Source organism: Saccopteryx bilineata, chromosome 5 (assembly GCF_036850765.1).
Source record: "Saccopteryx bilineata isolate mSacBil1 chromosome 5, mSacBil1_pri_phased_curated, whole genome shotgun sequence".
In the NCBI taxonomy this organism is placed as follows: domain Eukaryota; kingdom Metazoa; phylum Chordata; class Mammalia; order Chiroptera; family Emballonuridae; genus Saccopteryx; species Saccopteryx bilineata.
In genome coordinates this window covers 147,199,551-147,305,281 of record NC_089494.1, presented here as the reverse complement: position 1 = coordinate 147,305,281, position 105,731 = coordinate 147,199,551, and the positions used below count along the sequence as shown (strand labels likewise).

General features: G+C 39.8%; 1 protein-coding gene and 1 non-coding gene across 4 annotated transcripts; one reads left to right on the top strand and one right to left on the bottom strand.

Annotated features, from left to right (window-relative positions):
* The first annotated feature begins 36,155 nt into the window (after window positions 1–36,155).
* Window positions 36,156–93,531, top strand: LOC136338369 (pre-mRNA-splicing factor 18). Of its 3 annotated transcripts, XM_066280723.1 has the most exons (10): window positions 36,156–36,339; window positions 57,971–58,048; window positions 61,218–61,322; window positions 64,310–64,423; window positions 71,892–72,038; window positions 74,064–74,132; window positions 75,877–76,017; window positions 76,145–76,216; window positions 78,698–78,853; window positions 92,228–93,531. In XM_066280723.1, the coding sequence occupies exons 1-10, from the start codon at window positions 36,274–36,276 to the stop codon at window positions 92,306–92,308; spliced, it is 1,029 nt and encodes a 342-aa protein (XP_066136820.1). In that variant the 5' UTR covers window positions 36,156–36,273; the 3' UTR covers window positions 92,309–93,531. The 3 variants fall into 3 exon arrangements, with proteins under 3 accessions (XP_066136820.1, XP_066136821.1, XP_066136822.1); XM_066280724.1 differs by lacking the exon at window positions 57,971–58,048; XM_066280725.1 differs by lacking the exon at window positions 75,877–76,017.
* LOC136307147 (U6 spliceosomal RNA) lies at window positions 82,302–82,407 on the bottom strand. Its single transcript, XR_010725829.1, has one exon. It is a non-coding gene; the product is annotated as a U6 spliceosomal RNA (small nuclear RNA).
* Window positions 93,532–105,731: the final 12,200 nt, after the last annotated feature.

Sequence of the window (105,731 nt, the reverse complement as noted above, 5' to 3'; positions counted from 1 at the left end):
GGAAGGAAAATGGTCCTGGCTGCAAAGATCTTCTTTGGAACCAACTGTGTTCTAATAGGAGAGGAGGGGAGAATCACTCGAGCCCCCTTCGTTCTCATTCAATTCAAAAGCATTCATCTTCATGCACAGTGCTGAACATAACCCCCAAAGGCAAGATGAGTGGGAAACTGCTGCCAAAGGAATGGCAAAAAGCGCTGAATTAAGTGTACGACTAAGCAAACACTAGATGCGGAGCTTAAGGTTGCATAAGTGTTATAACCATAAAGCCTCACAATTTAAAAACGATATAACAAAAGTTGGGAGGAAAAGAGAAAATGGGATTTTTTGTAAATATGATTTTCATATCTATAATTGGGGGTAAAATATTTCAAGTTGATAAATAGAGATTTAACTATACATCTTAGGACAAAGGCACATGCTGAGAAAGAATATAGTCAACTAAAATCGAGTGGTCAAGAAAAGGAGAGAAAAGAGAAAAGAAATAGAGTAAGGATTCAATAGACAATCTAAAGAAATAGATGATTAAGGACACCAGGTAACATTATAATTATTATGGTAACCCTGAACAAAAATACAAACCTTTCAAATGAGCAAAACACATACACACACCTACAGCAAATTAAACAAAATCACACAGTGAAATACTTTTTTAAAAATTACAAAACAGCATAAAAAAACAATATGACAGAACTAAGATCAGACACCTTACATGAGTAAACATAAATGTGCTAAATCAGCTGATTTTAAACATACAGTTTTACATTGGAGCACAAAACATAACACAACTCTGTGTTGTATACAAGAAAATATGTAAAATAAGGCGATTTGGAAAGTTTGAAAATACAAGAATAGAAAAGCTATATAAAGAATATGCAAACAGCCTAACCAGGCGGTGGCACAGTGGATGGAGTGTCTGACTGGGATGTGGAGGACCCAGGTTCGAGACCCTGAGGTCTCCAGCTTGAGCATGAGCTCATCTGGTTTGAGCAAGGCTCACCAGCTTGAGCCCAAGGTCACTGGCTCGAGCCACTCAGGGGCCACTCAGTCTGCTGTAGCCCCCCCCGCCCCCATCAAGGTATATATGAGAAATTAAGCAATGAACAACTAAGGAGCCGCAACGAATTGATGTTTCTCATCTCTCTCCCTTCCTGTTTGTCTGTCCCTATCTGTCCCTCTCTCTGACTCTCTGTGTCTCACCCACAAGAAAGAAAAAGAAAAAAAAGAATATGCAAACATAAAGACATCAGTGATCACAAACTTACTGCCACACAGGGTTGAATTTATGGCAGAAAGCATTGAGATTAAGAAAGACATTTTAGCCTGACCAGGTGGTGGTACAGTGGATAGAGTGTCGGACTAGGACGTAGAGGACCCAGGTTTGAAACCCTGAAGTCGTGGGCTTGAGTGCTGGGTTGCTTGCTTGAGCCCAAAAATCGCTGGCTTGAGCAAGGGGTCACTTGCTCTGCTGCAGCCCCCCACACCTGTCAAGGAACATATGAGAAAGCAATCAATAAACCACTATGAAGACTAAGGAGCTGCAACAAAGAATTGATGCTTCTCATCTCTCTCCCTTCCTGTCTGTCCTTCTCTCTGTCTCTGTCTCACACACACACACACACACACACACACACACACACACACACACAAAGAAGGAAGACATTTTTAGCCTGACCTGTGGTGGAGCAGTGGATAGAGCTTCAACTGTCAATGCTGAGGTCACAGGTTCAAAACCCCAGGTTTGCCCCATCAAGGCACATATGACAAGCAAATCAATGAATAAATAAAGAGAAGCAGCTAGGAGTTGATACTTATTGTTCCCCCACCCTTTTCTCTCCTCTTTCTGAAAAATCAATATATATAATCTTTTTTTTAAAGTGGGAAATTTTATAATCGTAAGGATTATAATTCACAATGAAGAAGACATAGGATTATCTATGCACTGAATAACAAAATTTTATTATTCAAAGAAATTATAAGCAAAGATTATAGAAGATATAAAGAGAATAAATAGAAATAATTGGTATAGTCTTTTCCAGATGAATGGCACAAGAGGAAAATAAGGTTAGAGTAGACCTAAAAATACAACAAATATGATAGATCTAATTAATATATCAAACTCTGTACCCTGACACAGTGATATCATTTCAAGTGTCCTTGGAACATTCAGAATTATTGGCCATATTTTAGGCCACAGAGAAAATTTTAATATATTCCAATAAGTAGAACCACATAGATAATATTTAATCACAATTTAAAAAATTTTCCAGAAATTAGTGACAAAGCAAAATAAATTAGTCTTGGAAAATTAAAAATTCTTAGATAACATTTGGATCAAACAGGAAAACAAAAAACAAAATAGATAATACCTAGACAAGTATAAAAATGAAAATGACATATCAGAACCCATGGAGTTTCACTAAAATAAGAGCAAAGTGTATGGTTTTAAATGACCGCAATTATTAAAAAGCTATGATAAATTAAATTAATTAAGCACTCATGTAAGAAATTAGAAATAGAACAAAATAAGCCTTTTGAAAACCAGAAGTATATAAGTAATAAAGATATAATTATAAAAGGATGATGTATAAAATAGAAAAATATAAAATTAAAACAATAAATCCAAGACTGATTCTTTGAAAATAAATAGATGAGCTGTTCACTGATCAGGAAAAAGAGAGAAAGGCACAAATATACCAAATATGGACTATGGAGAATCGGCTCCAGGTGCAGAGGGAAGTACTCTTATCTTGAGACTAGAAAGCCCAGCGGTCATACGAAATGACCGCTGTTCTAGATATTATAAATTGTAATTAAAATGATTTGTGCAAAGGTGTCTGCTAATTCAAACTGAATTACCCAGGGCAGGCGGCGAGGATGCCCCTTTGCTTAGTGCCCCACGGGGATTCCCCCTTCTACTTGCTTAATTGCTTAAAGTAGAGTGCAATGAAGGAAACCACTAATGGATCGAATGCTATCCATGTACTGTTTGCTATTTGGATGCTGATTAGTCAATAATTTATTCAAGAGTGGTGGATAATTCTCAATTACTGGAACTACAATGTTTCCGTACTTGCAACATTGAGAAAATCCTTTCTTGCCACAGTCAAATCGATTAGTTTCTAACTTGAAATTTAAGGACTGACAGTGTTCACATTTAATATTCATGTCACCAGAGGAATGTTCAAAAATTAAAGTTTCTCCGTTTGAAACTGCTTTAATCCATTTTGCGTTTTGGTCAGCATTACTCTGTCATTTTTTTTGCATTTCTCTCCTGCCTTTGTTCAAGGGACTCATTTTGTTGAGACAGGCTTTTTTTTTTTTTTTTTTTTTTTTTATTTTTTGTATTTTTCTGAAGCTGGAAACGGGGAGAGACAGTCAGACAGACTCCTGCATGAGCCCGATCGGGATCCACCTGGCACGCCCACCAGGGGCGGAGCTCTGCCCACCAGGGGGGGATGCTCTGCCCCTCCAGGGCATCGCTCTCCCGAAACCAGAGCCACTCTAGTGCCTGGGGCAGAGGCCAAGGAGCCATCCCCAGCGCCCGGGCCACCCCTGCTCCAATGGAACCCTGGCTGCGGGAGGGGAAGAGAGAGACAGAGAGGAAGGAGGGGGGGTGGAGAAGCAAATGGGTGCTTCTCCTATGTGCCCTGGCCGGGAATCGAACCCGGGTCCCCTGCACGCCAGGCCGAGGCTCTACCGCTGAGCCAACCGGCCAGGGCCGAGACAGGCTTTTTTGTCTTGCATCTGAGGCAAGCCTTGTTTCTCTATGCTCATCAGTCTCATTTTGCCGAGAAAGACGCATTTGCTCTGCGACTAAAGCAAGCCTTGTCTTTCTCTGCTCAGTGGTTTCTTTCTGTCGAGAAAGCCGTTTTTGTGCAGCTTTAGCTCCTTTTCTCTCCTCTTCAGTGCTGTATTTTCTAGGAGGCATTCTTAAAAGAAATTACGTTAAGATGTAGTTTTTATGTAAAACAGATGATTGCCAATGCAAACAAATGTTCACCTTCCCCCTGACACGCTCAATTTGCGTTCAGCCTTAAATTGTTTCAAAAGCAGGCCCTGGCCGGTTGGCTCAGTGGTAGAGCGTCGGCCTAGCGTGCGGAGGACCCGGGTTCGATTCCAGGCCAGGGCACACAGGAGAAGCGCCCATTTGCTTCTCCACCCCTCCGCCGCGCTTTCCTCTCTGTCTCTCTCTTCCCCTCCCGCAGCTAAGGCTCCATTGGAGCAAAGATGGCCCGGGCGCTGGGGATGGCTCTGTGGCCTCTGCCTCAGGCGCTAGAGTGGCTCTGGTCGCAACATGGCGACGCCCCGGAGGGGCAGAGCATCGCCCCCTGGTGGGCAGAGCGTTGCCCCATGGTGGGCGTGCTGGGTGGATCCCGGCAGGGCGCATGCGGGAGTCTGTATGACTGTCTCTCCCCGTTTCCAGCTTCAGAAAAAATGGAAAAAAAAAAAAAAAAAAAATAAATTGTTTCAAAAGCAGATGATTGCCAATGCAAACAAATGTTCACCTTCCCCCTGAGCTCCTCAATTTGCGTTAAGCCGTGGCAACTTCACCCCGTTGGCTAGTACAGTTACACAAGCAACCAATAAGCTATCGGCGACAAACAGACACTTAAGCCGCATATAATAAAGATGACTGTTCAGTTTTGTCAAATAAATTAGAATATCCGAATGAAATAAATAATGTTCAGGAAAATATAATTTCTTGAAAAGACTTTCAATGAGTTATACAATATAAACAGACCAACTGACACAGGAGAAAAAGGGAGGAAGAGCAAATTGCTACTCTCTAAAATAGCACCAGGTCCAGATGTTTCCAAAGGGGAATTTGAGCAGCCTTGAGGGCCAATGAATTCTGATGGATTGTTTCCGAGCCTAGAAAAAGAAGGAAAGCTTCAAATGTCTGTATGGAACTAGCACAGTAGTGATACCCAACAAATACAGCCTGAAGAAAACTGTAGGCCATTCTCACTTAAGATTCTCAATCCCAAAACTCTAAGTAAAATATTAGTGCAGCATTAGGATAAAAAGGCTCAGTCCTAGAATAAGATTATTTCCAGAGCTCCAGATATCACCCTCCCCTTCTCATCCCCCATGGGAAGGGGAACATTCTGATAGTAAGATAACATGCTTTGGACTGGAGTACTACTCAGGTTAAGCTTCTGGTAGGACTTAAAATGTGATTAATGAAAAAGGAAAGGGAAATTTGTTTGAAATAGGATATGTTCACTGAACATTTCAGAAAAACTCAATTTATCAAATGCCTCCAATAGTTTCTGGCTCTGGGCTTAGAGAGCAAAGACAGAAAATGTCAGGACTGGATCTCTTCCCCCGATCAAATAACAGGTAGAGTGGGCAGAGCCCTGACATTGAGGCCCGGAGCCCTGAGGCTCCGAGTGCAGTTTGCTGTCTACCAAGCCACTGTCATATGCTGGAGGTCTCCAGTTTGCAGGCTGTTAACTATCACTGCCTGCCTTCTGGCTTTTTTGTGCATTTTTCTGTGCATTGAGTTTTATGCATTCCCAAATAATTAAGTCACATGTTCACAGACCACTCTTTGATTTACAGACCATAGATGCAGTCATCTCCATTGTTGGGGAATTTTCTAGTTTAATTCTCAGAAGGAATTTTTTTTCCCTCTCATCTCTGAGTGTAATAGAAACATCATTCTTTCTTCCACTTTCTGACCAAGGTAACTAATATTACTTTTATTTTATAAACTGAGAATCTCAGGCTTAATAAGATGGTGGACTGTAAGCCAGGCCATGCAGTTAGCATGAGGGACAAGACGAGGTCCAGGCTGGAGAGCAACTATACCTGGTGACTCCCAGCAACAGAAGTTGTATAATCCCCTCCCCCAAGTGTTTAGCAGCCTGGAGGGAGGAGGGCAGAAAGTAGATGGTAGAATTAGTCAAAAAAAAAAAAGAAATTAGCATGGCAAATGTTCTAGGAAAAAAGGAGACAAGAGAAGTGCTTAGACTGGCAGGAAGTGGGTAGAATGAAACGCCATATTACACAGGACAGACAGAGGCTGGGGGAGGATCAGGAAGAGTGAAAAATGAGTGGGTGCCCTGAAAGGAAAACATGTTAGTTAAGATGACAGTTTAATTAAAATTATAATTTAGACACATATGATTGATTATTTCCAGGGACTTTTTGTGTGGTGATTCTTTTGACAGACCCTGAAGGATGATTTTTGTTTACTTTTATATAACTCTAAGCAGCTTTGTCCATTTTTCAGAAATGGCTTCTAAAGCAACTGTATCAGTTTGCATTCTCATTAACAATAAATGAGAGTTCACGTTGCTTCACATCCTAGTCAGCATTTGGTGTTGTCAGTATTTTGGATTTTGGCCATTCTAATAGATGTGTCAAAGGTATCTCGTTGTTGTTGTTTTGACGGATTCATTTTCTTTCTTTTTTTTTTAAATAAATTTTTATTAATGGTAATGGGATGACATTAATAAATCAGGGTACATATATTCAAAGAAAACATGTCTAGGTTATTTTGTCATTAAATTATGTTGCATACCCCTCGCCCAAAGTCAGATTGTCCTCCGCCACCCTCTATCTAGTTCTCTGTGCCCCTCCCCCTCCCCCTAACTCTCTCCCGCCCTCCCTCCCATGTCCTCCCTCCCCCCACCCCTGGTAACCACCACACTCTTGTCCATTTCTCTTAGTCTCATTTTTATGTTCCACCAATGTATGGAATCATGTAGTTCTTGTTTTTTTCTGATTTACTTATTTCACTCCTTATAATGTTATCAAGATCCCACCATTTTGCTGTAAATGATCTGATGTCATCATTTCTTATGGCTGAGTAGTATTCCATAGTGTATATGTGCCACATCTTCTTTATCCAGTCTTCTATTGAAGGGCTTTTTGGTTGTTTCCATGTCTTGGCCACTGTGAACAGTGCTGCAATGAACATAGGGCTACATGTGTCTTCACGTATCAATGTTTCTGAGGTTTTGGGGTATATATCCAGTAGAGGGATTGCTGGGTCATAAGGTAGTTCTATTTGCAGTTTTTTGAGGAACCACCATACTTTCCTCCATAATGGTTGTACTACTTTACAGTTCCACCAACAGTGAATGAGGGTTCCTTTTTATCCACAGCCTCTCCAACATTTGCTATTACCCGTCTTGTTGATAATAGCTATTCTAACAGGGGTGAGGTGGTATCTCATTGTAGTTTTGATTTGCATTTCTCTAATAACTAATGAAGCTGAGCATCTTTTCATATATCTGTTGGCCATTTGTATCTCTTCCTCGGAGAAGTGTCTGTTCATGTCCTCTTCCCATTTTTTTTATGGGATTGTTTGTTTGTTTGTTGTTGAGTTTTATGAGTTCTTTGTAAATTTTGGATATTAGGCCCTTATCTGAGCTGTTGTTTGTAAATATCATTTCCCATTTAGTTGGCTGTCTGTTTATTTTGTTGTCAGTTTCTCTTGCTGAGCAAAAACTTTTTATTCTGATGTAGTCCCATTCATTTATCTTTGCCTTCACTTCTCTTGCCATTGGAGTCAAGTTCATAAAATGTTCTTTAAAACCCAGGTCCATGATTTTAGTACCTATGTCTTCTTCTATGTACTTTATTGTTTCAGGTCTTATATTTAGGTCTTTGATCCATTTTGAATTAATTTTAGTACACGGGGACAGGCTATAGTCGAGTTTCATTCTTTTGCATGTGGCTTTCCAGTTTTCCCAGCACCATTTGTTGAAGAGGCTTTCTTTTCTCCATTGTGTGTTGTTGGCCCCTTTATCAAAGATTATTTGACCATATATATGTGGTTTTATTTCTGGGCTTTCTATTCTGTTCCATTGGTCTGAGTGTCTATTTTTCTGCCAATACCATGCAGTTTTGATTATCGTGGCCCTATAATATAGTTTAAAGTCAGGTATTGTAATGCCCCCAGCTTCATTCTTTTTCCTTAGGATTGTTTTGGCTATTCGGGGTTTTTTATAGTTCCATATAAATCTGATGATTTTTTGTTCCATTTCCTTAAAAAATCTCATAGGGATTTTGATGGGAATTGCATTAAATTTGTATATTGCTTTGGGTAATATGGCCATTTTGATTATATTTATTCTTCCTATCCAAGAACAAGGAATATTTTTCCATCTCATTGTATCTTTTTCGATTTCCCTTAACAATGCTTTGTAATTTTCATTATATAAGTCCTTTACATTCTTTGTTATGTTTATTCCTAGGTATTTTATTTTTTTTTGTTGCAATCGTGAAGGGGATTATTTTTTTGAGTTCGTTTTCTAATATTTCATTGTTGGCATATAGAAAGGCTATGGACTTTTGTATGTTAATTTTGTATCCTGCGACCTTACTGTATTGGTTTATTGTTTCTAATAATCTTTTTGTGGAGTCCTTCGGGTTTTCGATGTATAGGATCATATCATCAGCAAAAAGTGATAGCTTTACTTCTTCTTTTCCGATATGGATGCCTTTTATTTCTTTGTCTTTTCTGATTGCTGTGGCCAGAACTTCTAGCACCACGTTAAATAAGAGTGGAGAGAGTGGACAACCCTGTCTTGTTCCTGATTTAAGGTAGAAAGTCCTCAGTTTTATGCCGTTTAATATGATGTTGGCTGATGGTTTATCATATATGGCCTTTATCATTTTGAGATATTTTCCTTCTATACCCATTTTGTTGAGAGTCTTAAACATAAAATTGTGTTGTATTTTATCAAAAGCCTTTTCTTCATCTATTGATAAGATCATGTGGTTTTTGTTCTTTGTTTTGTTGATATGGTGTATTACATTAACCGTTTTGCGTATGTTGAACCATCCTTGAGATTCTGGGATGAATCCCACTGGATCATGATGTATTATTTTTTTAATATGTTGTTGTATTCGGTTTGCCAGTATTTTGTTTAGTATTTTAGCATCTGCATTCATTAGAGATATTGGTCTGTAGTTTTCTTTCTTTGTGCCATCCTTGCCAGGTTTTGGTATGAGGGTTATGTTGGCCTCATAAAATGTGTTTGGAAGTATTGCTTCTTCTTCAATTTTTTGGAAGACTTTGAGTAGAATAGGAACCAAGTCTTCTTTGAATGTTTGATAGAATTCATTAGTATAACCGTCTGGGCCTGGACTTTTATTTTTGGGGAGATTTTTAATAGTTTTTTTTATTTCCTCCCTACTGATTGGTCTGTTTAGGCTTTCTGCTTCTTCATGACTCAGTCTAGGAAGGTTGTATTGTTCTAGGAATTTATCCATTTCTTCTAGATTGTTGTATTTGGTGGCATATAATTTTTCATAGTATTCTACAATAATTCTTTGTATATCTATGATGTCTGTGGTGATCTCTCCTCTTTCATTTTGGATTTTATTTATTTGAGTCCTGTGCCTTTTTTCCTTGGTGAGTCTTGCCAAGGGTTTGTCAATTTTGTTGATCTTTTCAAAGAACCAGCTCCTTGTTTTATTGATTTTTTCTATAGTGTTTCTGTTCTCTATTTCATTTATTTCTGCTCTGATTTTTATTACCTCCTTTCTTCGGCTGGTTTTGGGTTGTCTTTGTTCTTCTTTTTCTAGTTCCTTAAGGTGTGAAGTTAAGTGGTTTACTTCGACTCTCTCTTGTTTGTTCATATAGGCCTGAAGTGATATGAACTTTCCTCTTATTACTGCTTTTGCTGCATCCCAGAGATTCTGATATGTCGTATTTTCATTTTCATTTGTCTGTATATATCTTTTGATTTCTGCGCTTATTTCTTCTTTGACCCATTCATTTTTTAGAAGTATGTTGTTTAGTTTCCACATTTTTGTGGGATTTTCCCCCTCGTTTTTGCTGTTGAATTCTAGTTTCAAGGCTTTATGATCAGAAAATATGCTTGGTACAATTTCAATTTTTCTAAATTTGCTGATATTGTCTTTGTGGCCCAACATATGGTCAATTCTTGAGAATGTTCCATGTACACTAGAGAAAAATGTATACTCTGTCGCTTTGGGATGAAGTGTCCTGTCGATGTCTATCATATCCAGGTGTTCTAGTATTTCGTTTAAGGCCACTATATCTTTATTGATTCTCTGTTTGGATGACCGATCTAGAGCCGTCAGCGGTGTATTGAGGTCTCGAAGTATGATTGTATTTTTGTTAGTTTTTGTTTTAAGGTCAATAAGTAGCTGTCTTATATATTTTGGTGCTCCTTGGTTTGGTGCATATATATTAAAGATTGTTATGTCTTCTTGATTCAACTTCCCCTTAATCATTATGAAATGACCATTTTTGTCTCTGAGTACTTTTTCTGTCTTGTAGTCAGCATTATTAGATATGAGTATTGGTACGCCTGCTTTTTTTGGGGTGTTGTTTGCTTGGAGTATTGTTTTCCAGCCTTTCACTTTGAATTTGTTTTTATCCTTGTTGCTTAGATGTGTTTCTTGTAGGCAGCATATAGTTGGATTTTCTTTTTTAATCCATTCTGCTACTCTGTGTCTTTTTATTGGTAAGTTTAATCCATTTACATTTAGTGTAATTATTGACACTTGTGGGTTCCCTACTGCCATTTTATAAATTGCTTTCTGTTAGTTTTGTATCTAGTTTGATTCTTCTCTTTTGTTTTTCTATCTTTTGTTTTTGTTTGTTTGTGTTCCATACTTCTTTCCTCTGTTGCTACCTTTTTTAAGTCAAGTGTTTTTGTGGTGGTTTTTTCAAGGGTGGTTACCATTAAGTAATGAAAAGGGTACCTACCATATTCATTGTAGTACCCTATCTTATAAGTATTTCTGCACTTCATCGTCCTTTGCTACTGTTAATCTCCATCCTCTCCCTCCTTTTTTTTCCTTTGTTGTCACAGTTTAAGTTTGGTTTTATTGTGTTCTTGGTGGAGCTGTTACTTGTGGTGTTGTTTTCTTTTGTTCTTTGAATCTGGTTGGAAAACCCCCTTTAGTATTTCCTGGAGAGCCTGACTAGGCGGTGGCGCAGTGGATAGAGCATCAGACTGGGATGCGGAGGACCCAGGTTCGAGACCCCGAGGTTGCCAGTTTGAGCGCGGGCTCATCTGGCTTGAGCAAAAAGCTCGCCAGCTTGGACCCAAGGTCGCTGGCTCGAGCAAGGGGTTATTCGGTCTGCTGAAGGCCCATGGTCAAGGCACATATGAGAAAGCAATCAATGAACAACTAAGGTGTCGCAATGCGCAACGAAAAACTAATGATTGATGCTTCTCATCTCTCCGTTCCTGTCTGTCTGTCTCTGTCATTCCCCCACTCTGACTCTCTCTCTCTCTCTCTCTCTCTCTCTTTGTAAAAAATAAAATAAAATAAAATAAAAAGTATTTCCTGGAGTGGGGGCTTTCTGTTGATAAATTCTCTCATCTTTTCTGTATTTGTGAATGTTTTTATATCCCCTTCGTACTTGAAGGATAGCTTTGATGGGTATAGTATTCTTGGCTGAAAGTTCCTCTCTTTCAGGGCTTTAAATATTGGGGTCCACTCTCTTCTAGCTTGTGGAGTTTCTGCTGAGAAATCTGATGATAATCTAATAGGCCTTCCTTTATATGTTGTACTCTTCTTTTCCCTGGCTGCCTTGAGAACTTTTTTTTTGTCATTGGTTTGTGTCATCTTTATTATGATGTGCCTTGGAGTGGGTTTGTTGGGGTTAAGAAAACTCGGTGTTCTGTTTGCTTCTTGAATTTGAGGCTTTAGTTCTTTCCAGAGGCTTGGGAAGTTCTCATCTATTATTTGTTTGAGTATATTCTCCATTCCATTTTCTTTCTCTTCTCCCTCTGATATACCTATTATTCTTATGTTATTCTTTCTGATGGATTCAGACAATTCCTGTAGGGCTTTCTCGTTTTTTATTATTTTTGAGTCTTTCTTCTTCTCTCTGTTGTGCCTCAAGTTGTTTGTCTTCTATTTCACTAATCCTATCCTCAATCTGGGCTGTTCTGTTAGCTAAGCTTGTTACCTCGTTTTTCAGCTCGTGAATTGAATTTTTAATTTCTGTTTGATTTGTTTTAATAGTTTCAATTTCCTTGGTAATATATTCTTTGTGTTCATTGAGTTGTTTTCTGATCTCCCTATATTGCCTTTCTGTGTTTTCTTGTATATCTCTGAGTATTTTTAAGATTTCTATTTTAAATTCTCTGTCATTTAGCTCCAAGGCTTCCAATATGTTAAGTCTTTTCTCCATAGATTTTTCCACATCTATTTGTGTTACCTCTCTTTCTTTTGTATCCATAATATTCGATTTCCTCTTTCTTATTGGCATCTGAGGGTGGTCTTGTTGATAGCACTAATTAGAATTAATAAAGAGTAAAAAGTAAAAAAAAAAAAAAAAAGGTAAAACACCCCACAAAAAAACAGTAATAATTTATTATTTTCCCCTTTTTTTCTTTCTTCTCTTTCCCTCCTCTCCCCTCCTCAGGGAAATATCATGCCTATAATGGAGGGCCTGATTTGGGGTGAAGAGTTCAAGGGGCAAAAAAAGGGAGTAGGGACCTACTAAATGCAAAAAAAAAAAAAAAAAAAGGAAGAAAATTTTAGACAAGCATAAGATGATTTGCTTGTAAGTGATGGTCATCTAAGAGATATAATGAGAGGGATAAGAGGGAACCAGAAAAAAGGACCAAAAGAAGAATAATAAAGAAGAAAAAAATAAAAATAATAAGTAAAAATCTGTTGTATTAAGTGGAGCGAAGACTAAATACAATGGAGACCTTCGGTTGGGAGGACCCAAAATGCCACAAAAATAAACAAACAAGAAACAAACAAAAACAAAAGCAAAAAAGAAAAATAAAGCCAAAAATAGCCTTGAGTTCCAAATTAACTAATTTGTTCGTGATTAAGGATTAAATGGGAGGAAAGTAAAACGAGAAAAGAAAAAACGAATAGAAAGGAAAAAATAAGAAAAAGAGAAAAACGGAGGAAGAAATAAAAAAGGAAGAGAAAAAAACAAAATAAAGCAAATAAAAAAAAAACCAAAAGATGAGAGAGTGAGAGTTAAGTGTTTTGGAGTATAACCTTAAAGAAGGGTGAGGATGAAGAAGAGAAATAAAATGTAACAGTTATGGGTAGTGTAATTCAAGAAAAGGAAAGCATAAGATGGGCAGAGAATAGAAGGACCGAGGTGGAGGAAATAAAGGCAATAAGATAGAAGAAACAAACAACAACAACAAAAAAATTAGTGGAACAAGTTGTAAAGTCTGTGGATTTTTCTTGATTTTGAGAGGTTAACTTCTTCCTTTTTCTTTTCTCTCCCTCTTCCTGGTCGGTGACTCTGTACCCCAGGCTCTGCCCCTGTGTCACACTTAGGTAGGGATTTGCAGTTGATGGGATTCTATGGCAATGTCATATAATTTGCTTTAGTCTTGCTGGTAGTCAAGGCTTGTTGGCGTTTGCAGGGTCCAACGATGAGAGAGTTTGCTTTCCTGGATTCTCTCTCCTAGTCCCCCCTTCCTGAATTAGCAGCCTGGTGATCCAGCTATAAGGCTGCAACTGCTTCTGCCTGGGGAGTAAGAGGCTCAAAGAGCTGGGAAATCCCCACTCTATCCCCACTCAGTGCAAGGCTTTGGGAAAGGCTCTGGCAGTCAGGGCCTCCAGTGTAATCAGGCGGGGGTGGGAGTCAATTGTTGTCAAGGTGACTGTTCAGCGCCTAGCATTCAGTTGGACCCCTCAACCCAGGCTTTCCACACTTTGTAGCCTGTTTTGGCTGGGAAGAAGAGGCACTAGTCTCTGCTTGCGACTAGTGTAGTATAGATCTTATTATCTGCCAAGTCCCTCTTGTTAGCGTTTATCCCTGAATATGGAGGCTCTATCAATCAGAAGTTGCCCCTGCCCCTTTAGTGAGAGGCACTAAAAAATATCACGCCTCTTGTCTTGGGTCGCTGAACTGAGAGAGATCTTATCAATTAGAACCGAGGGTGCGCAGATTTCATGGGTTAAGCTAATTTCAGTGATTGGGTCGCAGCTGTGCTCCCGAAGGTATTTTAGGCTGCCTGCGCATGCCCCTCCCCCAATGCTTGATTGTTAGCTTGAATGGCTGGGTGAGGTGCCCCGCCCACGGAGAGAATCTCCCAAGTAGAAGACCACCCTGGTGCCTCTCCCGCTCACCCTGCCGCTGGTGGCTGAATCGCACCAGGCGCAGGATAATGGGGCACCCTGGGTGTGCGGGCCAGTAAAGCGCTCTGGGCGTGTGGAATGCCCAGGGCACGCGCGCAAATGGGGTGCTCCGGGCACCGGTGGCTGGCGACTCTCACTCGCAGTGCACGGGCTGCTGGGAACGTTAGTGGTGCTCGCTCTGCAACCGGATCGGGCGTGCGCCGGCCGCTGCTCGCTGCTCCCGAGTGTGGGTGGTGCTCGCTCTGCAACTGGACCGGGTACGCCGGTGGCTGCTCACGCTCCGGAGTGTGGGTGGTGCTCGCTCTGCAACCGTACCGGGCGTGCGCCCGCGGCTGCTTGCGGCTCCCGAGTGTGGGCTGACCCACCACAGGCGCACTCCCTCGCGGCTTGAATGAACGTCGCTGCGGTAGCTTCCTCCACACCCTCGTCTCTCAGATTCAAGTGATAACAGTCCTTTCGCTTTCAGTTTGTGTGGAACTCCAGAATGCTCCGAGGATAAATTTTTCTGTTTCTAGTTGATAAATTTGTTGTGATTTAGGGGAGATCTGTCGGACGCGCTGCTCACGGCGCCATTTCCGTGACGTCACTCCTCACGGATTCATTTTCAATGGTTGCCAAGTTGTTATTAAAACCTCATCTTCCAGGAACACAAAGGCCTTTGAAACTTCCTCTTAGTTTTCATGTGTATTTCGTTGTTGAAATCTGTATCCCTGAATTTCATCATCAAAGATGTGTCCTCGGTAATCTGGTGGTGTTTTTTTGTTTGTTTTTTTGACAGAGAGAGAGAGGGAGAGAGAGAGATAAGGACAGACAGACATGAGAAGCATCAGTTCTTTGTTGTGGCTCCTTATGAGTTGTTCATTCATTGATTTCTCATATGTGCCTTGACCAGGGACTACAGCAGAGCGAGTGACCCCTTGCTCAATACAGCAACCTTTGGCTTCAATTCAGTGACCCCATTGCTCAAGCTGGTGAGTCCCACTCAAGCCGGTGAACTCAGGGTTTTGAACCTGGGTCCTCTGCGTCTCAGTCTGACACTCTATTTACTGCATTACCGCCTGGTCAGACAATCCGGTGGTGTTTAATTTTGAAATAATTACTGCACAGATCCAATAAGTCTTTTTTTTTTTTTGTATTTTTCTGAAGTTGGAAACGGGAGGCAGTCAGACAAACTCCCACATGCGTCCAACCGGGATCCACCTGGCACACCCACCAGGGGGTGATGCTCTGCCCATCAGGGGTGTCGCTCTGTTGTAACCAGAGCCATTCTAGCACCTGAGGCAGAGGCCACAGAGCCATCCTCAGTGCCCGGGCCAACTTTGCTCCAATGGAGCCTTGGCTGCGGGAGGGGAAGAGAGATACAGAGAGGAAGGAGAGGGGGAGGGTGGAGAAGCAGATGGATGCTTCTCCTGTATGCCCTGGCCAGGAATCGAACCCAGAACTCCTGCATGCCAGGCCGATGCTCTACCACTGAGCCAACTGGCCAGGGTCCAATAAGTCTTTATTCAAGTGAATGAAGATTATACTGAATTGATTTACAAATGAGTTTTATATTGAATAGAAATTCACTATTTAGTCCTGATTTTAATCTATAAACTGTTGGAATCTGTGGGAGTTCAAAAAGACCAGAGTAACAGGCTTTACTGAAAGGAAGAATGGAACCCTGCTGGGCACTTCTCCAAGGAGAAGGGCACCAGTTACAGACTAGGGGCAAATTTTATAGGGTTTGGGAGAGCCTGAGGGGGTACTGAGTCAAAATTTCTGTTATGTTCCCATTTATAGTTTTAGGATTTCAGCTTTCTGGAATGCTCCTTCTTGGGGCGGGTTGACCAGCTTCCTGGAAGTCTTCTGCCTCAGGGGCGAGTGTCCAGTAAGTAAGGGTGAGGTCAGGCAGCCAGGTGGGACAACGAAAGGGCAGTGGGAAGTTCTGGTATATTCATGTATCTATCATTTCTCAACTCTGTGGTATGATAAAAAGGAAAAGAGGTGGAGGAAGGAAAGGGCATGGGGTTCAGGAAGGAGGTTTGTCTCAGACCAGCCATCTTCTGAAACTACTTCCTCCTGTTATCCCAATTGGGGGCCTTCTTCGTGAACCCCTCCTGGGGCAGTTGGAGTAGGGGTTGTAAAAGTATTTGATTGTAGGTAATCCTGGTGATTTTCCTCATTCGAGCCTGCAGGTACTTGATAAAGAAAGAAGCAAGCGTTAAAATTAGGTCAAAATTAGGATTGGTCTTATAATTGGTGCTAGCATCGAGAACAAGGGGTTTTCCACCATTGTTCAGAGTAGCAGTGTTTTTATAGGGTTCCATATTTTTCTGTTTCACGAGGGCAGCTTTTAGGGTTGGTGTGTAGGGTTAGGTAGATTTTTCCAATTTTCTGATTGACAAAGGTCCGCATGTGGTTCTGTAAAAAACTAGGGAACAAATGTAAGAGGCAGGGTTCAAAAGTTAGAAAAATAAATAGGAGAGTGTGTGGACCAATGAAAGGCAATAGTCAAGACACCCAGTTTGTGCGAAACCAAACCAGTTTGTTGATTCCATGACTTGGTTTGTTTTTTACAAATTCTCTCTCTCTCTCTTTCTCGAGTAGGAATCAGACAGGGCAGTGGCCAGTCCCCTGCCTCTAGACCTATTTTTATAGAAATTCCTAAAGCAACAAGAAGAGGGATTACCTGTTCAGCTCATTTGGTCCTTAGATTAACGGGTAGTGTACTAGAAATGGAAAGAGGCTCATGGGATGGGATTAGGTTAATATTTGGGGTGAGATAGATTAGGGTACAGGTTTCTGTCCAATTAGTAGCGAGACACATATAGATGTTGGTCCCACACAAGTAGAAAGCCCTTGGTTGGGTAATATAGGATGAGAGATGAATAGAGAATAGAAGGACAAGGGGTTGGCTTCATTTCTCTGATTCTGAGCTCCAGATGGTCAGGGTAGAGGAAAGAGTCTCCCTTAGCAGCAGTGGGAGTTGTCAGGATCATGGTGTGTGGACCTGTCCATGTGAAAGTCAGTCCTTGGGTAATGTACTGCTGGAAGACCTCTTGGACAGTCTTTGAACAGTTTGCTGAGTAACCTGTAAATCCTGCAAGTACTTAGGGAAAGGGTGGTTACATTTCTACACTTTGCGGCTAGAGTTTAAGTCCTAGTGACCACTGCTTCTAGCTGGAATTAGCAGCAGGTCCCAGCCTAAAATAGGCATGGGGCATTGAGACAGAGAAATAAAGGAGACACTATATATTAAATAAAGCAATCAAAATTAGACTGTCAATCCCCACAGTAGAGATCTTTGATGGATAAATAAAACTCAAATATACAGGCAAGGCATAGTAGATGGCCCTTGTGCTTAAAAGAAATGAGATCAGTTTATCTCTACTTGGAAGAAATACCTTAGGCTCATGAACAATGTCCTTGGGCCTTCTGTGGCAATTCCTAGCATGCTGGGCAAGGTCAGGTCACAGGTAGCTGGAGCAGGGCTAGAAGAGACTGAACCTTCCTTCCATGGAGCAAGGGGACAGCTTACCTTCTCGTGTCCCTCTTTCCACAGCAAAGACATATCAACTGGTGGGCCGGGAAGCCTCACAGGCTTCAGTTCAATGACCATTCTTTCCACTCTTGAAGCAGGGCCCTGATGGAATCCAATGAAGCCCTTTAGGGCTCTGGAGCCTTTAAAAGTGTATGCCAAAAGCTGGTGTTTTCTGAACTCTTTTGGGCCCTATTTGCCTTTTCTGTTACTTCCTTGGCCATTATAGACCTTAAAAGCCATGCTCAGAAGATCTCACTGAGGGGCTTGACTCAGAGAGCAAAATTAGAAATCTAGTGTCTAAAGAAGCCTATTAGACCAAGGAAAGAAGGATTTGATATGTGGTAATAGGTGGTTGGAGATTGTGGAGGGTCTGAATTTGATCTAGGGTGGGGATATTGCAGGGAGAATCCATGGGGATGGGTAAGCCTTAATTTAAGAGGTGGGTAATTATTAGTTTAAGGCCTTAGAAACAGACACAGTTACACATTAAACAAAGACTTCACATAAAAATTATGAATTAAGGAATTTAAATGAGTGCACTTTACTTGTTTCAATTAAATTGTACTAGAGATATTTTCTAACAAACAAAGAGACAAAACAGATTACTCACTCACACAGCTCAATAGACAACTCTGCTTTTTAAGCTTTTCAAGATGGCAGGGAGTTGTCAGCATAGAGGGGAGGAAGAGAGGAAGCAGATGGATGAACAGTGTAAGCAGCTGGATAAAAAAGAAGGAAGGTCAGAATCTGCAGGTAGAGGAGGAGGAGGTTAAAGTGCTGACGGTGGCGCCACATGGTCAGAGGAGTCAAAAAGATTTGGAGCTCTGAAGAGATGAGAGAGGACAAGGGGGAGAAAGGCATAGCTGTAGCCAAAGCTGGTGGGGTGGGAGGATTGGTAAGATAGAGCCGAAGCCAATGGGGAGGGTGGAATGGGTCAAAGAAGAAAAAGAGACAGAGCCTGCCAGTCTGTAAGGAGGGAGGAGGGGTTTAAGAACACAGTGGAGAAAGGAGGGGCCCCTGGCCAGCAGGGGAGGAGAAACAGAGAATGGTATTTGCAGATGAATGAAAAAAGAGGATCCTGCGAAGGGAGGGGGATTTCTGGGGGGAAGAGACTCAAGTGAAAGAGATTTGCAGAGGGACCAGAGAGGGGTCTCAAGAGAGGGGTGCCCCCGGGGGTCAGGCAGGAGGGGAGAGAGTTGGGAGTCCACAGAGAAGGAAAGATTAGGAGTGGAGGTTTTGGATGAGGTTTCTTTGGCCAAAAATGGCCTGCGTGTAGAACAGAAGGCACAAAAATTAAGGACAGGAGCAAAAGTAAAAGGAAGCCTGCACGTAAGGAATTTCAGAAGCCTTTCTTGTCCGGTGGCAAAAATTATCTAGATCTCTCAGTATGTTGAATCAAAGGTCCCATTTTCAGGCCAGTGGGAGTTGTTGTCTAGTTTATATTGTGGCCAAGCAGTATTGCAAAAGAAAATGAGTAGAAAAGACAGCCCAACAGGGTTTGGTCAGACGGCTTTGACTCCAAAGAGCCCATTGTGGGGATTAGTGATTTAGAGAGGGCGTCCCCACCTCCAATCACAATCTCAAAGGAGAAAGCTCTCCTGGGAATGTGGAGTCATCCTACTTAGGGGTCGTCACCGCCCAAGAAGGGGCTCAAAGAGAACGTGGAGGGATTTGACTAAGCGCTTAGACTTTTGGAATGTGCTGGCTCCTGAGACAGAAAAATGGCACACTCCTCAAAATGTGAGGCTGATCAGAGAAAGCTATCTGACAATGGATTGGGGACTTATGGATCAAATTAAAGCCAACCAGTAGAGGGAAGGGAGAAACTCCTTACCTTTCTGGTCTGGCAGAGCTTCAGGACAGGGACAGATCACCAGCCAATCAACCTACAACTACACATCCAAACAGAATCAGGGAGTAAGCCTGGGATGAGCTGCCACTGTCCATTGCTTCCCTGGTTGTAAGTTTGGGCAGCAAAGAGGGATCGTCCAGGCAGTTATTACCCTGTTTCAGGTTTTGGCACCAAATGTTGGAATCCATGGGAGTCTGAAAGGACCAGAGTAACAGGCTTTATTGAAAGGAAGAAAGGAACCCTGCTGGGCACTTCTCTGGGGAGAAAGACACTGGTAACAGACTAGGAGAGAATTTTATAGGGTTTGGGAGAGCCTGAGTCAAAAATTATGGTATGTTCCCTTTTACAGTTTTAGGATTTCAGCTTTCTGGAATGTTCCTTCTTGGGGCAGGTTGACCAGCTTCCTGGAACTCTTCTGCCTCAGGGTGAGGTCAGGCAGCCAGGTGGGACAACCAAAGGGCAGTTGGAAGTTCTGGTAAATTCATATATCTATCATAAACTATTAGTAGAACTGCATATGTGGGCCCTGGCCAATTAGCTCAGTTGCTCAGAACATCATCCCAATATGCCAAGGTTGTAGGCTGGATCCCTAGTCAGAGCACATACAAGAATCAACCAGTGGATGCATAAATAAGTGGAACAACAAATCAATGTCTCTTTCTTTCTTTCTTTCTTTCTTTCTTTCTTTCTTTCTTTCTTTCTTTCTTTCTCTGTCTCTCCCCCTTTCTGCTCTCTCTTTAAAATCAACAACAACAATAACAACAATAATAATAATAACTGCAGGCTTGAGCAGGAAGGGGAGATGGTCTTTTTGATGGGATTCCACATGCTGTAGCACCTGAATAAATCTCTTTCCTTTTGCATCAGCACTGTCTCAGTCTTGAGTGGGAACTATGTGGGTTTAGGAAATAAACACAGAGAAAAAAAGAACGGGATCCAGAGGTCACCTCGCAGGCTGATGGCAAGTCAGAGCAAAGGGAAACTCCTGATTTGCTTTACTATATAGTGCAGAGCCATATGCAAAGTAAGGAAGTCTCCATACAAAGTCACATATCTGAGGCATAAACAGGAATTCTCCAAATGTATAAACAGGAATTCTCATAAGGCACAAACAGGAACCTCCCATCAAGCATAACATTTCAACAAACAGCAGAACAAACAAAGGGTGAGAGGAAGGGCATGTAAATTGCCTCTAGTAACTTAATCAAGCAAATGAGGTAGGGGGATGGGAGGAGTAGAAACAATCAGTATCACAGCTAACATGGAATTGTGGGGAAGAGTTTAGCCTTTGGCTTAACCCTTAAACTGCAAGGATCTTTGTCAACTTGCAGTCTCCCACTTCTCAGGATTCTGACTTTTGTTAGGACAGGTAGCCAGATTTTTGGTTATATTGTTACTAAAAATAAATCACCACCAGAACTACTGCCATGGAACCACCATTCTAAATTGGAAAAGAAAGTTAGGTCTTCTTTTTTCCTAGAAAATGAGGACAGGTTAAGTGAAAATCACAAATTATTTAAAATTATGTTGAATATCCAATAGTTATTTCAGATTGGGTAGGTGTTGGGCAGATAAAATATATTATGCTCACTTTGTTAAAGATGGTGCTGCCCACATGGAAGCCCATTGCCCCAGTGACATTAGTTGCCCTTCTTGCTTGGGATGGGTGTGATTATATTAATGTATGTTGGAGGTGGGCTGTGGGCAAGCAGGATTTTTGTAGCCTGGGGCTTGGTTTTGAGACTAAGCCTTTCCCATGCTTTTTGATGTAGGGTGGTGCACTCTCATGAGGAATCCCATTTTGCCTCAGCTAAGTGACTTTGTATCAGAGATTTCCTTGTTTGTATATTGAATTAAAGGTTTTGGTTTCTATGCTATAAAGTTGGGAGACCAGGAGCTTGCTTTCTCTTGGTTCCTGAGATTAGCATTAGGGGAGAAAGCAGAAAGGAGAGCAGAGAAAGACCACGTGGAGGAGGCCAGGAGAAGCAGCCAAGATGACAGAGTGCTGAAGGAGAAGCCAGTTTGTGCAGAGAGAAGGAGATGGGTAACAGAGGTGAATAAGGCTGGTAAGGTAGATACCTTTGATCCTAGGAAAACTCAGATAATTCAGTGGCCTTGGGAGCCCTGAATGGAAAGAGAAGTGTTTTCTCACTGTGTGTATTTCTTGCTCACTGGGTGCAAGCTAGGATTAAATGTAATGGCTCACCAGTTCTTAGCTCTGTTGTTTCATTACCGTCTGTCCGAATCTGATGTGAACCTGCATGTGAATGGCCACGATGGCGGCTTCTGGCCTTACAGTAGGGAAGCAATGAAATATATACTGATGAATGAGTTTCATGGCAGCTCCTAAATTTAGCACATGTTAAAGTGTTTAGTGCTGCTAAGTGCTTGGAATTTCTCTTTTTTAGTGTAAAAATATTTTTCACATGGAACAAACATCAGAATTTGGGGCACTGAGAAGATTCTCTTTCATTGTCTGATCCAGTGTTTCCAGTAGCTTCAGTGAAGTGCACAGTTAGCTGGTGAGGAAGAAACAGTATATCCTTTCCCCTAACTTTACCAACAGATATATTTATAATCAACAAGAGATGTATCTATTTTCATAAACTATTTCATACTAGGTTCTTCTCCCCATCCTCAAAAAGGAACAAACCTCAAAAGCAGAAAACTTGGGAGATGACATCAGAGTAATGGCGCGGTAGGAAATGATACTGATAAATCTCCCCCAAAACTCAACAAGATCTACAACCAGAAACAGGAAAACCTATCCTTGGAGCCTCCAGATGTTTCACAATACACTGGGAGGTATGGTCGAGTGAAAAATTGGCTAAATATATAATCAAACCCCGAAGGAAATAGGGAGTAAGAAATGCTCTGCCTTCCTCACTAGCCTAAACAGGGTGGCTTTCTCTGGGATCCATGAATATAGAAACTGAGGCGGGCAAAGGGGGTGAATAGATCCAGGCCGCGGCACAAACGGCCGAACCAGGCTGTGGCACGGAGATCCAAGCCAAGGAAAAACTGTGCCTGTGACAACCCAGTCAATACAAGCTAACACTCGCGCCAAACCCAGACAAAAAAAGACAAGTGGGGCAGCCATTTTCCCTGATCTCCTGGTTGGCGCCCGCAGATAGTGAGTGAGAGATTCCTTTGAAAGCCCTGGGAGTGGGTGCTCGTGTTATCCCACAGAGAGGCAGAGTCAGAGGCCTTTGTGTGGGCTGAAAGCGGAATCTCCAGGCCGCCCCAGTGCCCTGAAAAAGCCGCGCATGGGGAGGGAGTGAGAGCCAATTCCAATGCTGGAACTTTTCCGTGCAGGCAGGGGTTTCACTCGAAGGGTGAGACTGCCGGCCTGATATCCCGGTTGGTGCGCATGAAGAGTGGGCAAGAGATTCCTCTGAGTGCCTCAGCAGTGCATGCCCATGTTATCCCACAGAGGGGCAGAGTCAGGGGCCTTTGTGTGGGCCAAAAGCAGAATCTCCGGGCTGCCCCAGCGTCCTGAAAAAGCCATGCACGGGGAGGGAGCGAGAGCCAATTCCAATGCTGGAACTTTCCCATGCAGGCAGGGGTTTCACTCAGAGTGTGAGACTGCCGGCCTGATATCCTGGTCTGCGCATGCAGATAGTGAGGGAGAGTTTCCTCCAAGCGCCCCGGGAGTGGACGCCTGCCTGTGTTACCGGAAAGAGTGGCAAAGCCAGAGGTCTTTGAGTGGGCAGAAGCCCCGCCTGATTATGCTAACAGCTCTGACTGACTGAGCCTTACCCAGAGCCCTGTGCTGAGTGGGAATAGAGTGGGGAGTTGCCAGCTCTTTGAGCCTCTTACTATTCAGGCAGAGGCAGCAGCAACCCTATAGCTGGATTATCAGGCTACTAATTGAGGAAGGAAAGACTAGGAGAGAGGCTCCAGGAACACAGACTCTCACTGTCAGAGCCTATAAATGCTAATGAGCCTCGACTGCCAACGAGACTGAAGCCCAATACATGACATCGCCATAGAGACTTATCAACTGCAAACCTCTACCTGAGCGTGCCAAAGGGGCAGAACCCAAGGTACAGAGTCACCGACCAGGAAGAGGGAGAGAAAAGAAAAAGCAAAAAGATAACCTCTCAAAATCAAGGATAATCTGCAGACTTTATAACCTATCCCATTTTATTATATTTGTTCGTTTGTTTCTTTTATCTTCATTCTTGATTTTTTTTTCCTCCTCCAATGTGGTCATTTAACTCTCTGCCAGTCTTACTCTCTCCTCTCCTTGAACTACACTACCCATAAGTGTTACATCTCCCATTATCTTTTCTTTCCTCTTCCTTTCTCTCTATGAGGGTTGCACTCCAAAACCCTTAACTCTTTCTCTCTCCTATTTTTTCTTTTTTTTTCTTTTAGTGGTTCCCTCTTTTTTTTCTCTCTATCTTTCTTTTCTTCCTCTATATTAGTTTCTTCCTTTCTCCTTTATGTCTCCTCTCATTCAAACCTCAATAATGAACAAATTATCTTATCTAGGACTCAAACTTATATTTGTGGCATTTTGGGGGGTTTTTACTTCACCTTTTTAACTCACTAGCAGTGAAACCATCCCTGGTTCTCCATTTTATCTAGTTCTTGTTCCACTAAATACAATAGTAATTTTTTTAATTTTTCCCCCCATTTTCCTGTTTTCCTCTTATTCCTCTAATCATAACTCTTAGTCAGCCAACACCTAAAAGCAAATCATTGCATTCTTGACCCAAATTTTTTCCTTATTTGCTTTTTGTGGGTCCATACCCCTTTTTTTCCTTTTTTTTTTTGCCCCTTTATTACTTCTCCCCAATTCAGGCCCTACATTATAGGCATTGTTTGTTCCATTTAGTACAATATAATTCACAGTTCACCACAAGATTCTCTCAAGAAAGAGGGGAGAGGAGAAGAGAGGAAAAAAAGAGGGGGGTATAATTTCCTTTTTTAAAAATTTTTTATTTTATTTTATTTTATTTTATTTTATTATTAATTTAAAAAACCCAACTCTTTCGATTTTTTCTTATTTTAACTTTTTATTCTTTATTAAATCTCATTAATACTATCAACAAAACCACCCTCAGATGCCATTAAGGAAGAGAAAATCGAATATCATGGATACAAAAGAAAGAGAGGTAACACAGATAGATGAGGAAAAATCTATAGAAAAAAAATTAATGTATTGGAAACCTGGGAGTTAAACGACAGAGAATTCAAAATACAAATCCTAAAAATACTCAGAGATATACAAGAAAACACAGAAAGGCAATTTATGGAGCTCAGAAAACAACGCAATGAACACAAATAATATATTTCCAAGGAAATTGAAACTATAAAAACAAATCAAACATACATGAAAAACTCAATTCACGAGCTGAAAAATGAGGTAACAAGCTTAGCAAATAGAACAGGCCAGATAGAAGGTAGGATTAGTGAAATAGAAGACAAGCAACTTGAGGCACAACAGAGAGAAGAAGAAAGAGACTCTAAAATTAAAAAAAATGAGACCCTGGCCGGTTGGCTCAGTGGTGGAGCATCGGCCTGGCGTGCAGAAGTCCCAGGTTCGATTCCTGGCCAGGCCACACAGGAGAAGCGCCCACCTGCTTCTACACCCCTCCCTTTCTCCTTCCTCTCTGTCTCTCTCTTCCCCTCCCGCAGTGAGGCACCATTGGAGCAAAGATGGCCCGGGTGCTGGGGATAGCTCCTTGGCCTCTGCCCCAGGTGCTGGAGTGGCTCTGGTCACAACAGAGCGATGCCCCGGAGGGGCAGAGCATCGGCCCCTGGTGGGCAGAGTGTCGCCCACTGGTGGGCGTGCTGGGTGGATCCCGGTCGGGCGCATGCGGGAGTCTATCTGACTGTCTCTCCCGGTTTCCAGCTTCAGAAAAATACAAAAAATAAAAATAAAAAAATAAAAAAATGAGATAGCCCTATAGGAATTGTCTGACTCCATCAAAAAGAATAACATAAGAATAATAGGTATATCAGAGGGAGAAGAGAGAGAAAATGAAATGGAGAACATACTCAAACAAATAATAGATGAGAACTTCCCAAGCCTGTGGAAAGAACTAAAGCCTCAAATTCAAGAAGCAAACAGAACTCCGAGTTTTCTTAACCCCAACCAACCTACTCCAAGGCACAACATAATGAAATTGGCTCAAACCAATGGCAAAGAAAAAATTCTCAAGGCAGCCAGGGAAAAGAAGAATACAACATTATAAAGGAAGGCCCATTAGATAATAATCTGATTTCTCAACAGAAACTCTACAAGCTAGAAGAGAGTGGACCCCAATATTTAAAGTCCTGAAAGAGAGGAACTTTCAGCCATGAATACAATACCCATCAAAGCTATCCTTCAAATATGAAGGAGAAATAAAAATATTTACAGATACAGAAAAGATGAGGGAATTTATCATCAGAAAACCCCCACTCCAGGAATTACTAAAGGGGGTTCTCCAATCAAATACAAAGAAAAAAAAACAAAGCCACAAGTAAAAGCTCCAAGAAGAACACAATAAAACCAAATTTAAACTGTGACAACAACAAAAAGAAAGGGGGGGAGAGGATGGAGATTAACAGTAGCAAAGGACGATGGTGTGCAAAAGTATTCACAAAACAGTGCACTACAATGAACAGAGTAGGAACCCGTTTCATTACTTAAAGGTAACCACCATTGAAAAAACCACCACAGAAGCACATGATTTAAAAAAGATAGCAACAGCGGAAAGATGTATGGAATACAACCAAATAAAAACAAAGGATAGAAAAACGAAAGAGAAGGATCAAACAAGACACAAAACTAACAGAAAGCAATCTATAAAATGGCAATAGGGAATTCACAAGTGTCAATAATTACACTAAATGTAAACGGATTAAACTCACCAATAAAAAGACACAGAGTAACAGAATGGATTAAAAAAGAAAATCCAACTGTATGCTGCCTACAGGAAACTCATCTAAGTAACAAGGATAAAAACAAATTCAAAGTGAAAGGCTGGAAAACAATACTCCAAGCAAATAACATCCCAAAAAAAGCAGGCGTACCAATACTCATATCGGATAATGCTGACTACAAGACAGCAAAAGTACTCAGAGACAAAAATGGCCATTTCATAATGGCTAAGGGGACACTGAATCAAGAAGACATAACAATTCTTAATATATATGCACCAAACCAAGGAGCACCAAAATATATAAGACAGCTACTTATTGACCTTAAAACAAAAACTGACAAAAATACAATCATACTTGGTGACCTTAATACACCGTTGACGGCTTTAGATCGGTCATCCAAACAGAGAATCAACAAAGATATAGTGGCCTTAAACAATACACTAGAGCACCTGGATATAATAGACATCTATAGGACATTTCATCCTAAAATGACTGAGTATACATTTTTCTACAGCGTACATGGATCATTCTCAAGAATTGACCATATGTTGGGCCACAAAAACAACATCAGCAAATTCAGAAAAATTGAAGTTGTACCAAGCATATTTTCTGATCATAAAGCCTTGAACCTAGAATTCAACTACAAAAAAGCATAAAAATATCCCACAAAAATGTGGAAACTAAACAACATACTTTTAAAAAATGAATGGGTCAAAGAAGAAATAAATGCAGAGATCAAAAGATATATACAGACAAATGAAAATGAAAATACAACATATCAGAATCTATGGGATGCAGCAAAAGCAGTGATAAGAGCGAAGTTCATATCACTTCAGGCATATATAGACAAACAAGAGAGAGCCCAAGTGAACCAGTTAACTTCACATCTTAAGGAACTAGAAAAAGAAGAACAAAGACAACCCAAAACCAGCCGGAGAAAGGAGGTAATAAAAATCAGAGCAGAAATAAATGAAATAGAGAACAGTAAAACTATACAAAAAATTAATAGAACAAAGAGCTGGTTCTTTGAAAAGATCAACAAAATTGACAAACCCTTGGCAAGACTTACCAAGGAAAAAAGAGAAAGAACTCATATAAACAAAATCCAAAATGAAAGAGGAGAAATTACCACGGACACCGTAGATATACAAAGAATTATTGTACAATACTATGAAAAACTTTATGCCACTAAATTCCATAACCTAGAAGAAATGGATAAAATCCCAGAACAATAAAACCTTCCTAGACTGAGTCAAGAAGAAGCAGAAAGCCTAAACAGACCTATCAGTAGAGAAGAAATAGAAAAAACCATTAAAAACCTCCCCCAAAATAAAAGTCTAGGCTCAGACAGGTATACCAGCGAATTTTATCAAACATTCAAAGAAGACTTGGTTCCTATTCTACTCAAAGTCTTCCAAAAAATAGAAGAAGAAGCAATACTGCCAAACACATTTTATGAGGCCAACATAACCCTCATAACAAAACCAGGCAAGGATGGCACAAAAAAAGAAAACTACAGACCAATATCTCTAATGAATACAGATGTTAAAATACTAAACAAAATACTAGCAAATCAAATACAACAACATATTAAAAAATAATACATCATGATCAAGTGGGATTCATCCCAGAATCTCAAGGATGGTTCAACATACGTAAAACAGTTTACGTAATACACCATATCAATAAAACAAAGAACAAAAACCACATGATCTTATCAATAGATGAAGAAAAGGCTTTTGATAAAATGCAATACAGTTTTATGTTTAAGACTCTCAACAAAATGGGTATAGAAGGAAAATATCTCAACATGATAAAGGCCATATATGATAAACTATCAGCTAACATCATATTAAATGGCACAAAATTGAGGGCTTTCTCCCTTAAATCAGGAACAAGACAGGGTTGTCCACTCCCTCCACTCTTAGTTAATGTGGTACTAGGGGTTCTAGCCAGAGCAATCAGACAAGACAAAGAAATAAAAGGCATCCATATCGGAAAAGAAGAAGTAAAGGTATCACTTTTTGCAGATGTTATGATCCTATACATCGAAAACCCCAAAGAATCCACAAAAAGACTACTAGAAACAATAAGCCAATACAGTAAGGTCGCAGGATACAAAATTAACATACAGAAGTCAATAGCCTTTCTATATGCCAACAATGAAACATTTGAGAACGAACTCAAAAGAATAATCCCCTTCACGATTGCAACAAAAAAAAAATAAAATACTTAGGAATAAACATAACAAAGAATATAATGAAAAGTATAAACCTTTGTTAAGGGAAATCGAAAAAGATATAATGAGATGGAAGAATATTCCTTGTTCTTGGTTAGGAAGAATAAATATAATCAAGATGGCTATATTACCCAAAGCAATATACAAATTTAATGCAATTTCTATCAAAATTCCAATGATGTTTTTTAAAGAAATGGAGCAAAAAATCATCAGATTTACATGGAAGTATAAAAAACCCCGAATAGCCAAAGCAATTCTAAAGAAAAAGAATGAAGCTAGGGGCATTACAATACCTGACTTCAAACTATGTTATAGGGCCACAACAATCAAAACAGCATAGTATTGGCAGAAAAATAGACACTCAGACCAATGGAACAGAATAGAAAACCCAGAAATAAAACCACATATATATAGTCAAATAATTTTTGATAAAGGGGTTAACAGCACACAATGGAGAAAAGAAAGCCTCTTCAATAAATGGTGCTGGGAAAACTGGAAAGCCACATGCAAAAGAATGAAACTGGACTACAGTTTGTCTCCTGTACTCAAATGGATCAAAGATCTAAACATAAGACCTGAAACAATAAAGTACATAGAAGAAGACATAGGTTCTAAACTCATGGTCCTGGGTTTTAAAGAGCATTTTATGAATTTGACTCCAAAGGCAAGAGAAGTGAAGGCAAAGATAAATGAATGGGACTACATCAGACTAAGAAGTTTTCCCTCAGCAAGAGAAACTGATAACAAAATAAACAGACAGCCAACTAAATGGGAAATGATATTTTCAAACAACAGCTCAGATAAGGACCTAATATCCAAAATATACAAAGAACTCATAAAACTCAACAACAAACAAACAAACAATCCAATAAAAAAATGGGAAGAGGACATGAACAGACACTTCTCCCAGGAAGAAATACAAATGGCCAACTGATATATGAAAAGATGCTCATCTTCTTTAGTTATTAGAGAAATGTAAATCAAAACTGCAATGAGATACCACCTCACACCTGTTAGATTAGCTATTATTAACAAGACAGGTAATAGCAAATGTTGGAGAGGCTGTGGAGAAAAAGAAACCCTCATACACTGTTGGTGGGAATGTAAAGTAGTACAACCATTATGGAAGAAAGTATGGTGGTTCCTCAAAAAACTGAAAATAGAACTACCTTATGATCCAGCAATCCCTCTACTGGGTATATACCCCCAAAATTCAGAAACATTGATACATAAAGACACATGCAGCCCCATGTTCATTGCAGCATTGTTCACAGTGGCCAGGATATGGAAACAACCTAAAAGCCCGTCAATAGAAGACTGGATAAAGAAGATGTGGCACATATACACTATGGAATACTACTCAGCCATAAGAAATGATGACATCGGGTCATTTACAGCAAAATGTAGGATCTTGATAATATTATACGAAGTGAAATAAGTAAATCAGAAAAAAACAGGAATTGCATTATTCCATAAGTAGGTGGGACATAAAAGTGAGACTTAGAGACATTGATAAGAGTGTAGTGGTTACGGGGGGAGGGGGGGTAGAAGAAAAGGGGGAGGTGAAGGGGCACAAAGAAAACTAGATAGAAGATGACAGAGGACAATCTGACTTTGGGTGATGGGTATGCAACATAATTGAACGACAAGATAACCTGGACATGTTACCTTTGAATATATGTATCCTGATTTATTGATGTCGCCCCATTAATAAAATAAAATTATTAAAAAAAAGCAGAAAATTCAGCCTGTTCACCCAATTTAACTCTTCCCTTAATAATCCTGTCAGTTTAGGAAGGGAAACTAGGAAGAGTCTGAAGAGGGTGTAGAATAACAGTAGGAGCTAAAATGTGTTGACACAGGAGAAAATATTATCCACAACAGTGACTGTAAGGTATTTCCCTGCTGAGGAAGAAAGAAGGGTGTATTTACCAAGTGTGGAATAGCAAAAGCTTTATTTAGTATAGCGCATCCTGGGTGAGGTTCTCTGGTCCATGAGACGGGCCAGAGAAGTCGCATGGCTTCTCCCAAGGGGTGGGAATTTATAGCGTCTGTAGGGTGGTTGAGTTGATATGATGTGGTGAAATTTCATTGGCTGACAGACAGTCATTCTTTTCCAAAGTGGTCCTGGGAAGTTTCTTTTGGCAGGCATGGGTATGAGCAGTTCCAGCCAAGGTCCCCAGACCTGGTTCCTCACATGATCTTCCTCCATTGCCAACCGACCTCACAGTGACCATGGGAATGAAAACCATTCAAAGTACCTTAAACATCAAATTACCTTACAGTATCTTAAAGCTTCCATTAATGTTAAGCCTGACCAGGTGATGGCAGTAAATAGAGCATTGGTCTGGGACTCTGAGGACCCAGGTTCAAAACCCCAAGGTTGTTGGCTTGAGTGAGGGCTCACCAGCTTGAGCACAGGGCCACTGGCTTGAGCATGGGATCATAGACATGACCCTATGGTCACTAGTTTGAGCTCAAGGTCGCTGGCTTAAGCAAGGGTCACTGGCTTGGCTGGAGTCCCCCAGTCAAGACACCTATGAGAAGCAATCAATGAACAACTAAAGTGCCACAACTATGAGTTGATGCTTCTCATCTCTCTCCCTTCCAGTCTGTTGCTTGTTCATGTATATCAAGAAGTTCTGTAAAAAATAGTTAGTATTATATCAGTACACAAAAAATTTTAAATTACATATATGGAAGTATATATGTATGTATTGGTATATGTTTTATATGAAAAATATTAGCCCTGCCTGACCTGTGGTGGCAAAGTGGATAAAATGTCGACCTAGAATGCTGAGGTCGCTGGTTCAAAACCCTGGGTTTTCTGGTCAAGGTTCATATGAGAAGCAGCTATGAGTTGATGCATTCTGCTCTCTAATCCACCTCTCTTTCTCTCTCCTCTCTCTAAAATGAATAAATACAAACCTTTAAAAAAGGAACACATAAAAAATTTTATTCCGAACTATACTTAAAACCTAGATTTATTTTTTAAAATTTTGTAAGTCATCATTATAGTACTACTCATTATAAAATAACATTAGATAGGCCTCACCAGCAGTGGCATAGTGGATTAAACATTCACCCAGAACTCCGAGGTAGCTGGCTCTGAGTGCAGGCTACTCAGCATGGGGTCACTGGTTGAGCAGGGTATTATCTACAAGATCCCAAAGCTCACCAGCTTGAGCCCAAATGTCACTGGCATGAAAAGTCTAAGGACCCCAAGCAAGGGGACACTGGCACAGCCCTGGTCAAAGCATGTATAAGAAGCAATCAATACAACGAAAGTGAAAACAACTATGAGTTGATGCTTCTCTCCCTCTCTCTCTTTTCCTCTCTCTCTCTCTTTCTCTCTCAAAAAACAAATAACATTAGATCAGGTTTGTGATACTTCAGATGTTATAAAATGTATTTATAAAACTTTATATTCAGTATTATGTTTTTTTTAATTTTTAGTATTATCTTTTTTAATGGAGGCGTTTTCCCCGAAACTAAAGAATTATTGGTAAGAATAAAAGGGGAAAAGGTACTTAAACATATTCATAGAAAATGACTGATTTGAAGTGACTTAGCTTTAGAAAAACAAATGAATATGCTAATTATAATTTGTAAATTTCACTAGTGGGTAGCAGTGAATCCACTTGCATAATACTTGAAACATAGACAGTTGATACTGTCTCTTCTATGAATAAACCTAGGCAGTGTGCTTACGACTAGGAAAATAAAGACAAATAGAACATGGTATCTGCCTTACAAAGGCTAATAAGTTATTAAGGGAGACAGATGAATAAATCTGTGCTCTCTCTCTGTTTACACAAACACACATAATAATATAATAACATCTGCTAACTGTGTTACAGAAGTGGCAACATTTGAGATGAATCTTTAAGTATATGTAGTAAGATTTTCAAGTCAAGAGAGGATAAGAATAAAATTCAGAGCAGAGGAAACAGTAAAAAGACATAAAAAAATCAATGTATTTAAGGGTGAAGAAATTGTCACAGCTTCCTTATGTTTTAAAGTACTGTAATCCATGGATTACTTAAAGACATCAAGGCAGGTTACAGGAGAAATTTTGAGGAGTTTATTAATTATCCAGCTAGCTACATGGGGCATAGTCCCAAATCATGTAGGCTCTCATACAGTTCTGGGCCTGCTTTTATACAAAATCAAGTACTGGTTGGGGTGGGTAAGGAAGGGGAGCATGGTACAAAAGTCATTTACTAGCAAGCTTACAACATCTATCTATAGGATCTATTAAAAAGCAAAAACATCCCCACACACCAAGACCACAAGATAACACAGTAGTGATAAATGTTTTACATACCCGGCAAAGATGTTCCCAAATCTTCTAGGGTCTACTACCTATCCCTGTCACCACAATAGTGGGAAACGAAATGTTTAGCTTAGGATAAGGAGAGAAGCTGAATGAAATTACCTTTGCTAAAAGTGTTGGGGCTTAATAAGCTAGTCCCTGCTTGCTTAGTTTACAAGTTTTATACATATAAAGAATTTCAAAAAGGATGATTATTAGAAAGCATATAAAATGTTACAGAATGCAGGTTTTTCAAGCAAGGGGAGTGGGCTCGTGATCCCTTTGTCTAGAGGTATACCTCACTCTCAGGACTCCAGGAGGGAGAAAGAGTTATAGGAATTTTTAATTAAGATATGTAAACATTGTCTCCTAAAGTCTCTTAAGGAAGGGGAAGAGGAAGTTTTCAGATAAGTCCTACGTTCTTTGCTCTGTCTAGCAAGTAGCCTCAGTCCTTCCAGAGAAGTATAGTTAAACTATGACTAACTATTGTACTAACTAACTTTTGCCCCTTTAATCTCTTTCTCTTGTTTTTTTTTCTCCTCAGAAAGGAGGGGTAAGGGGCCTGACTCTTCCATTTAAAATACTAATGTTGACAATTTTTCCAATTTCTTGGCACCTTATCACAGTTAAAGGTTTCTAGCCTGATGAAAGAGATAAATGGTGATTAAATAAAGAAGGAATTAAGGAGGAGTAGGTCTGGAGTGATAAGAAGGGAGAACATGAGTTTGGTTTTACATAAAATGAGACTGAGGACCTGTTAGAACTTCTACCTGGAGAGATGATAGTGCAGATCTGGAACACAGGGAAGAGTGGTGAGGGCTGGACACACAGCTCTGGGAATCATCAGCACAAAGATGAGAGTTGATGTCCTAGTTGTCGATCAGAAAGGACAGCCTGACCAGGCAGTGGCACAGTGGATAGAACGTTGACCTGGGATGCTGAAGAACAGGTTTGAAATCCCGAAGTGGCTGGCTGGAGCATGGGATCATAGAAATGACCTCATGATCATGGGCTCAAGCCCCGGGTTGCTGGCTTGAGCAAGAGATCACTGGCTCAGCTGGAGCCCCATGGTCAAAGCAAGTATGAGAAAGCAATCAATGAACAACTAAGGTGCCAGAACTATGAGTTGATGCTTCTCACCTCTCTCCCTTCCTCTCTTTCTGTTCCTGCCTGTCCCTCTCTCTGACTCTCTTTCTATAAAATAAAAAGAAAGAACAGACAAAGCATAGAGAAGGAAGAGATAAGAGATAATTTCACAACAGAATTGTAATTGTGATGATATAGCTTACAGCTTTCAGCTATTTTATATTAAATAGAATTATAATAATAATTGGGGGCCATACGTACTTCTAATAAGCGTATTTGCTGAATAAAATTATGTCTACTGTAACAATGTATTTATAACTGCATTTTCAACTCTCTGGTCATCTTTTGTCATTTTTATCTATTAGAAAAAATTACATTTTTCTTATCAAATAATTTTATAATAGGCTAGCATTCTCTTTTAATTTATATGGATGAGCTAGTCGTATTGTTCAAGTTTTTCTCACTCTCTAGTGTTGGAATCCATGGGAGTCTGAAAAGACCAGAGAAACAGGCTTTATTGAAAGGAAGAAAGGAACCCTGCTGGGCACTTCTCCAGGGAAAAGGGCACCAGTACAGAATATAAGGCTAATTTTATAGGGCTTGGGAGAGTCTGAGGAGATACTGAGTCAGAAGTTCTGGTATGTTCCCTTCTACAGTTTTATGGTTTTGGCTTTCTGGAACACTCCTTCTTGAGGCGGTTGAACAACTTCCTGGAACTATTCTGCCTCAGGGATGATTGTCCAGTAAGTAAGGGTGAGGTCAGGAAGCCAGGCAGAACAACCAAAGGGCAGTTGGAAGTTCTGATAAACTCATATATCTATCATCTAGTACAGTGTTTTTCAACCTGGTTGAAAAACTGCTGCGGCATACTAGTGTGCCGTGAGACATGGTCAGGTGTGCCGTGGGGAAATTAAACATGGGTCTCCAAACTATGGCCCACGTGCCGGATATGGCCCGTGGAGGCTATTTATCCGGCCTGCCGCCAGCTGCCTCCACCCGAACATAAACATTCCCCTCACAATCCCTCCAGCTATCAGCGACAGGAAGAGTGGAGGCACAGGGAACGCTCACTGACCAATCACCTTCTAGGACTCATCCTGACCACTAGCGATGAACCAATAGTAGGCTGCCTCTCATCCACACCCAGGAAGGTCCCCACTCGGGCTGCTGCGCACTTGTCATTGTGTGGCCGCGGTGAGTAGTTGAAGCTGCTACTCCTCCCCATGGTCCCGATTTCTAATCCTGGTCAGGACTGGAGGTAAATGTTACCACCACTAGATGAAGCCTCAGCCTCAGCTGGTTATGTCTATCCTGATGGTGTATATAGATATTCGACCTTTTTCTTTTTAAAAGAGGCCCCCGCAGAGGGTGATATACAATGCATTACAATGCATCACAATGTTATCTAACTTTAAAGCTAAAGTTTGCTGATCTTCCTTTGGATAGTTTTTGGTTATCTGTTGCCAAGGAGTTCCCCATTCTGGCCAACAAAGCTATTTTGACATTGCTCCCGTTTTCAACCACATATCTATGTGAGCTGAGCTTCTCAAACTTGACTGCGATAAAAACTAAAAACAGAGAGAGACTGAGAACTGTTGAGGAAGAGCTTCATGTGTGTCTTTCTACCATTCCTGCCAGGATATCCCTTTTGTGTTCATAGAAACAGGCCCAGGTTTCACACTGAGTATAAATACATTTAGAAACTATATTATTAACTATATGCATAATATGTACTGTGTTAGAGTGTCATTTTGCTAGGTGGTGTGCCCCAGGATTTTGTAAATGTAAAAAATGTCCCGCAGCTCAAAAAAGGTTAAAAATCACTGATCTAGTACATTAATTTTGGCAAGAAGGTAACTTCAGAAACTCTGATGTGAACTTCTGGTATAATAAGTAAGCTTCTGGCATTTTACATAATTAAAGTGTTCTGCCAGGAGGTTTTTGGACCTAGACGAACCAGTACAAGCAGGTATAATAATTATTTCATGAAAAATGAAGCATGTCGACCCCCACGCCATTCAGAAGACTCTTGTTTCAAGTCCACGGTCATTTGTATCTATAGCTGGGAAACTACAGGGGCACTACTGGAGGGCGCCACCAGGCGCCGCTCATCACAGAGGCTTCGTCAACAACGGGCGCCATGGGCGCTCTCTTTCCTCCTGTCGCTTACCTCAGCTTCCGCCGGAAGCGCCCTGTCAGTGCTGCAGCCAGTATTGGGGCTCGCAGTTTTTCTTGGTCGGGTGTGCCTGGAAGGGTGAGCCTTGTCTCAAGGCGCCGAAGAGGAAACCTGGAGCTCAAAGCCAGGCGACAACATGGACATTCTGAAGTCGGAGATCCTCCGGAAGCGGCAGCTGGTGGAGGACAGGAACCTGTTGGTGGTGAGGAGCCCTGGGGTCGCCGGCGCGGGGCTGTGGAGGGAACAGCAGAGCGGGGCCGAGTGAGGGGAGGTAGTGCGAGTATGTGGGCGGGCGCGGGGCTTAGCGAGACGCCCTGCGACCCTGGCGCGGCCCTTCCAGCCCACTCCGACACCGCACTGGGGAGCCTTAGGGAGGAAGTGTGTGTGTGTGTGTGTGTGTGTGTGTGTGTGTGTGTGTGTTGGGGGGGTGCAGGAAAACGCGAGAGTTCGACAATTGCCCCCGATGCCCCTCATTCCCTCACTGTTTCTCTGAGTGCCCCTGTCCTCACTCCCATCTGTCGGTGTTCTTCCCAGCGCTGTCCCAGGTCTTGTCGTTCAAGCCTGTGGCTTCACCAGGGTTTGTGCCCCGCTGAGACCTAGAGGAAGGGTAGCCTCGGAATTGGTCTTTGAGTCCTTTCTACCGGGAAACCCGTTTTTTACTACATTCCACCCAGCCCCAAGTACACATAGAAAAGTCTGTTGGTCAGCTCGTCACTGAAAGGAAGGCTAACACTGTTGGAGAAACAGTGGAGAAAGAGGAGTAAGAATTACGTGATTTAGAAACAGTGGAGAAAGAGGAGTAAGAATTATGTGATTTAGGAACTTCCTTAAGTTGATCTCTGTTACCTTATTGCTTAACAATAACACTGGTTCTCAAAGCTTTTAATCTCAGGACCCCTTTACACTCTTTCAAATTATTGAGGATCCCAAAGGGCTTTTGTTTATGTGTTTATCGGTGTTTAATGTATTAGAAGTTAAAACTTAGAAGCTTTTTAAAGATTTATGTATTAATTTATTGATTATTTGAAAGTAGTGGTGCACTGAGTTATACAGATCTTCCAAATGTTGATATATTTCATTTACCGTAAAAGATCACCTTATTTAATATTACCAGTGACATCATGAGAAATATCTAAGTATTGGGACACTTTCAAGCTCATGATGGCAGGTCTAGGATCTCCACAATTTTCATTTTCATGTGAAAGCTGGAATTTTATCATAGACAGCAAATGTAATCAGTTGTTTCCCAGAAGTAGCAGGCTCACTTTGTTGTTAAGCTGGAGACACTGATAAGCCTCCTACCACCTGTCCTAAAACCTGCCTGGTAACTGCTCTGAGGTAACTGCTCAAATACCAGTTTCACTCAACACAATGCCTCATTTATGTGGAAAACCAGGCTGTTGTTTCTATGGCCCATTTTGTTTAATCAGGATAATGTTTTGAGTTGTATTCATGTTGTTATATGTATCAGTTGTTTATTCCTTTTATTGCTGAGTAGTATTTAATCTACATATACCCTGTTTGTTATTCCATATTACTGATGATGGGCTATTTTCAAGATTTGGCTGTTATGTGAATCTTTTTGTACAAGTCTTAAGTTTTCTCTTCTGGGAAAACGCCAGGGAGTGGATTTGGTAGATCTTAGTTACTTGTGTGTTTAGTTTTTATAAAAAGCAAGCAGATATTTCTCCAAAGTGGTTGAACTATGTTACACATTGACCGCAAAGTACAGAGTTCAGATGCCTTACATTGTTTCAAAGATTTGTCAGTCTTTTTAATTTCAGCTATTAGAGTAGATGTATTGTGGTATCTCATTGTGCATCTCCCTCTTAATAAATGGTACTGACTTTTAATTTTTTTTTAAAGCAAGAGTGAGAGACAGAAACGGGAAGGGAGAGAGATGAGAAGCATCAACTTGTAGTTGCGTCACTTTAGTTGTCCATTGATTGCTTCTTATATGTTCCTTGACGGGGGTGGGGGGGTACCTCAAGCCGAGCCAGTGACCCCTTGCTCAAGCCAGCAACCTTGGGCTCAAGCCAGAGACCATAGGAAAATGTCAGTGATCCCATGTTCAAACAGGATGAGTCTGTGTTCAAGCCAGTGACCTTGGGGTTGAACTTGGGACCTCTGCGTCCTAAGTCAGTGCTCTATCCACTGTGCCACCATCTGTCAAGAGGTGTTGAGTACTTTTTAAGTATTTTTTTTTTTTTACTATCTTTTGTTAAGTGTTAAAAAAACTTTTTTATTTTTCGGTATTTTCTGAAGTTAGAAGCTGGGAGGCAGTGAGACAGACTTCCGCATACGCCTTATATGGATCCACCTGGCATGCCCACCAGGGTGCTATGCTCTGCCCATCTGGGCGTTTCTTTGCTGCAGCTGGAGCCATTATAGCGCCTGAGGGGGAGGCCATGCAGCCATCCTCAGCACCCAGGCCAACTTTGCTCAAATGGAGCCTTGGCTGTGGGAGGGGAAGAGAGAGACAGAGGAAGGAGAGGGGGAGAGGTGGAGAAGCAGATGGACCCTAGGGGAAGAGAGAGACAGAGAAAAAGGACAGGGGGAAGGGTGGCGAAGCAGATGGGCGCTTCTTCTGTGTTCCCTGACCAGGAATTGAACCCGGTACTTCCACATGCTGGCCTGACGCTCTACCGCTGAGCCAACCAGCCAGGGCCAAGTGTTAAAATTGCTTACGTATTTTTTTTTTTTCTGATTTTCCCATTGATTTGAGAGAGAGAAAGGAAGAGAGGGAGGGAGCAGGAGGGAGGATAGGTAGAGAAGCATCAACTCACTGTTCCACTTAATTGTTCCATTTAGCTGTGCACTCATTGATTGCTCCTCCTGCATGCCCTGACTGGAGTTCGAATCTGCAACCTTGGCAGGCTGGGAGAGTGCATTATCCACTGAGCCACTCGGCTAGGGCCTGTTTTCTTTTTTCTTTTATTTTCTTTCTTATTTATTTGAAGGCATTCTTTTTTTTTTTTTTTTTTTTTGCATTTTTTTTTTTTTTTTTTTTTGCATTTTTTCTGAAGCTGGAAACAGGGAGAGACAGTCAGACAGACTCCCGCATGCGCCCGACCGGGATCCACCCGGCACGCCCACCATGGGGCGACGCTCTGCCCACCAGGGGGCGATGCTCTGCCCATCCTGGGCGTCGCCATGTTGCGACCAGAGCCACTCTAGCGCCTGAGGCAGAGGCCACAGAGCCATCCCCAGCGCCCGGGCCATCTTTGCTCCAATGGAGCCTTGGCTGCGGGAGGGGAAGAGAGAACAGAGAGGAAGGCGCGGCGGAGGGGTGGAGAAGCAAATGGGCGCTTCTCCTGTGTGCCCTGGCCGGGAATCGAACCCGGGTCCTCCGCACGCTAGGCTGACGCTCTACCGCTGAGCCAACCGGCCAGGGCCAGAAGGCATTCTTTATATATTTTTGATACCAGTCCTTTGCCTGGTATATGTTTTGTGAAATAATTTCTCCCAGATTGTACGTTTTCTATTCATTTTTTAAAGCAAAAGCTTTTAATTTTGAGAAAGCACAGTTTATCAATTTTTTTATGGCTACTATTTTCTGTGTACTATATGGGGATATAAAATAGTATAACCTGTTGGAAAACAGATTGGCAGTTTCTTAAAATATAAAAATACACCTGCTTTATGATTAAACCATTCCACTATTAAACATTTATTCAACAGAGTGAGATAATCTCTTGTATTATTTTCAAAAAGCTTTATGGTTTTAAAGAAAGTTAAAATAACTATATTTTTTTTAAGTGAGAAGAAGGGAGATAGTGAGACAGACTGCTGCATGTGCCTCAACCAGGATCCACCTGGCACCACCTGTCTGGGGCTGATGCTCAAATCAGCCAAGCTATCTATCCTCAGTGCCTGAGGCCAACACTTGGACCAACCAAACCACTGGCTGTGAGAGGGGAAGAGAAAGAAGGGGGAGAGGGAGGGCACAGAAGCAGATGGTCACTTTTCATGTGTGCCCTGACCAGGGATCAAACATGGAACATCTGCACACCAGACCAACACTCTCTCCACTGTGCCAACTAGTCAGGGCCTAAAATTTTTTAAATAATATTTTCTGTGGTAAGAGGTAGGGGTATTGTTTATTGTTTTACATGTGGATACCCAGTTGTTTGAGCACCATTTACTGAAAATAGTTTTCTTTCCCCCTTAGATAATTTTGGCATAATCAGAAATGAACACATTTGACCTTTGAACAATGTAGGGGGTTAAGGGTGCTGACACTCCATGCAGTCAGAAATCCTTGTATTACTTTTGACTCCCTCAAAAAGTTAACTACTAATGACCTATTGTTGAGTGGAAGCCTTACCAATAATGTAAACAGTTCATTGAAACACTTTGTATGTTGTTTGTATTATGTACTGTATTCTTACAATAAAGTAAATGTTAAGAAAATTATAAGGAAGAGAAATACATTTACAGTATTAAAAAAATACTGTAATACGTGGATAAAAAATCCACGTATATGTGGAACCACACGGTTCAAACCCATGTTGTACAAGAATCAAGTAATTATTTGTATGGCTCCAATTCTGGGTGCTTTATTCTGTTCTTGTGACCTGTTTTGGATCCTTATGCTGGTGCCATACTGTCTTGATTACTGCAGCATTATGGTGAGTCTTCAAGGCAGGCAGTGTAAATGCTACCACCACTGCTACTAGTTTTTTTTTTGTTGTTAACTGTAATTCTTCTTTGTGATATTTTGTTTTTATAGCAGTTTTACTGAGATATATTAGATATACAGTAAACCTCACATATTTAAAGTGTACCATTTGGTGAGTTTTGACATATGTATACAACTGTGCAACTATAAACATTGTAAAGAGAGTAAACATGTCCGTCTCACTCCAAAGTTTCCTTTTGCCCTTTTGTAATCCATCTTCTCATCCCTTCCTGCACTGCAATTCCATCCTGTTCACAGGGAACCACAGATCGGCTTTCTGTTACTTTAAATTGGTTTGCATTTTCTAGAGTTTTATGTAAACAAACTGGTCTAATATGTTCTTTTTTTCAGTCAGCCAGATAATTCTGAGACTCATTCATGTGGTTGTATATATCAGAAATTCATTATATTTGTTACTGAGCAGCGTTCCACTCTTGTATGAGTATATAATTCTCATTTTTGGCTGTTACAATAAAGCTGCTATGAACTGGTGTACAGGATTTTGTATGGACATATACTTCCATTTCTCCTGAGTAAATGCTTAGGAGTGGAATGGTTGGGTCATATAGTAAGTTTGTGTTTGACTTTATTAAAGAGTTTTTGTAAGACTGGTGTTATTTCTGTTTACATTATTATATAATTTTATTTATTTTATATTGTATTGGGTAGGGGAATAAGTTCGTAGCGTTTTTACCGAAGACTTTTATTTAAACAAAAAACAATAATTATATCAATAAGTTAATCAATTATATATTCGCCGTTGCTGTTTACAACCTCTTCCCACCTCTCGACCAATTTGTTGATGCCGTTTTGCCAAAAATCGCCTGGTCTGGTGTCAAAGAAGTTGAGCCAGTTTTTAAGGACCTCTTTGTTATCGAAGGTAACACCCTTCATATGGTTTGACAGGGAGCGGAAAAGATGGTAATCGGTCGGTGCAAGGTCCGGAGAATATGGCAGATGCTGAAGGACCTCCCATTCGAGCTCTTGGAGTGCGGCTTTGACGACTTGTGCAACATGGGGCCTGGCGTTGTCGTGAAGGAGTATGGTTTGACCATGTCGATCAGGTCTTTTCAGTCAAATAGCCTCATTCACGCGGTGTAGCTGGGCAATGTAGAGCTCCTTGTTGACCGTGGCATTCTTTTCGAGCATTTCCCAGTTCTTCATTGAATTCAGAAGGCCTTCCGCTGCGGCACGTGTCATCGACGTCAAAGTCGCCATTTTTGAACTTTGCAAACCATTTCCATGCTGTAGACTCGCCTATGACACCTTCTCCATACACATCGCAAATGTCCCGGGCTGCTTCGGCAGCTTTTTGACCCCGATGAAAAGCAAAGAAGAGCAGGTGTTGAAAATGTTGATTTTTGCCTCCTGGGTATTCCATTTCTAAGCCTCAAAACTAATAAAAAATTAAATAACTCAAAAATACAATTAACATAGTTTTGTAGAGCAGAAAGAGTTTTATCGAATGAATACTTACCCTTTGCCAAACAGCAAACAAATCATTGTAAAATAAAAGAAAATATAAAAACGCTACGAACTTATTCCCCAACCCAATATATAGTTATGTAAATACATGTAATTATAAAATAAATAGAATTCACTCCTGCAAGGTGGATTTTGATGTATTGAATAGTTTTCTAGTTTGGTTGACATTGAAAAAACATATTGCCTAACTAACAATGTTCATTGACTCTACCATTTTTTTTGTTTGTTTTGTTTTGTTTTTGTATTTTTCTGAAGCTGGAAACGGGGAGAGACAGACAGACTCCCGCATGCGCCCGACCGGGATCCACCCGGCACGCCCACCAGGGGCAAAGCTCTGCCCACCAGGGGGCGATGCTCTGCCCCTCCGGGGTGTCACTCTGCCGTGACCAGAGCCACTCTAGCGCCTGGGGCAGAGGCCAAGAAGCCATCCCCAGCGCCCGGGCCATCTTTGCTCCAATGGAGCCTTGGCTGCGGGAGGGGAAGAGAGAGACAGAGAGGAAGGGGGGGTGTGGAGAAGGAAATGGGTGCTTCTCCTATGTGCCCTGGCCGGGAATCGAACCCGGGTCCCCTGCACGCCAGGCCGATGCTCTACCGCTGAGCCAACCGGCCAGGGCTGTTTTTAATTTTCAAAAGCATTGTGTCTTTAAATTTTGTATGCACTACCATGTAGCTTATTCACACTAAGACTTATTTTTAAATTATTTATTTGTTTAAATTTTTTCATTGATTTAACAGGGTGGGGAAGGGAAAGACAGAGACAGAAATACATCAACTTGTTTTACTTAGTTGTCCCATCTAGTTGTATACTTATCAGTTTCCTCTTTTTTGGGGGTGGTTTTTTGTTTGTTTTTTGTGAGAGAGACATATACAGACAGGAAGAGAGATGAGAAGTATCAGCTCATTGTTGTGGCACTATTAATTGTTCATTGATTGCTTTCTTATAATGTGCCTTGACCGGGTGGCTCAAGCCGAGCCAGTAACCCCTAGCTCTAGCCAGTGACCTTGGGTTCACTATCGCTATATTACTGTCAGTCTCTCCCTTTAGGTCTGTCAGTATTTGCTTTATATATTTAAGGGCTCTTATGTTAGGTGCATAGATGTTTAGGATAGTCATAGCCTCTTTTTTTTTTTTTAATTATTATTGAGGGACAGAGAGGTAGAGACAGACTCCAGTATACGCCCTGGTAGCCTAGCTTTTAGCATCTGAGGCTGAGGCTATTGAGCCAACTTCAGCACCTGGGGCCAACTTTGCTTGAACCATTCAAGCCATGGCTGTGGGAGGAGAAGGGAGGAGGGAGGAGAAGCAAATGGTCACTTCCTCTGTGTGCCCTGACTAGTAATTGAACCCAGGACTTCCACATGCCAGGCTGATGCTCTACTGCTGAGCCAACCAGCCAGGGCTGTCATACCCTCTTTTCAAGATTGCTGAGGCTATTCATGTTCTTTTTTGGTTATATAGAAATTTTTGGAATAAGTGTTCTATATCTTTGAAGTATGTCATTGTTATTTTAATTGGTATTGCATTGAATTTATAAATTGCTTTGGGTAATATAGATATTTTAATGATGTTTATTCTTCCTAACCATGAGCATGGTATATGCTTCCACTTGTTTGTATCTTGCTTGATTTTTTTTTATCAATGTTTTATAATTTTCTGAATACAAGTCTTTAATCTCCTTGGTTAAATTTACTCCTAGGTATGTTATTTTTTTTGTTGCAATAGTGAAGGGGATTGTTTCCTTAATTTCTCTTTATGACAGTTCATTGTTGGTGTATAAAAATGCTTCTGATTTCTGAGTATTAATTTTATATCCTGCCACCTTGCTGAATTAATTTATCAGGTCCAGTAGTTTTTTGACTGTAACTTTAGGGTTTCCTATATACAATATCATATCATCTACAAATAATGATAGTTTTACTTCTACTTTTCCAATTAGGATGCCTTTTATTTCTTCTTCTTGTCTGATTGTTGTGGCTAGGACTTCCATCCGTATGGGTGTTCCTTTGTATAGGTGATTGACTGTTTTTCTCTTACAGCTTTTAATATTCTTTCTTTATCTCTTAGCTTTAGTATTTTGATTATGATATGTCTTGGTGTGGGTCTCTCTGGTTTCTTTTTTAATGGGGTTCTCTCTGCTTCTTGAACTTGTGCGACTTTCCTGCATCAATTTAGGGAAATTTTCAGCTAAAATTTCCTTAAAGAACTTCTCTGGTCCTTGTTCTTTCTCTTCTCCTTCAGGAACCCCTATTATGTGGATATTGTTTCTCTTCATGTTGTCACAGAGCTCTTTTAGAGTTTTCTCAGTCTTTTTGATCCTCTTTTCTTTTTGCTTTTCTGTATTCGTGTTTTCGCTTATCTTGTCCTCTAAGTTGCTGATTCGATCCTCTGCTTCATCCAGCCTGCTTTTAATTCCTTGTAGTGTAGTCTTCATTTTTGATACTGTGTTTGTCATTTCTGTCTGGTTCTTCTTTAGGATTTCTGTGTCCTTTTTGATGCTTACAGTTTCTTTATTGAGGTGTTAAGTCCATCCATTGTAGCTTTGAGATCCTTAAGCATCCAAATAATCATTATTTTATACTCTGCATTTGGTAATTTGATTATTTCCGATTCATCCAGGACTTTTTCTGAGGAGTGATCTTGTTGAATTTGACTTATGCTTCTCTGCCTTCCCATTATGTATGACTTGTAGGCTTTTTAAAAAAATTTTTTTTATTCATTATAGAGAGGAGAGAGAAGGGGAGAGAGAGAGACAGAGAGGGAGAGAGAGGAGAGAGAGAAGGGGGGAGGAGCTGGAAGCATCAACTCCCATATGTGCCTTGACCAGGCAAGCCCAGGGTTTCGAACCGGCGACCTCAGCATTTCCAGGTTGACGCTTTATCCACTGAGCCACCACAGGTCAGGCGACTTGTAGGCTTTTTCCAGTTGTGATCTCCTTACCTAGTAGAGCCACTTTGAAGTCTTGATGTTTGTTTTCTTCGCAGTTTTCTTAACTTTATATCCTGCCACCTTGCTGAATTCATTTATCAGGTCCAGTAGTTTACTAATCTGAGCAGGGAGCTTAATTGAATGTGTATCCAGGAATGCGGTGGGTATAACCTCTGAGACTCTGCCAGCTACTCTCTGGGGGCGGGTACTTTCTCAGCTTCAGTGTGTGTGTGGGAGGGTGTATCTCAGATCTCCATGGAGACCTGAGTTACTGCCCCTCCTCCCCACTTTCTGTTTTCAGCTGTGTCTTTTTGCGCTGATTGGAGCTGGAAAGCTTTCTGGAGGTGGGTCACCCTGAACCACTTTAGGCTTGTGCTGTGTGGAGGGATCAACCCCTCCTGCAGCTATGGCCACCTCTGCACTGGATGAGTCAGCTTCTCAGGTCATCCCATGCATTCCTCTGCCCGTCACCATCTGCCTCTTTCCCCCATTTCCTTTTGGAAGACAAGCCAGTCCTCTCAGCCCATCTCCTTCCCAGGTCCCCAGGCAGTGGCTGTGAGCAATATTTTCTGCTCTTCTTCTTGTAATGAGAGCCCTCTGGGCACTCAGCCTCACCCCCTTCCCTCCTGGAAGCAGGTGAGCCCCCACCGTGCCTCCACACACCCTACCAGGCTTGGGTGGCTTCTTCTTTGCTCCTTGGTTTTTGAGACTTGTTCTTTTAGTCCAAAGTTAGTTTTTCTTGCTGATTGTTCCTAAATTAATTTGTAATCCAGTTTGGTGGTGTAAGATGGGATTCTGTGCGTCTGCCTACTCTGCTGCCATCTTGGTATCCCTCAGCTTTTTTTTTCTTGTTTTCACTTGAAATATCCTTTTTCATTCTCTTACTTTTTTTTTTTGTATTTTTTTGAAGTTAGAAGTGGCAGGGGAGAGGGAGGTAGACAGACTCTTGCATGCACCCAACCGGGATCCACCCGGCATGCCCACCAGGGGGTGATGCTCGGTTCATGTGGGGCATTTTTCCACTGCAGCCAGAGCCATTCTAGTGCCTGAGGGGGAGGCCATGGAGCCATCCTCAGCACCCAGGCCAACTTTACTCCAGGGGAGCCTTGGCTGCAGCAGTGGAAGAGAGAGAGACAGGGAGAAAGGAGAGGGGGAAGGGTGGAGGAGTAGATGGACACTTCTGTGTGTCCTGGCTGGGAATCGAACCTGGGACTTCCACATGCCAAGCCCACACTCTGCCTCTGAGCCAACTGGCCAGGGCCTCATCCCTTTACTTTTAATCCATATATGTCTTTCGATTGAAGTAGGTCTCCTGTAAGTAGCTTATGTACAGATCTTGTCTTCTTACCCATTTGGCCATCTATGTCTTTTGATTAGAGCATTTAATCCATTTACACTTAAAACAATTATTTATTGGTATGTGATTATTGATATTTTATTGTTTCTGATTGGTTTAGTAATTCTTGCCTGTTCCTTATTCTCCTGCTCTCTTATATGTTGATTTGTATAGTGTTGTGTTTGGATTCCTTTCCCTTTATTTCTTGTATATTTCTTACAGGTTTTTGGTGTTTGGCTATCATGTGCTTTATATATATATATATTAAGCTGAGTTTATAGCCGACTATCTTAAGTTGATGGTCTCTTAAATTTGAGTACATTCTAAAATCACTGTAGTTTTTATTCATCCTCTCCATGTTTATGTTTTTGTCATTATTTTTTACATCCTTTGTGTGTATATGTTTATATCTTTTTATTTATTCTTGTAATTACACGATTTTCTTACTTTTGCCTTTTAACCTTTGTACTAGCTTTACAGTTGGTTGATCCATTGCTTTTATTAAGTGTTTGTCTTTGCCAAATTTTTTTTCTTATACTTGACTATTCATATTTTCTGGTTTTTAATTTTCTACTGTAAATAGTTCCTTTAGTATTTCTTGTGATATTGGTTTAGGGGTGATGAACTCCTTTCACTTTTTCTTATCTAGGAAACTCTTTATCTCTTCTTCAATTCTAAAAGATCACCTTGGTAGGTAAAGTAATCTTCATTGTGAAGTCTCTACTTTTCATTACTTTGAATATTTTGTGCCAGTCTCTTCTGGCCTGCAGTGTTTCTTTTGAGAAATCAGCTGACAGTCTTATGGGATCTCCCTTGTATGAAACTAAGTGCTATTCTCTTGCTTCTTTTAAGATCCTCTCTTTATCTTAGACCTTTTTCATTTTAATTATGATGTGTCTTGGTGTGGTCCTCTGTGGATTCAGTTTGTTTGGGACTCTCTCTGCTTCTTGGACTCGTATGTCTATTTCCTTCGCCAGGTTAGGGAACTCTTTGGCCATCATTTCTTCAGATAGGTTTTCAAACCCTTGCTCTCTCTGTTCTCTCTCTGGTACCCCTATGATGTGAATGTTGGTATGCTTATTTTTGTCCCAGAGCTGTTTTTTTAAAATTATTATATACTTATTTATTTTAGCTGAGAGGAGGGGCATTGTGAGGTAGACTCCCACATGCGCCCTGATCAGAATTCACCCAGCAACCCCATCTGAGGCTGACACTTGAGTACCAAGCTATCTTTAGCACCCCAGGCTGTTGTGCTTTGAAGGAGCTATCCTCAGCACCAGGGCCATACTCAAACCCATCCTACCACTGGCTGCAGAAGGAGAAGAGGAAGAGAAAGGGAAGAGGGAGAGAGAGAAGCAGATGGTCACTTCTCCTGTGTGCATACACCAGGCTGATGATCTATCTACTGAGCCACCAGCCAGGGCCATATCAAGCCATTTTTAGCACCTTAGGCTGACACACTCGAACTGACTGAGCTATCCTCAGTGCATGGGGCAATACTCAAACCAGTTGAGCCACTGGCTGTGGGAGGGAAAGGGAGAGAATGGGGAGTGGGAGTGGGGAGAAGCAGAAAAAAAAAGCCCTGGCTAGACCACTCAGATGGTTACAGAATCGCCCCAAATGATCAGTTCTCCTGTGTGCCATGACCGGAAATCAAACCTGGGACATCCATATGTCGGGCTAATGCTCTGTCCACTGAGCCACCAGCTAGGGTTTTTTTTTTTTTTAATGTATTCACTGTTTTTGGCAAGAGAGGAACAGAGAGAGGGGAAAGACAGGAACATCCATCTGTTTCTGTATGTGCCCTGGGTGGGGATTGGACCCACAACTTCTGTGCTTTGGGGTGATTCTGTAACCATCTGAGTAGTCTAGCCAGGGCTTTTTTTTTCTTTTGCTGTTCTGACTGGGTGTTTTCTGCTGCCTATCTTCCAGGTGGTTGATTTGATCCTTTGTTTCATCTAATCTACTGATGATTCCCTCTAACATTCTTTTCATTTTAGTTATTTTTTTCTTTATTTCTGACTGGTTGTTTTTTATCATGTCTGCTTCTTTGATGAAGTTCTCACTGAGTTCATCTATTTTTCCCCTAAGTCAGTGGTCGGCAAACTCATTAGTCAACAGAGCCAAATATCAACAGTACAAAGATTGAAATTTCTTTTCAGAGCCAATTTTTTAAACTTAAACTATATAGGTAGGTACATTCCTTATCGAGGTAGTTCCCACATGTGGTATTTTGTGGAAGAGCCACACTCAAGGGGCCAAAGAGCTGCATGTGGCTCAGGAGCTGCAGTTTGCCGGCTAGGGCCCTAAGTTAATTGAGCACCCTTATAACCAGTGTTTTGAACTATGTATCTGGTAGATTGTTTATCTCCATTGTTTTAAGTTTTGTTTTTGTTTCTAAAGGTTTTTTTTGGTTCTTTTATTTGGGACCAATTCTGTCTCCTCATTTAGGCTGACTCCCTGTGTTTGTTTCTGTATATTAGGTAGATTTACTATGTCTCCTGCTCTTGGCAGTTTGGTCTTATGTAGAAGGTGTCCTGTGCAGCCCTGTGGTGAAGTCTCCTTGGTCACCTGAGTCGGGTTGGTTGTATGTGCCCCTCTCTTGTTATGGAGCCTTGATTGCTGTTGGGATGTCAGGCTGACTGGCAGTGAGGGTTCTGTGACAAGAGCAGACAAGTTGTTGTGTGGGGTTGACCACATGGTGTGAGAGTTGTTTTAGCGAGGCTCTGGTGCCAGCTAAGTCTACCTTTCAGGTGTGTCATTGTGGTGCTGGCTGTGTGATGCTCCGTGTTATCTGAAGCCAGCCACTGGGTATGTTGGATCTGGAACCTCTTGAGAGGGTGAATTGCAGTTGGTTGTTGCTTGTGCTGGACTTGGAGGTCCTTGGGAGAGCCTGTGCTGCAAACCGAGGCCAGCTGCCACTAATGTCAGCCTTGGGACCCTTTGGTGGGCACCATAGTGTGAACTGAGACCTTTTTTGCCAGGTTTGGGGCCACCTGGTGGGATTTACAATACAAGTTGAGACAGGTCACTGTTTGTGTTGGGCTTGCACCTGCTTAGCAAGAGGTATAGGGAATATTAAGGCCATCTGCTGCTTGTTTGGTATTTTTGGAGCTTTGACAGATTTTAGGGAAGTCTTCAGGACAAGCCAAGGCAGGTCACTTATGTGGAAAAGCCTCTGAAAATGGCTCCAACCATGTGTGTGAGTTGTTTGGGGTAGGGTCTCATGGAATAACCAAGGTGTGGTCAGCACTATTAGCCAGGTCAGTGGAGAGCTGAGATATGGCACCTGTCAGTTCATCCTCCCAGGAGAGAGTTGCCTGACCTCTGCCCTTCACACCCTCACTCTGAATCTACTCAATTTAATTCTTCCCTGTACGTCCCTAGTGCTTTATCTGTTGCTGCCTGTGCATTGGAGCCTAGAGTAAGTTTAAAAGTAAGAGGGTCTGTTCTCAGGCTCTCTAAGAGGATGCTTTGGTCTATACTAGCTCTCTTTCTTACTTAGAAACCATCTTCACTGGTTTTCTCAGGCTGATGTTATGGAGACTCCTTCCTGGCACTGGTATTCTGGGTTTGGGAACCCAGTGTGGTACTGGACCCTTGACTCTTCAAAGGGGACCCTTTGTACTGAGATATTCCTCCTAATTCTGAACCACCACACTGTGGGTTCTGTGTCTCTACCCTACAGTCCCATAGTGGTTACTTCTTTATATCCTTAGTTGTAGGATTTCTGTTCACCTATTCTTTAGGTGGTTCTCACTGATGGTTGTTCTGTAATTTGCTTGTAATTTTGATATGATTTTGGGAGGAGGCCTGCAGAGCATTAAACCTACATTGCCATTTTGACCAGAGTCTGTTTTCTCCATTTTTAATACAAATGATAGCATATAAGAGCCACTCACTACTACATAGGGTTTTCATTTGTGAAAATGTAAAACCCACCTAATTAAAAAAAAAAACTCCTATAACAAAAACTGACAAAATCCTGAAATTGAAACAATAAAGGGAAGAACTGTAGTAACCAATTTGGAAGATAGTTGGAAAATAATAAACAATTAGGGAGAATAATGTATCAATATATTCTAGTAAATTGGAAAATCAAAGTTATGTAAATGACTAAAAAAGAAATAAAAGAAATAGAAAACGAGAACGAATCTGTAAGTGAGAAAGAAATAAGGAATTTGTCTGCCAGCTGAGAGAGGAAAGCAGATGAAGCATAAGAGAAGTCAGAGAGGATTCTTCGGGTTTGCACCTTGGATATTGTTTATGACCTCAGAGTATTTTTCAGTAGAGCAATAAGAAAGGACACCCAATTGTTTGGTGACTGCAAAGAGAATTGGAGGTGAGGAAATGGAGACAGAGGAGAGAAATATTTTAGTGTAGTTCTGCTGTAAATGGCACTCAGCATGGTACCCAGTGCAGAGTAAAGAATTTTTCCTTTAAGTTTGCCATCTTGAGCTTTTGTAAGAAATGGTTGTCTGCTGCCAGTAGAGGGGAAAGGTGTAGATGCAGAAGAGAAAATAGATAATTGATTATGAGACATTCCTGAGAAAGGCAGGAGGAATTGATGGAATACAGTTGGAAGGTATTGGTCTTAATCAGGAAGGATCCCTTCCATTCTGAAATGAAGGGATCCATACAGGTGCAAGTAAGGATTGGTGCTGGAAGGAATGTGCAGAAATATTTGTTTGATGGTTTTCATTTCTTTGTAGATTGGCTTAGTTATATGCTGAAAATGAGAGGAGAAATGAAGGGATAAGAGGTTTAAGCGAATGGGGAATGGGTAACGATCAGTGTAGACAGTAGGAGAGAAAACAGTGGTAAAGTACACCGGGATCAGAGGACACCATTGGGGCCCAAATGGTGTCCCAGTATTGCTTAGCACCCTAGGTGCAGGCATGGAGAATTCCAACAAGAAGATTCTGCTAGGACAGTGTTCTCACTCACTGGTCTCAGGACCTCTTTACAGACTTTTTATTGGTAGTTCTGGAGAGCTTTTGATTATGTAGGGTGTGTTTATTGATAATGACTTTCTTAGACATAAAAAATGGGGTCCTGGCTGGTCAGTTCAGTTGATTAGGAGCATGTCTTTAAACGACAGGTTGCAGATTGGATCCTGGATCAGGGCACACATGGGAAGCAACCAAGGAATGTACGACTGAGTGGAACAATATATGAATGCTTCCCGTCCCCTCACCTCTCTCTCCCTTTCTTTCTCTGTCTCTCTAAAAATCAATAAAAATTATGCCCTGGCCGGATAGCTTGGTTGGAGCATTGTCCTTGAGCACTGAGGTTTTTGGTTCTATTTCCTGGTCAGGGCACACACAGGAGCAGCTCAATGTTTCTGTCTCTCTCTCTCTCTCTCTCTCTTCCTGCCACTCTCAAAAAAATAAATCTGTCCATCTATATAAATAAAAACGTAAATGTTCATTTGTTCAAAATCTTAAATCTCCAAAAGTTCTACACTGATTGCTTTGAAATTTTGACACAATGTTGCATTCAAATATGCATGTGTTTTTATGTTTTTATATACCTACTATTATGTAGATGTCACACCTGTGACAGATAAAAACATCCTTTTTTTGAAAAACAGCGCCATCTGTTGGATGTAAAAGCAACACACACTATACTAAATATTTTACGATTCCATTTCAATGTTATGGGAGAAATATAAATCACACATGGCTGAAGATATTTTCCGTTGAATACGCAAGAAAATTCAAATATGAACATGGATTTCACAGCAGAAATCTACAACAAAGCATTGATAATGCTTCGGAGATTTAAGAACTTTTGGAGATTTTAAGATTTTGAACAAATGAACATTTACATTTTTATTTATATAGATGGACAGATTTATTTTTTTGAGAGTGGCAGGAAGAGAGAGAGAGAGACAGACAGAAACATTGAGCTGCTCCTGTGTGTGCCCTGACCAGAAAATAGAACCAAAAACCTCAGTGCTCAAGGACAATTGAAGATTTGTGCTTAGAAATCACGAACAAAGTTCTCAATCAATTGGGAATGCCATCACTGAATCAATCTGCTGCTGCTTCGTTCGATGTAGAATTGTGTCATGAACAAAATTAAAACATGGGTTATCTTTTGTCATATGTGCAATCAAATATTCCTAAGCTAACGCTTGAGCAAAAAGGCATTTATGATCAAATAATGCAAACTGTCAATAATGGGGTTGGAGAAATCTTCTTAGATGCACCAGGAGGAACTGGTCAAACGTTCCTAATTAGATTGATTCTGGCAGCAATTTGATCCCAAAATGACATAACCTTAGCTCTTGCATCGCCCAAAATAGCTGCGACATTGCTACCAGGTGTAAGAACTGCTTGTTTCACTTTGAAATTGCCGTTGAACATGCAATTCATTGAAACTCCCACGTGCAACATTTCCAAAGCATCCGGCATGGGAAAATTATTGCAAAAATGCAAACTTATTGTTTGGGATGAATGCACAATGGCGCACAAAAAATCGCGCAAGGCTCTTGATTGATCCTTGCAAGATTTGCGTGGAAACGTCAGACCATTTGGGAACGCATTAATATTGCTTGCAGGAGATTTCAGGCAAATATTACCTGTAATTCCTTGATGGATACCAGTGGATGAAATAAATGATTGCCTGTAATACTCTACTTTGTTATGATGCATAAAGACGTTAAAATTAACTACAAATATGCATGTCCAGCTGCATAACAATTGATCAGCTGAGATATTCTCACATCAATTTCTGGAAATTGGGAATGGAAAGGTGCTGGTTGATCTGACCTTACGACGAATTTAATTACCTCATAACTTCTGCAATTTAGTGACGTCAAAAGAAGAATTGGTTGAAAAAGTATTTCTCAATATTCAAACCAATTATAAGAATCACAATTGGCTGAGTGAACGAGCTATTTTTTGCGGCCAAAAACAAAGACGTCTACTAACTTAATATTATAAAGTCTAACATTCAAAGTGAGGCAGTCACATACAAGTCCGTCGACACTTGTATTGTGTCGCTTAATTAACACAGATGAAGCGGTTAATTATCCAACAGAATTTTTGAATTCACTGGATCTGCCAGGGATGCCACCGCATGTACTGCAATTGAAAATCGGCTGCCAATTATCATGTTGTGAAATATCAACCAGCCAAAGCTTTGCAACGGCACGTGGCTTGCAGTAAAAAAATTAATGAGCAACATCATAGAAGCAACAATTTTGACAGGACCTTTCAAAGATGAAGATGTCCTCATTCCTCGCATTCCTATGATTCCAATGGATATGCCATTTCAATTTAAGAGATTGCAGTTCCCAATTCGATTGGCGTTTGCAATCACCATCAACAAAGCTCAGGGCCAGTCTTCAGAATTGTGCGGTTTAGATCTAGACACAGATTGCTTCTCACATGGACAGTTATATGTTGCGTGTTCTAGAGTCGGCAGACCAGACAGTCTATATCTGCACAGACAATGGAACAACAAAAAAATTGTATACCCACAAGCATTGTGAAATTAAACATATTAGAAACATGCACTTTCTCTTTTCTTTTCCATTTAACCAGACTGAGCCACAGCAACGCGTGGCCGAGTACAGCTAGTAAATAAATAAAAAAGAAAGAAAGAAATTAAAACAGGTAAATTTATTTATTTTTTTATTATTATTATTTTAAGTGAGAGGAGGGGAGATAGACTGACTCCCGCCCTAACTGGGATCAACCCAGCAACCCCGTGTGGGGCCAATGCTTGAATCAACTGAGCTGTTCTCCGTGCCTGGGGCTGTCACTCAAACCACCACTGACTGCAAGACAGGAGAGAGAGAAGGGGGAGAGGGAGAGGAAGAGAAGCAAATGGTCGCTTCTCATGTGTGTCCTGACCAGGGATTGAACCTGGGATGTTTGCGTGTCTCTATCCACTGGGTCAACTGGCCAGGGCAAAACTGGGAAATTTAAAAATGTTTGTACAGAGTGGGGCAAATGTAGATTTACTGTTGTGAGTACATGAAACACAGAGTTTATTCTTGTATTATTATTTCTTAATTATTGTATTACTTTTCGTACAATTATAAACCTACTTTTGCTCCACCGTGTATATATTTCATGTAGAAATACAATAGAAACTCATCATAAGTTAACAAATATTACATTTTTATGAAAACTATGTTTTCAGAAAAAAAAGAAATTTAGAAAAATGGTGTATTTGACAGTTTTGCAGATCTCTTTAATCTCTGGCATATTAGGAGACAGTTGGATTCTCCCATGCGTTTCTCAATTCAACCTGCTGCGATATGGTGTTTTTGTTCAATTATATGCTGAAACTTCATCCTCGTACAGATAGGTAATTGGAAAGGGGAGTGTTTTAATAGCCTTTTCAGATAATGTGGTTCTTTGTTATTATACCACAAGTAGACAAATGGTAAATTTTTTAAAGATTAATTAAGAGTGTGGATTCTAACTCAGATCAATGACTTTTTGTATATAAAATCTATTGATATATTCTGCTCTATATCTGTTCTGATCTAATCTGTTCATACATCTTCTGCCTATGCATGATTTTGTAACATCTTGGCTTTATAACATCATGGTTTGCTGAGTTAAGTAGATCTTTAAATGTTGACAGATTTCAGTAGATGATACAAAGAAAATCCCATTCATTAATATTATTCCTAGTTGATCAGAAAATCCTTTAAATATTGGGAAACAATCAAATTCACAGTGATGGATACATATTTTCCAACATTCTAAGTTTTGCTTGAAAGATGGAATTTTATCATAGGTGATAAGTACTATCAGTTTTTCTTGAAGTGACAGGCTTGCTCTCTTCAGTTTTGAGAAAATACCCAATATGCATATCTGAATAATTATTGCACAAGTGCTTTTCTTTGAGACAATGATCCCATTTCATTATGTAGCAGAAGTGCTTTGCTTATTTCATTATACCAAAACTCAAGAGTTGAGATTTAGTAAAATTGTACTTTATCAAGATATAAGAAGAACTGACTTCTTGATTTTACTGCAAGTCCATGGTAGTGAGGAGTATGACCACAGCTCTATAAATAAGGTACTTAGCCTTTATTTATGCTAAGATTCCAGTAGTTTTCCTTACCATCGTTTTAGTACCATTAGTGCGAATGTGTGCACAGTGAAAAGGGGGCACATAACATATTATGAAAATAAATTTGACCTTGCAGAATCTCTGAAAAGGTCTAAGGTACTCCCAGGATTTTATCAACCACAGCTTGAGAATTGATGTTCTACATTTAAGATTTTATTAGTTGTGTTCAATGAAACACATGAAAGTAACAGATACAGTAATTGATTAGACTGTGGACTGTGAGCTGGAGAGTCCTTTTACTTTCCTCCTATGTATCTTTTTCTGAGAGACACCACATGTTTGTCAACTTGTTTATTTGAACTATGACAGTTATCTGCTACATAAAAGGAGCAATTCATGATGCTGAAATAACATTTTGGGAGCGAAGAACTGTAGCTTGGAATATTGAACAGTACAAAGGATTTAAGGACCAGAGTTCTAGTCCTGCCTCTGTTACTCATGAGGTTAAGTTTGGGAATGTCACCTACCCTTTCTAATTCTCAGGTTTCTCACCCCTCTTTTGGGATTACTGTAATATTATTTGCTCCTACCTTTTGTCAGGGTAGTTTTGATATTCAACTGATACCATCAGTTCTTTACCCCAGGTAGTGTCTTCTTCATCTTTACATCGTAATGCTGCATTTGGTATGTGATAGTATTCATTGAGTCAATGAAAGAACTTTTAAAAAACTTTATTATGAAAGTTTTAAACATATACATAAATATAATTATATAATAAGCTCCTGTCTACCCCTCCCCCTAATACATTTGTAACTCTAGGAAATAGCAGTATGTTTTTATATAAATGAAATGACACCTAGCAAAATTAAAATTAGGTCCTTATTATAATCAGATACTCTTTTTCATTTACATACCTCCAATTGAATTAAAATATATTCATGTATATGTTTTTACAGTTGGTTTGTTCAAATCAAACCCACACAAAGTACAGTCATAGCATTTGTTTATTATGACTCTTGGTTTCTTTTAATTGAGAACATTTTTATTCCCTCAGCTTCGCTCCTTTTTGATGCTATTAACTTGGAGAAACTGGAGCTAGTTTTATACACTTTCCAGTGCTTGATGGTTTCCCTGGTGTTAGTTAGCTTGTCCCTCTATTCCCTACATTTCTGGTAAACTGGTAGTTAGACCTAAAAGCTTGATTAGTTTTATATTTACCTTTCTGGAAAGAATGTTGTATCACATAGGAAGTACATAAAGATTTTATTTTACTAATTTTAGGAAGAAGAGAGAGAGAGAGAAGGGGTGGGAAGCAGGAAGCATCAACTCATGGTAGTTGCTTCTTGTATGTGCCTTGACCAGGCAAGCCTGGTGTTTCAAACCTGTGACCTTAGCATTCCAGGTTAGCACTTTATCCACTGCACCACCACAGGTCAGGCGCCTGGGTTTTTGGTGCCAGCCATGATCAGTATGTTCAAGTATTGGCAGCCTGATCATTCCATTGAAAGTCATTGCCGAGTAAATGAGCTTTGGACTATGAGGTGCTACATACATGAGTAGAGGTGGTATTGAGATACTATTAATAAAATAGGGCAATATCTTTATTTGAGCAAAATCATCAATGGAATAAGAGCTGCTGATAGTAACAAGCCTCCAAATTAGTAACTGTAGATTTAACAGCAAGGGTAATTTTTTATATGGTACAGAAAGCACTAACATTTTTTCTCCTGTCATAGTAGATTCAGAGCTTGTCTCCTAACATCAAGTCTTATTAAAACAAATACCTTTAAACTGTATTTTTAATTAAAAAAAAGACTCTAAAATCTATGTCAGAATGATTTTAAGGATTAATACAATTTTAAGAATTAATAAAATACTATTAAATGATACAGTAAGTTTCCAAATGACAAAAAGAATTTGGACACACTCTTGGAGCTCTCTTGGTAATGAGATTTAAGATGTTCGCTATAGATGCCATAATTTTTGTTTGATTACTTCTGTTAAAAAATATAATTAAAACATTTCATTTTATGTGGTTCATAATGAATCCATTTATAGAGATGATTGTTGAACTCAAATCTTGGAAAATTAAATGAAAACTATGAACATTTGGAAAATGTTGTTGGTTTCTTCTCTTTGCTATTGAATATGTCTGTTAAAATGACACTGCAAGAAAAATAGTACTTCAAATTTAGACTAGAAGTTGAGGACAGGTGGCAAGTTTAGGAAATCAGTATAACCTCTATGGAACTAAAAATCTTGATCAATTTCTTGAAAAACTGAAGAGTGTTTTCCAGTTGATGACTCTGGGAAATGAAATTTTACCCAAGGACATATTATTAACATATTTATTTCTTCAATAGGAAAATAAAAAATATTTCAAGCGTAGTGAACTTGCAAAAAAAGAAGAGGAAGCATATTATGAAAGATGTGGCTACAAGGTACAAATTCCTGCTATTATGTTAAATTGTCTATTTCTCAGTTTAAATTTATACAGCTGTTCTTAAAGTGACAAAATTATTGATCTCTGTTTAATTTATCAATGTTATACATTAGCCTATAAGTGAGAAGCCATCTGGAGAGGTATGAGTTTTTGTTTTCATTTTTTTTCTTTTTTTTTCTTGAATTCAGGAAAATACATGCATGACTTTTGGCTTGGAATGGTTTGGCCTTCAGTGGACAGCATGAAGTGGCTTGAGATCAAAGCTTGACTTTGTTTTTTAAATTAAGTCCTGGATCATTTTTATCTCTACCACTACTTCTCTTCCCACCTCTCCCAATAAAAGTCTATTTAAAGGGCTAAAAACATTTTATTCATTCAACAACAATGGATAGTATAAACAGTGGAATTCTTTCTGCTTTCTCCTGAATATTTTAAGCCATTGTTTTTACATTTGCATTGTTAATAATTCCTTTTGGTTTTAAGTACCTCTGCCTGAAGTATAGTGTCATATAGCATATGCTTTTATGTAATAAAGAACCACATTTCAAACACTTGATCAGGCTATTGGATAGAAAATGTACTATTGAAATATGTGTTAGAAACAAATGAGTTGTCTGGAAGACTATTGTTTTTCAAGAATGACTGTAATCATCTTTGAAATTACCTAGTTGAATAACATTGAGTTTTTTATTGGGAGGGGTTAAAGGTTATGAAGTGAAGTTATGTTTAAATTATTTTTAAAAGACTATGTCTAGTTTTATAATTTTTTAAACCAAATTTCAGAAGCTCTTTGAAATACTTTTGCCAAATCATGAATTTGAAATAAACTTTTTGCTTGTGAAACACCAATATAAAATATTTACTCTATGCATGTCGTCTTGAAAGTTCTGGAAATTAATTTATCTGGCATAGCATTTCTGAGAGAAGCATGAGTAGTGCAAGTGGTATGTATATGCATTTGGTTCTATTTTGTAGTGCTGGGAGAGGGCCAGTTTGAAAAATGTAGTTATACTATTTCTGATAGGTTCCTATAGTATGAAAGTTTATATTTGTATTTTGACATTTACCATGAATATATTGATTTCATTTACTTCTAATGTAGGAGATTAAAATGTTTTGTTTGACTAACCATTGAATAAATATTCAGAAAAAATTCTCATTTTTTGCTTGCCCCAACATTGTCAAACTCTAACTAGATTTAGAATAAGAATTACTTACCCTGAGTTTAGTCTACTGACTTGTTACTTTGCCTGATTCGTAAATTTGAACCTTTCAGCTTTTTGATAAGGTAGGAAAAGAATTTATAACAATGTGGCAATTTTGCTTTGCTTGGGTTACTCTGCCAATACAGCAGTATTTCTTGCTTACATGGAGGAAAGCACTGAAGGAAAGTAATTACTGGGAAGTGTTGCTTGTAATGTTGAGTCCAGCTGCCATTTCATAATTGAAACCACTTTTCATCCAAAATTTTTGGAGAAATGACCTGGTTTTTTTGTTTTTTTGTTTGTTTGTTTCTTTTTGTATTTTTCTGAAGTTGGAAACGGGGAGGCAGTCAGACAGACTCCCGCATGTGCCCGACCATGATCCACCCGGCACGCCCACCAGGGGGCGATGCTCTGCCCATCTGGGGCATCGCTCTGTTGCAACCAGAGCCATTCTAGCGCCTGAGGCAGAGGCCACAGAGCCATCCCCAATGCCCAGGCCAACTTTGCTCCAGTGGAACCCTGGCTGTGGGAGGGGAAGAGAGAGACAGAGAGGAAGGAGAGGGGGAGGTGTGGAGAAGCAGATGGGCAGCTTCTTTGTGTGCCCTGGCCGGGAATCGAAATCGGGACTCCTAAACGCCAGGCTGACGCTCTACCACTGAGCCAACCGGCCAGGGCAGGAGTAACCTATTTTTATGCTTAAAGAGAAGGCACGGGTTGTTTCTCAAAGATTTTTAATATTTCCTTCTTGGTAGTAATGAAAATACAGCATGTATTGCTTTTATTCCTTTTTTAAAAAATGTTAGTTTTATTGATTTTATTGGGAGGAAAGGAGACAGCAGGAAAGAGACAGGAACATCTGTTCCTGTCTAAGGATTGAACCTGGCAACCTCTGTGTTTCAGGGCTTTTATTCCTTTACAGAAACTGGTTTCCATTTTTAAAAGGCTTGATGCTGATTTGGTTTGTAAAAATATACAAGTTTTTTTTTATCTTAGTTTTCTTTTACACTAATAATACTGACAAACCTAACTATTAACCATAAACTGTGGAATCATAAATTACATAATTTTAGTTGTATAGCCTTTCTTAGTTGAATGTGAGTTTTTCCTTAATGTTGATCTTTTATGTTTTTGTGATCTTTTGGCATTTTAGATTTGTCTTATGGTCAGTTGGGAAACCATATTTCAGTATCTTTTTACAGAACACACCATGGGGCTTATAAATTGCTTAACTCAGTTTTCTTAAACGGTGAGGTGGCAGATTCAAGAAAATATTTGAAGAGATTTTTTTCCCTGCAGGTTCAGATGAACAGAAAGGAATGTCCACTTTTTCTTTGTGTGGTATGAATAGAGAGGTGTGATTTCATTATTGTCTCACAAAGTTTGTAACTCAGTTTATGAGCAAGTTCTGGATAGCATTGGAAATTTTTCTACGTGTCCAAAAGTAGAAATTTCTGTGATTTCTGTATATGTGGAATAATACTTTTCAAAAAGCTGGATCTTGAAGCTTCATAGATTTCTTTTAGAAAGCAGTTTTCTTTGGCCTTCATTTTAAACCCAGAGCAAGGATCAGGCAACCTTGTAGATGATTTTCTCAAAGAGAAGAAACAGGTTAATAGTTTTTCAAGAAAAAAATAACATTTTTTAGAGTTGAGGAAGAAAGTCTAAAATTCAGCTCTTTAAGGTTGGTTTTGGAAACCATTATACTGTGTCACTCTTCCGGAGCAGAATGCTGATGGCGTGCTTCCTCCTCCTGCTGCTCTGGGAATGGACAGAATTGACAAGCTCTTAGAGCTGCACGTTTATTATGAGCTCTTTCCTTGGAGTAACATTCAGAAGACCTTCAGCAGTTAAAACATATTTAACTTTCAGAAACAGCTAATCTAGTAGAATAGTAGAATAATAAGGATTACCTACAGTTTAAAAGCTGAATTTTATTTTATTTTATTTTTGCTGTTAATGTAGATACAGCCAAAAGAGGAGGACCAGAAACCATTAGCTTCATCAAATCCAGTGTTAGAACTTGAACTGGCGGAGGAAAAATTACCCATGACTCTTTCTAGGCAAGAGGTAAGTTTCTGTATAGTGTTTCATGAAAAGAAAAAAAAAAAACCTCTCCATAACATTTACATTTATCTGTAGTTCTATCCAATAGTTTTATAATATTATGTCATTCCCATATAAGATAACTTACTAAACTCAATTATTCTGCAGTTGGCCAGTTTTCTTTGTGAAGTTCTAAATTAATCTCTGCTTTTCTTGATGCTACTTATATTAAACTTTTTTAAGTAGTTATTTTATACTTTAAGAACTAAACACATTGTTTTAAATGTACATATTCTAAAAAATTATAAATTATTTTTCTAAATTATTTTAAATATACTATTTTGTAACTTTCTTTAATACATCTTTCTAGGTCACAATATAGAGATCTTGCCTGACCAGGTGGTGGCACAGTGGATAGATAAGAGTGTCAGACTCGGATGCAGAGGACCCAGGTTCAAAACCCTGAGGTTGCCTGCTTGAGCACAGCTGATCTGGCTAGAGCACGGGCTCACCAGCTTGAGCGCAGGGTCTCTGGCTTGAGCATGGGATCATAGACATGACCCTATGGTTGCTGGCTTGATTCCAAGGTCACTGGCTTGAGCAAGGGGTCACTTACTCTGCTGTAGTCCCCTGGTCAAGGCACATATGAGAAAGTAATCAACGAACATCTAAGACATTGCAACAAAGAATTGATGCTTCTCATCTCCCTGTCTGTGTGTCCCTATCTGTCTCTCTCTCTCTCTGTCTCTGTCACACACAGAAAAAAAAAATATATATAGGGAGAGCTCTTTCTAGGTCAAAATATAGAAGTATATATATAATTTTTGTGACTATAATTTCCCATAATGTTTTTAAAACCAATTTATTATTGGTCATTTAGATTGCTTCAGCATTTCCCTATTATAAATCATATTAAAAGAAACATCTTTCTGTAGACATCCTTGCATGCATAATAATGTATAAGTACTGCCCGCTAACCGATTGCGCCACTGGTGCTCCTCATGCATAATAATGTGTGACTATTTCCTTTGAAAAGTTTTCTAGAAGCGTGATTTCTGGTGTGTATATACTAAAGATTAAAGTCTCTCTACATTTCTAAGATTTCTGATACTCATTACCAGAGAACCCTATATCTGTTCCACCATTTTATATTCTCGTCTGTAGTGTTTGCCCATACCCTGGTCAATATCAACTATTATTTTCTTTAAAATATTTCTAAATTATATTTATGTGATATAAAGAGTTCAAGCTATTAGAAGGTACAAAACAAAAATGAACTTTTGAATAAAAGAAAACTTTTAGCGGAAAGGATTGCTGACTCTGGAAGCTGTCATGTGAAAATTAGAACAGCTCTAATTTTGAAAAGGAATTGAGTATTCTCTGTGGTTTCATTAAGTAGAGCTAAGGTAAATGGGTTTCATATAGTAGAGCTAAGGTAAATGGGTAAAAGTTTAAGGCAGGTAGATTTTACTTTATTTTGAGAAGCAAAACATACCCCAAAATGGAGTGGGCTGTTTCATGAAGAGATGTGATTCCTGTCATTTGTCAGGAAGGGACCTGACAGGTGTTTTTGAGATCATTTCTGCATTGATTAGAGAAAGCAATAGATAACCTCCTCAGTTTCTTTTTAATACCAGGCTTTCAGTTAATCCATAGAGAGCCCAGGTAGTGGTTTCTAAGTGGATTCCCAGGTGAAGTTCTTGGTATTTTTATTTAGTTTGGATCAACCTTTATTAATTATAAATTTTATTTCTCCTTCTTAAGAGATAAAACATGTATATAGTGTATAAAACACATATGTTCAATATATTGGATAATTATAAAGCAAGCACCCATATAAGCTTCACCTAAGTCAAGACATAGAATATTACCAGCCTCTCCAAAGCCCTGTACATTCCGCATTCTGATCATACTCAGTCTCTCTTCTGAGAAACAAGTGTTTGGTTTAAAATGTAGTATTGAGTACTGCAACGCTGACCTTAGCTATGGTCATTGAGTTACCAGCTGACTCTAAATTTTATTTTCCTTGTCTGTATCAATATTATCATTTGCTCCCATCTTACTGTTTTTCTTATGTGTTCTACTGCAGTGGTCCCCAACCATTTTTGGACCACGGAGCAGTTTAATGTCAAAATATTTTCACGGACCGGCCTTTAGGGTGGGACGGATAAATGCACAAAATAAAATTATGTGACCAGCATAAAAACTGGTATTTTTTTTTTTTTAATAAATTTTTATTAATGGTAATGGGATGACATTAATAAATCAGGGTACATATATTCAAAGAAAACATGTCTAGGTTATTTTGTCATCAAATTATGTTGCAAACCCCTCGCCCAAAGTCAGATTGTCCTCCGTCACCCTCTATCTAGTTCTCTGTGCCCCTCCCCCTCCCCCTAACTCTCTCCCTCCCTCCCTCCCATGTCCTCCCTCCCCCCCCACCCTTGGTAACCACCACACTCTTGTCCATGTCTCTTAGTCTCATTTTTATGTTCCACCAATGTATGGAATCATGTATTTCTTGTTTTTTTCTGATTTGCTTATTTCACTCCTTATAATGTTATCAAGATCCCACCATATGGTATTTTAAAATATAATTGTTGAACTTATGAGACAAGCATCAAGAGTGAGTCTTAGACGGATGTAACAGAGGGAATCTGGTCATTTTTTAAAAACAAAACATCGTTCAGACTTAAATATAAATAAAACAGAAATAATGTAAGTTATTTATTCTTTCTCTGCGGACCGGTACTGGTCTGTGGCCCGGGGGTTGGGGACCACTGTTCTACTGCACAGATTGATACTTACTGAAACAGCCAAAGGACCTAAACCATTAAGGTTATTTAAGATGTTTCATTTACCCTGTATATTCATTCATGGAAAATTAAAGGAAAAACGAACACAACTTTTTGCATTGACATTTCAAAATAAGTGTTTGTTCACCTAAAATATAGGAATTACTATTACTAATAAAATAAGAAATTACTAATGTGTTTTCGTTTTTTTAATAGGTTATCAGAAGATTGAGAGAAAGAGGAGAACCAATCAGACTATTTGGAGAAACTGATTATGATGCTTTTCAACGTTTAAGAAAAATAGAGATCCTCACACCAGAAGTTAACAAGGTAAGAAGTCAGAACAAAGCTAGCAGAATATCACTGTCCCAATAAACTAGAATAGTATGGAGTTTGACAGTTTGACCAATTGCATTAAACACAAAATGGAAACAGTAGCCATATTACTGCTGTTGAATGTAAGTTTTTAAAAAAAATTAAATTTAACAGGGTGACTTTGATCAGTAAGAGTACATAGGTTTCCAGTGAACCTTTCTACACCATTTGAACTGTTGATTGTGCTGTGTGCCCATCACCCAAAGTCAAATCATTTTCCACCATAGTATATTTATCCTTCTTTCCTCTCCCCCTGCCTCCTCTCCCTGGTAACTACTTAACTATAATCTATGTCCATAAGTCTCAGTTTTATATGACATGTATGTGTGAAATCATACAGTTATTAGCTTTTTCTGATTTACTTATTTCACTTACTATAATGTTTTCAAGTTCCACCCATATTGTCATAAATGGCAATATGCCATCATTTCTTATGGCTGAGTAGTATTCCATTGTATATATGTATCACATCTTTATCCAATCCTCTATTGAAGTACACTTTGGTTGTTTCCATGTCTTGGCCATCGTGAATAATGCTGCGATGAACATGGGGGTGCACGTGTCTTTGCGTACCTGTTTTTGAGTTTTGGGGGTAGATACCCAGTAAAGAAATAGCTGGGTCATATGGTACTTCCATTCTTAATTTTTTGAGGTACCACCATACTGTTTTCTATAATCCCTGTACCAATTTACATTCCTAGCAGCAGTGAATGAGGGTTCCTTTTTCTCCACAGCCTCTCCAACACTTGTTATTACCTGTCTTGTTGATAATAGCTAATCTAACAGGTGTGAGGTGCTATCTCATTGTAGTTTTGATTTGCATTTCTCTAATACCTAATGAAGATGAGCATCTTTTTATATATCTGTTGGCCTTTTGTATGTCTTCTAGGGAGAAGTGTCTGTTCTGGTCCTCTCCCCATTTTCCAGTTGGATTGTTTGTTTGCTGTTGAGCTTTGTGAGTTCTTTACATAATGTATTGCCCATGTATAAATGCATCTTTTCCTGAAAAATTTGGGGTCTAAAAATTGGGTCTTACACAGCGGTTGATTTTTTTTACTTACATTTCCCACTTTTTTTGCGCTTGTTTTTGTACTTGTTGAAGACAGTGATTTGTCATCAGACACAGATGAGGACAAGCTAATGGATGGGAGTTTTGACAATGATGAGGAGTTATATGAATTTTATGATGAATAAAACTTGAGTTCAGTAACTTGATGTAGTACATTTTTTTTCCTTCAAATTTCGGGCCTCAAAATTAAGGTGGTGCATCTTATACATAGGAATGTCTTATATCTGGGAAAATACAGTATTTTGTATATTTTCTCCTTATCAGAGTTGTTTTTTGTGAACATCAACTCCTATTTGGTTGGCTGCCTGTTTGTTTTGTTGTCAGTTTCTTTTGCTGTGCAGAAGCTTTTTAGTTTGAGATATTCCCATTCATTTATCTTTGCCTTTACTTCCCTTGCCTTCAGGGTCAAATTCATAAAATGTTCTCTATGTCTAAGGTCCATAAGTTTAGTACCTGTGTTTTTTTCTCTAATTTATTGTTTCAGTTCTTATATTTAGGTCTTTGATCCAATTTGAATAATTTTTGTACATGAGGACAAATTGTAATCTTCTTTTATTATTTTGCATGTGGCTTTCTAAATTTCCCAGTACTATTGAAGAAGCTTTCTTTTCTCTATTGTGTGCTCTTGGCTCCTTTTAGATTATTGTTCTATATATGTAGTTTTATTTCTGGGCTCTTGATTCCGTTCCATTGGTTTGTTTGTGTGTTATTCTGCCAATACCATGCTGTTTTGATTATTGTGGCTCTGTAGTATAATTTGAAATCAGGTACTGTGATACCTCTGGCTCCATTCTTTTTTCTCAGGATTGCTTTGGCTATTCAGGAGTCTTTTTTGGTTCCATACAGATCAGGTGATTTTTTGTTCTATTTCTTAAAAAAAGGACATCAGAGGGGTGGAGGAAGGAGAGGGAAGGGGTGGGGGGAAAGGATGGGCACAAAGAAAACCAGATAGAAGGTGACAGAAGACAATTTGACTTTGGGTGATGGGTATGCAACATAATCAAATGTCAAAATAACGGGGAGATGTTTTCTCTGAACATATGTACCCTGATTTATCAATGTCATCCCATTAAAATAAAAAAAAATGACATTGGTATTTTGATGGGAATTGCATTAAATTTATATATTGTTTTGGGCAGTATGGCCATTTTAATTATTGTATGTTGATTCTTCCAATCCATAAACATGGAATATTTTTCCATTTTGTTGTGTCTTTTTCAATTTCTTTTAATAATGATTTGTAGTTTACAGTATATAGGTCCTTAATATCTTTTGTTATTTTTAGGTATTTCATTTTTGTTGTTGCGATTATAAAAGGAATTTTTTTTATTTTTAGTTCATTTTCTGAATTTTCATTGTTGATGTATAGAAAAGCAATAGACTTTTGTACATTGATTTTGTATCCTGCGACTTTACTGTATTCGTTTGTTTCTTATATTTTTTTGGTGGAACCTTTGGGGTTTTCTATATATAGGATCATGTCATCTGCCAAAAAAATAATACCTTTACTTCTCTTTCCCAATAAGGGTGGCTTTTATTTCTTTCTCTTGCCTGTTTACTCTGGCTAAGACTTCCAATACTATGTTGAATAAGAGTCGAGAGAGTGGGCAGCCTTGTCTTCTTGATTTTAGAGGAAAAACTTTCTGTTTTTCACCATTTAGTATGATATTGACTGATGGTTTGTCATAGATGACTATTATGTTGAAGTACTTTTCTTCTAGACCCATTTAATTGAGTGTTTTAAACATAAATGGATGTTGTGTCTTATTGAAAGCCTTTTTTGCATCTATTGATATGATCATATAATTTTTGTCCTTTGTTTTGTTGATGTGGTGTATTACATTGATTAATTTGTGTATGTTGAACCACCCTTGTGCCCCTGGGATAAATCCCACTTGATTGTGTTGTATTATCTTTTATTTATTTTTTGTATTTTTCCAAAGTTAGAAGCGGGGAGGCTGTCAGACTCCCACATGCGCCCAACTGGGATCCACCCAGCATGCCCACTGGGGGGGTGATGCTCTGCTCATCTTGGGCATTGCTCTGTTGTGGCTGGAGCCACTCTAACACCTGAGGCAGAGGCCATGGAACAGTCCTTAGTGCCTGGGCCAACTTTGCTTCAGTGGAGCCTTGGTTGCGGGAGGGGAAGAGAGAGGTAGAGAGAAGGGAGAGGGGAAAGAGTGGAGAAGCAGATGGGTGCATCTCCTGTGTGCCCTGACTGGGAATCGAACCCAGGACTTCCACACGCCTGGCTGATGCTCTACCGTTGAGCCAACCAGCCAGAGCTTGTATTATTTTTTAACGTATTGTTGTATTCAGTTTGCTAGTATTTTGTTTATCATTTCTGCATCTGTATTCATTAAAGATATTGGTCTGTAGTTTTCTTTTTTTGTATTGTCCTTGGCAGGTTTTGGTATGAGGGTTATGTTGGCCTCATGAAATGTGTTAGAGAGTTTTGCTGCTTCTATTTTTTGGAAGACTTTGAGGATAGGTACCAAATCTTCTCTAATGTTTGGTAGAATTCACTAGTGTAGCCATTGTGGCCCTGGACTTTTATTTTGGGGGAATGTTTTGATAGTTTCTGTTTCCTCCCTGCTTAGGGTCTATTTAGGTTTTCCACTTTTTTGTGCTTCAGGCTAGGAAGGTTGTATAGTTCTAGGAACTTGTCCGTTTCTTCTAGTTTGTTTAATTTGGTGGCATATAATTTTTATAGTATTCAAGTATGGTCCTTTGTATATCTGTGATGTCTATGGTAATTTCTCCTCTTTCATTTCAGATTTTGTTTATATGAGTCCTTTCTCTTTTCTTCTTTAGTGAGTCTAGCCAGGGGTTTGTTAATTTTATTGAACTAGCTCTCTGTTGTATTAATTTTTCTATAGTTTTTTTTTGTTCTCTATATCATTTAGTTCTCTAATTTTACTGTTTTCTTCTGCTAAAGTTGAGTTGCCTTTGTTCTTTTTCTTGTTCTTTCAGATGTGATGTTAGGTTGTTTACTTGGAATCTCTCTTGTTTCTCATTATAAGCCTGTAATGATAAAAACTTTTCTCTTGTTATTGCTTTTGCTGCATTGCAGAAGTTTTGATATTTTGTGTTGTCATTCTCACTTGTCTGTATATGTCTTTGGATTTCTGCTTTTATTTCTTCTTTGACCTAGTCATTTTTAGAAGCATGTTATTTAATTTGTCCTTTTTGTGTGTTTTTTTTTTACTTCCTTTTGCAATTAAATTCTAATTTCAAAGCCTTATGGTCAGAGAATATGCTTGGTTTAATTTCAGTCTTATTGAATTTGTTGAGGCTAGTTTCTGTGGCCCAATAAAGTCTACCTTGAGAATGTTCCATGCACACTAGAAGAGAATGTATAATCTGATGTTCTGGGATGGAATGTCCTGTAAATGTCTACTGTATTCATTTGATGTAGTGTGTCGCTTAAGGCCAATATTTCTTTATTGATTTTCAGTTTGGATGATCTAGCTAATGCCATCAATGGTGTGTTGAGTTCTCCAAGTATGATTGTGTTTTTGTCTTTTTCTATTTTTATATCTATTAGTAAATGCTGTATATATCTTGGTGCTCCCTAATTCAGTGCACATATATTCAGAGGTGTTATATCTTCTTGATACAGTGTCCCCTTTATCTTATGAATTGTCCATTTTTGTTTCTTGTTACCTTTGTCGTCTTGTATATGTGTTGTCGAAGTGAGCACACCTTTGTTGTCTTTTAAGTCAGTATCACCAGGTATAATTATGGCTATCCCCACTCTTCTCTGGGCATTATTTACTTTTCATCCTTTTATTTTAAGTCTTCTTTTGCCGCTGCAGCTCAGATATGTTTCTTGAAGGCAGAATATGGTTGGGTTTTGCTTTTTGATCCCGTCTGCTACTCTGTGCTTCTTTATTGGTGAGTTCAGGTTCGTTTACATTTAGGGTAATTATTGATGCTTGAGGATTTTCTATAGTCCTTTTATGTTTTGTTTTCTGCTGGCTCTGTGTCTCTTTGGTTCTTTTCCTTTGTATTTCTATCAGATATTTTTGTTTGGTGGTATTCCATGCTTCTTTCCTCTTACTTCCTCTTTTCCTAAAGTTATGTATTTCAGTTTTGGTTTTTTCATGGATGGTTACCGTTAGCTTATTAAGAAAAAAATTTTTCATATACACACAAGTCCTTTATCTTTTGAGTACTTCCCCACTTCATCCTCCTTTACTACTTCAGCCCTTTATCCTCTCTTCTTTTGTGTGTTTGTTGTCACAGATTGTCCTTGTTTATATTGTAATCTTGTTGGAACTTTTACTTACAGTTTTGTGTTTTGTTCTTTGTATTGGTAGAAAAGCCATTTCTTGCAATGAGTGTTTTCTGGTGATAAATTCCCTCGGCTTTTGTATGTCTGGAAGAATTTTATTTCTCCTTCATATTTGCAGGATAACTTTGATGGATATAATATTCTTGGCTTGGTAATTCCTTTTTCAGTACTATAAATGTTTGGGCCCCCTGTTCTAGCTTATAGAGTTTCTGCTGAGGAGTCTAATTGATGACGGGCCTTTATTTTTATTTTTTTTGTGACAGAGACAGAGAGAGGGACAGATACGGACAGACAGGAAGGGAGAGAGATGAGAAGCATCAACTCTTCATTGTGACACCTTAGTTGTTCATTGATTGCTTTCTTATATGTGCCTTGACTGGGGGGCTACAGCAGACTGAGTGACCCTTTGCTCAAGCCAGCAACCTTAGGTTCAAGCTGGTGAGCTGTGCTCAAACCAGATGAACTGTGCTCAAGCCAGTGATCTCAGGGTTTTGAACCTGAGTCCTCTGCATCCCAGTCTGATGCTCTATCCCAGTGGTCGGCAAACTCAGTAGTTAACAGAGCCAAATATCAACAGTACAATGATTGAAATTTCTTTTGAGAGCCAAATTTTTTAAACTTAAACTATATAGGTAGGCACATTGCTATTAACTAATTAGGGTACTCCTAAGCTGGCCTTTGCTAAAAATGTCCTCAGTCTGATTGAGTTGTATGTGGCTTGCGAGCCGCGGTTTACCGAACACTGCTCTATCACTGTGCACCGCCTGGTGAGGCAATGGACCTTTCTTTGTATGTTAAGTTCTTCTTTTCCATAGCTGCCTTGAGGATTCCCGTTGTCACTGAGGTTTGTTTTTATTTGTTTTAGTGAGAGAAAGAGATATGAACAGACAGAAAGGAAGGGAGAGATGAGAAGCATCAACTCATAGTTGTGGCACCTCAGTTATTCATTGATTGCTTTCTCATACGTGCCCTGACTAGAGTGCTCCAGCCAAACCATTGACCCCTTATTCAAGCCAGCAACCTTGGGTTTCAAGGCAGTGACCTTTGGGCTCAAGTCAGTAACCATGGGGTCATGTCTGTGATCCCACGCTCAAGCCAGAGACCCCATGCTCATGCCAGCAACCTCAGGGTTTTGAACCTGAGTCCTCAGCATCTCAGGCTAATGCTCAGTCCACAGCACCACTGCCTCGTCAGACTTTTTTCTTTCTTTTTTTTAATAGCCATTTTAATGGGTGTGAAGTGGTAGTTTATTGTGTTTTTGATTTCATGTCTCTACTTACTAAGTGATGTTGGTTTCCTTTTCTTTGCTTATTGGCCATTTGCATGTCTTCTTCTTGTCAAGTCCTTTGCCCATTTTTAATCACATTATTTGTTTTTTGTTAAGTTGTAGGAGTTTCTGTATTCTAGATATCAATTCTTATCAGATACATAATTTGCAAATAATTTCTCCCTTCCCATAGCTTATTTTTTTCACTCTATTAATAGCATCTTTGATGCATAAACGTTTTTAATTTTACTGAAGTTCATCTTATGTATTTTTATTGTTGTATTCTGTGCTGTGGTATGTATACAAGAAACAATTTCCAAATACACTGTCACGAACTTTTCCTCCCATGTTTTCTTCTAAGAGTTTTACAGTTTTAGCTCTTGTATTTAGGTCTTTGATCCATTTTGAGTTAGTTTTTGTATGTGGTATAAGGTCAGGATCTAGCTGAAGACTATTTTTATTAAATGGTCACAACTGGATATGAATAGAATGTGGAATTTGCTGTCCTTAGAAATGTGATAGCCTGTGATATAGAGGAAACATTAGTTTTATACCGTTGACATTTCTGAATGTTTCAGAGTTGAGTATAATCTTCAGGTGATTCTCAGTGATGATGTACATCATTTATGTTGTAATTTTGGTGTGGGCATGGGAGAAGGCAAGTATAGTGTTATGACTTACTCTGTCATCTTGACTAGTGTTCTAAAATTATATATACTTATTAATAAAAATGTCAAATGAAACATCAGTGAAACTTCATACAAGGTGTAATTTTTTTTACCTTTTTTAGGGATTGAGGAATGATCTAAAAGCAGCTTTGGATAAGATCGATCAACAATACCTCAATGAACTTGTGGGTGGTCAAGAACCTGGAGAGGAAGATACACAGAATGATTTGAAAGTTCATGAAGAAAACACCACAATTGAAGAATTAGAGGTAATCTCGACACTCACTGTACCTCATTTTCTGTCACACCTTTCATTCCTTGGAGCAAATAGTTGAGCTCATCAGATTGTTCAGTTCAGAGCACAGTGTGGTCTTTGGTCTTTCCACAAAAGCCCTTCTTTTGTTTCATGCTTCACTCCTTTTTCCTCATTCTCCACTCACTTACCTCTGTTTCCTGCCTTCAAAAGTAGTCATTCTAATATGTGTGATATACACTGTTTTATTTTTTGGTGGTCTTCTAAATCCAGTAGTGTTTGTGAACATGTGTTTTTGATTCGTATTTACATTTAAATGGTATTGTACTGTGAATTTTTTACTTTGTTTTTTACTTTTCCTTTTTATACTTGGAACTGTGTTTTAAATATCCATCCTTGCTGTCTTATGTACATCTAAACCTTTTCTTTTAACTGCTGAGTAATGAAAGGTCGGCCAAAGGGGAAATACACCTGAGTTCAGGCGAGAAAACTTTATTAAGGAGTTTTCTGCTGGGCTGACTCTAAGGAAGCGGTCTCTCTAACATGCAGGGTTAAATAGGGAACCCTTGGGTGGGGGCTAGCAGGCGTTAGAGGAATAGGGAAATGTGGTTTTGGCCGTGGATGTAAGCTTTACCCTTAGAGGGTTACGGGATAGTCCCATATCTGAGTTAGTCAACCCTGATGTCGGGGGCAGTGATCCAGATCATCCTGTTTGTCAGAATTCTTTTCATGAGGAGGGGGTTAGGGACCCTGGCTGCAACCCAATCAAGTAATAGTTTATAATAGCATTCACTACCTTTTACTTTTGTTCTCCTGTAATGATGGAGAACTAGATTGTTCCCAGCTCTCTATTACAACAGACAACTTTGTGATAAATAATCTTGTACATCAACCCCATGAATTCAGAAGTGGGATTGCTGGGTTTACATTTATTCAACTTGGCTAAGTTGCTCTCTAGAATGGCCGTACCAGTCTGTACCCCACCAGCACATCCTACATCCCTGTCAACACTGGGCAGTCTTTTGCTTTCTAATTTTTGTCAGTATGTTGAATGTGGGGTGATATATGTAATCTCAGCTAAAATGAATGTTGTATTATCCAAATAACTAGCTCGAGCAAATAATATGGCTTAGTTTAAAGATCTTAATACTTAAGAAAATGCTGAGTGTTAGTTTTCCTTTTCCTTTCATCATCCCTTACTCTATCTGTAGACTAGTTTTATTGGAATAATTGATGTAAGCAACCAGTTCTGGTTTTTTTTTTTCCTTTAGCAACTTTTTGAGAAATTGTGTACCATACAATTTACCAATTTAAAGTACATAATTTAGTGGTTTTTAGTATATTCATGGGGTGGTACAATTATTATCACAATATAATTCTATAACAATTTTGTTCCCCTGGAAAGGAATCTCCTGTGCATTAGCAATCATTTTTCCTTACCCCTCTTCTGTCTTTTGATTCATAAAAATAGCGTGCTTTTGCCTCATTGGTGGTGGCACAGTGGTTCAAGCATCCACCCACAATGCTAGGTTTGCTGGTTTGAAGCCCCGAGGTCGCTGGCTCTGAGCGCGGGCTCATCAGCATAGGGTCACTGGCTTGAGCAGGGGAATCATCCACATATTACCAAAGCTCACCAGCTTGAGCCCAAAGGTCACTGGTATAAAAAGCTCAAGGGCGCTGGCTTGAGCAAAGGACACTGGCTTGACCCTGGTCAGGGCACATACTAAAAACAGTTAATGCACAGCTAAAGTGAAGGCAACAATGAGTTGATGCTTTTACCCTCAATCTCCCTTCTTGTCTCTCTCTCATTCTCTATCTTTCTAAATAAATAAATAATAACAGATTAAAAAAAAGATAACATGCTTTCAAAATTTAAATGGCAAATTGGTGTTTTTCAGAAATTTTATTTAGAAGTTTCTTTAGGCTTTTAAATATAAATGGACAGTCTGTGTAATGAAGAGCTGTGTTTAGACTAGTGTTGACAGCATACATATTCTAGTTTTGCTTTTTACTCATGAGCAGGAGCATTGTTTTTCTGCAGGCCCTGGGAGAGTCTTTAGGAAAAGGTGATGATCATAAAGACATGGACATCATCACCAAATTCCTTAAGGTAGGTACTTTTAGGATAAGAAAGGAAGGCATTTTGGTTGGTTAAGAACCGTTCTTGTATTTTGGGATGTCAAGGACTAAAGACGGGGAAGAGAAGCTCAGGAAGCCCTTCTGCATGCACACTGTTGGGGACACTGCTGTGCACTTGGACACGGGTTATTCGAAGACCGTGTATATTTATGCTCCTCGTGGCACTTTCTTTAAAGCTGACTTATTAATGTTAACACAAAGGAAAGGATTACAGCAGTGGAGTGAGCACGAAGTTTGGGGAGTTCTATATTTATTTACAACCTCTGGGAAGGAGTGCTGTGCGGGGAGAGTGCTAGTAGCTCTGAGGGGTGATGACATAAGGAAAGGAAGGAGGTAGGAAGACATTGGCAGTGATAAAAGCAGACACATCAGTGACCTTTCAGAGACTGTTCATTCTCGCAGCTCTGCGGAAAGCTGCTTATTTGTGCTGTGAAATGCTCATTCCACCTTTCTTCTCGGCAGTCCTGTCTTTGGCAGTTTAGGTAGAGTGTGTGCAAATCCCAGGTTCATTTCAGCATGTATTTACAAATTATTTGTGTTTGGTCACGAGACTGAAATGCAAGATGCTTTTACCTGCATTTACAGGTTAAGAACAGCATATTAGTCATCAGGATTCTGAATCTATTCAGGAGATGATGTGGAACTAGATGGGGCATGGAACTAGCTATGAACTAGAATTTTCTCCTGGAGTGACGTCTCTCCTTACATAGGATGGCACAGGGACTGCCCTGGGGGGGCATGTTCTCCTCAGCTTTCCCCGTCTGTCTGCCTCTAGAAGTTGCTCTTTGGACAGGGGAACCGAACCCAAGGGTCCCTGCGGTCGTGTTCCGGGGTGCGGTCGGGAGAGGGTATGGGTCAGCGTTTCTTTTATTTCTCTTCCTTCTTTTCTTTCCTTCTCCTTTAGTTAGGCACTTTAGTGGGAATTTTTAATTGAATTATTGTCTCTACTGTAAAAGTGGAATGTTATTTTTGCAGTATAGACAAATACAACACATAGTTGGGAGATTGAATAAATATCACAGAATATATGTTATTATGGCTGGTAATCTAAGTGGGGTGAATTTTATGTAATAGAAATAAAAGTAAACGTTTCTGTCAAGTAGTTATTCATGTAATTTGGTAATTCTTTTTAGGGACATGGATTATCTTTGAGCTAGGCATATTTTTAGAATAGGGTAAGTTTGTGAATTGCCAAAAACACTACTTCAAAACATACATGACAGGCTCTGGTCAGGTAGCTCAGTTGGTTAAGCACTGTCCTAATATGCCAAAGTTGCAGGTTTGATCTCCTGCCAGGGCACGTGCTCCAAGAGTCAACCAATGACTGCATAAATGAGGAGGACAACAAATCAATGTGTCTGTCTCTCCCCCCTTTCCTTTCCCTTTCCCTCTTCCTTCCTCCTCCTCTCCCTCCATCTTCCTCTCCCTCCATCTTCCTCTCTCTCTCTCTCTCTCTCCCTCCCTTTCTGCCCCACCCTGCAATCCGTCTCTTCATCTTTCTCTAAAACCAATAAATAAAAAATATTAAAAGTATTTTAAAAACATGACAGAATAAGCAGGTATAGTTGACTATTTAAATAATTAGTGGATGATATTAGAATCAGTTGAGAAATTAATCTAAGGATCATAGTATATTGTTTTGTACGTTATGGAACTTTTAAACATGTTCAACCACTGGGTGGCATTGTAGTCTGAATTTACCCCTTCTTCAACAGTTCCTTCTCGGTGTTTGGGCTAAAGAACTGAATGCGAGAGAAGATTATGTGAAGCGCAGTGTGCAGGGTAAATTGAACAGTGCTACTCAGAAACAGACCGAGTCCTATCTCAGACCCCTTTTCAGAAAGCTACGAAAAAGGGTGAGGTTTCTCCAAAAGCTTTTATAAATTGATTTTTAAAAATAGAGTATATAAAATTAGAATAAATGCAGTCTGTCATTACACACATTAGCTTTCAAAATTAATAATGCTTTTTATTCTTTTCCAGAATCTTCCTGCTGATATTAAAGAATCCATAACCGATATTATTAAATTCATGTTGCAGAGAGAATATGTGAAGGTACATTACCACGCTATGCATCAGAATTACGGTTATCTGCCTATCTAGGTTGTGTACATAATATGTTAATTTATTGTTGGAGTGCTTTATTTAGGAGACTTAAGAAGAAATGTAAAATGAGTTAGTAAAAACAAAAACATTCGGGTCGACACCAGAATCAAAGTAAACACAATAAATTAAAATCAATAAAAAACAAAACTTTTCTTATGTATTGTCAGCTTTACTGTGGTACATTCAATATTAAGCTTTCAGACCACACTGTATTTTTAGTTATTTTTAAGATAGGTGTAAAGGTTCTTCAGATCATGAACTGGATATGGGCAAGGTACATTTCATGACTGGGACTGAATTTCAAAAATTGTAGATTGGTGATTACAGCTTGGAACAAATTGTCCCGTAGACAAATGTTGTGTAGCTATAAACACCTACTTTATTCATAATATAGCTGTACTGTTGTACTAATTGTGCAGTGGAGTGTGACCACACTTTATACTTGTTTCTTTGAGGAAATGTTCCGAGTGAGGCTGCGGGCATTCATCTTTCCCATTTCAGGTCTGCGATCGTAGCAGACACCTTGTAGGGGAAGACTTTCCCCGTGCTCAGTGTCTTCCTCCTGAAGGGGCCCTGGAAGGAGACGGCCTGGGGAACGAGCTCTGGTGTCCAAGCTGCTGGGGCAGTTTAGAACGGGTCGAGTGGACAGCTGTCAGTTGGTAGAGGAGATGGAAATAGGACACTGCTTGGTGGGCCATAAGCTGAGGGTGAGGAGGGGGCCTTCTGGTGGCTGTGCCTCCCAAGAGAGTAGCAGTAGAGGATTTCAGTGACAGTTCCAGAACAGTAGGCAAGGCCCTGACAGAGAGGTGGGAATGACATTGCTATTTCTGTGCTCTGAGTATACCCACGAGAAGGGGCTGCTGGGTGACTGGGTGGTCTCCATGATCAGAGGCTCATGCTGATGAGGCTAAAGCAGTGGTCGGCAAACTCATTAGTCAACAGAGCCAAATATCAACAGTACAACAATTGAAATTTCTTTTGAGAACCCAGTTTTTTAAACTTAAACTATATAGGTAGGTACATTGTTATTCACTTAATTAGGGTACTCCTAAGCTGACCTTTGTGCCCGCACTCAAGGGGCCAAAGGGTCTCACGTGGCTCCCGAGCCGTGGTTTGCCGACCACTGGGCTAAAGTATTGTTTTTATGCCCTCTGTATGAGAGCTAGTTAGTTTCATGAAAGATGATGTTTTTGTTCTATGGCCATACATTTTATTCTTGGATAGTTTCTGTTAGCTGCATGCTGCTTACTAAGGACAGCATTGGGGTGGGTGGCTAGGTCACCATCACTGCAGAAGGAATTCAGATCACTTGCTTTTCCTCTTGTTACGTTTCTCATTCTCATGTATGAGAATCAGGTGAAAGATTATTTTGTGTAAACTAAGAAAAGTACCAAGAAACTTTAATGACCTATTTGGGGGTTTTCTTTGGAAATTTAGGGAAATTAAATATTGGAAATTTCATCAGTTAATAATCCAGTGTTAAAATTTGAACCCATGGGAATCAATGGCAGAAATGAGTATGTGCCCTTTTAAAATCAAGCTTTAACAAAACTGAGTAGATTAAATTCAAATTTATCTTTAGGGTGGAAACAATCTTTTAGTTAACCTACTTGTCGTACCTGATTGTTTTAAAAATCACCTCTGCATATCAGACACGTAGGAGTTTGATTTTTTTAAATAATTAAAATCTGTTTGAAGCCTGGATATATAGGCTTCTCTGAAACCTTTGGGAGGTTTTTAGAATTTTCTTGCTTTCTGTTTGGTTTTTCTTCTTTTCCTTACTTACTAGTTGCTAGGCTTGGTTTAGAAAATGAGCCATTTCTCCTCATTTGTCTTTACATTTTGTTGCTTTTATTTTAGGTTCTTGGCAGGTGGGAGGTTTGGGGAGGCAAGAGTGAACTGAATTCAACATTTAGCTGTTTGACTCAAGGGCCAGCATTTAATCTGTTCATGCATCTGCCGTGGGCCCTGTGCAATCGTCCCGGCCAGCAGAGTCCCCACTGCTTTCAGAATCTGACTGCTGTGTGGGGATGGACAGAGTTTCAGGGTGGATTGTGAAACTATATAGTCTCTGTCTTCTGTGTGACCACCTGTGGAGAAAGGAGGTCCGAACTAGAGGTACTGTCAGTACATCGAATTACCTGCTTGGTAATTTTAGATCTGAGCATGTATTTTCAGTGCACAAAGGCTGTAATTTTTTATCACAAGGTTAGCTTTGGTTTCTGTTTTTCCAGACATTTGTGGTGCTGGGCAGGGATATATTTTAATTTCTTTTGTTTGAATAAGGAAAATGGTAATGTTTTCAGCATGCTTAAGAGATGGATGAAAATTACATCAGTAAGAGCCGTGAAACACTTGAAATAAAAATTTGGAACAATACAATAATACTTTTGTTTTTCTGATCTCTTAATCTTTTTCTTTTTTTTTTAGGCTAATGATGCTTATCTTCAGATGGCCATTGGAAATGCCCCTTGGCCCATTGGTGTCACTATGGTTGGTATCCATGCCAGAACTGGTAGAGAAAAGATCTTCTCCAAGCATGTTGCCCATGTTTTAAATGATGAAACACAGCGAAAATATATTCAGGTAAGCAGCTTGGAGGGAAACAAGTCTAAAACTATATTTTGAAAGCAAAAGAATTACTGTAAATATGACATAGCATGATAGACTATAAGTTCAGTACTTATAAATACTTGTGTTTAAGATTTCTTCACTGAATAAAATAATATCTTTAAATGTTGTGTACGATACAAGGCAGTGTGAAGTGCTCTAATCACCTTTGCACTGACATAAGGCTATTCCAGTTTCCTTTGGGAGCTTATTGAAGAACAGCAAATTTAGAATATTTTGCAGTAAATCTTGTTTTGTTACTTTTGTTGTTTTGATACTTTTAAGATAGACTTGACACCTAGGATCAAGGTTTTGAATGGTAAAAATTTGGTTTTAATAAACATAATTTTTAAGTAACTTATAACACTTCTCTACACAAATAGCTCTAAAATGTTTATAGTTTATTTTCTTAGTTGTTTATACCTCACATGAATTTAAGTGCACTGTTACTAGTTAAATTTTTCTTCTTAGTGGGAAAAATCAACTCTGTTCTTAGCTTTTGACAAATTATCAAGAATCCCAGGTTGTGTTTGGATAATGACTTTTGCTGGATTTTAAATTCTAAAGCTTGAAGATGGTATTCTGAAAGTTTACTTAAAATTAAAATTTCACTGAAAATGCATAAAGTGCTTTCATATTTTGTGAGAGAACAGTTATTACCATATCCATGAATTATCTTTTTGTTTATATTTCAATTCCAAGTGATAAATGTTTATTTATTATACTTACGTTTCATTCACATAATCAATTGATAGGGCCACTGGAAAGTCTAATGGTATTATGTCTAATAATCAGACATAATAATTTAGTGTTGGTTCCACAAGGCAAGAACATAGTTCACTGTTACACCCCAGAGTTTAGAACGTACTACACTTATGGTGGGTGCTCAATGAATATTTGCTGATTGAATGAATATGACAGGTGAGTCCTTGAGAAAGGAAGGAGACTCAGAGTTGTAGATAATGGAAGAGTTTTCTGGTGTAAGATGGATTAAACTTGTCATATATGGTTAGGGACTGATTAAGGTACAGAAAGCAAGACAGATTTCTAATCAGTGTGAGATGAATTTTTTTTAAACATTTTATTTTGAAATAAATGTAGACTCACAGAGGTTGCAAAAATAGTACCAAGAAACTTCCTACCAGGAAGAATTACACGAGATAGGAATAGGGCCACTTTGGAATGTGTGGGGGAGAGCCCTCCCACTGATGTTTGCAAGCATTGAGTTAACTATTTCCTTTTCTGGTCCTTCTTGCCCTTGGAGATCTCTGATTCTTTTCTGCCATTTCCCCAGATGCCATTGCTTAAAACTAAATTTGTAATTTGCATGCCCATGACAGTCAGGTAACAAGTGAGCTGAGTGTTAAGGAACACCTGACCTGTGCTGTCTTTTGTTTGCCTACTTTCCATGCAGGCACTAGCAGCAGCAGTATTTCGTGTGCTCTGCTGTGCTGTGAGAAAAGTGGACCGTGCAAGCGCGTGTTAAGTGTCAGGCGGTGCTTAGCTGCAGTGTTGTTGGAGTCACTGGAACTCGCTGTTACCTTCCCAGGAATATTACTGCAGTGTTGGATTGTTGGAGTCGCTGGAGCTCGCTGTTCCCTTCCCGGGAATATTATTGCAATGTTGCTCCATCTTCTTTTCTTCTGTATGAACAACCAAAACCTTGATTTTTATTTTTTAAAGTACACACTCCTGTTGTTAAAGTATCAGCACCAAATTAAAAAAATTAACACTGTGTAAGGCCAAGAAAAATGTGTGGTGTGTTTCATTAAACCCATAGTGCAGCTCAAGGCAAAAGAATGCCACCTCCCCCATGTTAGAGTTTTATGAAATTCTTACTTACAGTTAACTAATTTTCTAAGCTCTCTTATGAATCTTCCTGTTACTTTGGTATTTAGGTGAGGTTGATTTGAATTATTCTAGAAAAAGGGACAGTTTATTTGAGGCCCTGGCCAGATGGCACAGTGGATAAAGCGTCAACCCAGTGTACCAGAGGTTGAGGGTTCAACCTCTAATCAAGGCACATATGACAAGCAGTCAGTGAGTACACAACTAAATGGAACAACTAAGTGAAACGAGTTGCTTCTCTCTCAACCCCCTTTGCCCCCCCTTCCTTCCCCTCGCCTCTCTCAAAGCAATGGAAAACAATTTTTTAAAAATTGTTTTAGTGAGAGGACTGGAAGGCAGAGACAGACTCCCACATGCACCCTGACCAGGACCCACTAGGCAAGCCCACAAGGGGTGATGCTCTGCCCATCTGGGGCTCTTGTTCCATTGCAGCTGGAGCCATTTTTTAGTTTCTGAGGCAGAGGCCATGGAGCCAATCTCAGTGCCTGGGGCCAACTTGCTCCAATGGATCCGTAGCTGCAGGTGAGGAGGAGAAGAGAGAGAGAAGTGAGAGGGGGAGGGATGGAGAAGCAGATTGGTGCTGATACTCTACCACTGAGCTAACCAGTCAGGGCTAACAATTTTTAAAATATATTATTTGATGTTTAATCCTGGTGTTGGCAGACCTTTTCTTAAAGGATCATTGGTCTCTGTTGCAACTACTCACCCTGCAGCTGCAGTCAACAGCAGCCTATGACAGTGTCCCAGTAAAGCCTCATTTATGTAAGAGGCAGGGGCTTGAGGGACACAGTTTGCTGGCCCCTGGTAAATGTATAAACCCAAACCTTTTCTACATTAAGGTATTTGTTTGTTGGTATGGTCTATCTCAATTTAAAAAGAAATAATTACTCCATTAAATGACTTTTGCAATTACCTCCACAACAGTGTAGTGTGTGAAGTGTACTAATCTTAATTGTAGAGTTTAATGATTCTTGAAATGTGTAATATACATATATCAAGATGTAAAACAAATCTAGATATAGAACATTTCTAGCAGGGCCTCAGAAGTTTCCTTCATGCCTCTTCCCAGCCTGAATCCTCCTCCTCTCATCAGAAGTAGCCACTATTCTGACCTTGTCATTATTGATTAATCTTTCTTGTTCTCGGACATTTTAGTGGAATCTTGCAATGTGTAGAATAAATATTATTTTATTTAGAAATATTGGCGAGAAATATCTATTTTATGAAATATGATAGAAAACAATTTAAGGGTTTATTTTACTATAACATGACTTCATCTTTTAATTTTATTCAAACCTCTGGAATTTAATCTGAATTTTTGAAGTGTTTCCTTTCTGACAAAAATTAAACACAGAACAGGGAGGATTTTCTCACCACGCAGAGCAAAGAAAATTTGTATAGCTTATTAGTTAGGGTGAGATTTAATTGATGGTAATAAGTAACTTCAAAGACTTTTCTCATTCTGCTAAATACAAATGTAGCTGTTGGCCCAGATATGAGTATAAAGCTTCTTATATACAGATTATAGGAAGTGCTTGATTATTTAGAGACTTTATAAATCATTTCTTTTTCTTTTTTTTTTATGGAATGCTTCACAAATTTGTGTGTCATCCTTGCACGGGGTCCATGCTAATCTCTGTGTTGTTCCAGTTTTTTAGTGTATGTGCTGCCGAAGCGAGCACTAATTCAGTCATTTCAAGACCTCTCTTGAGAACGTTCACATCTTAGGCGTTCTTTACTTGTCAGTAAAGAAGGGAAGGATGAAATGGTGAAATTGACATCAGATGGCCATTTGCCTCTCTAGATGCCCTCTCCACCGTTCTTCACCTTGTCCTATATCCCAGAAACCTGGCTTTCATGAACATCATTGACAGGCTCCCTGCCTTCTGGCTTCTGATTGGGGCAGGTAGTGAGAGAGACGGAAAGGCATTTTGTAGACAGGAGAAGAATGAGTTTAGGGTACTTATTTCCCTGGGTTCCGGCCAGTGGAGTCGTCATGCCTGCACTCTTCCCCCAAGGCTGTATCTTCTCCTAGTGGCTGTCTCCGTACGGTTACCCTCTCTGGGTTTCAGTGACCACCCTCCTCCGATGGCCCCTTAGAACGACTTCCCAGTATTGTCAGCACTGAGATACTGGAATGTCTCTTGTTGCACATTCTTTGACTATCACAGTACAGGTCAAACAAGGACGTATTACTTTAGTCTGAAGTTAGCATGCATTGTTAAGTATCTCATGTTAATTCATGTCTTTATTAGAACTTCGGCAATTCACTGACAGGATTTTTTAAACACTACGTGGGAAATGTCACTCAGCTAATATCTTACTCTTCAGGTTCTTAGGCTGCACCACTACATGGGTCTCTGCTTTCATCTTCAGGCTGTGTTGTTATAGTGTCGTCTAGTGACAGGTGCAGAAAAAATGATTTCATAAAACGTCTTTTTTATACTCAATAAAAAGATTACCTAAAAATTTCTTTTACAAGTTCTGTAACGGATAGTTTCTGAAAGAAAAGGCAGATCTAACTAAAGAGTTATTATTATAGTTGGTTTGGCCCGGGTGGCTCAGTTGGTTGTAGCATCATTTGAACACACCAAGGTTGCAATTCAATCCCTGGTCAGAGCACGTACAAGAAGCAACCAATGAGCCCTGGTCAGTTGGCTCAGTGGTAGAGCATCAGCCTGGCGTGTGGAAGTCCCAGGTTCGATTCATGGCCAGGGCACACAGAAGCGCCCATCTGCTTCTCCACCCTTCCCCCTCTCCTTCTCTATCTCTCACTTCCCCTCCTGTAACCAAAGCTCCATTGGAGCAAAGTTGACCCCGGGTTCTGAGGATGGCTCCATGGCCTCCATATCAGGTGCTGAAATGGCTCCAGTTGCACGGAGCATCGCCCCCTAGTGGGCTTGCCGGTTGGATCCAGGTCAGGCACATGTGGAAGTCTTTCTGTCTACCTCCCTTCATCTCCAGAAAAATACAAAAAAAAAAAAAGGCAACCAATGAATGTACAACTAGGTGGAACAGCAAATCAGTTTCTCTCTCCTTTTCTCTCTCTCTCTAAAATCAATAAAATAAAAAAATTTTTAAGTGTTTTCTACAGAAATAAAATTAGTGGATCAGGTTGTTTTAATAGTTTGTTGATTATCTGGATATAAACAAATCTCATTATTCAGGATTTGTATCCTATATCATGTGCTATGATACACCAAATTGTATCTGTATTTGATATTTTTATACCTTATTCAGAATATTGTATAATGCTTTCAGTTACTTTTTTAAAACTGAAATGCACATAAAATTTACCATTCTTATCTATTTTTAAGTGTAAAGTTCATCAGTTGGAATTTTTTTTTTTTTTTTTTACAGGGACAGAGAGAGGGATAGATAGGGACAGACAGGAACGGAGAGAGAGAGATGAGAAGCATCAATCAACAGTTTTTCGCTGGGACACCTTAGTTGTTCATTGATTGCTTTCTCATATATGCCTTGACTGTGGGCCTTCTGCAGACCGAGTAACCCCTTGCTCAAGCCAGTGACCTTGGGTCTAAGCTGGTGAGCTTTTTTTTTTTTAATTTTGCTTTCAAGCCAGAGGAGCCTGTGCTCAAGCTAGTGTGGGGGTCTCGAACCTGGGTCCTCCGCATCCCAGTCCAATGCTCTATCTACTGCGCCACCTCCTGGTCAGGCCATCAGTTGGATTTTTAAATGCAGACTATTTTCCTGGGAACATACTGATTTAAAAAATTAATTTAGTTCAATATTGTGTGGGGAATAAGTCATTAAGGAACCATTCATATAGAATCTCTAGATTCTGGGAAGGCTCAGGACTTGGGGCTTTTGGCACTTTTTTTTAAAGTAGTGTTTTATTTTATTTTTTAGATTTTATTTATTCATTTTTATTGGAGAGAGAGAGAGAAAGAGAGAGAGAGATGAAAGAGATAGAACAGAGGGAGAAGCAGGAAGCATCAACTCCCATATGTGCCTTGACCAGGCAAGCCTGGGGTTTCAAACTGGCAACCTCAGCAGTCCAGGTCAACGCTTTATCTACTGCGCCACCACAGGTCAGGCTGTTAGGCGCTTCTAAGAGGCTAGACTACAGGACGGGGTTTAGAATGAGGGAGTGGTTGAGAATTAGGATAAATAGTCCAGAGGTTCCTCCTACCCTGTCCAGGTGGGCCCTCCTGCCCTCTCCCACTCTGGCAGAAATCAGCTTTACTTTCTGAGGGATTTGCATGCTCAGGAGAGGAGACTTGAGTAAAAGTTGTGTGTTGGCAAAGGAGGCCTCTAGTTCCTCTTCTCCACGGATTCCTTTGTTGCTGGCAGCCAGGCTTTTAACCTGAGTCAGGAGATTGGTTCATTTGTGAACTGACTAAGAGAAAAGACCTACAATTACTAACATTAAGTGTTACTCCAATGAAAAACTAGCTGCTGCCATAGTGTCCTGTAGTGAAGTTCCATTGACAAACCTACCCATTTAGGGAGTTTCCTTTAGCTCTGTGGTGCCTTACTCAGAAAAATAAATGCTCACCTAAAATCCTCAGAAATTCAGAGAAAGTTTTCAAGACGAAAGATACTGAAATAAACACATAAAAAGAAGGAGTTCAGAGAAACAGTTACAGAATAGGGAATAGAAAAAAACCCTTCAGTTAAAAATTTATTATCGGCCCTGGCCAGTTGGCTCAGCGGTAGAGCGTCGGCCTGGCATGTGGGGGACCCGGGTTCGATTCCCGGCCAGGGCACATAGGAGAAGCGCCCATTTGCTTCTGCACCCCCACCCCCTCCTTCCTCTCTGTCTCTCTCTTCCCCTCCCGCAGCGAAGGCTCCATTGGAGCAAAGATGGCCCCGGGCTCTGGGGATGGCTCCTTGGCCTCTGCCCCAGGTGCTAGAGTGGCTCTGGTCGCGGCAGAGCGACGCCCCAGAGGGGCAGAGCATCGCCCCTGGTGGGCAGAACTTCGCCCCTGGTGGGCATGCCGGGTAGATCCCGGTCGGGCGCATGCGGGAGTCTGTCTGACTGTCTCTCCCCATTTCCAGCTTCAGAAAAATACAAAAAAAGAAAAAAATTTATTATCATTATAGTCATAGCCATGATATAAGAACAATGTGCAAACAAACAAAAAAGGGGCAGCGAGTGAAAATGAGCTCTTAGAAATTAAACATTATGGCAGAAATTCAAAGATTAAATAAAATGGATAGAAGATAAATTTGAGAAACTCTCAAAGGAATGAAGGATAAAAGGATTTTGGATGATGGGTATACAATATAATCAACAATTCAAATGCTATAGAAATGTTCACCTGAGACCCATGTACTCTTACTGATCAGTGTCACCCTGTTAAAGTTAATTTTCTAAATAAAAGTTTAAAATTAGAGAAAAAAAAAAGCTAAGAGAATGATGGAGTCAATCTGTAAGGCCTGCAACAATTCTAATTCCAGGAAAAGGCAAACAGAGAACTTGGAAGGTGAAGAAATAGAGAATGAATGCAGGAAAACTTCCCATAGCTGAAGGACATGAGGTTCTAGAAGGAAAAGGAGAGCTCCCTGAATACATAGGAAGTGAATAGGAAAGATTTCAGAGCAAGGCAAAATATATATCGTGAAACATTGCAGGGTAAGAGTAAAGTGTTTTTTGGTTGTTGTTTGTTTTTTGATAAAGAGAAGATTTTACGTGCTTCTGGAGGTAAGAAAAAGGTTGTTTACAAAGGCTCAGGGATTCAAGTGCCACCCTACGTCTCATTAACAGTAACGGAAGCTGGAAGACAGTGGAGCAGTACCTCTTTAACAGTGAGGGAAATAATATCCAACTCAAAATTCTATTTCCAGCTGAACTAAAAATCAGTGTGAATCTAGATATTTCAAGATAGTTGAAGTCTCAAAATGTGTCCTCTCCCATACCCATTCTCTGGGATCATCATAATGATAGTTAGCAGTTCTGCAATGCCAACTATGTGCTTAGCTTTACCACTTTAGAGCACCAATATGAGGATGGAATTATGATTTCTGTTCTACAAGTAGGGAAACTGAGGCACAGAGTGTTAAGTTCTGAAGACTACGCAGCTAGTAAGTGGTGGAATTGGGATTTGAACCTGGGTAGTCTTCATTCCACTATGTTATATTTCCTCTGCTTGAAGGTCCTCCACCAAAGTGAAGGAAACAAACAAAACAACAAGAAAAGAGGTGCACCCAGGACTGGGAAAAGGAGCCCCCAGGTTGAAGGTGAAGAGATGCTCTTCGATTGTAGCAGAACAGGTGGTCTGATATCCAGATGGTCTAGATTGGAACAGATAGAAGGCTCCAGAAAAAAACCCAGACAGATACATTACCGATGTGTTTGGTCATAGAAAGAGTTATCTCACAGATATGACTTGTGATATCTACATGGAAGAGCAAAGAGAAAAATGTCTTTGAAAAGCATATCATTGTGTAATATACTATACGGCTCTGTTTTGAAGAGTATCTGTGTAGATGTTATGATGTAAATCCTGATTATTGTGTGAACTAAGACTTGTGATTTGGGGAGATAGGGAAAGTGTGTAGGTGTGTGCATGCTTATGTGGAGCCAGCCGGCATGATGGATAATTCAGTCCTCAGCTTTCATAGTAGGATGTCAGTAGATAAAAAATTAGAAACAGAAATACATCAAGCACTATCAGCATAGTACTTAGGAATATGGCAGAAAAGACCAGAAGAAGCACATAAGAGGTGTGAAGTGGTTGCCTCGGGGGCGCTGGAACTAGGGATTAGAAATGGTGAGGCAAGGGACTGTTACTATTTGATGGAAGAGCTATGTGATTTTTAAAATAATAATGAGCACACAAAACATGGAATTATTTTGACTTTTCTCGCTCTGTCTCGGCCCATATTGTATCTGTTAGCAAACCTTGCTGGTTCTGTATTCAAAGTGTGTCTAGAATCTAATCCCATCATATCACCTCACTGCTGCCACGTGGGTCCAGGTGCCACTCTTTGTCTTCTGGAGTATTGCAGGGTCTCCTCTGTGGTCTCTGAGCTTCTGTTGCTCCTTTTCAGTTCGGAGTAAGCACAGCACCCAGAGTGATCTAGTTAAACCGCAATCTAGATTACATCGCCCTCTTGGTCAGAGCCCCACGGTAGTTCCCTAGCTCACCTGAAGTCAGAGACAAAGTCCTTTCACGGGCCCCGCCCTCCACATTCCCACACACCCCTTCCCTGCTTCTTCTCCGTAGGATTTGCCATCACCTAACATATTAGATATTTTACATACTGGTTTTGTTTCTTGTCTGTTTTATATACATTGTTTCTTGCCTGTCTTCCCTATTAAGAGCATAATCTTACTGAGAGTGCAGTTTTTTTGGTTCTTGGGTTTTGTTGTTGTTCCCATCTGTATTCCCAGAGCCTAGAATTGTACTTGGCACATAGTAGGCACTGAATAAAAGAGTTAATAAATAATGTTTTGCTATTATAAAAATAAAAATTATATTAAAATACCATATTTTGAGCTTCAGTAGCAAATTTATTATGTCAAATTGACATATTTCATAGCTACTCTCAGAATAAGCTCTTTTGTTCAGTTATACCAGCTTTCGCACTCTTCCAAATAACGATCTCCGATTTTATCCTCCATTCTAAAAAAATCCCTTCTTTCTTTCCTCTTGCCTGTTGACAGTATTGCATAATTGACTTTGAAAATAGAGGACAGCTTCCAGGGCCATCCCCTAAAGAAAGTATTTGCAGTAAGTTAAACAGCTCGTCTTTCTGGTGTAAGCATCCACAAGCTATTTGAAACTGAAATCCTGAGCGATCTAATTGAAAAGATTTGTTTCTACTTGGAAAATAACCATATGGTTTTGGGAGATTATGCCCCTCTACAAATCTGTGCTGTGCACTGTCATCCTTACTGCACAAGTTATTGTAATGTAAACTACTTATGACTTAGACCATTGATTTTTCAAATACTTCGGCAGCTAAGATTTGACAGGACACTAGCATTTATTTTTAGATCAGATTCTACTTAGGGTAAATAGACATCACAGATACCTTTTTTTTTTTTTGTATTTTTCTGAAGTTGGAAACGGGAGGCAGTCAGACTCCCGCATGCGCCCGACCGGGATCCACCCGGCACACCCACCAGGGTGCGATGCTCTGCCCATCTAGGGCATCGCTCTGCCGCAACCAGGGCCATTCTAGTGCCTGAGGCAGAGGCCACAGAGCCAAGATACCTTCTTTAAGGGGAAAACACCTAAGATTCTATTGCTTATAAAGAAAATTACTTCCATCAGTCTTAACATCAGTTTGCCTTTTCTTTGCTTCTCATAATTCTTGCCATGTTTTGCTGCCTAAGCTGTTTGTATTCCGTCAGGGTGTTCTCCTTTTCTTTGCCTCTCTTCTTACCTATCCCATCAGGAAACCTCAGATGTCAAATTAGTGATATCACTCATTCCCATGACTGCAGATCACAATTCTACATACACATGATTAGAATTCTCAGCAGGAGAAGGAATGGTCTTCATCTAAAGCAAATACCTGATTAGCACAGGGAATAAAAAAAAATGAGGAGCAAAGCAAATTACATGGTCTGTCTTTGTTGTAAATTCTTTCCCTTGGATAAAAGATAACCTCCCTCCACATTCCCAATTCTTCAATAGCACTGTATGGACAATCTTTGAATACACGAAGGGCTTTAAGATGTTTGAAAATCCTGTTTCTTGATGTTGAATCTATTAGATTAATGCTCAGTGCATAGAAATAATTTATATTTGTGCTCTGTTTTTACTGTGGTTCCAAAGCGATTTGTCAGGTATTTTTGTTATGATTTATTTTGTTTTTATTTTGAATGTAGAGGAGTTATTTGAATGCTTACATAGTAATCAAGAGCTCTAAATGCTTGGTGATGTTTCAGGTACCTGTTACGTCAGCAAACATTTCAAGGTGATTTTTTTACCATTCCTCCTCAGAGATTCAGATATGGTCTTCTGTTGTTGATTTGTGCAGTTATAGCCACATGCTCTGCCTTCCCACTAGGTCATGAAGTTCTTTCTTCCTTTAAGAGCAGATGATATTTCACTGCATGATTTTGAGGCAAGAAAGTGAATTTGGAGGGAATACTAGCTAAGTACCAGGCAGGTACTATATATGCACTTTCATAATTATTATCATTAATGCACATAGTCAACCTTTGGCCTCCGATAGAATTTCATTATTCTTGTTATTATGATAGGAATTGGGTGATTTTAATTTTTGTGAACCCACGCTGAGAAACCTTAAAATAATTTGTGCCAAAAATTGCACTAGAGGTAATTAAAATTAAGTGCTGCTGTTCTTGGTTATTCATATATATTTCATTTTTACATCAACTTTTATAGAGATAGGAAGGGAAAGAGACAGAGAGAAACATCAATTCATTGTTCCACCTATTCATACGGTCATTGATTGATCCTGGTATGTGCCCTGACTGGGGATCAACTCCACTGCCTCAGACTGTCGGGATGATGCTCTACCAACTGAAGTTCCCTGCCAGGGCCAGTTGTTGTTATTTGTAATGACTAATCAATATTGCTGTAGATACATGGATTTCAGTAGGATATTTTACAAAGTCTTTCCTTGTAAACAAGGACATGTGTAGGCTGGTAGATAAAACATTTTAATAGGATTCATTGCTGGTTGCAGAACTCTTCTCAGACCTGTTCTAGAGAGAGGGAGAGCGGCATGTCTCAGGCTTCGGTCCTTGTTCCTGGCTTGTTTGTGAATTTGGGGTGACTTAGAGGCAAGTTTGCTTACTGGTGGATGAGAAAGCTAAGAGGAATAACTGGAAACAAAATGTCAACTAAGGGTTTTAAAAGATCACAGATTGAAAGATGAGTTTCAAGAGATTGAATGAATTTTAAGAGTGATAGTTCTTGTCAGCAGGTAAAAGTATCACTATAAAGTTATAGACTAGACAAAAACTGTCCTAATTGCAGAAGAGATAGAAAGCCCTTGAAATTTGTGAGGTCGTGGGAATTTGTGGTGTATATTGTAAATAGTTGTCCAAAAAGAATTGAAGTGGAGGATAAAAGAGCCTAAAAATATGTGACAGAAGATGGTTTGACTTTGGGTGGTGGGCACACAATGCAATATACAGATCGTACCATAGAGATGTCTACCTGAAACCTGTATGATCCTATTAAGCAATGTCACCTCATTAAAAAAATTAATTAAAATTTAAAAGAAAAACAAAACAAGTCCATGGTAACACAGATGCCAAAGATACAGAACAAAGATTATGCAGTAGCCTAGTACTGACTTCAGAATTGGCCAGGTCACATTTGGAATGTTGTACAGTACTCAGTTTTTATGATATAAAAATGTTTTTATTATGTAGTATTTATGCATACAAAGAAACCCATATAATATGTAAGTTAAGAAGTATACAAAACATATGTAGTATCTAAAGGCCTTGATCCCAGTTTCAGAACTATGCATTTTTGTAGATTATGGATCTGTATTTTCCTTCTCTACCCCAGAAGTAACTATCTTAATTTATGTTTGTCACTTCCTTGCTTTTTCAGAAATAATTCTGCCATGTTGTATGTGTATTTTTAAGGAATATGTTATTTTTTAACTTGTTTTAAAGTTTTATTAAAATGCATTATACTGGATGCAGCTGTTGCCACTTAACTGTTTACATTCAACATTGTTTCTAAGATTTATGTATTCAGTATATCAGTTGTTCTCAACCAGAGTTCTCCATCTGGACCACAGAACACAGAAGATGATTTGAGTGCCTATTTTCTCATGTTTTTCAAGGATGGTACATAAGTAGCACCCTTTAGATACACAGGAGAGGAGCTGTCTCATTCCGTACAGTGGGTGCTTTAGGCTAGGCAGTGGGTTTTAATTCTCCACTGGAACCTGGTGGAGAAAGACTCGGTTGTTCTATGTAACTCTAGTTAATTCACTTTTAAAGCTGTAAAATGTTCCATTTGTGAGCCTACTTATGCCTTATTTTTTTAAAGTGAGAGAGACAGAGAAGAAGAGAGAGGTATGAGAAACATCAACTCATAGTTTTGTCTCTTCAGTTGTTGGTTGTCTGTTCCTCATATGTGGCTTGACCAGGGGGCACCAGCCAAGCCAGTGGTCCCTTGCTCAAGCCAGCGACCTTGGGCTTTAAGCCAGCGACCAGGGGATCATATTAATGATCCCATGTTCAAGCTGGTGAGCTCATGCTCAAGCCAGCAACCTTAGAATTTGAATCTGGGACCTCAGCGTCCCAGGCCGACCCTTTATCCATTGCGCCACCACCGGTCAGGCAGCATATTAATGTTTTTTCACATATTCTCCTACGATGGACATTGGGGTTGTTTCCAGTTCTTTTGCTATTGTGTTTGTGAACAATTTGCTCTGATCATCTTGTAAATAAGTACACCTGGGTGATATTGCTGGGGACTGCCATATGTTAATGGAGACATTGGTAAACCAAATGAGTAGTACAGAGGAGGGCAATTAATAAAAGTTTAACTGTCTCATAACCAACCTTTATTTTCCTTATTTTCTTAGGGATTGAAGAGGTTAATGACAATTTGCCAGAAGCACTTTCCCACAGATCCATCGAAGTGCGTGGAGTACAATGCACTGTGAGATCTGTGTACAATGTGTAGATCACAATAAGAAGCTTACGGGAGCATGGTACGGACTTCTGGAATTGCCAACAGGAATGAGAAAAATGGAGTTTCTAGACTCTGGGTTCTACCTGATGCAACTCCTGGGTTTGGGAGCTGACTTGGTTTTCATTTCATATCTGACTGCAAACTGATTTCAGTATCTTGCTTTTATTTTAAATATGTAGTCAAACTATGTTCTAAGACTTTTCTCTGTAATTTAAATGTGTAGACAGTGGTCACAGAAGGAGGCTTAAAATGACGCTTTCCCTCTACACCTAAAAGTTGCAGTTAGATGATTAACAAGGAACATTTGAGCCTGACTGATGGTGGCACAGTGCATAGATCATGGACCTAGGACATTGAGGTCCCAGGTTTGAAACCCCAAGGTTGCCGGCTTGAGTGCAGGAGGCTTGAACCCCGAAGTCACTGGCTTGAGCAAGGGTTTGCTGGCTCAACTTGAGCTCCCCACCGCCTCTGTCGAGGCACATATGAGAAGCAATCTGTGAACAACTCAAGTGACACAACTACAAGTTGATGTTTCTTTTCTTTTTTTTTTTGTATTTTTCTGAAGCTGGAAACAGGGAGAGACAGTCAGACAGACTCCCGCATGCGCCCGACTGGGATCCACCCGGCATGCCCACCAGGGGCGAAGCTCTGCCTATCAGGGAACGATGCTCTGCCCCTCCGGGGCATCGCTCTGCCGCGACCAGAGCCACTCTAGTGCCTGGGGCAGAGGCCAAGGAGCCATCCCCAGCGCCCGGGCCATCTTTGCTCCAATGGAGCCTTGGCTGCGGGAGGGGAAGAGAGAGACAGAGAGGAAGGGGGGGGGGTGGAGAAGCAGATGGGCGCTTCTCCTATGTGCCCTGGCTGGGAATCGAACCCAGATCCCCCGCATGCCAGGCCGATGCTCTACCGCTGAGCCAACCGGCCAGGGCAAGTTGATGTTTCTTATCTCTCTCCCTTCTTGTCTTTCTCCTCTCGAAAATGAAAATAAATAAATAAATAAATAAGTAAATGGAACATTTGAGGGTATAAAATATCTTTCTGTAAAATGGTGATTTTTACATTGTCTAATGTCATATTTTTAGAAAATATTTTTATATATTTCAACAAAAGTATGGAACCATTTAATGAAACTTTATAGTCTTTAAATGTTGCTGAAGTTTTGCATCTTGCAATAGAATTTGAATGTAAATGTTATGATGAACTCGTGTTATTTTTCTTGCATTCCAAAGCTTGCTTTTATCTTCTAAGGAGGGTAAATTTTTGTATTTGTCATCTCCTAAAATAGATAGAATTAACAGGAAGTAAAAGTTTGAAAAACCAAGACGGTATATTGTATCAACATAAGTTCAAATTAAGTAATGCCAGTGCATCCAGGTCAAGGTGGGGAAATGGATTGTCAAACCAGCCAAGAGCGGGGATGCTGCTGGTTCTGCCTGCGAGTTTCATCCTCATGTGACCTGTGGGGGGCTGCTATTCCCAGCTCCATCCCTGCAAGCAGAAGAGAAAGGTGCCGTTGCTTTTGTCACTGCCCCAAAATCTTGGGTCTGGTTTTCCAAAAGTGAGGACTAATGACTCTTGTACAGTGTCCTACCCAGATAACTGTGAAGAATCACTGTTAGAGGACTTAGTTAATAGAGGAAAGTGGGTAAATAAAATGTTACCTGATCAAGTGGAGTGGCAGTGTCAGGTAGTGGTGGGAATACAGCTCTTCAAATAGTAGTCAATAATAGTAGTCCATATCTCCCAGCATCACTGTTGTTAAGTAAAATAAAATGTTTAGCACACTGCCTGGCAAAAAAGAGCTCAGTCAATAATAGTTATCATGTCCTTGTTGTTATTAGGGTGAAGCCAAAGTAGCTGTCATGAACCCCATGGTCAGGGAAGTTGTGGTAGAAACATTTACTGAGCATTTACTATATGCAGGCTCTGTGGTGCTCCCACTTTCAGCCAGCTCTAAGTTTACCAGAGTGGGGGATGCGGGAGCTAGAGGCAGCTGAGTAGGTAGGTGAGGTAGATGGACGTAGACCCACAGTCACTTACTCTGGCCCCTCTCGGGAAGGCTTGAAAGCTGGTTTTGGCCTCTTGTGGCCTGTGCCCATGCCTGATTGTTTCTGCTGGATATTGGTGGCTGAGCCCCACTGTCCTAATTTGAATAAGATTGCTTATCCCCAAACCCACCCCACTTCCTATTCTGGAAACTTTTCTTAGACTTTTCTAAGATAAGACAGCAATCTAGACCAGCGATTTTCAACCCGTGTGCCTCAAGAATTCTTAAAACACACAGTACAGACTGTTTAGTCAGGAGCACTGACATTTTTTCCCTTAGATTATCAAAAATGACAACAGCCAATAATAAATTGTCCGGTGTGAATGAAGCAAAATTATACCTATTTCTTTGGTGTGCCGTAGAATTTTAGTAATTAGTTCATGTGTGCCACAAGCTGAAAAAGGTTGAAATCACTGATCTAACTTTTGCTGTGTAGTCATCTTATCGTATAGGACTCACGTGTAAATATTGTTAACTGAACATTCCCTACATCAGTCCACTCACCAGGCATGGCACGGCAATCAGTTCAGTTCACATTACCTTCCTTTTGCTCTTAGTTAATATGACACCTAAAGAGGAAACCACATCATGTGAACGCAGTACCTTCTAAACTTGATCAGTATGGACGGATGGTTTAAAAAGTATCTGTAACATTCTACAGTGCTGTGAATGTTAACCATTTTGGGTTTGGGTAGGAGGCAGGTTAAACATGTACTATAGATCCCTCATAGAAGAGTTTTCCATTTCCCTGAAACTAAAGATTTCAGATGATGACAATATGTAGGTAGATTTAAAAAAATAACACCTCATATTCTCTGAACCATGAAAATTGTAGTTTAGCAGATGCTACATATTGTTTTTAGCTCTCTAAAACAGTGAAGGCATATCTTTTAAAATCAGTAATCTAAAATAACTATATTCTTCTCTTTCTTCTTCCCACCTCCTCAGACTCCTAGTCAAAGGAATCGTCTTCTTAATTCAGATTTAGTAAAACACTGGTTTTCCCTCAGAAGTCAATACTGCCTTTCCGAGGAAGGAGAATTGCCAGCTGGAAAGACTGGGCAGTGTTTCAGCATTGCAGCACAGAGCACCGGTAGTCTGGAGGTCATGGCTGCCTTGGTCTTTGGGGAAAATGAAGTTGAGGACAGTGATAATTGACACCTCGGGAGGGAGAGCACCATCCAGTTCTTGTGGGAAGAAGGGGGAGGTACTGAGAGACCAGAGCTAAGAAGGCAGCTGTCACTGATAACAGATCTTAGGGATTTGCTGTGGGCTCTGAACCCTCAGCATTTGGTGGAATAAATAGGAAATAGGATTGATAGTAATACACTTCTTAGTGTTAAGTTCTTTCTGGTGATTTACTGACCTACTCTAACATTTTAGATTGCCCTGGTATTTGATCTCTAAATACTTTGGAAATACAACTATTTCTATTTGAAAGAAATTAAATCATTTATTTTGAAAGTAAAATGCTTGGAAAAAAACTATAGCCAAACTATCATTTTAGCTCATGCCCTACAAACAGTTCTTCCACTTACAGCATCATGATGACCATTCTCCATGACCTAGTCTCACCAACCTAGCTCTGCCTCCTGCAGTCAACTTGATTGGAGAGCTGTGGTAGTTCTATCAACATTCTCTTGATCCCATCCATCATTCTTGAAGGAGTTACCATTGATATTACTGCTTTATGTTTCCTTAGCATGCTACTTGTTACCCAATGAGGCCCATATACTTTATTAATAATATTAAACCATCCTTTACACAAGAAAACACCCTCATAATAATGCATCAAATAACCTCTGCTGCTCGTAACTATTAACTCCAAGATCATTCTGTGGACATTGTATTGTAAATATAATTTAACCAAAATATTAGATTGTGAATCTAATAATAGAATCTAAAAATTCTTATCGAAAAAGTATATAGGAACTGCTAACTCATGCTTCCACACCTAATAGTGTGGCTTTTCCAGACTTTTAGAGAATGGAAGTTAGCTACTGGTTTTAAGAACCAAAAAATTGGTCTAACTCCAAATAAATGTAATAAATCCATTTGCCTCCTCAATAATAATTTTGCTACTTATACTAACTATATCAGTCATAATAATCATCTCTAACATGCAGGAATATATTCCATACCCAAACTCTGTAAAAACTGTAATCTCATATGCCTAATCCCCACTATAACATTTATCTACTCTGGCCAAGAAATAGTAATTTCTAATTGACACTGAATAATTTAAACTATGAAACTCTCAGCTTTAAACTAAACTACTTCTCAATAATATATATATCAGCAATATTTGTCACATGATCTATTATGGACTTCTCAATATGATATCTCAGATCCCGACATCAATAGATTCTTTAAGTACCTTAATATTTCTCATCCAATACTAATTCTAGTTACCACCAACAATCTTTTTTAATTATTGGTTGGAAGGAGTGGGAATTACATCATTCCTGTTAATGAACTAATGATCTGGCAGAGCAGACTAATACTGCCGCTCTGCAATCTTACATAACTGTACTGGAGATGTAAGATTTATTGTATCCATAGCGTTGTTCCTAATTAACTCCAATTCATGAGAATTACAATAGATTGTTGTACTCAACTTTGACAACTTTCTGCTAACTGGAGTGCTCCTCGCTGCCACCAGTAAATCTGCCTGATTTGGCTTACCAATGCCTGCCTTCTGCCATGAATCCCTGCACTTGTCTCAGCATGACTCCACTCAGGCACAGTGGTCAGAGCACACATTTTCCTACTAATCCAGTTCTACCCACTAACAGAAAATAATAAGCTAATTAAAACAATAATATGCCTAGGAGCAATCACCACACAATTTATAGTAATCTATGCCCTCACCCAATGACATTAAGAAAGTTACAGCCTTCTCCATCTCAAGCCAACTAGGCCTAATAATAGTAACCATAGGCATTAACCAGCCATATCTAAGCACATTTCCATATCTAAGCACACATTTTTTTAAGCCATACTATTTCTATGTTCAGGTTCTTCTATTAACAGCCTAAGTGATAAAATGTTCAAAAGATAGACACACTGTTCAAAGCACTGCACTCATTGGAAGGTTGGCATTAACAGGAATACTTTTTCTAACAGGATTTTACTCCAAAGAGCTAATCATCGAAATTACTGACATGTCACATCTGAACCCTGCTAATCCCTCTTGTCTCCACATCCCTAATGGCCATCAGCACTCGAATCATTTTTTTTTAACACTACAAGGACAAGTGTGATTTCCTACCCTAATATTCATTAATGAAAATAGCCTTCCCCTGATAAACTCTTCTTAAATGCCTGCTAATGGAAGCATCTTTGCAGGCTTATTTCCAAAGATACTACCCCACAACCATTGAACTGTGCCTCATTGTCTGGAATTAACAGCTGTAACTGGTACTGCACAAGGCTTTGTCTGGCACTCGAACTAAACCTCACAACACAAAATTTAATTATACTGCCTGACCAGGTGGTGGCACAGTGGATAGTGTTGGACTGGGACGTGGAAGACCCAGGTTCGAAACCCCAAGGTTGCCAACTTGAGCGTGGGTTCATCTGGCTTGAGTGGAGGCTCACCAGCTTGAGTGAGGGTTAGCTGGCTTGAGCGTGGGATCATAGACGCGACCCCATGGTCACTGGCTTGAGCCCAAAGTCGCTAGCTTGAGCAAGGGGTCACTTGCTCTGCTGTAACCCCCAGTCAAGGCACATATGAGAAAGCAATCAATGAACAACTAAGGAGCTGCAATGAAGAATTGATGCTTCTCATCTCCCTCTTCCTGTCTATCTGTCCCTATCTGTCCCTCTCTCTGACTCTCTCTTTGTCTCTGTCAAAAAAGAAAATTATTCTTCAAGGGTGCATGTTAATTATTTTTATGCTCAGCTCAGTTATTCATTTGCAACTTCATTCAACATATTAGAGAAAAACTTGAAACCATCTGCTTGATCAAAACTAGACAATTTGTTAGTCCTAGGAAGGATTGAGGAAGAGTCACAAAAAGAGACATGAAGTCCAATACTGCAAAGGCAATATGATGCCCAGTATTTAACAAGAGCAATTGAAATTTGTTACCATTTTTAGTACCTCTTTATAATACAACAACAGCAACTAAAGATGGTTAGTAACGTTTCTGACTCCAATGTTAAGTTCAATTCATGGGGCTGAAAGTCTGACTGAAGTAGATTAAAAAGAAAATGAGCCTGACCTGTGGTGGCGCAGTGGATAAAGTGTCAACCTGGAATGCTAAGGTCGCCGGTACAAAACCCCAGGCTTATCTAGTCAAGGCACATATGAGAAGCAACTACTACAAGTTCATGCTTCCCACTCCTCCACTCACCTTTTTCTTTATATCCTCTTTCTAAAATCAATTTAAAAAATAAATAAAACTTAAAAAAGAAAGTGAAAGCAGGGAAATTGAAGACAGTGAGTACAGACAACTCATTTACTGCAGAAGGAAACAAATGGAGTTGTTGCTGGCTAAGTGAGTCGAGTCAAATGCAGTCTTTTTTCATTTGATATAACAGCAAATGGTATGATGATGGGGATGAGCCAACAGAGAAAGAGATGTGATGACAAGGAAGAATAGAGAGCTGAGGGAGCAATGTTTTGGGAAGGATGAGAGGACAGAATTGAGTGCACAAGGAGCTAGCATTACACAGAAGCAGATGTCTGCAGTAGGAACAGGCAGAGTACATGGGTCCAGCTGGTGCGATGTAGGCAACTGGCAACTAGTCCACTGAAGTAATTAACTTCAAGTTTCTATCATGGACTGACCCTTTGGATTGCTACTTGGCACACTAACCAGTGGATGGTAATGCACTGTCCACTATGGGGTCAGTCCATGTGGCAGGCTTTATAAGAAATAGGACACCAGAAGCAGGCAACAGTATATCATGTCACAGGGCATGCCCCTCTAGCCCATCCTGGGAATGCTGAGGCAGACACTTTGGCAAAGGTACAGTGGTTGGAGATTGCACCTACAGGTGACATGGCACAGTGGCTCCACCAGCATCTGCTCCATGCAGGACAAAAAACTATGTGGCATGGAACTGGCCTGTGCCCTATGCAGAGGTATTTGCAGCCTGTGAGCAATGTGCAGTGTGTTCCAAGGAGCACCCACAGAGACAACTGGCATTACCTGGCCAGATCCAGAGGGGTTGTGTTCCACTGACATGGTGGCAGATAGACATCACTGGACCCTTATTAAAGTCAGATGGGTACCAGTATGCAGTCACATGTGTAGATACTGTCACCGGTCTGCCTGCTGCTTACCCTGCCCATAACTCAGACCAAAAGGCAGTCATACAGGCTCTGACCCCGAGTGTTGCATATGGGCGATCACTGCTCCTTGAAAGTGACAATGGCACCCACTTCACTGGTTCAACAGTGAAGCAATGGGCTCAAAAGCTGGGGGTGGGCTGGAAGTACCATGTTCCCTACCACCCCCAGGCTGCTGATATCATTGAGTGGTATAATGGACTCTTAAAGCAGGGACTGCGACAGGAGGGGGGCACTGGCCCCCTTACTGGATGAACATGCCATTTATGGACAGTACTCCAGATTTTGAATGAGAGATGTTGACCGGGGGGAAGCCCAGCTCTGGTGAAAGCCCTCCTGCACTGGGCAACTGCTCCCATCCAGTTGCAGATACGCACCAAGGATGCTTTGCTCAAGCTGGGCTTTGGACAGCAGGGCAACATGTTTTTGGCTGCCCCAATAACCCTCCTTAAAGGCCAACAGATTCAATAGACAGGCCCTGGACAGTACAGGTCCCCCACCTGAGGTGGGTGGCCTTGTTGGCACTGTGGGATAGGGGACTAGAAGTGGACCTCCAGTTAACTCCCTGGGCAACCAGCACCTGGCCACCTAAGGTACAAGTGTATTACCCCTTGAGTGCTCAGGGAGCAGCATTATGAAGGGCACCTTTGTAATTTCTTTGTGGCCCATAATGAGTTCTCCCATCTTGCTGCACACTGAACCGGCAGACCCTGGTGTGCAGGCCGATAAGGTTTGGTATGCCCGCCCTGGGCGGCCTCTGGTACCTGCTACTGTGCTGTCTACAGACAGAACTTGGGCCTGTATTCTGCCAGAAGGGAAAGATTTGCCTCTCTTGGTGCCACTGACCATTCTATCATTTTGCCCATAGCTGTGTTTGTAATTCTGTTGCTGTAGAATGAACTGTTTTGATTTTTGTAATTTACCTCACTTCTTGCACAGAGACCATTGCAGAAGAAACCTGTCACAGAGATTGTGAGGCGAGCAACCCTAAAGGGGTGAAATGTGGGGGAAAACGGCTATGTTAGGCTTGCTCGCAGATTTACCGACTGCAAGCTCTTTGCCTGACTGGTGTGTGGATGCGTGACAGCACCATGTGTGTGTGGTCTTTTCCTGGGCGGCGACTCTCCCAGATGGCTCTCCCGCCAATGTGAGGTGTGGTTTTCCTTGTTCCTTTCCCCTTACTGTGAATAGCAGGTTTTCCTTTGTTTTTGTTTTTTGCCTTTTTTGTTGTTTATTCACTCGCCTGTTTTTGCGAGCTTCTAATGAACAGGTATGGCCTGACACTTTCCGGCTCTGCAGTTTCCCTGCCATCTGCTTGAATTTAATGGGAACCTGACTGGCCTTGGCCACCGGCATTATAGACACATTTAAATGTTATATAGTACTATTTAGAAAAATTCTTTGCCTACCTTAGATTCTTTTATCCATTGTTTTAAATTCTTTACAAATACCTTCTCTTTGTCCACTTTACCTGTCCAAACCACAACCTTGGTTAGTTAATTCACTGTATACTTGCTTCAGATCTGTTGAATTTGGCTGGAAAAAAACATGCAGACATGCTAACTCTGAAGTGATATCACCCCCTCACACTAATTTTCCTAATCCGTTGTTTAACATCTTTTCTTCCCCAAGATTTGTTTATTTATTGATTTCTTTTTACTTTTTTTTATTTAATTGTGTTTACATAGATTCTAGGGTCACCTCGAATACCTCCCCCCTCCCCCCTATTCCCTTCAACATCTCCCTTGCCCCCCTCCCTACAGCGCCCTCCCCCCTTCTCTTCAGGTTTATCCCATCCTATCATCCCCTTTCTCTCTGTCCTCTTTTTCTCTGGTCCCTTTGATCCCTCCACTGTCTCAATTTCATTCCTCAGTTCTCATTATTCCTTGGATTCCTCAAATGAGTGAGGTCATATGATATTTTTCTTTTTCTGCCTGGCTTATTTATTGATTTTTATTTTTTCTTTATTTTTTTAAACTTTTTTTATACATTTTAATTAATTTTAATGGGGTGACATCACTAAATCGGGGTACATATGTTCAAAGAAAACATCTACAGGTTATCTTGTCATTTAATTTTGTTGCATACCCATCACCCAAAGTCAGATTGTCCTCCGTCACCTTCTATCTAGTTTTCTTTGTGCCCCTCCCCTTCTCCTCTGCTTCCCTCTCCTCCCCCTTCCTCATAACCACCACACTCTTATCCATGTCTCTTAGTCTCATTTTTATGTCCCACCTATGTATGGAGTCATGCAGTTCTTAGTTTTTTCTGATTTACTTATTTCACTCAGTATAATGTTATCAAGGTCCATCCATGTTGTTGTAAATGATCTGATGTCATCATTTCTTATGGCTGAGTAGTATTCCATAGTGTATATGTATCACATCTTCTAAAGAGAGCAAGAGAAGGAGGGAAGGAGCAGGAAGCATCAATTCTTGCATATGCCTTGACTGGGCAAACCTGGGGTTTCCAACCAGCAACCTCAGCATTCCACGTTGACATTTTATCCCCTGAGCCACCACAGGTCAGGGCATTAATTTCTTTCTTCCTTCCCTCTCCTCACTCATAGGTCCTTACCCTATTTCTTATCTCTAGAAAATAGAAGAAATCAGAAGCCAGTAATAGCTTCTGCATCCTCCTACTGTTGCACCTACCAACCTTCCTACAGCTGAATATAATGCTACGCTCCAGCAATTGGGTAAACTGTCAAATTTCCTAAGACCAAACTTGCCACTTTGCACTGAGTTCCATTTTACTCTTGGAATTGTCTGCTTTTTTTCTCTTTTTTTTATTTTTATTTTTTGTATTTTTCTGAAGCTGGAAACGGGGAGGCAGTCAGACAGACTCCCGCAGTCAGTCAGACAATCCACCCGGCACGCCCACCAGGGGGCAATGCTCTGCCCATCCGGGGCGTCGCTCTGTTGCAACCAGAGCCACTCTAGCGCCTGAGGCAGAGGCCATGGAACCATCCCCAGCGCCCGAACCGTCTTTGCTCCAGTGGAATCTTGGCTGTGGGAGGGGAAGAGAGAGACAGAGAGGAAGGAAAGGGGGAGGGGTAGAGAAGCAGATGGGTGCTTCTCCTGTGTGCCCTGGCCGGGAATCGAACCAGGGATTTCCGCACACCAGGCTGACACTCAACCACTGAGCCAACCAGCCAGGGCCTACTTTTTCCTTATAAATAAATTTTTATTAATGTTAATGGGGAGACATCAATAAATCAGGGTACATATATTCAAAGAAACATGTCCAGGTTATCTTGTCATTCAATTATGTTGCATACCCATCACCCAAAGTAAGATTGTCCTCCATCACTCTCTATCTAGTTTTCTTTGTGCCCCTCCCCCTCCCCCTTCTCCTCTCCCTTCTTCCCTCCCACTTCCTCCCCTCCCCCCACCCCTGGTAACCACCACACTCTTGTCCATGTCTCTTAGTCTCGATTTTATGTCCCACCAATGTATGGAATCATGTAGTTCTAGGTTTTTTCTGATTTACTTATTTAATTCTGTATAATGTTATCAAGATCCCAACATTTTGTTGTAAATGATGCGATGTCATCATTTCTTATGGCTGAGTAGTATTCCATAGTGTATATGTGCCACATTTTCTTTATCCAGTCTTCTACTGAAGGGCTTTTTGGTTGTTTCCATGTCTTGGCCACTGTGAACAATGCTGCAATGAACATGGGGCTACATGTATCTTTACGTATCTGAGTTTTTGGGGTATATACCCAGTAGAGGGATTGCTGGGTCATAAGGTAGTAATATTTTCAGTTTTTTGAGGAACCACCATACTTTCTTCCATAATGCTTGTACTACTTTACATTCCCACCAACAGTGAATGAGGGTTCCTTTTTCTCCACAGCCTCTCCAGCATTTGCTATTACCTGTCTTGTTGATAATAGCTAATATAACAGGTGGAGGTGGTATCTCATTGTAGTTTTGATTTGCATTTCTCTAATAACTAATGAAGCTGAGCATCTTTTCATATATCTGTTAGCCATTTGTATTTCTTCCTGGGAGAAGTGTCTGTTCATGTTCTCTTCCCATTTTTTTATTGGATTGTTTGTTTGTTGTTGAGTTTTATGAGTTCTTTGTAAATTTTGGATATTAGGTCCTTATCGGAGCTGTTGTTTGAAAATATCATTTCCCATTTAGTTGGCTGTCTGTTTATTTTGTTGTCAGTTTCTCTTGCTGAGCAAAATCTTTAGTCTGATGTAGTTCCATTACTTTGTCTTTGCCTTGACTTCTCTTGCCTTTGGAGTCAAATTCATAAAATGCTCTTTAAAATCCAGGTCCATGAGTTTAGTAACTATATCTTCTTCTATGTACTTTATTGTTTCAGGTCTTATATTTAGGTCTTTGATCTGTTTTGAATCAATTTTAGTACCAGGGGACAAGCTGTAGTCGAGTTTCATTCTTTTGCATGTGGCTTTCCAGTTTTCCCAGCACCATTAGTTGAACAAGCTTTCTTTTCTCCATTGTGTGTTATTGGCTCCTTTATCAAAAATTATTTGACCATATATATGTGGTTTTATTTCTGAACTTTCTATTCTGTTCCATTGGTCTGAGTGTCTATTTTTCTGCCAATACCATGCTGTTTTGATTGTGCTGGTCCTATAATATAGTTTAAAGTCAGGTATTGTAATGCCCCCAGCGTTGTATTGCTTTGGCTATTTGGGGTTTTTTATAGTTCCATATAAATCTGATGATTTTTTGTTCCATTTCTTTAAAAAATGTCATAGGAATTTTGATGAAAATTGCATTAAATTTATAAATTGCTTTGGGTAATATGGCCATTTTGATAATATTTATTCCTCCTATCCAAGAACAAGGAATATTTTTCCATCTCATTGTATCTTTTTTCAATTTCCCTTAACAATGCTTTGTAGTTTTCGTTATACAGGTCCTTTACATTCTTTGTTATGTTTATTCCTAGGTATTTTATTTTTTTGTTTTTGTTGCAATTGTGAAGGGGATTGTTTTTTTGAGTTCGTTTTCTAATATTTCATTGTTGGCATATAGAAAAGCTATGGACTTTTGTATGTTAATTTTGTATCCTGCGACCTTACTGTATTGGTTTATTGTTTCTAGTAAATTTTTTGTGAAGTCTTTGCGGTTCTCAATGTATAGGATCATATCATCTGCAAAAAGTGATACTTTTACTTCTTCTTTTCCGATATGGATGCCTTTTATTTATTTCTCTTGTCTGATTGCTCTGGCCAGAACTTCTAGGACCATGTTAAATAAGAGTGGAGAGAGTGGACAACCCTGTCTTGTTCCTGATTTAAAGGGGAAAGTCCTCAGTTTTAAACCATTTAATATGATGTTGGCTGATGGTTTATCATATATGGCCTTTATCATGTTGAGATATTTTCCTTCTATACCCATTTTGTTGAGTGTCTTAAACATAAACTTGTGTTGTATTTTACCAAATGCCTTTTCTGCATCTATTGATAGGATCATGTGGTTTTTGTTCTTTGTTTTGTTGATATGGTGAATTACTTTAACTGTTTTATGTATGTTGAACCATTCTTGAGATTCTGAGATGAATCCCACTTGATCATGATGTATTATTTTTTTAATATGATGTTGTATTTGATTTTTCAGTATTTTGTTTAGTATTTTAGCATCTGTATTCATTAGAGATATTGGTCTGTAGTGTTGTTTTTTTTGTGTGTGCCATCCTTGCCAGGTTTAAGTATGAGGGTTATGTTGGCCTCATAAAATGTGTTTGGAAGTATTGCTTCTTCAATTTTTTGGAAGACTTTGAGTAGAATAGGAACCAATGCTTCTTTGAATGTTGGATAGAATTCACTAGTATAACCGTCTGGGCCTGGACTTTTATTTTTGGGGAGGTTTTTAATATTTTTTTCTATTTCCTCCCTGCTAATTGGTCTGTATAGGCTTTCTGCTTCTTCATGACTCAGTCTGGGAAGATTGTATTGTTATAGGAATTTATCCATTTCTTCTAGATTGTTGAATTTGGTGGCATATAGTTTTTCGTAGTATTCTAAATAATTCTTTGTATATCTTTGATGTCTGTGGTGAT

Bases quoted from the DNA above. Each gene is read 5' to 3' on its own strand.
- LOC136338369 (XM_066280723.1), top strand. From the start codon at position 36,274: ATGGACATTCTGAAGTCGGAGATCCTCCGGAAGCGGCAGCTGGTGGAG. The intron at 36,340-57,970 runs GTGAGGAGCCCT...TTTCTTCAATAG, and splicing joins AGGACAGGAACCTGTTGGTG to GAAAATAAAAAATATTTCAA. The intron at 76,217-78,697 runs GTACATTACCAC...TTTTTTTTTTAG, and splicing joins TGCAGAGAGAATATGTGAAG to GCTAATGATGCTTATCTTCA.